The sequence below is a fragment of the Macaca nemestrina genome, chromosome 8 (genome assembly GCF_043159975.1).
Source record: "Macaca nemestrina isolate mMacNem1 chromosome 8, mMacNem.hap1, whole genome shotgun sequence".
In the NCBI taxonomy this organism is placed as follows: Eukaryota; Metazoa; Chordata; class Mammalia; order Primates; family Cercopithecidae; genus Macaca; species Macaca nemestrina.
In genome coordinates this window covers 9957617-10101795 of record NC_092132.1, presented here as the reverse complement: position 1 = coordinate 10101795, position 144179 = coordinate 9957617, and the positions used below count along the sequence as shown (strand labels likewise).

Genomic DNA, 144179 nt, shown 5'->3' with positions numbered 1-144179 from the left:
TATTAGCAATTGTTAATTCTGGCTGGTGGACTTTTGACTGATTTTTATTTTTTTATTCAAACCTTTCTTCTTTTTTCCAATGAATATTTATCACTTTTTAATCCAGGGAAAGACATAATTTTGAAAACCTTTTTAGGTGCCTGTTCTAGGATGGATCCTAGGCTTTGTCCCATGGGGTGGCCCCCGGATGTCTAGACCCTCTGTGTAACCTCCTTCATGGGTCAATTGGAACCTCAACCCACCTGCTGCTCAGGCCTCATGGTACATCAATTTGATGACTCGCTTTGTGCACAGATACCTTTTGTATCAGGCGCTAAGGTTTATTATTACTATGGTTTAACAAAGAGACGAAACAGAGCCATACTTCATAGTCTGAGCCTTATGGGCTATAAGCAAATTCAAGTTAAATTTAAGAAAAGCATTGATTAGAAGCTGTTCCCTCGAGGTCTGGTGGACAAGTTCACTGCTTAACTGGGTAACTGATTGCCTGACTGTCAGAGTGACTGAAAGACCAATGAATAAATGAATAAAAACATGAATAAAAAAATGAGTTAGCGACTAGCCTTAAATGTTTGAATATATGTGCAAATGAATGGGTAAAATGACTAATTATGTAATCACCGATTGACTGACAGAAGCAAGGACTAGCTTGATAAATGAATGAGTCAAAGAGTCAAACGACTGCCTGGGGCTAAATGCGTGTGAATAATTAATTGGCTGAATAACAATCACAATTGAATGGATGAAAGATTACATGATGGACAATGTATGAGTGGCTGAGCTGTTGACCGATAGACTGAGTAAATGAATAGGTGAATGAAAGAGTGAGTGACGGAGTGAGTGAACTAAAGGATTGTCCAACTTCCTAACTGTGTGTATGTGGATTAGTTGACTGACTGAATAATGGTGCTTCAAAACAACAAAACAATGAAGAACTACAGTAAATGAGAACCTGACTGAAGGAAGGAAGGGCATTTGAAGGAGAGAGGCTCTCACTAGAACTGTTTACCTTGAGGTTGTCATACCTTCATCTCAGCACTGCAGCTTCAGCCCAGTCCTGTGCAGCCCCCTCCCTCAGCATTCCCGTGTACCTGAGTCCCACTGGGCAATGACCAAGGGCCCTCCATGTTGCCTGGCCCAGGTCCCCTTTTTTCATTTCATTTTGTGGTTGGAAACTGACCCAGATTAGGGCATATTCTTGCCCTTAGGATTTTTCAACCAGTCTTGACTTCTTGGGATTGTCCCATGATATCTAAGAACACTGAGTCAAACTTGAATCTCAGATCATTCCACTCCTGGGCACATTAGAAAGGATCTGGAATTCAAATCTTTGCTGGGGTCCTTCCCAGCCTCTGGTGGAAGACATTGAGACTTTAGATTCTAAGGACATTCTCTGTTGTGTGAGAGGTTCTACGGCACCAGGAGCTCTGTCTGGAGGCCCAGACCTCATCCATCTCAGTACATGGGGGGCTGATAATCTGTGCATGTTTATTCTCAGGCGTCTGGGTGGTGGGATGATGAGGACTGGCATGCACTTGTATGACTTCCTGGCACACATCCACTGAGGAATGCCAATGTTTGCCCGTTAGTTTTTTTACTGTCAACTCACTTGGCTTTGCTCTTATTCCTCTAGCTTACCTGAAGCAGATTAATCCTTAAAAGAGTTTCTGTTTAAATAAACTCTTCCCTAGTGATCCATTCAGACTCAGCATCTGGGGACACAGCCTCCCACCCCTTCTCTCCTGCCGGCTTGAAGCTGCCTCCACAAAGAGAAAGATTTTGCTAAAGGAGGCTCTGTGTATTATCAAAAGATTATTTAATTGGGAGCTCATTGGATGCCTCTTGTTTATCAGTTTCAAATCACACCGTGGATCTGTTTTCTATTTATATTTGTTAAAGGAGCATTTCAGTAGGATTTTTATTCTTGAAGGAAAGCTTGGAGGTAAGTTACCCCCAAATCTCAGAGTGAAGACCTGCCAAAATCTATGGCAAAGAGGCTGAAAATAGACATAATGTTTATTCATCAGAAGCCTCTCTGGGCCAGTGTTATCAGTTGTTGGCATGGAATTGGAACATCACCTGTGAATGCCAGGCTGGAGTGAAGGTGAGGCTGACATGACCATGGAGACAGGGCTTGACGACTGTGTGAAAAATCATCCTACTTGATTTAAACCTATTAAACAAGAAATCCTAATTAGATGTCGACATCCCCCTCAGGATTTGTAGAATGGGCTTAACTTCTCCCAGGATCCTTGCAAGTGTGAATAGTCACTCTAAACCTGGGAATAGGACAGATAATTAAACCAAGTTTATCCCTCTCTCTGTCCAGGGTACCCTTCTGCTTCTCATTCTTGCAGTTCCCACAAACTGCTGGATTGCAGCTTCACATCCACTTTACTTCCCCTGTGCAGTGTCTGGCACATGCCTAGTGTTTGATAAATGCTTGTTGATGATGTCTATAAATTGATAAATGCTTGTTGATGATGTCTATAAATAAAAAGAAAGTCAAACCCAATTCACCCTGCAAAGCTTGGATCAAATTTCCATCATCATTTAATCTTTCCTGACCCTGCTTGCAACATGGCACAAAAGAAGCATCTAAGTTGGCCTTAGAGTCAGACCAACTTAGTTTCATACTCCAGTTCCTTCACTAATTAGTTGTGTGTTTAACTTCTCTCAGCCTATTTCTTCTTCCTCATTATCACTATAATCACCATCATCACAGTAATGACTCCTGTTGAGGGTTTACCATGTGCTAGTTTTGCACATGGCATGAGTCATCTTTTCATCTTCACAAAACTCTATTACATAAGTTCTAGTATCTTCAATGTACACATGAAGAAATTGAGGCACATGGAGAACCAGCAATGGTAGTAGCTACCTCTTTATAAAACTTACTGTTTGCCAGCCACTGCTCTTAGCATTTTTAAAGCCACTCAATCATAAAACGCCCAGTGTGGGCCAGTTTGTCTACAGATATCCTGAATTTAGCACTGAAATGTCTACATCCTGAGAAAACCCTCAGTCCTGGGCAAGTAGGACAGTTGGTTTGCTCTACTCAGTTCTCATAACCAAATGTGAGAAAGGTATTATTCTTCCAACTTACAGATGAAGAAACTGAGGCACAAGAGGGTAAGTAACTTTCCCAAGTCCATACATACAGGTAATAAATGGCACAACAAGGCTGTCAGTCCCAGAGTTTAACCACTACACTCTGCTTTCTCCCAGGAAGAAAAAGGGAAATAATTTCTCTTTCATTGGATTGTTAGAGGCAATACATACCCTCTAACATGTAGTAAGGGTATAGTATATAGCTTACTTTTCTACTCCTTCACTTCAAAACTCCTGCTTTATCTTCCTCTTTACTTTAAAGGGCCTCAAAGTATCACACTAGCTATTCTCCACCTTCTAACCTTCCATTTACTTCCAACCTGTCCCATTCTTACATCTGCTCCCATCACTTGTCTGAGAAAGAACTCCACATGAAGGTAATCAAATGGCCCATAGATTGTTCTATACATTGGTCTCTCCAAAGCCCCCTTTCTACTTCCCTGAACTATAAGAGATGGTCTGTGTGTTTGTTAAATTAAAGCAAATAGAAATAAATTGAATTGGAATAAATCCCAAGGCATTTTGCAACTCTGACCTCTCCTTATTTTTTCAAAAAAATTTTTTGCCTTGGTTCCCATGACTGAGTTCTTTCACATGTCTGAATGCTCTCTGTCAGACTTCATTGATCCCCTGTACCTTTCGTCTTAAACGTTGCTGTTCAGGGTCTTCCTCTGGCCTCCTTTGTTCTCGCTATGTAGTCTCTCACTAAGTTACCTCATTCATTTCCTGGACTTAACTGCCATATTTATACTGGTAAAGTTCCCATTCCTTCCTCCTGAATTTCAGACACATATGCAAATGCATTAGTAAGAATAGCATAGGTTATGCTGCAGTAATAAACCCCCAAATCTCAACAATGTTATGTATCAAATCCATATTTCTTGCTCATGATGCATGTCCAACACAAGTCAGTCAGAGACCCAGGCTGGTGGATGCTCTGCCACCTCCAAACATATGTCCTCCTTAGTCCCTGTGGCAGCAAAATTGTGAGCTGGAGGGTTGTGTGATAGCCCTCAAATGCTTTGGCCTGGAAGGGACACAGATCACTTCTGCCCCCCAGTCCATTAGCAAAAACTAGTCATGCGACCCTGCTTAATTGCAAGGATGCTGGGAAATGTAAGAAAGCTCACGGACATAGAGTGGGCAGTAAATGCCTCTGCCAGCTCAGCTGGCTTCTGGACATTCCCACATAGCCTTTACCAAGGTAGTTCAGATTTAGCAATTTTCCCACAGAAGTCAATACCTTCTACCAAACTGTTCCATCTTCTGTATTTCTAATCTTTTAAAAGAAAAGGGCCAATCTCAGCACTGTATCTGGCTGTAACTTGCCTCTGCTCCCCTACTGAAGGCCGTCAGTGAAACCTGACAGATTTTATCTCCTTGACTTTCCTTGTCCTGGACTTATTTGAATCTAAGCCTACTTGCCTGTTCTCAACCCATTAGTCTAAATTTGCTTCTCAGCAGCTCTTTTGTGGATTTCTGAAGTGTCTCCTATTACTCCTGCTATTCACACTCCTTCTCTAATTCATCCTTCCTAAGGCTGCCAAGGTGGGCTTTGTTTTTCCTAGAGTGCTAATCCAAGCACACAATGTCCCTGCTTAAATACCTTTAATGTCTGTAACCTTTTGAAACTCAGCTGGTTCAAAACCTAATTTCTTATCTTCTCCCTCAAATCTGCTCCGCTAGAAAGTTCCCCCATCTCAGGTAAAGGGCTCCATTCTTTTAGTTGCTCAGCCAAAATCCTTGAAGTTATCTTTGGTTTTTATCTTTTTCTCACATTGCACATCCTATCAATTAGAAAATCCTATTTGCTTTACTTTTATAAGATATCCAGAATCCAATCAATTTTCACTAACTCTCTCACTCTGGTCCAAGCCACCAATATATTTCACTTGGATCAATGCAAGAGACTTAGTCCGTTGCTTCTATTTTTGTCCCTTTCCATCTATCTCACACAGATCAGCAAGAGAGACTCTTTCATAAATAAGTCAAGCAATCACTTCAGTGCTCAGAACCCTCCCATGGCTCCAGATCTCGTTCAGGGCAAAAGCCAAAGACCTCAGGATCTCACAGTTTGGATACCAGATGATCCCCTCTTGGACAGACCTTCTCTTCCAGGACTCTCCCTGTGGATCACTCCATGTGGTCACACTGATCTCCTTTTTCTTCCTTGAATTCACCAAAGTCCTCAGCTTCCAGGCCTTTCCTATTCTCTAGGCCTGGAGAATAACCCCAGATCCTCAGGACTGGATCCCACCCTTTGGGTCTTTGGTCACATGCCATCTTCTCTATAAAAGACTTCCTTCAAGGCTGACGTAAAATTCATCCTCTCCCATTGGCCACTCCCTGCCTTACTTTTTATCTGTGCACTTAACACCATCTAACATACCACATTGTTGTTGTTCTTTATATTGCTTATCATCTGTGTCTCTCAGGAGAAGGTAAACTACATAGAGACAGGACTTTGCTGTCTACCCCATCACTGATAGATCTTTAGTGCCTTGAAGACTGCGTGGGACATAATAGGTGTTCAATATATATATTTTAAATTGTCCTGAAGGTAATGGCTAATCTTCTTAGTACAGCCTTCACCTATTTGTGCAATTTCTTTGCTGGCCATCCTACCTTCTTCTTCCTGCTTTTAACCCAACATCTCCAAATTACAATCTGGACAATGCCCATCCTGCCAGCATAGATAATTTTTTAAAATGTTTGAGAAATACTTCATATTCTTCACCCTCCCACCACCCCACCAAATTGGCTAAGATTCATAATACATAATGGCATAATGGAAAATTCAAGAAGTACTGCAAAATGTTTACTTTTGTTTCTAAGCTTACCTGTTAAAGAAATCCTTTTAGATGATTTATAGTAGTATCCTGTGCAATTATAGTTCCAGTCTGTGGCTTTTTTGCTGTATTGGATCTTTTAGTTGTCAGAATGTATTGTATTATTTATTTTGTCTCATTGTGTTTTCTCATTCTTGAATTTTCAAATGCCTCTATGCTATACGTGTATGCACACACACACGCACACACATGCATGCACATATACAAGCACACACACTCACTGTCCAGAGCAAACAACTACTTCTTTCTTCTTTTATCCAAGCAGTCACTTCCTCTGTGAAGCCCACTTTGACTCCCTCCTCCTCTAAACTACTTTTTTTCTCTCATACCCGCATTGTGGCCTGGACAGTTGCTGATCAAAGCATCCCACTTAGTTAATTCCAGGTATGTAATCACTTGTCTGCCTTCCTGATTAGCTGTAGCTTCCCAAAGGCATGTGCGGTATCATTTCATCCTTATATGCATGGTATGCAACCTGCTACCTCACACATAGAAGGCTGGCCTTCATCAATAGAAACAACAACTTTATGGGTCTTCTGGAGTGAGGCTGTAAGAATCCTTGAAAGCTTCTGCCTGGTTCTCTTGCATCTCTTGCTCTCAATACTTGCCCTTTCCAAATCCATCCACATCCACCATCTGCGAGAAGCCCAAGGCATGTAAGAAAGCCTTTTGTAGGTATTCTGATAAAGAATCCCAGCTGAACTCCCAGTTGACAGTAAGCAGTACCTGGCAGCCAGGGAATGAGCCTCGTTGGGCATCCAGATGTGTTGGGCCTTCAAATGGCTACGGCCCCAGCCACTCTCTGCCTGTCACACATGGAGCCCCCAAGTGAGAACCATTCAGCTGAGTCCAGTCAACCCACAAAATCAAGAAAGATAAAATAAAATTGTTATATTAACCCATTGATTTTGGTAGTAATTTATTAGACAGCAGTAGATAAATGGAACAGTTGTCCCATCCCACCTTGCCATGCAACATGTAAACAAGCTTGGTTTAAACTTCCCCTTTGTGGGCAACCCTGCTTTTTCTAATGAAGTAACTTTGGAATGTGAAGCACATCCTTTCCTATTCAAAAAGTCTTGTAAGCTCTTAGATCTGCTAATTAGGAGTAATCCCCTTTAGTCCAATTACAATGTGGTCATGGTGTACCTCCTGCTAGAGTCTGCACTAAATTACCAGATCCCTCCTTTTTTTTTTCTTTTTTCTTTTTCTTGAGACACAGTCTCATTCTGTTACCCAGTCTATAGTGCAGTGGTATGATCGCAACTCACTGCAACCTCCACCTCTGGGGCTCAAGTGATTCTCCTGCCTCTGCCTCCCCAGTAGCTGGGATTACAGGCATGGGCCACCATGCCTGGCTAATTTTTGTATTTTTGGTAGAGACGGGGTTTCGCCATGTTGGCCAGGCTAGTCTCGGATTCCTGACCTCAGGTGATCTGCCCGCCTCAGCCTCCCAAAGTGCTGGGATTACAGGTCTGAGCCACCAAACCTGGCCAATCCCTCCTTTTTCTGTCTGTGCAAATTTCATCCTACTGTAAGAGCAGGATGTCTTTTTAGAAACCTTATTCTGTAAATACCATCTACTTCTGTTTGATATTGAGAAGTGCTCTATGAGCCAGTGCCTTAGTGTGCATAAGTTGATGCGACATATTATCCTTTGGTTATCACCCACAAAATGCAGTAATTGACTTTCAACATCTCGTTTTAAGACTTCTATATGGCACATTCTCACTTAGGTATCTCCCCAAATTCTCCCACATTGTGCTCTCCTATTTGCAGAGCGTTTTCATCCCATGATGGCATTTCGTTTTCATGGTGGCTTGGTTTGCAATGGTTTCACAGTTCAATCCCCAGAGGTCAGCCTTATTTCCTTAAATTAAAATGTATCGGTGTGTTACTTACAGCCCTTCACTCAGGACCACCTACAGCAAAGCTGAGATTTGGGGTAGGAAGAGAATTTAGGACCTGGAGACCAGCTCTGGGGCTTCTTTGATGGATGACTCTGTTCAGCTGATAAGACCCCACAGAACATTAATGCCCTCATCTGAAAATAGACATCCTGCCTCCTTATATCCTCAGGATCATCAAACGAGATAAGATGAATTAAGCTTCGGCAAGCTCACTAGATGACCTCTAAGTTACTGTTCGCTGAGGTTCTAGCACAGGGGTTCCTTCTTAATGAAAATTAGGAAGTAGAATTAGAAGTTAAAGATCCTCAAATTCAACCTTGTGCTCTTTTGCCTGTAGATTAAATTCTGCTTCACTAAATTTGCAGCCCCTGGAGGGCAGGGACCTCTGATAGATGTCAAGCCTCCTCTCCTCCACAGTGCCCCAGGCCATGCTAAGCATTTAGAAAACCTGAGAGGGATAGAAGCTTTTCAGGGAAATAGAGTAAGACACAGGGCAACTGGTTACATTGAAAAGGAAATATTAGAAATAAAAGAGTAACCCTAATATAATTGGGTACTTTGGATTCACCACGTTCCCTGATTTGTCCCCTGTGTCCACCAGAGACAACCACCACTGGCTTGGGAACTCCATCATTAGGTTTAAAACACATTCTGAAAATGATGAATCATTAAAGAATGATTATTAATATGGCCATTAAAAGTGTGTGACTCATGTATAATAGCAAAACAAACTCTGTTGCTTTTGCCCACCGGTCCTGTTGCTGCCCACTGGAGACATTCAGTTAAGCTCTCACCTTCCCAGATACCACGCCTCTGGGGTTTTGAAGTCAGTGACCGTGTCTCCTCGTCATTTCTCTCCAGTCCAAACACCCCCATTCCTTCATTTGATCCTCGGGTAGTTTTTTTCTAGTCCTGGCACTATCCTGGACTCCCTTCCAGGGCGCAGTCATGTTTCTCTCTGTCTATCTAAGCACATCTTCTCTAACAGCTTGTATCTAAGGAAAAAAAATTCTGTTGCATAAATACATTCAGGGATTCTTGGTAGCCATGGCTTGCTCAGAACAATGGGACAGCCGTATCTGAGCCGTGGTGAGATTTTCTTAGTGTTCCTAAACCCCAAGACAGACACGGTGTTTCACCTCTGATCTGACCCAAAGGTCCCTGTGAGACAGTCTACTTACAACTAGAATGACCCCTGGCTTATACAGGGCTTGCACGAGCTCTGCAGAGACAAAGACCCAGAGGTCTTGCTTACGTTGCAGCACTGAATGCAAAATCAGAGGGACGGAGGGCATGATTGGAGGGAAAAGAAAAGAAGGAAGGAAGGAAGGACGGAAGGAAGGAAGGAAGGAAGGAAGGAAGGAAGGAAGGAAGCAAGGAAGCAAGGAAGCAAGGAAGGAAGGAAGGAAGGAACAAAGAAGGGAGGGAAGGAAAGATGGAGAAAGGGAGGAAAGAAATCCTATTTTTTCTCGAGAGTCTTCCACATTTTAAAGGCTCACAGGATGATTCTGAAGATGAAAAACCATAAGTCATTACAATATTCATTGTAGAGGATTTTACTGAGGGCCTACACTGTGCCAAGCACTGTGCTAGTCATCATGCACATCAACATTTCAGTCATCTATAGACGTAAAAAAATGAAGTCCCCACCCTAGGATCCAATGTAGTACAGAAAATAGACAGGAAATAAAATTATGATAAAGGAAACAGTAACACACACTAGCAGCAATGAAGCAATTATATGATACCAAACTGTGCTGCTGTTGCTTTACAGAGGACTTAATGGTCTTACCAGGAAATGAGTTTCCTCCATTCTCCCCACCCTCAGTCAGCCATGGTCTCCCAGGTATTGACAGTGAAGCCAAGGACCAGTCTGGTTTGTAGTTATTAGGAAATGTCTCAAAGCTCGTGGTACTTTCAGCCATATCAGGCATAGGTGATGGATACAAGATGACCATACATTCTGGTTTACCCAGGACAGACATGGTTTACACCTGCTTTCCCAGTGTAATTCTTAATAGTACACTCTGTCACTCTCGAATGAGTCCCAACATGGACGGTAAATTTTATTGTCACCCCAGTGATAAAACATAATCTCCATCCCAGCTTCCCTTCAAGGAGAAAACTTTCCCAAATTTTATACAGCCTAAATCACAATTTATATCCAACACTTTTCCTAATTTCCTACTTGCTCTGACCCTTTCTATCATTATTGCAAATGGCATCTTATCATCAACAACGGGGGTAGTTGCTGATAGTGATTAGAAGGCAGGAGTGTTTAATTTTATTTTTTCATAGATTGTCTGCGTAATTTCCCTTCTGTGGACACTTACCACCCTGCAATTCGGAGCCCCCAACAATCAGTGTCAGGTGTGTGTGCACCGTATTTTGAAGCACCAAGGTCCTGCTTAGATTTATCCTTGTCTTCTAGGGTGAGTTCTCGCCCAGATTAAAAAAAAAAAAAATGCCAGTATTAAATAATGCCCAGTGAGAAAATATGAGGAAACTCAGACTCTCTCAAGGGCCATAATCACAAAGGGAGTCAGCAAAACATCCTAAGACAAAGAAACATTCCAAATTAATAAGACACAAAATCCTCAGACTATGTCAGAAAATGTCACCACAATAAAAAGGTGACAAAGGGAAATGCAATGTAAATTGGTGAAGTGGGTTTGAGACAACCAATTTCCTAAAGAAGAGCAGGATGGTATAGAGGTTTTAATCATTATAAAGGTATTATCCAAAGGGATGAAAAAGAAAAGGAATTGCAGCAGCAAAGCCAACTATTTCTTCCCCATGTGTCCCCATCTTGGATCATCTACTTCCCACAGTTCTGGGTCCCCTGTTTGTGGAGGCACTGGAAGCCACTCCTAACTGGTCATACCTGGTTGGACGAAAGGTGGACAAATGACCCCAGACAAAGCAAGCCACCGACCACTGACTGGGTTGAGCATTCTCTTTTGTACATGCATTCTCTCTCTCTCTCTCTCTCTCTCGCACCGTAATTTGAGCTATGCGATACATCCACAAAGTTAGGCAGTATTAGATGCTTGCATTGTGAGATCATGAGGAATCAGGGTGACAATTTCAACCTTCTGCTTCCTCAACCAAGAAAGTTAGAGACAAGACACTATAATGACCCCCAGTAATAGAAAGTTGCTCCTAGTTCCTTATGAAGCTTTCAGCCTGAGTATGTGAGCTGAACATTTTTTAATTTGGGAGGGGGGGTTGTTATTTATAAGTTTCTGTTGCTTACAACCAAGAAATCTCTAACAAAAAGAGGTAAGGCAGATCAAAGTAGGTTTGAAATGTCAAAAAAACTACAGTAAAGCTGCCCCATGCATTACTTTACTGCAATTCCAAGGCGTTTTTCCTTTTTAAACTTCCCCAACAGACTCCAGAAAAGTACTGACTTCTCCTGCTAGGGAGAAGATAGGACATTAACCAGTGAAAGGGAACCTATCTTGGCAAAATGGTCCTTCTTGCCAGTTCTTGAATCCAGGTCAGCTTTTGAGGGCTGATCTCACTCAAGAAAGCATTCTGCTCCGTGCTGTAGTGATGAAGGGGAGCAGGCATGTGAAGATTTTAATTTTGGCCAGTGTGGGAGCAAACACAAAGACTGGGAACCTAGTATCACCAGACTTAAGTTCCTGCATGCCAGAAGCAGAAGACTTGTATGAAGCACACAGAAATGAGGAGCTAGATTCAAGCATTGTTTTGAAGACTTTTATGTTTGCTGGCCGATAATCATTATCAGTTACTTTTTGAGGAAGGTAGAGAGCAGAACTCGTTATCTGTCCCATATATGAAGAAAATAAACTGTGTATAGTTCTATTCCACAATGCAGGTTCAGTCTGTCTCCATACATTATTTATTTTCCCAAATTCCTGAGTTAAGAAGTCCTCCAAGCTGTGACTAAGTGCAGGTATTGCTCTGTCTAGGTAACTGGGTACAACCACTGCAGTCGTTATTGTGGGACCCACAGGGAGAAGGCTGAGCTCCTTACCGTGCACAGCCTTGGTTGAGCAATTTATGTGGTTGACCACCCAGAAGGGAGGTAGAAACCAAACACGGAGTTCCTTTCCTTTTACGAAACCACAATGGCAAACGTGTAGATGGAAATTCATAACTCAATCTGCTCTCCATTTTTCCACAGAATACATCAGATATACATGGCTATCTTGTTTTTTGTTGTCCTTTAAGCAAAATTACATTGAATGACTGATCGGGTTTCTGGTTGGTTGTCTTGGTGTTGGCCTGCAAATCCCTTGTGGCAGGTGGCATACCACACGCATGAGAACATGGGCTCTGGAGCCAGAACATCTGGGTTAAATCTAAGCTCTAGTGCTTACTAACCACCTTTCCTGGAGTCACTTGAGTTCTCTGGGCCTGTCCCCACATCTGTGAAATGGGACGTTATAACTACCTCATGTAGCTTGTCATGAGGGTTCAATGAGTTAAATATGCAAAGCTTTTAGAACAAATCATAGCGAATCTGTCCGGATGTGGAATGCTGACCTCCTTGATTTCCATAGAATGCAGAAGACCTCATATGCCCAAAGCATTTATGTGTCTGTGAGTTTTACCAAAGATCTAGGGACTTAGAGCAAATACAGGTGCAGTGTTACTTCAGAGCCCAGTGATCCTAGGAGTCCTTTGTGCTGTTCACTGGTTTCCTGAGGGCCCCAGCTTTATTTCACCTCAGTACTCTTTCTCTTCTCACCTTTTTATGTGTAAGACTGACACCAAGGCTAAAGGGACATGCCCCTGGCCAGGGGACATCTTTCTGTTTTCAGAGGAAGCCATGCATATTTCTGTGATCCTGGGGAGACACAGGATGGACTGTCCTCTGTCCTTCCTCAGGATGATTGCCAGAAAAAAATACAGGATTCCCAGTGTATTAGTCTGTTCTCACACTGCTAATAAAGACATACCCAAGACTGGGTAACTTATAAAGGAAAGAGATTTAATGGACTCACAGTTCCACATGGTGGGGGAGGCCTCACAATCATGGTGGAAGGCAAATGAGGAGCAAAGTCACGTCTTACATGGCAGCAGGCAAGAGAGTGTGTGCAGGGGAATTGCCCTTTTATAAAACCATCAGATCTTGTGAGACTTATTCACTATTACTAGAACAGCACAGGAAAGACCCACCCCCATGATTCGATTACATCCCACCGGGTCTCTCCCACAATATGTGGGCATTATGGGAGCTACAATTCAAGATGAGATTTAGGTGAGGACCCAGCCAAGCCATATCACCCAGTTAATTTGAATTTCTTTTTATTTTAGTATAAGCATGTCCCAAATATTACATGGGGCATACTTACACTAACATTTTTTTTTTACTTCATTAAAATTAAAATTTAATGAAAGCTCCTGTCTTTTTATTTGACAAATCTGGCAACCTTATCTCCCAGGTCCTTCTATTTTGCTCTTATCATGTCATTTGTTTATTGCCTCTTTATGTCTCTGTCTTCCCAGACTCAGGAGGGGGGTGATGGCATCTTATTCATTTTCACATTCTCAGCATCTATACAGTCTTCATCACTTAGTAGGTTCTGAGTATGTGTTTGCTGGAGAAATGATACAAGAAGCATCATTTATTGTTCTCTGCTTCCCACTCCACCTCAGTTTCCCACATTCACAGACACATCAACAGCTTTCCAAGCTCATGCGTTTTATTTCATTTGTTGAGGAACTGCACAGTGTTTCAATGCGAAGAACTCTCTGTACCTCCCCTCCATGGTCTCATGTCATCTCAACATTTCAGCAAGGTCTTGAAATCGTGAAAGGTCAGAGCTCTCCAATCTGTAGTGATTTGGGTCACCATTTCCTTGAGACTTCCTTTGCCTCTTCTTTGATTAAAGCTGTGTTTGCCTCGCCTCCTGCTTTTTTAGCAATTACACTAATTAAGCTAATTTTTCTTTGTTCTCTCTTGCAATTTGCATAAATGGCAAATTTATATATAGTGCCCCTAACTCTTCTATAACTGCTCTGTAATTAACAGGATGCTCAGGCTAAATATAAATAAGTGCAGAAGGAAAAACAGCCTTCTGCTAAAATACCGATAAAGGCTGGGAGAAAAGAAAGGCAGAAGAAAGAAAACAATTTTAAGTCCTATTCCAAACCCGTTATGCCTGATTGGGTCACAGTTGGAGGACGCTAGCTAAAGGTCAGCCACTGCATAAGTATCTCCAAGTGCCCTGTCTCTGGAGCAATTTCAGGACAGAATTTGGTCCATTTGCTTGCAATTATAATAACATGCAATTTCTCATGGGGGTGGAGCAGTGTGGTATGGCAGTCAGTGGGGTTGGGTGTAATGCCTAGTTCTACTTCTTACCAGCTGGGTCACCTTGAGCTGAGGAATCACAAAGCCAAACACCTGAAATCCAGGTGCTTTCCTGTCACCACATAGTACAACACTCAGTAGCCCTATCATCCCATTATTTCTCAGAGGTGAAAATAGACAGTGATGGATATGTGCTTCAAAGACAGTACTAAATCAAGGCATTCTTCTACAAATGTGAATTAAAGTAATGACATATAGCTATACATTAGTCCTTCATGAATTCGTTTAGAGTAGTGATTACAAAAGTGGCCTTTGCCCCAAACTATAAGAATCCTGGAAGAGAACTTAGGAAATGCCACTCTGGACATGGGCTTTGGGAAAAAACTTATGGCTAAATTCTCAAAACGAATTGCAACAAAAACAAAAATTTGACAAGTGGGACCTCATTAAACTAATTAAACAAGAGTTTAATATTCTAATATTCAGAATCTATAAGGGACTTAAACAATTGAACAAGCAAAAACCAAATAATTCCATTTAAAAAATGGGCAAAAGACATGAACAGACACTTCTCAAAAGAAGACATACAAGCAGCCAACGAACATGAAAAAATGCTCATCACTAATCATCAGAGAAATGCAAATCAAAACCACAATGATGTCGTCAAGGCTGAGGAGAAAAAGGAATGCTTATACAGTGTTGGTGGGAATGTAAATTAGTTCAGCCACTGTGGAAAGCAGTTTGGAGATTTTTCAAAGCATTTAAAATAGAACTGCCATTTGACCCAGAAATCCCATTACTGGATATATATCCAAAAGAAAACAAATAATTCTACCAAAAAGACTTGCATATTCATTGCAGTACTATTCACAATAGCAAAGTCATGGAATCAGCCTAAGTGCTCATTAATGATGAATTGGATAAAGAAAATGTGGTACATATATGCCGCAGAATACATACTATGCAACCATAACAAAGAATGAAATCCTATCCTTTGCAGCAACATGATGCAGCTGGAGGTCATTATCCTAAATGAACTAATGCAGGAACAGAAAACCAAATACCACCTGTTCTTACTTACAAGTGGAAGCTAAACATCAGGTACTCATGGACATAAAAATGGCAACAATAGACACTGGGGACTACTGGAGTGGGGAGGGCAGGAGAGGGGCAAGAATGGAAAGACTAACTGTTGGGTATAATAGGGTTTGGTTTTGAGTTATTACTCAAATCTCATGTCAAATTGTAGGAGGGGCCTGGCAGGAGGTAATTGGATCATGGGGATGGATTTCCCCTTTGTCATTCTCATGGTAGTGAGTGAGTTCTCATGCCATGTGATGGTATAAAAGTGTGTGGAACTTCCTCCTTTGCTCTCTCTCTCTCTTCTGCCACCATGTGAAAAAGGTCCTTGCTTCCTCTTTACCTTCCACCATGATTGTAAGTTTCCTGAGGCTTCCCAGTCATGTTTCCTGTTAAGTATGTGGAACTGTGAGTCAATTAAATCTCTTTTCCTCATAAATTACTCAGTATCAGGTAGTTTTTTTATAGCTGTGTGAAAATGGGCTAATACAGAAAATTGGTACTTCAAGTGGGGCACTGCTATAAAGACACCTGAAAATGTAGAAGTGAATTAGGAACTGGGTAGTGAGCAGAGGTTAGAACAGTTGGAAGGGCTCAGAAGAAGACAGGAAGATGAGGGGGAAATTTGGAACTCCCTAGAGACTTGTTGGGTGGTTTTGACCAAAATGCTGATAGTGACATGGACAATGAAGTTCAGGCTGAGGTGGTCTTAGATGGAGATGAGGAACTTATTGGGAACTGGAGCAAAGGTCACTCTTGCTATGCTTTCACAAAGAGTGTGGCTGCATTGTGTGCCCCTGGTCTAGGGATCTGTGGAACTATGACATTGAGAAAGATAATTTAAGGTATCTAGCAGAAAAAAATTTATAAGTAGTAAAGCATTCATAATGTGGCCTGCCTGCTCCCAACAGCATATAGTCATGTGTGTTCACAAAGAAAAGGTCTAAAATAGGAACCTATGTTTAAAAGGGAAGCAGAGCATAGAAGTTTGGAAAATTTGCAGCCTGACCACATGGAAGAAAAGAAAAATCCATTTTCAGGGAAGAAATTCCAACTGGCTGCAGAAGTTTACATCAGTAAAGAGTTGCTGAATGTTAATAGCCGAGACAATGGGGAAAATGTCTCCAGGGTATGTGAGAGACCTTTGTGACAGCCCCTCCTATCACAGGACTGGAGGTCTGGGAGGGAATAATGGTTTTATTGGCCAGGCCCAGAGCCCAGCTGCTCTGTGCAGCCTCAGTACATGGAGCTTCTCCACCTCCAGCTGTGGCTAAAGGGGGCCAAGGTACAGCTCAGGCCATTGCTTCAGAGGGTGCAAGCCCTAAGCCTTGCCAGTTTCCACATGGTGTTGGGCCTGAGGGTGCACAGAAGGTAAGAGATAAAGTTTGGGAGCCTCTGCCTAAATTTCAGAGGATGTATGAAAATGCCTGGATGTCCAGGCAGAAGTCTGCTGCAGAGGCAGAGTCCTTATGGAGAATCTCTACTAGGGCAGTGCAGAGGGGAAGTAGAGTTGGAGATCCCACAGAGTCCCCACTGGGACACTGCCTAGTGGAGCTTTAAAAAGAGGGCCACCGTCCTCCAGACCCAGAATGACAGATACCCTGATTGCTTGCACCTTGCACCATGCACCTGGAAAAGCTGCAGGCACTCAACGCCAGCCCATGAAAGCAGCCATAGGAGCTGTACCCTGCAGGAGGGCCACACGGGCTGAGCTGCCCAAGGTCTTGGGAGTCCATCTCTTCTATTAGCGTGCCTTGGATGTGAGACATGGAGTCAAAGGAGATTAGTTTGGAGCTTTAAGATTTAATGACTACCCTGCTGAGTTTCAGACTTGCATGGAGCCTGTAGCCCCTTTGTTTTGGCTAATTTTTCCCATTTGGATTGGGAGCATTTACCCAAAGCTTATACCCTCATGGTATCTTGGAACTAACCAACTTGTTTTTGATTTCACAAACTAATAGGTGGAAGGGACTTACTTTGTCTCATATGAAACTTTGGATTGTGGACTTTTGAGTTAATGCTGAAATGAGTTCAGATTGAGGAACTGTTGAGAAGGAATACTTGAATTTTGCAATGTGAGAAGGGCATGATATTTGGGAGTGGCTGGGGTGGAATGATTTAGTTTAGATTTGAGTGTCCCAAATCTCATGTCAAATTGTAGGAGGGGCCTGGCAGGAGGTGATTGGATATTAGGGGTGGATTTCCCCCTTGCTGTTCTCGTGCTAATAAGTTCTCATGAGATATGATGGTTTATAAGTGTGTGGCACTTCCCCCTTCACTCTCTCTTTTCTGCCACCATGTGAGGAATGTACTTGCTTCCCCTTTGCCTTTTGCCATGATTGTAAGTTTCCTGAGGCCTCCCAGCCATGCTTCCTGTTAAGCCTGTGGAACTGAGTCAATTAAACCTCTTTTCTTCAAAATTACACAGTCTTAGGTAGTTCTTTACAGTAATTTAAGTACTATGCTCAGTACCTGGGTGAAGGAATCATTTATACCCCAAACCTCAGCATCATGCAATATATTCAGGTAACAAACTTGCATATATACTCCCTTAGTCTGGAATAAAAGTTGAAAAAAATGGTCTTTAGATCTTGGTCTTCATTCTACCTCTGGCTCTGTGACCTTGGGAAAATTGCTTAATTTGTCAAAACTCAAGTTCCCTTTTCTGTAGAGTGGGACACAACAGCCTCATGAGGTTGTTTGTAAGATTAAAGAAATAGCATGAAAACACTTAGCATGGTGCCTGACAACTAGGAAGTTCTCAACACAATTTAACTTTCATGCTTGTGAAGTCACATAATTCAGTCCTCACTGATTTTAGGTGAACTGATTACATTAAGTTTCATATAAGTATATGGGATCCAGACCTAGAACCTTGGGTGGTTCAACCAACAAACTCCAGAAAGACGTGTCCAATGAGAGACTCATATTTCCCCCAATCTTGTAGTTGTGATCATAATCATTGTTAACAACATCTATGCTTCATTTGTCTTTATTCCCAGAAAAGTCTATGGAGAGTCAACTCTGTGCCAGGTACTGTCCCAAGCACTGGGCACACAGAGATGAATGAGACCCGTAATCCTAGTACTTAGGGAGACCGAGGCAGGTGGATCACTTGAGGCCAGGAGTTTGAAACCAGCTTGGCTAACATGGTGAAACCTTGTTTCTACTACGAATACAAAAGAATTAGCCAGGCATGGTGATGCATACCTGTAATCCCAGCTACTCAGGAGGCTGAGGCAGGAGAATCACTTGAACCTGGGAGGTGGAGCTTGCAGTGAGCCGAGATCATGCCAATGCACTCCAGCCTGGGTGAGAGAGCAAGACTCCATCTCAGAGAAGAAAAAAAATGAGACCCTGTTCTCCAGGTGGGGAGATGTACAGGTGAAGAGATAATTCCAAAGTGTGAGTCAGAGCAATGCTAGGCTCAGGTGCTCAGGAAAGGTGGGGCCTCTCCACATGGATCAGTGGCCTCCAAAGAAGATGGTATTTGTACCATGCACAGGTGGTTCATTTCAGTGTGGGAAGATCACTTACGGTTTCTGTTCTCCCATTTTTTTATATGTGCCATTTAAAACTTATATTTTGATGTATATTTTATATTACACATTATGTAATGCATATATACAGGAGTGCATGTTCACAAAATTTTTACTGAGAGTGGACTGGTATCAAAGGATACAAAGAAGGATTGGCAAAAGGAAGATCAAAGAAAGGGGAGTTAAATGAGGAAGGTTCCTCTGAAGAAAACTTGAAAGCCGTAAGCTCCATGAAGGCAGGGACTATTTCTCTTGTTCTTTCAAGTCCCCAGGGTGTAGAAGGATATCTGGTACGTAGGAAACACTCAGTATCTACTTAAAGAGTGACCGAGATGTGTTGAAAGTGCAGGAGGGGAGATGGGATGCCTCCTGAAATGTTCATGTGTTATGGGCTGAATTTGTCCACCCAAAATTCCTGAGTTAAAGCCCTAAACCCCTAGTGTGATAGTGTTTGCAGATGGGGCCTTTGGGTGCTAATTAGGTTTACATAGGGTCATGAAGGTGGGCCCCCATGATGTGATTAGTGTCTTTATAAGAAGAGGAAGGGACAGCTCTCTCTCTGCCCCAAGTCTTGAAACAAGGATAGGCCATGTGGGCATATTACAGTAAGACCACCATCTGCAAGCCAGGAAGAGAGGCCTCACTGGCGCCCGACCATGCTGCACCCTGATCTTATACTTCTTTCCTCCAAAACTGGGAGAACTAAATGCCTATTGTTTAAGTCACCCAGTCTATGGTATTCTGCTATGGCAGCATGGGCTAAGTAAAACACCACAGTTACATGACTTTGAAATGGCTGTGAACCGAGTGAATTCTTAAATCAGGGAAGGAGGAAGCATGTTTCAGAATCAGGGAAGGGCAGGGGTGAAAGCATGTAGGGTGGAGATAGCTATGTGCTCAGCGGACCACAGCAGCTTGCTGTTAAGTGGGAGGTGCCTGTGAGGCTGACAGACAGACAAGAAGACAGAGTCAGGTGACAGAGGACCCCCGGGCAGGTTGTGGAGCTTGGACTTCACACTGCAGGAAATGAAGTCAATGCAAGACACATACAGGGAGCAGCATGTATGCCTTTTTGGCTGACCACCGTCTAGCAGAAGTGGAGAATGGAGCACGTTCACACTAGCAAATGGCTTTTGGATCCAGAATCTCACTGAAACCAGTTTAATTTCCTCCAAATATATGATTGGTGGTTGACTGAGGCATCCAGTTGTCCAATATGCAGTAAGGTAACTGTTGGGGGTCCCCAAGACCACGCCCAGGTTTAATGATTCTCGAGGAGAACTCAATCACAGGACTTAGCATATAGTGCAACTCAGAGCTATGGTTTATTACAATGAAAGGATGTAGAGCAGAATCAGCAAAATGAGAAGGTGGAGGGGTGAAGTCCAGAGGAATCCAGAAGCAAGGTTCCAAGGCTCCTCTTCCAGTGGAGTCACACAGAACATGCACAATACTTCCAGCAATGAATGTGACAACATGTGCCAGATGTCTACTATAATATATTTATAACTATAGAATATAATGATATTATAATATCAGGGAAGCTTGTTAGAGGCTCAGTGTCCAAGGTCTTTAATGGGGGCTGATCATGTGAGATACCTATATGTGCCAAATTCCAGTCTCCCAGAAAGTAAGCAGATGTTCAGCGTAAACCACAATGCTTGGACAAATAGTTGAGGCACTGTGAGTCAACCTCATTGGTTAGGAAAGAGTGGGAACATTCCCAACTTCTAGCTTCCCAGACACCAGCCAAGGACCGCTTTGACAGCAGGACTTTCTACGGATGAGCAGTTTCAGGCCTGCTGTGTTAACTCTTCTCTGTAGAGTGGCCTTGAACATTATTATAAAGATGCACCCACACACATGAGAAGATACAAAACGGAATGTACAAACGGGGTGACTAGAGCCTCTCTGACTTGAATTAGAATCCCAAATCAGCTTCCATCAAGTAACTCAAACTCTCCAAAAGCCATATAATAAGGTTCAGCTCCTTAGTGAAATAAGGTAGCACTAATGTCACAGTGTATTTATGAGAGTTAAAAGGGATGATGTATTAAAGTGGCTGGCACCATGAGTGCTGGTTTGTTTTACCTTCCTACCCAGCATGGTGTTCGGCACAGGAAAGGCTTCCAATAAACTTTTATTGATTGACAAGATCTCTTTAAGTAGATGGTCAGCAGGGTGTCTTTTAAAAGACCAGAATCAAAGTTGGCATTGGTCAGCAAAAATTGGTCTCCATGAGTAGACGTTTTCAAGGATTGAGTGTCTCCGAGATACTTCCTTATTTTTCTTGTCTGATGGAATTCAAAGACCCATTCTTTCAACATTACATCACTGGGGAAGGACCCAATTTTTTTTTTTTTTTAATTTGAAAATAGTTTTAAAATTTTGGTTGGGAGAAATATTTTCAATGATTTTAGGTGTAGGCGAACTCTTTTTTACTAAATTATTTTGTGAGAAATATTTAACGGTGTCAGTGGAGATGTGCCTTTTGTACCAAATGTAGCTCATTGCTGTCCTCACAAAGACAATCTTTGTTAGCTTCTGCATTCTTGGGTGATTGCCACTTTAGCATGATGGAAGGGAAAGAATACAGATTTTGTCTGAATTCTAGAACTGCTTCAACTCCTTGTCATCCTTCATGTGATGTTAGACCAGCTGGTTAAACTCTGTCTGAGTCTGTTTCTTCTATAAATGAGAATTAAAATTATTCCAAAATGGTTTTGTTATGCAGGTAAGACAGAATGATGCAAAGCTTCTACATAGTAAGTGGTCACTCAATATTATTTCTCTCACTGCAGGTAAACGTTTGATTGTTTAGGATCTAAACTTAAGTAGCAGTTTTACCCCCAAACCAGCTACTTGGGAGGCTGAGGCAAGAGAATCACTTGAACCTGGGAGACAGAGGTTGTGGTGAGCCGAGATAGCACCATTGCACTCCAGCCTGAGAAACAAGAGTGAAACTCTGTCTCAAAAGAAAAAAAGCATTTTTACACATGGTTCAAAATAATAATCACTGTTTTTTCACTGGAGAAGATGAGGTACTCACACGGTGTTAGAAAGCTTTGCTGAGGTACAACTCCGGATCTCAGCTGCTTACAGCAAACATTGATTTCTGGATCACATCACATGCTAGAAGTTGTGGTTGGACCGTGGCTGCTGATGTTCTGATGGGCTCTGCTCCACAAGTCTTGTTCCTGGATCCAGGCTGAAGGAGAAGCCCCTATGTGGGACACACCTATCCCTGAGACTGGAACAGAAGAGCAAAACCAAGAAACTACGTGAAAAGCTCCTGCTCAGAAGTGGCAAAGTCCCTTCTGCATACATCCTGTTGATCAAAGCCCAATACTAGCAGAGCAGGAAGCACACCCACCCCATGTGAAAGGGGAAAGTGAGTATTTGTGAACATTAATATGACCTTCTACACATCCATGTTCTCCCATGCGTCTGCTCTCTATAAATGATGTTTGTACACTTTTAAATGAATGATGCTTGACCATTTTTCTTGTCTGAATTTGGAGTAGCATTTCTCAAAGTATTCAGTGGACGTCATCAGTGTTTCCCAGGCTTATTGGATCATAAGCTACCCTCTCTCTCTTTTTTCCTGTGCATGCGATCATTATTTCGAACATGCTTTAGGAAACACTAGTTTAGAGAACACACGTTAGGTTTTAAAAGAACTTGTGAGGTTCTGAGTCCTGCATTAAATAAGTACCAGAGACAAATGGCTGGGGTCAAGGGGAGATTCCCAATGCCAGAGATGAACATGAGAAATTCTTTCACAACCTGGTAGGATGGGCCCTGGAGTAACTGTAGAGAAGGGAGGTGGGAAAAGGTAAAACCTGAATAGAAGAGAGAGCAGGTCAGGTATCAACTCCATGCCTGGCTCAAAGTATGCAGTCAACACACCCTTGTTGAATGACTGAATAAATGAATAAAGCCCATGGGGGCTCAACTGAGTACGGTAGGCTTGGCAGTGACAAATGCCAGTTGGAAAATAGGATCGGGGGACTGAGTTAGTTACAAGGGTGCCGTGGACCCTTTATACATCTCCTCAGCCTCACCTCCTCCTCCAGCCGTGGCTTCAGCCAGCTTCACACAGGTGTGAGCTGGCAGTGCCTCACCAGGGAATCTGTCACGTGTCTCCTGTCTCTTCTCCTGGACTTCTCTAACCACCTGTTGGAACCTTGGGCACTTATGCGTATACAACCCAGAACTGAGAGAGAGTTAACACTCCATGGAGTAATTTTGACCAATGGGGAATGGGAGCTGATGAATAAATGTCTTACCCGTCGACCTCCCCTAGCTACTTCTAAGATACTTTCTATAGGTTTCTTGGATGCTCTACGATGGAGCAACCAGTTACTGTTTGTGCCTGTATTGCTAATGCATCTGATTTTGTCTTTACATAGTTTATTACATAATATAATGATATTATAATACCAGGGAAGCTTGTTAGAGGCTCAGTGTCCAAGGTCTTCAATGGGATCTGATCATGTGAGAAACCTACATGTGCCAAATTCCAGTCTCCCAGAAAGTAAGCAGATGTTCAGCGTAAACCACAATGCTTGGACAAATAGTTGAGGCACTGTGAGTCAACCTCATCAGTTAGGAAAGAGTGGGAACATTCCCAACTTCCAGCTTCCCAGACGCCAGCCAAGGACTGCTTTGACAGCAGGGCTTTCTACGGATGAGCAGTTTCAGGCCTGCTGTGTTAACTCTTCTCTGTAGAGTGGCCTTGAACATTGTTATAAAGATGTACCCACACACATGAGAAGATACAAAATGGAATGTACAAACGGGGTGACTAGAGCCACTCTGAGTTGAATTAGAATCCCAAATTTGCTTTCTTCAAACAACTCAAACTCTCCAAAAGCCATATAATAATGTTCAGCTCCTTCGTGAAATGGGGTAGCTCTATGCCACAGTGTATTTATGAGAGTTAAAAGGGATGATGTATTAAAGTGGCAGGTGGCTGGCTGAGACATTCATTTGTCTGAGATGAAGGAAGGTAACTTTCACACAGCACTGTGCGGACTCTCCCTCCTCCCTGTTCCCTCTGTCTTTAGCCCAGTGGGGCAAGAACGGTGTGGAAAGAAGCTTCAGGAATTATAGGGACACAGAAAAGCAGGCAGCCCAGTGTGGGTTGTGAGGGTGGCGTGAGGGAAGACTTCTTGCAGAATGTGATATCTAAGTCCAGCTTCTTTCGGAGAGAAGCTGTGTTTCTCAATACTGAAAATTTTGTGGAGTCTGAAGGTGAGAATCCCTTCCCCCATCTCCTCTCTGCGGGAGAGGAGCTGATTGGAAGCCCAGTTGCAATTCCTCACTTCTCCTGCTGTTTTGAAAGGTTCCGATAAGAGGGAAAATAGCCTCTCTGGGGAGCCCTTGCCCTTTCATGATTTGCCGAACACCTCCTCAGCAAGGTAGCCAAGAGCCTGCTGCAGCCAATTGAGATTCAAAGAGAAAGCTGATCTAAATGAAGGGTTGGAGTGAAAAGACTGTGTTTATTGTTGCTCCCTGGCATCCTAGGCGATCTTCACCAGAGGAATTTCAGCAACGTGCTCACTGCCTGCAGGTAGCCAGGGAAGGAAGGACTTCTCAGGAGCAGCAGATACATCTGTTTAAAAGGGAGAAAGGCCCCAGTGGTGAATTGGAAGCTGTTAGGTGCACTGCAGGGCTACTGCCCTGAGTATTTCTTTGGTGCTTATCTCTTATTAAATGTTAGTTATGACTAAGTATGATGCCTGTGATTTTAAAGATAAGCGAGCTTAGGAAATAAGGAAAGATTAAAGCTGTAGTCTAAACCCTTCATTTATAGTTGGAATCTGAGGTGAGAACAGGGAAATGACCAGCCCCAGGTCACAGAGTGCACAAGCAACACAACAGAGCCCAGTTACCCATTTCCAGCCTCGAAGGCAAAGGATGGTTGCTAAGCTTTAAAGCTCTGGCCTGATTTATTTCCTCCAGAGGTCTCCAGACATTCTCCCAGGCTCAAATATATGCCAGTGTAGAGATCCAAATGACCAGTGTTGGAAAAATTATTGCTGTGAATCAATTAAATTTCACATTCACTTACTACATGCCAGTCAGAAACTTGGGTTTGTGCTACATCCTGGATAATGAAAGGTGTGAAGACGAAAGCAGAACCGAAACAAAAACACACTCTACTCAAATTGGTCCTGCCCTGAAGATCTCACAACTTGGTAGCAGACATAGACTTGTAAATAATCAATTATCACACACTGTGAAAAAGCCAAAGGTTTAAGGAAAGGATCCAATTTCAGCTTTCTACTTATGGCTAGCCAATTTTCCCAGCACCATTTATTAAATAGGGAATCCTTTCCCCATTTCTTGTTTTTCTGAGGTTTGTCAAACATCAAATGGCTGTAGATGTGTGGTATTCTTTCTGATGACTCTCTTCTGTTCCATTGGTCTATATCTCTGTTTTGGTACCAGTACCATGCTGTTTTGGTTACTATAGCCTTGTAGTATAGTTTGAAGTCAGGTAGCGTGATGCCTCCAGCTTTGTTCTTTTGATTTAGGATTGTCTTGGCAATGCGGGCTCTTTTTTGGTTCCATATGAACTTTAAAGCAGTTTTTTCCAATTCTGTGAAGAAACTCATTGGTAGCTTGATGGGGATGGCATTGAATCTATAAATTACCTTGGGCAGTATGGCCATTTTCACGATATTGATTCTTCCTATCCATGAGCATGGTATGTTCTTCCATTTGTTTGTGTCCTCTTTTATTTCACTGAGCAGTGGCTTGTAGTTCTCCTTGAAGAGGTCCTTTACATCCCTAGTAAGTTGGATTCCTAGGTATTTGATTCTCTTTGAAGCAATTGTGAATGGAAGTTCATTCCTGATTTGGCTCTCTGTTTGTCTGTTACTGGTGTATAAGAATGCTTGTGATTTTTGCACATTAATTTTGTATCCTGAGACTTTGCTGAAGTTTCTTATCAGCTTAAGGAGATTTTGGGCTGAGACAATGGGGTTTTCTAAATATACAATCATGTCATCTGCAAACAGGGACGATTTGACTTTTTCTTTTCCTAACTGAATACCCTTGATTTCTTTCTCTTGCCTGAATGCCCTAGCCAGAACTTCCAACACTATGTTGAATAGGAGTGGTGAGAGAGGGCATCCCTGTCTTGTGCCAGTTTTCAAAGGGAATGTTTCCAGTTTTTGCCCATTCAGTATGATATTGGCTGTGGGTTTGTCATAAATAGCTCTTATTATTTTGAGATATGTTCCATCAATACCGAATTTATTGAGCGTTTTTAGCATGAAGGGCTGTTGAATTTTGTCAAAGGCCTTTTCTGCATCTATTGAGATAATCATGTGGTTTTTGACTTTGGTTCTGTTTATATGCTGGATTACGTTTATTGACTTGCGTATGTTGAACCAGTCTTGCATCCCAGGGATGAAGCGCACTTGATCATGGTGGATAAGCTTTTTGATGTGCTGCTGGATCCGGTTTGCCAGTATTTTATTGAGGATATTTGCATCGATGTTCATCAGGGATATTGGTCTAAAATTCTCTTTTTTTGTTGTGTCTCTGCCAGGCTTTGGTATCAGGATGATGTTGGCCTCATAAAATGAGTTAAGGAGGATTCCCTCTTTTTCTATTGATTGGAATAGTTTCAGAAGGAATGGTACCAGCTCCTCCTTGTACCTCTGGTAGAATTCAGCTGTGAATCCATCTGGTCCTGGACTTTTTTTCGTTGGTAGGCTATTAATTATTGCCTCAATTTCAGAGCCTATTATTGGTCTATTCAGGAATTCAGCTTCTTCCTGGTTTAGTCTTGGCAGAGTGTAAGTGTCCAGGAAATTATCCATTTCTTCTAGATTTTCTAGTTTATTTGCGTAGAGGTGTTTATAGTATTCTCTGATGGTAGTTTGTATTTCTGTGGGGTCGGTGGTGATAACCCCTTTATCATTTTTTATTGTGTCTATTTGATTCTTCTCTCTTTTCTTCTTTATTAGTCTTGCTAGTGGTCTATCAATTTTGTTGATCTTTTCAAAAAACCAACTCCTGGATTCATTGATTTTTTGGAGGGTTTTTTGTGTCTCTATCTCCTTCAGTTCTGCTCTGATCTTAGTTATATATACACCATGGAATACTATGCAGCCATAAAAAAGGATGAGTTTGTGTCCTTTGTAGGGACATGGATGCAGCTGGAAACCATCATTCTCAGCAAACTATCGCAAGAACAGAAAACCAAACACCACATGTTCTCACTCATAGGTGGGAACTGAACAATGAGATCACTTGGACTCGGGAAAGGGAACATCACACACTGGGGCCTATCACGGGGAGGGGGGAGGGGGGAGGGATTGCATTGGGAGTTATACCTGATGTAAATGATGAGTTGATGGGTGCTGATGAGTTGATGGGTGCAGCACGCCAACATGGCACAAGTATACATATGTAACAAACCTGCACGTTATCCACATGTACCCTAGAACTTAAAGTATAATAAAAAAAAAAGAAAAGAAAAAAGGAAAAGGCGGCAAACAGAAAAAAAAAAAACTTTAAAAGTGCATAAAACTCTTCCATATGAGTGTAATAACATCATAAATTAAAATTTCATCAAAAGATATATATATATACAAAAAAAAAAGAAAAGCCAAAGGTTAATATTTCAGTACAGATATATAGGAGAACAAAACACCACGAGGGTCTCCATGGTCATTCGTCATTGCGCCAGATTGAATAGTATTCCACAAAATTTCATGTGCACCCAGAACCTCAGGAGGTGGCCTTAGTTGGCAAATGGGTCTTGGCAGATGTAATCAGTTAAGATGAGGTGGTATTGGATTAGGACAGGCCCTAATGCAATGACTGGTGTCCTAATGAGAATAACCTGTGAAGACATGAACACAGAGGGACACCATGTGAAGACAGGCAACAATCAGAGGGATGCATCTCCCAGGAACACCAAGAACTGCCGACAGTCACCAGAAGTCAGGAGCGGGCCATGGACTGTATTTTCTCCCTGGGCCTTCAGAGGTGCATGACCCCACTAACACTTTGATTTTGGACTTCTGGCCTCCAGGACTGTAAGAAAACACATTTCTATTTTTTTAAGACACCCAGTTTGTGGTATTTTGTTGTGTCAACTCTAAGACACTCATCAAGTTAAGGGGCTTGGTTTTAATGCTGCAGGGGGTGGCAGGTGCTGTTTTAAATATAAGGCTGCCTCATATTTCTTTGCTTGTTTTTGCCCTTTTCTCCACCACTCAGGCTCTACGGCATCATGGTTACCCGCTCCCCAGCATACCTACCCCAAGAACTTTCTGGGCACAGCTCCCACCTATGCAGAGAATTGGCCAGGCCCCATCCACAATCTAGATGGGTGTGCTGCCTGGTCTCTCTTCCCAGCCCTCCCGACATCCATATCTCACTCAGCCATCCTCTGACAGGAGAACTCACATATTTGAACAACTGTATCTCACTGAACTCAGTCTATGAACAAGTCTGTGAAATATGGTCACTTTAATCATCCCTTCCTTTAGATGAGGATGTGTGCCAGTTTCCACATTCCCTCTACTACACCTCAGGAATTTCCTCTTAGTTTCTTTGGCTGATATCTGATAATCTCATCAATGAATTCATTCCAGATGTGAAAGGCTGGCTATGCCTTAATATTTACTTGTCCCAGATACTTACCTTTCAACAGGGAAACCTAGAAAAGCAATGTCTTATTCCAGTGGTTCCCAGGCCTGATTCTCATCCTTGGCTATGTATTAATTAGCATTGACTCTGTTATAAGATTAGAAAAAGAAAATAGGTTCTACTCCGGAGACTCTGGCTCGGTGGGTCTGTGTGGGCTCTATCAGTTGAACTGTTTAAAAGTGCCATAAGAATTCAAATGCATATTAAATGTTGTGAAGTGTCTCAGCTTCAAAGAATTCCAGTGCTGGCATAGACTAAGTTCGGGGTTGAAAATTTTTAAAGTAGATGGGACTCAGGTATGTGGAAACCACACCATGCTGTCAAACCAAACCATGGCAGTAGTAGTAATGATCTCAATATACCAGTTATTAAACTCTTACCAGGGCCAGGCAATGTATTTAGTTACTTAAACTAAATCACAAACCTCCCCAACAATGACATGAGACAGTTTATTTCCATTTCATGAAAAAGGAACTGAGATTTGGAGATAAAACTCTCTTGCTACATGCCAAACCTGTGCTCATTACGCTGTTACCTCTGTATCATCTCCTACATGTCTCATGCCGGCTTCGGCATGTGGCTTCCCACCACCTGTAGAATTCAGCATAGACTTCACAGCCACTCATTGGCTCCTGCCCTCTCTTGGGACAAAGCTGCTTAGAAATGTGCTCAGAACTGGAGAACAGACAATTAAATGTGTGTAAATTCCTTGGCTCCTACCAAGAAGACTTATATAAATGCCTCCTTTCTTGGTCTGTAAATCCTTCTGGGTTTTTTTTTTTTTTTTTTTTTTTCTCCCAGTATGACCATCTTTCTTTCTACAAAATTACTCAAAATCCACCTCTTTAATTGGTCCTCTGCAGACCCCTTGAATCCTTGTCATGAAGACTTCATCTCCATTCATCAGCCTATATTGAACATCGGCTAGGTGTAGTTTGATGATTTATAACACATTTACCAGGTGCAACAAGCTTGCACAGATTTTAGTTCCTAGAACCCTCATAATAACTCTCAAAGGTGGTATTACTACTCCCATCCTTGTGAGGTCCAAAAAAGCTCATTCTGAGTTGGCAAAACTCTTTGTATTAGTCTGTTTTTACACTGCTGTGAAAAACTGTCCAAGACTGGGTAATTCATAAAGAAAAGACGTTTAATTGACTCACAGTTCTGCATGGCTGGAGGGGCCTCAGGAAACTTACAATCATGGTGGAAGGGCAAGCAGGCATGTCTTACACAGCAGCAGGTGAGAGAGAGAGTGAAGAAAGTGAAGGGGGAAGAGCCCCTGAGAAACCATCAGATTTCATGGGAATCACTCCCTATCACAAGAACAGCATGGGGGAAACTGCCCCCATGATCCAGTGACCTCCCATCAGGTCCCTCCCTTGACATGTGGGAATTACAATTTGAGATGAGACTGGGGTAGGGACACAAAGCCAAACCATATTTCTCCTATAGTCAGTAATGGGGACAAGGCGGGTTGGAACCCAGTCTCTCCACGAATCCAATACTCTGTCCATGAACTGCAGGAAAGAATTGTCCAAATGCAAGTATAAAAGTAAGACCTCTGTCATGTACTTCAGGAAAAATGTATATCTTGGGGCATTTATGTACTGAGTAAACTTTTCCTGGCTGTCTACGTGTAGTAGGTCCACTCTTCAATCAAGGATACCTAATGGATGCCCATTGTATTCTGTTCTCACGCTGCTAATAAAGACATACCTGAGACTGGGTAATTTATAAAGGAAAGAGATTTAATCGACTCAGTTCCACATGGCTGGGGAGGCCTCACAATCGTGGCAGAAGGTGAATGAGGAACATCTTACAAGGTGGCAGGCAAGAGAGAGCATGTACAGGGGAACTCCCATTTATAAAAACCATTAAATCTTATGAAACGTATTCACTACCATGAGAACAATATGGGGGAAAGCACCCCCATGATTCAATTATCTCCAGCTGGCCCCACCCTTGACATGTGTGGATTTTTACAATTCAAGGTGAGATTTGGGTGGGGACACAGACGAATCATATCACTCATTAAGTGCCCAGCACTATTCCAGGTGCTGAAAACAATAAAAGTCAGATAAGACTCATCCACTACACTTAAGGGGTTAGCAGTCTACTGGGCGACAGAGACTGGCAACATAGTAGCAGGACAATGTCTCAGTGCAGCCATAGAGACAGGCACGCATTATTATGGGAGCAAAGAGGAACCTGCTCCAGGAGCCAAGAGAGGCTTCCAGGTACAGTGGCCACCGAGAGTGTTTGTAGAAGATGACTAGGAATTAACTGACAGATAGTGACAGAAGAATAATTTGTACAGAAGAAACAACATGGACAAAGTCTTGGAAGTCAAGAAGTAGGACTGCATGTTTGAGTGGATGTGTTTGTGTGTATATGTGTACATGCATAATGTGGGTATGAACATGTGTGTGTACATATGAGATAGCAATAAAGAGCTCCCTGTGGCCTGAGGATTAAGCGTGAGGCAAGGAGAAGGAGACAGGGTTCAGTAGGTAGAGTCTTCTTGCCTTTTTCCAACCTTTCATTATGATGTGTGGACTTCATCCAGGTTGTCATGGGGAGATATAGAAAATGAGAAATAAGCATTTTATTATATTATTTCTCTTTTAGGAAATTTCCGATATTCAGTACATTATAGAATGTATTTATTACTGAGCAATGGGCTCGCTGTCTGATGATATGCATAGAAGTGAATACTATGGCACCAGCTTTTGAGAAAAGAAAGGCTTGACTGCAAGCAGACTGGCCAAGAAACAGGAGGCAGCACTCAAATCTATCTCCTGGAGCTGGGGTCTGGGGGCAGATTTTATAGGCAGAGAGTAACAGTGAGTGATAGGAAAATGCAACGAGGTGTGCTCTGATTGGGTCATGCAGAGGTAGTGCTAGGTCCTTGGCTTTTAAGTTAGTACTACAACAAAGCAGAGTACCCCTCATTTCTTGACTTGGTCTCTGATCCTTGATCCAAGTACTTAGGCTCTGCACGTGGTTGACTTTGTCATTGTGGCTGGCTTGGTGGGGGTCAGGGAGTGCACTGGCTTCCTCTGGACATGCTCAGGTCACTGACTTGCAACCTGGGGATCCATTGCAACTGAAAAACAACTCACCATTTTGTTACTGACAAAATTGAACTGGTTCTGCAGTTACATATTGATGTGACAGTCATATACTCACCACTCAGAATTAACACAGGTTAATATTTTGTCCTCTTTGGCTTAGAACTTTTTAAAAATGTGAAACATCAAAGATAGGGTTGAAGTTCTCTTCTTAAGGCTTCTAATTCCATTCTTGCTCCTTGGGGACAGATACTACTATCAGTGTGCAATTAAGGATGAAGTTTCCTGGGCATACTTTGAACATTGCACTCCATGTGCACATTTCCACCTAGATTGCCTTATGAGTTTTTGAGATTTACTTAAATGATAATATTCTGTATGTTGCATTTTGTCACAAAGTATTTTTCAAATGACATCACGTTTTCCACATCTGTCAATACTGATACCTGTAACCCTAGTTTCCTCATTTTAACTAATAAGTAGTATTTCATGAGCATAAATAGAACACAGCTTAAATATTCTTTTATTGGTAAGAATTTTGGTTGTAATTTTTGTTACAAAGTTTACAATAAGTATTTGGACATGTGTCCCTGTGGTCATGTGTAAGAGTTTCTTTGTGGTATATTTCTAGGTATAGAGACTTGGCAACTAATTATGTGGATTTTCAACTTTACTACATATTGCAAAGTACTTATACCAGTTTACCACTTATTGCAAAGGATTGTACCAATACATACTCTCACCTACTGTAAAATGAAATGGTATCTCATTGTGGGATTTATTTGTATTTTCTATAGAACTGGTGACATTGAGCATCTTTTCAGGTTTTTCTTTTTAGTATTTATTGGCCATTGTACCTATTTTTCAAAGATTGGCCTATTCTTCCCTTTTTTGTACTTTTTTCTCTCAGTTATTTTTTTCTTTGTGATTTGTAAATTACTCATTTATTCTGGACATTAACCTTTTGCCCATTACATTGGTTAAATTTTCTCTTTTGGTATGTGCCTTAACAATTTTTTTTTTTCCTGAGACGGAGCCTTTCTCTGTCACCCAGGCTGGAATGCAGAGGCGTGAGCTCTGCTCACTGCAACCTCCGTCTCCTCAGTTCAAGCGAGTCTCCTTCCTCAGCCTCCCATGTAGCTGGGACTACAGGCACATGCCACCATGCCCGGGTAATTTTTGTATTTTTAGTATAGACAGGGTTTTGCCATGTTGGCCAGGCTGGTCTCGAACTCCTGACCTCAGGTGATCAGCCTGCCTTGGCCTCCCAAAGTGCTAGGATTACAGGCGTGAGCCACTGTGCTCGGCCTTAACTTTTGTTTATGGAGTTTTTGTTGAACAAAAATTTTTACCTGGGATACAAATATGTTCATTGGTATTTTCTATAAACTGGGCTTTTTTGGCTCCTTAAAGAAATCCTACCCAATCCAGATATCACAATATTTTTATATTATTTTTGCAAGTTATAAGCTTTGCTTTAAACTTGCTTGTGTGTAAGAAGGGATGTAATAATATGAGGTAGTGATCTAATTTTATTAATTTACACGTAGTTACTCGATTGCTGAACACCATTAATTGCATAATCCTTTCTTGCCCACCGATTAGTAATTTCACTTTATTTTTCAAGTTGATATATATGGGTGGATTTCTTTTTAGGATCTCCTTTCTCTTTCATTGATGTATATGGCAACTTGTTTGGAAAAATGGTCAGAACTTAGTGTGAAAAGAGTGGTAATGGTGGGTTAACAGCATTTGTCATATGATTTTACTCTTGAATCCATCAGTGTGGTAATTTAATTAATGGATTTCTCTAATCGAAGCATTCTTCTATTGTGTGTGTGTGTGTGTGTGTGTGTGTGTGTGTGTGTGTGCGCGCATGTGTGTTTAAATACCTTGCTGGAATGCATTGGTTAATATTAGGATATTTATGTCTTTGTTCAAATGATAGTGCCAATAATTTTTCCTACTATTAGTCTCATTTGTTTGATATTGTTTACACTAGCCTCATAACTTAGATCTTACAATACCCACAGCAACGGTCTTAGTTTCAACCAGACGTTTAGATTCTAGATCTGAGTAGGTCACACCTGGCACCAGGATAAACAGAAGGATGCAGGCATCCCTTTTTGGTGATAGTCCTTGTAACAGCTCACACAGCAGTCTATTGTCTAGTCTCAGATCACACAAATGACAGCTCAGGTGCAAGGGAAAAAGACCACACAAGTGGATTTCAGAGCCATCATGTCTTAAATCTCCCACCTAAAATAAGATCCAGTATAGCTGTAACCGCTCCATGAACATAGTCTCTAGATCCCCACGAGGGATGTACCAAATTACCACGTGGCTGCACACAGGAAGGTCAAAGCTCTAGCTTCCTGCCAGGTATGTGTGGTCTGTCCACAATCCTCCTGGGAATGATGCAACTTACCCACCATAGAGCTTTCTAGTTTTTTCCTAACCATACGTTATGTTGCCTGGAACAGGGCTGACATTCCACCTTTATCGGGTGCCCAGGATTAATACTCAGCCAAATTTGTCCATCTGGAAAGAGAGGATTTTTTGGCTTTTGACCCTTACCCACAGCTAGTGTACCTTTTTCTAGTTTCTAGAAAAGCTTGCATAAGACAGGAATTGTCTATTCCAAGAAGGTTTGGTAAAATCTGCCTGTGAAATTATCTTATGCTGTTGCTTTTCGGGAGTGAGCAGATTGTTGACTACCAACTTAATTTACTGAATGGTCAATTCAGCCTTTCTATTTTTGTTGATTTTAATTTTTCCAAAAATATGAATTCCCTTCAAGTTATCAAAATTATTGTCATAATACCGTTTGCAGCATTGTTTAATGATTGTTACAATTTTTCCTGAAGCTTCAGTTATATTTTCTTTGTTGGTCTTAGTATTGTTTGATTCGTCTCTTTTTTCTTGAGCCATGTTATCAGAGAGCTGTTTTATCAGTGAACTACTTTTTAAAAAATAAACATCTTTATGATGTCCTTGTTTTCTATTTAACTGCTTTTTGATTTTAACTTTAAGTTTCATTCAGTTAATTCTATTTTTTCCCCAGCTTTTGAGTTAAATATGTAACTTTTAATGGTTTAATTTTTTTTCCAATATATACATTTAAGATAACATATTTCCCTCTAAGTATCCTTTAAGTTGCATTACTCAAGTTTTAATGCATAACGCCTGCCTTTATCATTCACTTCTAAATTCCCATTATGCTTTCTACTTTAACTCATGAATTATTAATAGTGCTTTTTCAATTTCTAAACATATGTTTTGTTTCTTTGCATAACTCCACTCAAGTAAGGTGTTAGCAGCCTATTCTCTTTTACAGCAATAAAATAAAAGGTTTCCAGAAAACAAAATTATGGTGGAGGCCACAAATACATTGGGTTTATCTTACAGAACAAAAAGAAATAACTTTATTTCATAGATCAAGCATACAACTGCATAGAACAATGTTTGTTTACTAAGTTTATTCTACTTTTTTATGGATATGTTATCATTCAGCCAAGGTTTAGTTATTACACAAAATATGTAAGGAATACAGTTGGTTCTGAGGATGCACTTTATTGGAGAAACAAAACAAATATGTGAACAACTCTGTGATGGGTCCAACAGAGTCTATGGAATAGAAAAGGAATGCCCAGCCCAGAGATGAGTGGGAAATTAGGAGGGTCCACAGCGGCTTCTAGGAGAGGATGGCCGGGCTGCACCTTGAGGAGGAAGCAGGAGTCTACCCAGAGAGTGGAAAATGGTTATCCAGGCACGAGGATTAGCTGGGACAAATGTGTGGAGGAGGACAGAGTGGGTGGACTTGGCCATGATACAATAATGGCTTGAGTTCTGAGTCATTTCTTAGTGTCCAGGAATCATACCAGGAAAACAAGAGGATTAGAGGATTTGGATTAGGGTAGGCTCTTCCAGTGGTGGTTTGTATGTCGCATTTCACTTCTATCGGTAATCCTCCAGCCTGTCTAAGGAGGCACACTGCTCCCTTGCTGGTGGGCCCAGGTGGGTCTTCCTTACCGTCCTCGAAGGGATAACAAGAGCTGGTCAGTTGCAAAGCAGCTAAAATTGTTCAGCCGCCTCACATCTCCACAGGTGGAGAACAGAAACCATAGTGCACAGTGACCGGGCTCTCACAATGTACCAGGCCCCGTGCTTGGCGCCCTACATGTGTTATCTCATTCAATTTTGTAGCGAGCTGGGGGCAAGTCCTGCTACCATGCTTCACGTTACAGATGAGGAGATTGAGGGTTCAGGCTGTTAAATATTTGCCCAAGGCCACTGCCATGAGCTGAATCATCCATGGAAAATAATTTCCCAATTTGAGGTAAGAATTGTCCCCCTAGATTCTTGTGTTGAAGCCCTATCACTTCATATGTTGATGGTTTCTGGAGGTGAGTTCTTTGGGAGATTAATAGGCTTAGATGAAGTGGTAAGGGTGGGGCCCTCATGATTGGATTAGGGCCTTTATGAGAAGAGAAACTAGATGGCTTGCTTCCCCTCTTTCTACTTTGTGAGGACACAGTAAGAAGGCAGCCATCTGTCTGCATGCCAGAAAGAGAGCCCTCACTGGGGAAGTGAATTGGCTGGCAGCTTGATCTTAACCCTCAGGATTGTGAGAAATACATCTCTGTTGTTTCAGTCACACAGTCTAGGTGTTTTGTTGTGGCAGCCTGAGCTGACTAATACATTTTTACAGCTATTAGGTTGGGGCAAAAGTAGTTGCCATCTTTGCCATTGAAAGCAATGGCAAAACCCGTGATTAATTTTTTTTTTTTTTTTTTAATGGAGTCTCGCTCTGTCGCCCAGGCTGGAGTGCAGTGGCGCGATCTCGGCTCACTGCAAGCTCTGCCTCCCGGGTTCACGCCATTCTCCTGCCTCAGCCTCCCGAGTAGCTGGGACTACAGGCGCCCACAACCGCGCCTGGCTAATTTTTTGTAATTTTTAGTAGAGACGGGGTTTCACCGTGGTCTCGATCTCCTGACCTTGTGATCCGCCCGCCTCGGCCTCCCAAAGTGCTGGGATTACAGGCGTGAGCCACCGCGCCGGGCCAAAACCCGTGATTATTTTTTCACTAACCTAATAGAAAGTAGCCGAGATAGGATTCAGTCTCTTCAGGCCCAACACAAGGGCCCATGTCTCCCTCTTTGTCTCACTGGAAAAGAAGAGCATGGGCTTGATTTGTGGGCCTCGCACAGGTAATAATGCATGCTCATGAGCAATTCTGAACATTGCCCAAAGCTCTGCAGCAGGTGTGTGTATACAGCATGGTCTCACAGGTGAGCAAAAGCCACAGCCAGCTCACTATGCAATTTGTCAGGTAGGACGCTCTCAGTTAACAGTAACAGAAAAGCCAAAAAAACATGACTTAAACAATAGTGTTTTATTTGCTTTCTTTTTTTTTTTTTTTTTTTTTTTCAACAATAAGCTGCCCAGAAGCAGGTGGTCCCAGTACTGACTCAGCCAGTATTGACTGAGCAGCTTGACAATGTCATCAAGGACTCAAGTATTCTCCTGTCTCGGAGCCATCCTTCCTGGTGTATAAATCATATCACCATGCATGGTCCCAAGATAGCAGCGACAAAAGCAAAAGGGAGGCACAAGTGCTTTGGCTTTTTGTGTGTGTGTTTTTAAAATATATTTTTATCATGGAGTGAAGAGGAATATTTTCTAGAAGTCTCCTCTAAACACAGGAAACTTCTCTTTATGTCTCATTGGCTCAAACAGATTCACATAGGCAAGCTGTAGAGTAAGGGCCCAGTATTTTCATTTCCATCATTGGAAGAAGGGGGGTCTGCTAGGGACAAAGAAGAGGGAGGAGAATTGCTGTTGGCAACCAACTGCGTCTGCCACAGAAGCTCAATTTAATAGACTGTTTTATTGCTGTTTTCTGCTTTCCACTTATTGTCTGTTGATTTATACACATCTGTGATTAATTTAGGAAGCGAAAAAATTACTTATTACTCTTTAAGAAACAAAATTTGTTTGACAGAAACACTCTCAAAGCTGAGAGTCAATCATTTATTTGAAATGCAAAAAAACCATTTACTAAGAACCTACTTTATACCATGCTAGATACTGTAGACAGAGAGATGCAAATATTTTTTCATATAGATAATAATAATAATAATGGGTTCCTTTGTGGTAGAAGAATTACAACAACCTCTTACTTTATTAGTGCTCTTCACCTCTAGGGATGACAGGTCAGTACTTATTCTAAACCATTGCATTCTCCCCATTCTGCCTCAGACAAGACATGAGCTGGAAAGACTAAAATGTGGGGCAATGCATACATGCAGGATTTATCTCCAGGGAATTTATGAGCCAAAGCAGACAAACACCGTGAGGTTGTAATTCTAGGAAACATCACATTTGCTGGTTTATTTCACAGCAAGTCCCAAATTTCATAGGTCATAGCATCCTGGGTTTCCCATGGGAGGATCTACATAATTTTAAGACTTCTCCTTGTCTTCCCAGAGTTTACACTCCGTGCAGGAAGTGGAGTCCCACACCTGTGATCCCCTGACAACAGTCCAGGTCCTAGGTATCACGAGCGATTCAAGCAGAAGGAGTGGTTCCTAGAGGAGCAAGCTGGCCTTGCAAGGCCTGGGAAGGGTGTGGGCAGAGCAGGGGGTCAGGCCCTTTCACCTGAGAGCTGGCTGCAAACAAGGCTTAGAGGGGAGAATGAACAACAGCAACAACAGTAACAGTAAAAACTGCTCTGTAAGAGCACTCAGTATGAGTTCCACACTAAATTATTTAACCCTTACTTCAACCTTGTAAGGCAACTAAGGTACAGAAAGATTTAGAAGCTTACTAGAAAGCAAGAGAAATGGGTTTTAAGCCATCATTTACCTGCCTCCAGAACTTTAACCAACACATTGGGATAACATGAGTGCACCTGTTGGCCCAGAATGGACTGTTCACATACATGTGGTGGAAGTTATGCCAGGAAAAGAATTTGGGCCAGATTGTCATTTATTTGAGGGATGGTCATGAACTTCTTGAGAGCAGATATTGTGTTTCATTCAATGTTTATTTCTAATGCCTGGTATATAACAGGTGACTGATAGGTGTTTATGAATGAATGAATGGACGGAAAGATGTATACGATTCAGATCAATGGAAAGTCAAATTATGGAGTTTGGACTTCAACCTTTGGTTAATAGGGAGTCAGGAAAGTTTCTTGAGCAAGAGACAGGAGAATAGCACTGTTTCAGGATTGAGTTGGCAGTAATGTGTAAAATTTTCATTCCCATGTCCTATAAGGCACAGCTGATTTGATTGCATTCCACGTGGGGAGTCCTGGGTCATCCCAGCCAGCTCTGCCTAGGTTGATGATCTGGGCCTGCAGGTCCAAAGAGGTAAGAGGAATCTGGAATAGGCAATAGGGAAATTTGGGAGGCAAAGAGTGTAGCCAAACTCATCCTCCTCTGATATCTTTCCTGCCTGCCATACACGAGTCCACACAGACCCCCCTGATGGCATTTACTTGGAGATGCTTTCCTGGTCCCAACTCCCATTTACCACCTGAGTCTCCCATTTGCCACCGCTCTCATGCATTTCCTGCCTGCCACGCATGGGTCCATCCATACCCCTCTAATGGTATTGCCTTGGGGACTCTCTCTTGGTCCCAACTCCCATTTGCCATCTGGGTCTAGTGGCTTCACTGTAAATTCCCTTCAGATCTAGCTCTTGCACCCCTGCCTGTTCCCTGGGCTTAGCCCTTTAAACTCCTCCCTATTCCTCACACAATCTTAGCCTCTTCTTCTGAAAGGTTGTCTTTGTTTTGTTCGAAGCATTCCCACAGTTGTGAAATGTGTACCTTCTCCTTTGCCCTGGCCTGGTTGTCAGAAACAATGATAGGATTCTTAATGTCTTGGTGCTTTAAAATGGATATGGATATTTTATTTGCTTGCTTTTTTATATTACCTTTGAAGTCTTGAAAGACGGGTGCCCTCTTCTCACATTTTATTCAGATTGCCATTAGTAATAAAATACAACTTAATTTTATATCTTTGAATGTAATCTATTTTATTCTAATTTTTTGCTTTCTTAAGAGTTTATAGACATTTCTATCACTGGCTTCCATAATAAAGACCCAAATTAGGATGCACTCGTGGAATGGAAACACACACACACACAAACACACACACACACACACGCTTTAATTTATCATTTAGTCCTGATTCTGCAGTTGAGGGCAAAGGAGCATGACTTTTGAGAGTGCCAAGGTGTATGTAATTTTTGAAGGCAATGTACAAATTAAAAATAAGTTGCCAGCCTTCATGAGTTTTCACATGTTCAGACACTTTTGATTGTGGGCAGTCAGGTGTATTCGATGTTTCAGTGAGGCATGGAAGATGGATGGAAGAGAAAACATGGGGTTGTTAGCAAGGCCAGTGTTTTAGGAGCTAAGAAAATTCTCATTTTCTTAAATTGGTAAAGTTATTGGCAACATTTTGCTTCCAGAAAAGGAAGATGAGGAAGCTAACATTTCTTGAGCAGGTACTGTGACAAACTAATTTGCCTGCAAATTCAAAGTTCCAGGGAATCTGTCCTATTCATTCTTTTCCTCTCAGAGCCTCCACCCATGTGAAGGCCTCCTTCACAGGGAGCTGGAAGTTATCCTTCTGTAGTATCAGCCCCCTGGCCAGTACCAGAATAGGGTTGCAGGGGCAAAGACAAGCCAGTGTCCTAGAAAGAGGCAGACATCAAAAGCAACTAAGTCAGGTTGGTCCTCATGATCACCCCACCTTCCACCCCACCCACCATCCAGATGTACCTGGCCTTGCCTGAGAAATTTCAGTGCGCCAGGGTCCGAGCAGGGGCAGCTGCTCAGAATCTGATTAAAGACTGGGCTTTGTTCAGCTAATCGAGGTACAGGGTATGTAAATGGTTGAGATATGGAGTAGAGGTGAGGGTTTCAGACAATAGGGTAAGGAGAGAGAGAGAGAGGACAGCTGCTTTAGGAAAGGGAAATTTGAGGAAAAAAATGCTTAAGGAAGAAATTCAGACATTTGGGCATTGATGTATGTGATTTATTGCTATTCTTTGTAACATTAAATAGCCTTCAGGAAGAATATTTTTGAAGAAATCTACCTCTCTCTTCCAGGATTTAGGAGTTGATGTATGATGTGGCAGAAAGGGGGTAGTTTGGAGGATGTGTATGTGTGTGCTTGTGAGTGTGCTGGTTTGTGTTTTGATGCTTATGTATTGAGAACAGACTTAAGTATACACTGGGACAACCCAAGAGGTTTTAGCTAATCCAGGTTACAGCATTTTACAGAGCTCAGAGTCCTTTAAAACGGCACAGGATGAAGGTGGTCAATGGAAAGCCATAACTTCCTCATCCTACTGTACCCAATTCTGAGGACTCTGTTCCTAAACACCTTCTTGGATGGGAATCCCAGGGCAACAGTGACAGTTCCTGACAGGAGGGTATGAGGGTGCTGATAACAAGGTGACCGTAAAGATTCTGACAAATATCTGTCACATGCCTTTAAAAAATGGACACTCACTAAATAGAGAAAATGCAAGGGATGTTTCTCACATTCTAAGTGAATGATAAGGGATATTGTACAACTGATAACCATTTACCATTTCTTATTCCTAAGTAATTTTTGTTCCCTGGAGCTTGAAAGAGATGCTTGACAAGGTTTTATAAAATGCAGGTTGAAAAAGCACAGCTTGCAGAGTGATTAAAATGCATCTTTATTGTGTTCTCCTGCCATCTCTTTAATATGTATTCAACCTTCTCCTGCCCCTGGATGAAAATAAGGCAAGTCCATGACTTGTCTGGTGACTCAGGTAACTGGTGGTTCTACAGTCATTTTAAGTCTCCACCACTGCCTTGATTCAGTAATTGAGTGCTCAAAGATATTAGCCCAATATCTCAACCAGATTTGATAGTGAGTCTTCCTCCTTTCCCCACATCAGATGTCTTTAGGCTAAAAGCCTGTGGAGGGAATAGTGGAGATTTGGGGATTCACTTCTCTGTTTCTCAATTTTTGCTTCCATAGTCCCCTGAACCCAAGCTTTTCAGCACCTTCTGACTCCTTGAGGATTGGAGGGGAGGGAGAAGAAGTAAGAGAACAGGACAAGTCCCTTGCAGATACCACCATCATCAGTGATCCTAGCACCCGAGGACCTGGTGGAGGCCAGGGCATTCTCGAGCGCTTCATGAATCCTACCATGGGACTCCCCTGACTTTCCCCCAACCCAGATAGAAGCAGCTTGACTTGAGTGGATGCTTCACCTCCTTCTCAGATTCTAGGAATCCAGGTTTTTCATGATGGATCCTACCCCTACTTGGGGCAGCCCTATTAATTGGAATGTCCCCATCCTGGCTTTCTCTCAACCCGTCTCCGTCCCATACTGACTCATTGAAAACATTCCCATGTTCTTTGCTCCAAAAAACAGTGGATCCCCAAGCAGCAGGTGCCCTGGGTTTTACCCCCAAAATGGCACATCAGCCCTCCTCCACCCACTGCATTTCCTGGTTAGGAGTTAGATCTCAATTGCAGGGAACACATTCCAAAGCTATTGGGGTAACCCCACGGAAGACTCACCACACTTGAGGTGACACCCATAAATATAATTGCATCTCTGAGGAAATCTCCTCAGCAATTTTCCTTCTTTCATTCACTTAACAGTCTTTACAACCACAACAAGGCCCAGGTACGATGGCTCACAGCTGTAGTCCCGGCACTTTGGGAGGCCAAGGTGGGCAGATCACTTGAGGTCAGGAGTTTGAGACCAGCCTGGCCAACATGGTGAAATCCCGTCTCTACTAAAAATTCAAAAATTAGCTGGGTGTGGTGGTGCTTGCCTGTAATCCCAGCTACTTGGGATGCTGAGGCAGGAGAATTGCTTGAACCTGGGAGATGAAGGTTGCAGTGAGTCCAGGTCGCACCACTGCACTCCAGCCTGGGTGACAGAGCGAGACTGCCTAAAAAAAAAAAAAAAAAAAAAAAAGGAAAAGAAAAGAAAAAAAAAAAAAACCACAATGAGGAAGAGGAGCCTACTGCTTGGGCAGGTCCTGTGACATTTCCTTCGTAAATTCCACATGTGGAGACCTGGATTTGAACCTCTCATCTGTTACCTCCTGGTGCTTATCATGAGGCTTACCATGAGCCTTCAGTTTCAACATTCTGTTACAAATTTGATTCAAGATTATTTGTGTGCCAAGAGAAACTTTAATTTTTTCTCTCTTTGGTTTCCCATCCAAATGTTCTGTGCCTTTGTGATTTTATGACTCAGACTCTTAAGACACACTAAGTCACAAGATGGAATGACTCACACCTGGTCTGTACTCTCTCTAAAGCTCTAAAAACAGGATGGCTATATTGAACTAAGTCTGAGAATTCTAGAATTCTAGGTAAAAAAGATTTAGAATGGAGGTGGTTTTTTATACTAAGAATTAAAGGAAGAGACCTCTGCATTATTCTGGGAATATGGTAGCTATAACCAGGTAAAAGTACCTAAAAAGTGAAGGTGAGATAGGGTAACATCTATTTGGGCACCTACTATATCCTAAAGTGAATTGCTGTGTGCCTCATATACTTAATTATCATTTAATTATTAAGATTATCATTTAATCTTTAAAACAAACATGCTTGTCCCCTAGCTAGCCTTCATTAAACACCCCCATCCCCAACCTTATTGCTGAGGATATTTTAAAGAATTAAGGTTAAGTTGTAAATGTTTGCTTTACTTCCTGTGCTTCCTCTTCATCAACCCTCTCCTGATGACCCAGATTTGGGCACCAGAAGAATGGAAGAGCTGTTGGGGTAATGTGGATGTAAGCAATCTCGGAGGAGTCCCCTTTCAAATCACAGCATTTGCTCAGCCTGGATCATGGCAGAGACCATTAATTACGTCCCTCTTACCTTTTCCAAATAAAGCATATTTTAAGTTAGTCAAGTGGACAATCTGGAAATCAAGTTACTTTTAACATATTTAATTCTGGCAGCTCTATTGAGTGCCTGCAGTGCTGGCCAGGAGCTGAGTGTCAGGAGGGATTATGGATAGGAGTCTCTTATCTGTAGTCCTGCCCTCCAGGCATTCATCTGAAGGGGAGCAAACAATGTTCACATGGGTCCCTGAGATCCAGGTATGACAAAGGCCCTTGTGAGGGTAGGTGCCTAGAGCAACATGGGCCCAGAGGAGGAAGCTGCTGGGGAGAGGTTGGAAGAGAGATTCACCAAGGGGAGCTTGCAGTTGGAGAAGAGGTGGGGATTCAGAATCCAGGATTGTACATGAGGGTTTGTGTATGAGGGTTCTGTGCTCACTTTCCAATTATTCCTGAACTAGCCAAAGGCACAAAAGGGAAAGGCAGAGAGTTGCCACCAGGGAAACACATCCCCTTGTGTCTCAGGGACTTGGGCATTAATTATCATGGCACAATGGAGAGGGTATGGAGTGTTTAAACACCTTGATCTTAGCTTTTACTCTGATGCCAGTCTGTCTTGTGACCTCACACAAACACATTTTTTACTCTAAGCCTCCATTGTTCCCTGAGCTCTCAGCAACCTGCAAGGCAGCCAAGTCAGGATTTATCCTTCTCATCTTGTGCAGAAAACAAAACTCCGTGTCAGGGAATTGAGGAAGGAATGCTCTGATCTGAGCTTTGCAGTTGTCCTGCAAGGTGAGCTATCATCATCAGCCTCATTTCACAGGTAAAGCAACATACTAGAAAGACTAAGTTATTTTCCCCAAACTTGTGCAGCTGGCTTAGGTGAAAGCAGGTGTTTCCAGCCATGCTGGCCTGCCTCCAGACAGTGTGTTCTTCCACTTCTGCTCACACATTTGGAGCACAAAACCTGGGGTGTGATTTTCAGAAAACGTGAAACATCACCTGTTCTAGAACAAAGACTTGTCATGCTTTAAAAAAATCTGTAAGGCATTCTGCCTCCTGTAGCTAATCGCCAGCTCTGAGGCCATGTCAAGAGTGGAGTATCATGGAAAAGACCATTGAACTTTGTGTCCCCATGCCTTTAAGAAACCATTTTTTCCCTTTCTAAAGCAAATTAAATATGCCATCAGTGAAGCCTAATTTAATAACCCTTTGAAAATGAAGCTCTGGCCCTCATTAAAGTGAAAGCCACTCATTACCTTGTCTGTCATCATCTGGGGAAGTGTCCTGTGACCTACCATATCCTGATTCACCCCAAAGCCTACAATCAAAGCCATCTTGTGCTATTATTCTTCCAAACTCTTTCTTCTTCAAATACTATTGCATTTATAAAATCTTGAGTAAAATGACTTTGATCTAGTATCCCAATATAGAAAAACATCATTAATTTAGGTGTCATTAATTCATACAATGTGGAAATCTGAGCTTTAAAGTGAACTGCATTTGCTTTTCTACTTTGTAGTTTTCTAAAAGCCTAATGCTTGCAGTTACATGAACTCGTTTCTTTTCTATCAAGTTCTGCTGGCACTTATTCCCAACTTTCCTTCAGATTGGCCCCTCTTATCTCCCTCTTTATAGTTTCCTCAATAGTTCTGGCCACAATTGTGGTTCAGTTGCCCCAGGCTCTAATTTTTCCAGGCCTGAATCAAGTCTACATAGAACAGTTGGGTGATTTGCAGAAAGACCACATTTGCTCCTCACGCATCTCTGGGACCCTCCACTCTCTGGTATCTACAGGTTGAAGTCTAATCCATCCCCTTTTCCAGGTTTTCAAGACCCTTTATATTTCATACATGCTCCTCTTCTCTATACCCCTAACTCTTCACTATTATCCTTACTTGAACTCTACTCAAAACATATTCACCATCATACTTTCCCAAGATGACTTACTTTTTCTCATCCTGCATATCTGCTCATGTTGTTCCTTTTGACTAAAATGTTTCTTCTCTCCCACCTCTGGGAGACTGCTATTCGTGTTCTGGCTGGCCTCTGTTCATATTCAGGGCAAACTCAGAACTGAACCATAAAATCCTCTAGGAAGATTTGCCTGACCTCTTAGTCCTGAAGAGGAAAGGTTCCTTTGTGTTCTCATGGTGTCTCATACTTCCCTGTTGTTGACCAATCACTCTGAACTATTACTGCCTATTAATTTGTCTATATCCCTTATGAGACCATGAGCCTACGAGATTGGAATCACCCAGGTATCCTCAGAAAAATATCTGGTGCATGCAGGTTCTCAGTCAACATTATAAGAATAAACAAACAAACAATTGAAGATAAGCATGTTGATGATGAACACTGCATGCAAGGAAACCACAGCTCAGTTTTAGTGATTTTAGTGATTTAACCCAACCAATTTATATTTTCCCTTCACACCATACTTGATCCATCTCGGTGTCTCCAACTGCACCAGAATAGTGCCTTGGGCACACTAGGTGCTCAATGTGTTTGGATGAATAATAGTGTGGGCCATGCTGGCTCTGGCTATGACCAGGTGGTTTTCTAGGGAACGGAACCCAGTGTGGCCAGGAAGCCGGCAGAGGGAGAGCTCAGTAGTCCCAGTGATCTAAAAGTGAGTCCCACCACGTCCGTTTTTGTCCTCTCCTCTGTAGTCACCTCGAGAAGGATTGGGAGGAAGTAAAAACAGCTGGGTGATCCCATTAACAACCAATAACCTAGGAATGCTGCTGAATTCGTTTGAAACTGAACTAGCAGTAACTCCCTATGGGTCCATTAACCTGCAGCCGAAATTAGATTATGTAGAAATAACATTAAATAAAGAGCCACAGTGCTCAGTTAATTGAGGGGCAAACTTGTAAATTATAAGATCATTCTCTTTGAAAGGCAGACTATTCCATCACCTCAAGACCCTTGGGAGCACTCACAAGTGTCCAGTTTGGGGTTCATTTTAGAGAAAACACATTTTCTGTAGAGGCACTTTAGAAATCTATTTGTTGTAGAAACAGTTTGAAATGAACAAAAAACATTACAAGCTTTGGAGTGAAACCGAGGTGAGGTAGATTTAAATCTTAGCTCTATTACACATTAGCTCTGTGACCTTAGGGAAGAGACTTAATTTCCCTGAGCCCCAACAGCCTTGCCTCTTAACTGGGGGCGATGGTGGTAATAATACGTATCTCCCAGTCTTGTGACGGAGGCAGGCACATCTAAATATCATTGCAATACAAGGAGAGAACACATTGAGGGATGGTGTTATGGAAGCAACAAGGAGAACCTCACCTGACCGAGAGAGCGAAGAATGGTGCCTCAAAGAGATGCCAGCTGAGCTGAATCCTAGAGCATGAGCAGGTGCAACTGGATTAAGGGTGGGCCACTAGTACTTGCCTTGGAGACCGTCTAGGTTTTGATCACTAAGAATACAAAGAGATGGAGGTCAATTTACGAATCAGAACTCCTTGAGGGTGGGGAGTTTATCCTGTGTGACTGAAGAAAGAGCGTTAATAATGTGCTCACACTGAGGGACAAGTGTGAATAACTATGGCTGGTTTTCAGACTGCCTTGACTTAGTTTTGCACACATTTGAGTCCAGAAGAGACTCACTAGGTCTCGGCATAGTGGAACCAGGGTCTCCTGGTTATTGAATGCCCCTCAGAGATCTGTCTCTCTAAACAAACACTGTACAAATTTGTAAAGAATAACACTGAAAAAGTGCAGTAGCAGTCCTGTGGCCAGGTGCGGTGGCTCACTCCTGTAATCCCAGTACTTTGGGAGGCCGAGGCGGGCGGATCACCTGAGGTCAGGAGTTCGAGATCAGCCTGGCCAACATGGTGAAACACTGTCTCTAATAAAAAAACAAAACTTAGCCAGGTGTGGTGACAGGTGCCTGTAATTCCAGCTACTTGGGAGGCTGAGGCTCGATAGTTGCTTGAACCCAGGAGGCGGAGGCTGCAGTGAGCCAAGATCATGCCATTGTACTCCAGCCTGGGTGACAAGATCAAAACTCTATCTCCAAAAAAAAAAAAAAAAAAAAAAAAGGAAATGAGCCAAACTATTGGTCTGGAGGAAGGTTGCCCAGCTACATGAGAAACAAAAGTTGCAGCTCTCTGGGCTCCGGCCTCTGGAACTGCGATCATGTCCATCGCCACTTCAGGACAGCAACTGGCTCAAGACAGCTGCCTGTCCTTACTGGTGGTCACTTCTACAGCCAAGTGCTCCCAGTCTCTTCAATCATAGGACTTGATTTGGAAACCCGTCACCTCCCTGCCTGCCCTGCTCTGGCTGTCAGGTTATCAGGGCTCCTCTCTCCTCTCTGGCATAGCCCAGAACTGAGTACAGCGGACCAACAGGTGAGACTGGCCCAGAAGAGCATGGGGTATCCCGTGTTTCCAATGGGATGCCGTGCCCCTCTTCATGGTGTCTAACTTTGTAGTTCCCCCAGGACTTCACTCACACTCTGAGTACATAGAGGACCAGAAGGGGAAGTGGCATGTTTTAGTGGAAAAGACAGCTGTGGCTCAGAAAATCCATTTAACCTTGGGTAAGGCACTTGACCGTTCTCAGCCTCAGCCTCCTAACTTTTACTTACCTGTGAAATAAGAGTTGTTGTGGGAATTAAATGACAGAGAGCATGAAAAAACTTGACCTTACCTAATGCACTGGATCAGCTCAAGAAATGGCAGGCTTCTTTCCCTCTTCTCCTTCCTTTCCTGCCTCCCTTCCTCCCACTCCTTCCTTCCTTCCTGTCTTCCTCCAGCCATGTCTCCCTCCCTCCCTCCCTTCCTTCTCTCCCCCAAGCCTCCATATTTATTTCCTTCCTACTAAAATTTTCTTCCACCTTCCCTCTCATCCAGGCCTCAATGAGGCCTGAGGACAGCTCTCAGTGGTCACTCTCTTGGGCTTGAAATGGAACAGATCTTGTTGCATCTCTTTTGGATAGCGCCAGTTCCTGCTGGGTACAGAACATTGTCTTCTTTTCTCCCTGCCTCAGGCAGATGGCAGGGAGTGTTGTGTGTTCCCACAAAGGAGCATGCTGTCCCCGCTCCCGAGTTTCTCAGCGAGCCCTGTCATGGAAGGCGTCCAGGAGAAAGAATGTGGAACTCCGCACCTGCTTTCTCAGGAGCATCCATGACCCTCCGAATCACACCGTTGAGAGATGCCACAGGAAGGGCCCCATGTTTGAATGGTCTGTGCACTGGGGACCAAAACCCTGACCCTGAGGACAAGCCCGTGGTGGGTGAGAAGTCCTGGATGTTGCACTCTGTGTTTCAGCTGACAGGGGTGGCGGGACTGATTGTCATTATCCCTACTTTACAGGCAAAAGCTGAAGCTCACACGGGCTTAGCAATTTTCCCCAAATTACACAGTAGTTAGGAGATAGACACAGGTTGCATGCCTGGTCTTGGGAATCCAAGTTCAATGCTCTTTCATTATGATGTTTTGCCTCTGTATATTAAAAAAAATACATGAATTTTCAACTGAATGTAGGTAAATAACCCAAGAATTTAATTATATTTTTCCTTCTGGTTCTGGCTTTGACTTAACTTCTACCTGAGAATCAACCTCTACCTACAACAACTGTTTCTTCTTTTCTGACATTCTATATTCTTTTTTTTTTTTTTTTGAGACTGGGTCTCACCGTGTCACCCAGGCTGGAGTGCAATGGCTCACTGCAACCTCTGCCTGCTGGGCTCAAGTGATCCTCCCACCTCAGTGTCCCAAGTAACTGGGACTACAGGCATGCACCACCATGTCTGGTTAATTTTTTTCTTTTTGGGTAGAGATGGGGTTTCACTATGTTTCCCAGGCTGGTCTTAAACTCCTAGGATGAAGCAGTCCTCCTGCCTCAGCCTCCCAAAATGCTGAGATTATAGGCACAAGCCATCATACCCAGTCATATTCTACATCTTTGCTGGGGCTGCACTATGGACCCATTATTTATGCAAAATCTGGCAGTCATCCTGAACTCTTGCTACTCCTAACCCGCACCCCACTACCCAACCAACGCTCTCCTTGCCACATACAATCAATGCCAGGACCCGTACCTTTGACTTAACAAATACCTCTTGCATCTGCCCCTCCTCCCTGTACCAACTGCGCCCCCATCCACTGCTCTGCCCCAGGCTCTTCCTCAGCCAGTAAAGTGCAATGACCTCGAACTGTTTGCCTTTTTGAGGTGTTTCCGTAAATCTATGCTCCATGCATTGGTGGGAAGACCTTTCAACACCACAATGGATATGTTCAATGGCCACTCAGTTCCTCAAGGAAGCAACTGTTTATGAGAAAAATGTTTCTGAGCCAGGCATGGTGCCACAATCTTTGCACACAATAACTCTAAGTCACAAAGTAACTCTACAAAGGAAGCTTTGTTATCCCATTTTCACAGCTGGAAAGTAGCAGAGCTAGACCTCCAACACAGATCTGTCTGACTGCACAACAGTGCTCTCTTCATACCCCACACAGCCTCCCAGATAAAATCTTGTCTCCTTAGTATCAGTTGCAGCCCCAGCCTCCTGCCTCCAGACACCCCTCATGCCCTGCTCTCCAGACACATTCCCCCTTCCTGAAGTTCACTCATCTCCCCACAGGGTTTTGTGTTCCATGGCTCCATTTGTGTTCTTCCCTCTGCCTGGGATGCCTTCCTCTGTCCAACTGTCCCTCCAAGCACCACTCAGCCGCAAGGCTAAGGTTAGAACCCAAGATTATGTCACTCCAATCTCTTCTCCTTTCCACTGTGGAGCCCTGCGTCCCACATGGACAATTTTCACTTCATTCTAGGTTACGATGCTGTAATTGGCATGGACCAGGATGGAGAAATGCCGCCGGGGAATGCTTCAGTTGGTAGTTAATATAAAGGGATAGGTCTCTGTTGGCTTCTTGTGGAAAATTATTTCAAGAGTTGATTTTTAAATGTAAAGGAAACAGGACTTTATTCCCTGGTCAGACTAATTACTGCACTCCTGAGTCATACTGATGAGATGGCTTCAGAAAACCAACAGTTCTCTCACTGAGCCACAGGTCAAGGGGTTCTGGGTGTTTTCACAGAAGGTTATTGCTTTCAAGGGGGTTATTGATGGGCTAGAGTGTGCGGTTTCTTGAGGAATAAAACTATCACAATTAATCTGTTGAGAACTTCTATGTGGGGAGGGGTGTTATTTCTCAGCGGTGAATGACTCAAAGTAAAACAGAGTATTTGTGGTACATGTGCTCTGTGCTGTCAGGCTCATCAATACCAAGTTTGAAGACAAAAAATAAAAGAAAATAAACAGGAGAAAAGAAGGATTTTTTAAAAAGTTATTAAGGATGAAAGTGCTGGCTGCTGACCTAGGCCTCTGTGAATTTAGAACCCAAGATGATCCCAGCTGTGTGATGGGGCAGGACCCTGAGTGTGGGAGCTGGGCTCTGTCCCTCACTCGTGGGTAGATTATGAGATCTATATGGAGTCAGGGGACTTGAAGCTGGGTAGGGTCTGCAGCTGAGCTACTGGGAACTTTCTGGTGTCTGTTAGCCTCCCTGGGACCCACATTCATTTTCTGTAAAATGAGGGAATTGAGCCAATTCACTGTCTTCCTAACAATCACTGTTTTCTTGTAATCACACACCACAGTTCTCTTAAAGCTTTTCTTTCCAGTTTATTTAAATCAACCCTGTTTTAAGACTTTGTCATTTATGAAAGAATAATATCCATAAAATCATGGCTTTGATTTGCTAATTACATATTTCCTAACTCACACTGTGTCAGTCAGAGGGTCCTTGGTTGAAAACAATTGAAAATCTTCCAGCCATCTTAAGCAGAGGGAGATCTTACTGGAGAGATTCTCAGGGCTCAGGTAACTTTAGGAGGCTAGAAGATCAGGCTTGAAGACAGTAGGGATTGAAGTTGTCCTGGTTGACCAGACAGCAAAATCACTGCAGTGGTCCCGTAGCATGAGCACTCTGGTCTTTGCAAAGCACCACTGCCACACCACTGTCACCGCAATGAATGTGGCTGTCAGACACCCATGTCACCATGTCATCTATCTGCTCAGAATTCAAAATCATGGGGACAGTGTCTGGTTGGCCAACCTCAAGTCACTCTTGCACCCTGCCTATCTTGTGACAGGTGTGAGGAGGATGAAAATCTGGTCCATTTGACTTCCATAGATGGCCAACAATCCTCAGGAGGACACAAAATGGGAGATTCTCCAATAGGGAGAACAAGGTGATAATGGGAGACAGATTGAATGGTGGCTAGTAAAAAAGTGAAAATAAAGAAAAAACTCCCCAAAACAAAAAATAGGTATTTATTGCACTCATTAAAATAAACACACAATTATGAAAATAAAAAGTTTATCTGTGTACCATAACATCATAAACTTATGTATCAACCCCATATACCACTGTGTAGGAAGCACTGACCCATTGATCTCAAAGGATCCTACAGCTTTGACCTTTATTGTACACTAGTGAATACTTCCATTTTGGAAAGTATAGACTCATTTGTATCTTTCTGTAAAACACTGACTTTGGCTCTTTTTGTTTGATTTGCTTGGTAGCTATTCTTTACCTGATGCTTCAGAACCTGTATAGAGTCATTCTTTTACTGTTTTAGGTTGACCATCCACTTCCACTTTATTTTTGATGTGTTCAGAATATCATGCACCCACACATCTTTGCATTTTACTAGGATAAGTAGCAAGCAGTTGAAAAAAAGAAGAACCTGAACCTTTCAAATGACCTTGATATCCTGCCATCTTTGGATCACAGTGTAGCTTTCTAGAATTCTCCAGGCCAAGTGAGGGAGTGTAAGTTCCCAATGTTCAAGATATAATCTTACACAAGAGTTCTAGAGACAACATGTTCTGCATAGGGCATCAGAAACATCCAACTAAGTCAAAGTTCATTCCACTCTTCCTAAATATGTATTTGGCACTTCCTATTAAACTACCCTAAACCTCATCAAATAAATGTTAGTTTTGGAAGAAATATTAGCAATAATCCTGTTCATTTGTATTGATAATGCAAGTGAGACTTCCAAGAGAAGGGTACACTGGACCTAGAATATTTTGGAATCCCTTCTGAAACCCATTATGGAAGTTCTAGTTCAAATAACAAATTACCTTCTTCTCTAACAGATCCCATTTCTCCTGCCAGGGAAAACCATTCCACAGTTACCTGATACTTTATACAGAAACATGAAATAAGATTCTTTCTGTAGATGGAATTCTGGCTCCACAGAAATTAAAGGCATCTAAATGCATAGTTCCTTATCCATAAATGATAAGTAATCCCCATGCTTGTGTATAAGCATAGCATAAACACATACACATGGTGAAGGGAGAAAATAAATGGCTCCAAATATTTGGATGTTTTGTTACAGAAGTTCATATTAAAGGTGAAAATCCAAAGTATGGTTGGGAAGAGAAAGATTAGCAGCTGATCTGTTAACTATCCTTTTTAAGCTGGATAATTTCAAGGAGAGATGATGAAGAAGAATGAGAAGGAGAGTAGGAAGAAGGAGGAGGAAGAAGAAAAAGAAGAAGAAAAAAGGAAAGAAAGAAAGAAGAAAGAAAAAGAGAGACAGAAAGAAAGAAGAAAGAAAAAGAGACACAGAAAGAAAGAAGAAAGAAAAAGAGAGAAAGAAAGAAGAAAGAAAAAGAGAGACAGAAAGAAGAAAGAAAAAGAGAGAAAGAAAGAAGAAAGAAAAAGAGAGACAGAAAGAAAGAAAAAAAGAGAGAAAGAAGACAGAAAAAGAGAGGAAGAGAAAGAAGAAAGAAAGAAAAAGAAGAAAGAAGGAAAGAAAGAAAAAGAAAGAAGAAAGAAAGAAAGACAGAGGAAGAGGAAGCAAAAGAGGAGGAGGAATAAGAAGAGAAAGAAGAGAAGCAGGAGGAAGAGGAGAAGGAGAAATTAGGGGAAAAAAAGGAGTTATCCTGGTCAAATATGGAAATATTCTATTCAAATTTCTGATGGTTTTTACTGATAGAATGATAATAAGAGAGTCCTTATTAATAGAATTCTTTCAGCAGGATATACTTAATCAATTGGTGTGGTAAACAAACCTGAAATTTATAGATTTCTGGGGCATGGCCTGCTAGAAAGTGTCAGTTTGGGGTATTTAATTATCAGAGTATAAAATGGATTTATTTCAGGCTTAAAAGTTCCCCTTGGGTCAGTGATGAACAATATGCATCACTTGGAAGCCCCATGTGTTGTACATCAGGGCACATTCTGATGTGATGCAAAAGGGCCCAAGATGCAGCACTGGTGGTCCAAGACTTCTCGTGCTTGATCTGCATGTTGCATAAAAGCAGAATAGCTTTTTTGTACTATTAGTAAAGTTTGATACTGAATAAGATTTCTAATTCTTATGAGTCTGATTTGATAATTCAACACTTTGTGCAATCCTTTTTTTTTTTTTTTTTTTTTTGAGACAGAATTTCACTCTTGTTGCCCAGGCTGGAGTGCAATGGTGTGATCTCGGCTCACTGCGACTTCTGCCTCCCAGGTTCAAGCGATTCTCCTACCTCAGCCTCCTGAGTAGCTGGGATTACAGGTGCTCGCTACCACGCCCAGTTAATTTTGTATTTTTAGTACAGCTGGGGTTTCACGATGTTGGTCAGGCTGGTCTCGAACTCCTGACCTCAGGTGATCCGCCTGCCTCGGCCTCCTAAAGTGCTGGGATTACAGGTGTTAGCCACCGCGCCCAACCTCTTTGTGCAATCTTAATAGCAAATGTGGTAGAAGGCAAACATGGTCACAAACTCTTGCCCTTCCTTGATTTCTTTGTCCCTTTTCCCCCACCATATCTTCTCTTCTACCTCTGGGCTCAGCCACATGGCTTGCCTGGGATGTTAGCCATTGTGACACAAGAGAGAACTGAAAAGCACTGTGCAATAGCGATTATTTTCTCTTGCTGCTGTTGGAACCCTGTAACATGTTAACGAAGCTTGACTAACTGGTTGGAGGATGAGAGACCATATGGACAAGAGACAAGTACCTTAACTGAGGCCCCTCTAGACCACCAGCCCTGACAGCTGGTGGAGTCCCAAGAAAAAGGGACTTACTGGTCAATGTGCTAGAAGCCAATACTATGACACCAGATTCTGAGAAAAGAAAAGCTTTTTATTGCAAGTTGACTAACAAGGAGATAGGAATCCAGTTCTAATTGGTCTTCTTGTGCTGGCTTAAAGTCTGTAATTTGATGAGGAAAGGTTTAGGAGGTGGATTCTGAGATTAGTAGGTGATTGGTGGAAGGAAAGAGGAGGTATGGAAAGTCCTTGGGCATGAGCAGATTCTCATGGGTTATGTGCAGATTCGGGGGGAGTTAGTATGAAACATGTGGTGGAATTTCAGGTTGGGATGTCAGCAAGCTTGTTCTGTGCAGACTTCAGCTGGCTACATTGGTTCTAACTGATTTCAGCTAATTTTGTTATCTTACAGGAGGAGGGAGTTTCAGCATTTCGGCAAGTTGTTTCTTTTTCTTTATTTCTTTCTTTTCTTTTTTTTTTTTTGTTTAATCTGCCATCCTCTAAACTCAAGAATTTTTGTTACTTACTGGTTTCTTTAACTCTTTGGGGCATGGTTTAAATGGGACATGACAGATGTATGAGTGAGTCAGCCCAGCCCAACTGCTGCCCTACAGAATCATGAGCTAAATAAATGGTTGCTTTAAGCTATTACATTTTGGGAGTGTTTTGTTACAAAGAAAAAGCCAACTGATATAGTATATTTAAAATCCACTGTGGCCAGATTCTATCCTTCTCACAACCCTCCCACTCCTCCTGCTTGTTCCTCCTCTTTCTATTTGGGGTCAGGGCTCACAAACTGGTGTCTAAGTGTCGGCCACTGTGTCCCATCAAAAAATAATGTTTGAGCCAAGATTCACTGCAAAGACCATACTTGTTGATTATGCTCAGTGTATATCTGATTTTTCAGAGCTCCTGCCATACTAACTGCTGAATATTTTCAGCATCAGCTCTGGTCCTGTGAACAAGTTTTGTTTTATTCACAAAGTATAAATCAGAAGATTTTCCATGGAAATCTGGATTTATGGCTTCTCTAAAAAAGGGAATAGGGAAGGTCTGGGAATGTTGGACTAGGATTGGGCAGGAATGACCTGGAGCTGAGAATAGACTACTCATCATCCAGACAGCACTCGCGCTGCCAGTTCATCACTGTCCCATCATCCCTGGGTGTAGTATGCTTGTCTTGTTTCACCTATGCACGTTACCTGCCTGACCTTAGAGGAAGTTGGTTGTGTGCATGACACATTGGCTAGCATTGCTTTGAGGGTGTAACCATGTACTGTCATGTTTTTACACATTTTGGTCTCATTGTGTGGAATGTGCATCTCCTTCTTGGACACTTTACTGAACCTCTGCAAATTCTTCAAAATTTAACTTAAATGCCTCCTGTTTTATGACATCTGCTATATTTCTCTCAATAAGGCTGGTTCACCTTCCTCTGTGTTCCATATGACTTTGCACATAATCTCTCCTAGAGCATTAACATTTTATCCATCAGCATTGTTTAAAAACTGCTTGAACAACTATCATGTGATCTCCTTGAACACAGGACTACCCTCTTGCCCTACTTACCCCTTGGGTAGGGCATATGGCAGGGCCCCTAATACCTGTGACGGATTAAGGAATCAATAAACTAGACATTCTGGCTGAACTTCAGAGAGTAAATTTAATGCCATTTGCATTTTGTGTAAAACCAAATTTATGATTCTCTATGATACATTCTCTGACGACTTCTTTATAATCAACAATGTTCTGCTTTGATTTTAAAGAGCTTCTTTTTGGCTCTAGGACAAGCAATGTATAAAGGAAATAAAAATTGTTTAAAGTATAAGAAATTCTGAGTCAAGTTTTAAAGAGGTGTGTTTAAAGGAACCAAGAGGCTGTTGGCACCAGAATGATCCTTAATGCTCCTCAGCTTCCTAATAAAAGAGAATCCACATTGACCAATTGGATTACCCAGTTTCTGTCGGGACAGGCTAAACTACACTTTGGTAGCAATCCCCAAGTGGCTTGACAGCAAACACACTGCTTTGCTTATGCTATAGGAACACCATGGTGGGCAGAGTGATCTATTCATCCTGGTCACTCAGGGAACTGTGCCAATTGAGGCTCCATCTCAACTTGTGCTTCCATGATCACTTGGGCAGAGCAAAGAGAAACTGTGGCCCATACACTGGCCTTTAAAAGTGTCACATGGAAGGGACACATACCATTTTTGCTCCTATTTAGTTGGTTAAAGCAGAGCATATTGCCAGGTCTAACTTCAACAGGGCAAGGAACAGCAATTCTTCCACAGGCCAGGAAAGAGAAAGTTGGAATATTTGTGAACAAAAAAGTATGTACCAAAATTCGTGATTTTACAAAGGACCTTCAGTTTTCAAAATGTATCATCATTATCTACCTGCCAATGACTCCCACAGATGGATTTAAAGTAGAATTTGACCTCCATCAGCTGGGCTCAGCTGCTTCTCCACAGTTGTTTCAGAATGCAAGACTCCTTTGTTTGAAACTGCTACAAGTAAACAGAAGATGAGAAGAGACCAGACCCCACCTCCAGATTATACCCACTCTTGCAGACGCATCAGCAGGCCATGGCAGTATGGGGTGGAAAAGGTGGTGGTTGGGTGGATGTTGGGTCTGTGGAGGCACAGAAGAGGGACACCAAACTGGACTGGGGGCAGATGTGCTGCATGAGTGGAATCAAGGAGGAAGCGGGGCTTGGGCAAGGTCTTGAAGGGCACATTGCTGTTTGCACATTGGACAGGGGTAGAGAAGATACGAGGTCCCAGAGGAGAGGGATATAGATGAGGTCCTTAGGGTCATGACTGGTCAACAGGATGCCTGCCCTAGAAGGAAATTATTTACACACATGACCTTGAGCAAGCGCCTTCCTCTTTCTGATCTGTCTCCTGCTCTACAAAACAGAGGTTATAATCAAAATCCCATTTTTAAAAATAGAACTTGACAACCTGATTCTAAAATTTGCCAAGAGTATAAATTAGTAGAAATAGCTAAGAGTATTTCAAATAAGAAATACAATAAGATCAACTTGTCTTATCACCAGTAAAATCATTATATTCTAGAGATACAGGAATTAATTTTGCTCAAAACCTGGCATTATCTAAAGACTGGCCAAATCAATTAAAAGAACAAAAAAGAGAGTCCAGAATTCAATCTGTGGTTTTGAGAATTTGTGATAAGAGTTTCACTTCAAATCAATTAGAAAAGAAGTAACAGTTTAAGAAATAGTTTTGACAATTTAATAACCATTGAAAAAGTTATCTTTTAAATTCACATTATATATAAGAATAATACACAGATTTATTAAATGTTTTAAAAACAAAATTTAGAAAGCATTATAATAAGTATAAAAAATAGTTTTCTTACCTTAAGTTGGAAACATTGTCCTATAGAAGGTTTAAAATTCTTGATACCATAAACAAAAGACTTGCATATTTGATTATAAAATTTTTAATATCCTTTTTGTGGAAGAAAACATAACAAATTAAAAGAAAAGTGACAGAGTAATAAAAATATAGAAATATATATAATAAATGATCAACAATCAGAATATACAAAAACTACTTGTGATCAATTATTAAAAACATTCATGGAAAAATAGGCATAGAATATAAGAGGACAATTAATATGACTTATGTAAAAGGCTAATAAACATGAAAAAATTCTCAATCCCAATCGAGGGCAAATACGTGGAAATAAAAAGATACAAGTTGTATTAAATTGGCAAAAAATAAATAAAATTCTAGCTATTTAAATCCAGTGGTGCCTACATTGCTTGAAAATGGATATTCTCATTAAGTGACAAGAAATTCAAACTGGTAGAAACATGGACTATGAAGCCACACCACCTGGGATTGCATCCTGTACTGTGTGACTTTAGGCAAGTTACTAAACCTCTCTTTGCTCTATTTTTTCTCATCAATAACAGTGCCTATATTATAGAGCTATTGTGAAATTAAATATGATAATCCATGGGAAATGCTGAGAATAGCACCTGGACCATCGTGAGTGCTCAGTGATAATTAGCTTTTATTTTCCTACTGTCAGTGAGAGTATCAAAATTAGAAATGCATATGCAACTTTATAGGAATCTGTCCTATAGAAATAAGCAGGCATAAGCATAAATTTAGATCTATAATAGTAACCATTTCAATATTTGTAATGGTAAAATGTTGAAAACAACATAGATATGAATTAAAAGGAAAGGAGTCACATAAATTTTGCCTACCTCCTTTTTATAGTAAGTTGCATTTATTTTATGTAACAGTTTACAAAGAATGAGACAGACTCCTTTTTATTAAGATAGAAGAACCACTAAACATATATTCTTACATAAAAAACAAAATAGACCGGGCATGGTGGCTCATACTTATAATTACAGCACTTTGGGAGGCCAAGGTCTGAGGATTGCTCAAGTCCAGGAGTTCGAGACCAACCTGGGCAACATAGTGAGACTCTCTCTGTACAAAATAAGTAAATAAATAAGTAAATAATTACTTGGGAATGGTAGCAAATGCCTGTTGTCCCACCTACTTGGGAGGCTAAGATGAGAGGACCACTTGATTCCAGGAGGATGAGGCTGCAGTGAGCCCTGATTGAATCACTGCACTACAGCCTGGGCAACAGAGCAAGATCCTGCCTCAAACAGTAAAATAAAATAAATACATAAATCAGAGATAAATTTGAATAATACAATCTTTGGAAATCATTTCAAATATATTTGTGAATACATTGAATTTTTTAAAGAAAGAGTCACATCAGACTTAATACTAGCTACTTTTGGGGAAGAGGATGTATTGGATGACGGTGAAGGCAGATTTGAATTTTACCTTCACTAGTATGTGTTTTTAAAATTTTTTTTTTTAATTTCAATAGGTTTTGGGGAAAAGGTGGTGTTTGGTTACATGAATAAGTTCTTTAGTGGTGATTTCTGAGATTTTGGTGCACCCATCACCTGAGCAGTGTACATTGTACCCAATGTGTTGTCTTTTATCCTTCGCCACTCCCCACCCTTTCCCCTGAGTCCCCGAAGTCCAATGTATCATTCTTATGCCTTGGTGTCTCATAGCTTAACTCCCACATATGAGTGAGAACATTTGATGTTTGATTTTCCATTCCTGACTTATTTAGAATAAGAGTCCCCAATTCCATCCAGGTTGCTGTGAATGCTATTGTTTTGTTCCTTTTTATGGCTGAGTAGTATTTCATAGTAGCTATATACACACACACACACACAATGTGATGCATATACATCACTCATTGATTAATGGGCATTTGGGCTGGTTCCATATTTTTGCAATTGCAAATTGTGCTGTTATAAACTTATGTGTGCCAGTATCTTTTTTGTATAATGACTTCTTTTCCTTTGGGTAGGTGATACCTAGTAGTGGTATTGCTGGCTCAAATGGTAGATCTACTTTCAGTTCTTTAAGGAATCTCCACACTGTTTTCCATAGCGGTTGTATTAGTTTTCATTCCCATCAGCAGTGTAAAAGTGTTCTCTTTTCACCACATCCATGCCAACATCTATTATTTTTTGATTTTTTTGATGACGGCCATTCTTGCAGGAGTGAGGTGGTATTGCATTGTGGATTTGATTTCCATTTCCCTGATAATTAGTGATGTTGAGCATTTTTCCATATGCTGTTGGCCTTTTGATTATCTTCTTTTGAGAATTGTCTGTTTATGTTCTTCACCACTTTTTGATTTTTTTTCTTGATGATTTGTTTGAGTTCTTTATAGATTCTGAATATTAGTCCTTTGTTGGATGTATAGATTGTGAAGATTTTCTCTCACTGTGTGGATTGTCTGCTAACTCTGCTGATTATTTCTTTTACTGTGCAGAAGCTTTTCAGTTTAATTAAATGGTTTACATTTGTTTTTGTTGCATTTGCTTTTGGGTTCTTGGTCATGAAGTCTTTACCTAAGCCAAAGTCTAGAAGGGTTTTTCAGATGATATCTTCTATAATCTTTATGTTTTCAGGTCTTAGATCTAAGTCTTTGATCCATCTTGAGTTGATTTTTGTACAAGGTGAGAGATGAGGATGAGGATTCAATTTCATTCTTCTACATGTGGCTTGCCAATTATGGGTATCCTTTCCCCACTTTATGTTTTGTTTTCTTTGTTGAAAATCAATTGGCTGTAAGTATTTGGCTTTTTTCCTGGGTTCTCTGTTCTGTTTCATTGATCTATGTACCTATTTTATACTAGTACCATGCTGTTTCAGTGACTATGGCCTTATGGTATGGTTTGAAGTCGGGTAATGTGATGCCTCCAGATTTATTCTTTTTGCTTAGTCTTGCTTTGGCTATGTGGGATCTTTTGTCATTCCATATGAATTTTAGGATTGTTTTTTGTAGTTCCATGAAGAATGATGGTGGTATTTTGATGGGAATTGCATTGGATATGTAGATTGCTTTTGGCAGTATGGTCATTTTCACAATATTGATTCTACCTATCCATGAGCCTGGGATGTGTTTCCATTTGTTTGTGTCGTCTATGATTTCTTTCAGCAGTGTTTTGTAGTTTTCCTTATAGAGGTCTATTAGGTTAGGTTTGGTTAGGTTTATTCTCAAGTATTTTCTTTCTTTTTTTGTTGTTGTTGAAGCTATTGTGAAAGGGGTTGAGTTCTTGATTTGATTCTTAGCTTGGTTGCTGCTGGTGTATAACAGAACTACTGATTTGTGTATATTAATTTTGTATCCTGAAACGTTGCTGAATTTATTTACCGGTTCTTGGAGCCTTTTGGATGAGTCTTTAGGGGTTTCTAGGTACATGATCATATCATTAGCAAACAGTGACAGTTTCACTTCCTCTTTACTTATTTGGTTGCCCTTTATTTCTCTCTTTTGTCTGATTGCTTTGACTAGGACTTCCCATACTTTGTTGAATAGAAGTGTTGAAAGTGGGTATCCTTGTTTTGTTTCAGTTTTCACAGGGAATTTTTTCAACTTTTCCCCATTCGGTATAATGTTGGCTGTGTGTTTGTCATAGATGGCTTTCATTACCTTAAGGTATGTCCCTTCAGTGCTGATTTTGCTGAGAGTTTTAATCATAAAGGGACGCTAGATTTTGTCAAACACTGTTTCATCATCTATTGAGATGATCATGGGATTTCTGTTTTTAATTCTGTTTATGTGGTTTATCGTATGTTTTATTGACTTACGTATGTTAAACTGTCCCTTCATTCCTGGTATTAAACCCACTTGATCATGGTGGATTATCTTTTTGATATGCTGTTGGATTCAATTCACTAGTAATTTTGTCTCTATTTTCATCAGGGATATTGGTCTATAGTTTTCTATTTTTGTTGTGTCCTTCCCTGGTTTTGGTGTTAGGGTGATACTGGCTTCATAGAGTGATTTAGGGAGGATTTCCTCTTTATCTTTTGGAATAGTGTCAATAGGATTGGTACCAGTTCTTCTTTTACTGTCGGATAGAATTCAACTGTGAATCCATCTGGTCCTGGACTTTTTTTGTTGGCAATTTTTATATTACTATTTCAATCCTGCTGCTTGTTATTGGTCTGTTCAGAGATTCTATATCCTCCTGGTTTAATCTAGGGAGGTTGTGTATTTCCAGGAATTTATCCATCTCCCCTAGGTTTTCTAGTTTATGCACGCAATGGTGTTTATAGTAGCCTTGAATACTCTTTTGTATTTCTTTGGTATCAGTTTCATATCTCCTTTTTCATTTCTGATTGAGCTTATTTGTATCTCCTCTCTTCTTTTCTTGGTTAATCTTACTAATGATCTATCAATTTTATTAATCTTTTTCAAGAACCATTTTTTGGTTTATCTTTTGTATTGTTTTTATTGTTTCAATTTCATTTAGTTCTGCTCTGACCTTTGTTATTTCTTTTCTTCTGCTGGGTTTGGGTTTGGATTGTTCTTGTTTTTCCAGTTTCATGAGGTGTGACCTTACATTGTCTATTTGTGCTCTTTCAGACTTTTTGATGTAGGCATTTAATGCTATGAACTTTCCTCTTAGCACCACTTTTGCTGTATCCCAGAAGTTTTGATAGGTTGTGTCACTATTATCTTTCAGTTCAAATAATTTTTTAATTTCCATCTTGATTTCATTGTTGACCCAATGATTATTCAGGAGCAGGTTATTTAATTTCTAAATATGCATGGTTTTGAGGGTTCTTTTTGGAGTTGATTTCCAATTTGATTCTGCTATGGTCTGAGAGAGTACTTGATATAATTTCAGTTTTCTTAAGTTTACTGAGACTTGTTTGGGGCCTATCATATGGTCCATCTTGGAGAATGTTCCATGTGCTGATGAGTATGTACATTCTGCAGTTGTTGGGTAGAATGTTCTGTAAGTATCTGTTAAGTCCATTTGTTGTAGGGTATGATTTAAGTCCTTTTTTTGTTGTTGACTTTCTATCTGGATGACCTGTCTAGTGCTGTCAGTGAAGTATTGAAGTCCCCTGCTGTTATTGTGTTGCCATCTACCGAATTTTTTAGGTCTAGTAGCAATTGCTTTATAAATTTGGGAGCTCAGTGTTAGTTGCATATATATTTAGAATTGTGATATTTTCCTGTTGGATTAGTCTTTTTATCATTATATAATGTCTCTCTTTTTCTTTTATAACTGCTGTTGCTTTAAAGTTTGTTTTGCCTTATATAAGAATAGCTACTCCTGCTCACTTTTAGTGTCCATTTGCATTAAATATCTTTTTTTACCCCCTTACCTCAAATTTATGTGAATCCTTTTGTGTTAGGTAAGTCTCCTGAAGACAGCAGAAACTTGGTTGGTGAATTCTTATCCATTCTGCCATATCCATTTAAGTGGAGCATTTAGGCCATATACATTCAATGTTAATTTTGAAATGTGGGGTACTATTCTATTCATCTTGTATTTCTTGTATATCTGAATACCTTGTTAATTGTCCATTGGGTTATTGTTATATAGAGATTTATGCTTTAAGGAGGTTCTAGGATTTAAAGGATTTGTTTCAAGATTTAGAACTCCTTTTAGCAGTTCTCGTAGTGCTGACTTGGTAGTGGCAAATTCTCTCAGCATTTGTTTGTCTGGAAAAGACTATCTCTTCTTCATTTATGAAGCTTAGTTTTGCTGGATACAGAATTCTTGACTGATCATTGTTTTGCTTAAGGAGGTTAAAAATAGCACTCCAATCCCTTCTAGCTTGTAGGGTTTTTTCTGAGAAATTGGCTTTAATCTGATAGGTTTTCCTTTAGAGGTTACCTGATGCTTTTGCTTCATACCTCTTAAGATTCTTTCCTTTCTCTTGACTTTAGATAACCTGATGACTGTGTGCCTCAGTGATTATCTTTTTGTGGTGAATTTCACAGGTGTTCTTTGAGCTTCTTGTATTTGTATGTCTAGATCTCTAGCATGGCCAGGGAAGTTTTCCTTGATTATTCCCTCAAGTATGTTTTCCAAACTTTTAGATTTCTCTTCTTCCTCAGGAACACATTTAATATAGTCCCAGACTTCTTGGAGGTATTGTTTATTTTTTAAATTTATTCATTTGTCTTTGATGGATTGGGCTAATTAGAAAGCCTTGTCTTCGAGCTCTGTGTTTTTATTTTTTTCTACTTGTTTGATTTTATTGCTGAGACTTTCCAGTGCATTTTGCATTTCTCTAAGTGTGTCCTTGATTTCCAGAAGTTGTGATTTATGCTATCTATTTCACTGAAGAATTTTCCTTTTATATCCTGTGTTATGTTTTTGATTTCTTTAAACTGAACTTCACCTTTCTCTGGTCTTTGATTAGCTTAATAACTGATCTTCTACATGGATGAAGCTGGAAGCCATTATCCTCAGCAAACTAACACAGGAACAGAAAACCAAACACTGTATGTTCTCATTTATAAGTGGAAGCTGAACAATGAGAACACATGGACACAGAGAGGGAAACAACACACATTGGGGCTTGTCCGGGGGGTAGGGGGTGGGAGAGCATCAGGATAAATAGCTAATGCATGAAGGGCTTAATACCTAGGTGAAGGGTTGATAGGTACAGCGAACCACCATGGCACACATTTACCTATGTAACAAACCTGCATGTCCTGCACATGTATCCTGGAACTTAAAATAAAATAAAAATTTTTAAAAATCGACCTTCTGAATTATCTTTCTGGCAATTCAGAGAATTCATCTTGACTTGGATCCATTGCTGATGAGCTGGTGTGAGCTTTTTAGGGTGTTAAAGAATCTTGTTTTGTCATATTACCAGATTTTTTTTTTAGTTCCTTCTCATTTAGGTAGACTATGTCAGAGGTAAGACCTAGAATTCAAAGGTTGCTATTCAGATTCTGTGGAGTGCTCCCTTGATGTGGTGTTCTCCCTCCTACCCTAGGAATGAGGCTTCCTGAGAACCAAACTGTAGTGATTGTTTTTGCTCTACTGGGTCTAGCCACTCAGTGGAGCTACTGGGCTCCAGGCTGGTATTGGGAAGTGTCTGCAAAGAGTCCCGTGATGTGATCCATCTTCAGGTCTTGCAGCCGTGGTCCAGTGGAGGTAGGAGGGGAGTAAAGTGGACTCTGTGAGGGTCCTTGGTTATATTTTTGTTGAGTGTGCTGCTTTTGTGTTGGTAGGCCTCCAGCCAGGAGGTGGCGCTTTCAAAGACACATCAGTTGCAGTCCTATAGGGAGGATGCAAACTTGCCTCCATCGCCTGGTTAAGTATTCAGGTTTCTCAGTCAGTGGGCAGGGCCATAGAGCTCCCAGGAGATTATGACCTTTGTCTTTGGCTACCAGGGCAGGTAGAGATGCAGAGAAGCATGTCTGAGCTCAGCCTCTCCTTGGACAGGGTTTGCTGCAGCTGCTTTGGGGGATGGGGATGTGGTTCCAAGTCCAGTGGACTTATATTCCCAGGGGAATTATGGCTGTGTCTGCTGACTTATACGAGTTGCCAGGAGATGAGGGGAAAGCTGGCAGTCACAGGTCTCACCCCTCTCCCATGCAGCCTGCAGTCCCAGAGACTGGTCTCACTCCCACTGTGCCCCCCTAACAGCACCGAGCCTATTTCCAGACAGCCGGTGACCATGAGTTTCTCCACTGAGAAAGCAAGCAGACTCACTGTTTTTTTGCATCGTAGGGAGACTGCAGCAGTGATCCAGTTCCTTCAAAGTTTCTGTGGATTCTCTCAGCTTTCCTGGTTTGTCCCTGTGGTAGTTCTTGAAGCAAAAGTTCATGATGTGAGTTTCCACATGCTGCTCTGTGCATCTGAGCGGGAACTGCAAGCTAGTCCTACCTCCTATTCACCATCTTAATCCTAGTATTTATATTTTTGTACAATACGTAGTTCTTTGGGCACTCAAAAAAATATTTTTGGCTGGGCATGGTGGCTCACACCTGTAATCTCAGCTCTTTGGGAGGCCACGGCAGGCGAATCACCTGAGGTCGGGAGTTCGAGACCGGACTGGGTGAAACCCAGTCTCTAACATGGTGAAAACCCTGTCTCTACTAAAAATATAAAATTAGCTGGGCATGGTGGTATGCACCTGTAATCCCAGCTACTCTGGAGGCTGAAGTAGGAGAATCACTTGAACCCAGGAGGCAGAGGTTGCAATGAGCTGAGATCGCACCATTGCACTCCAGCCTAGGCAATAGAGTGAGACTCTGTCTCCCTGCCCCCACCAAAAATAAATTTTAAAAACCCTATATTTTAAAATTAAACAATGTGGATTGAGTCATATATGCACCAGCTAGACATGCTCCTAACTCAAAGATTCCAAGTCTCTGCTTCTGTCCTCCAGCCAGTGGGGAGCTATGGATGGTTTTTGAGGGCATGATTGACCTGGTCACAGTCACAGGAATTCTTAAATAAATAGCTCTTTATTTTGTTGTTTCATTTTCCTCACCTACTCTTTCCAGTGTTTACATGCTTTCTTCATTTTTGTTGCCGGCAATTGGCAGTTTTTCTTTATTTTTTTTTTCTTCACCAAGCCTCCAAGTTTATTTCTCTCTTAAGGTCTTTATTATTTTCCTCTTTTCAGACAAAAATTAGTTGCTGAAGCCATTTCTTCTCTGGTGCTTGATGAGTCTCCAGAGACGTTGCATACAGCCAAAGAGCTTTGTATATGACTCCCCTAAGACAGTAAGAGGTGGTGGGAAACAAGCCACAGGGATCAGGAGACAAGGCTTCTGGCCCTATCTCAGCACTGGCCTGGGGGCTCTCCCTCCCCATGCCTCGGATTCCATGCTAACAACAGGGAGAGGTCAGTGCAGAGATCCCTGGAGACCCCATCCTGTCATGACCATCTACAATCCCAAGGCAATGAGTGAACACTGAAGTTCAAAAACATTGGCCATCAAGAAAGCAGAGAGCCCTGCAGAACAGCTTGAGTCTCTCATATCAAGAGCTCAAAACTTCCAGCCCCCTGCTGCCCACACAGAGAGCTTCTCAGTCACTGGGCAATGACTGGGCAGTGGTTTGTTCTATGGCAGAGACCACGAGGGAACTAACACTGCTGCACTCACCCCAGCATGCAGCCACATCAGCATCACAGAGATCAAATGCCTCCTTTCCTTGATGGGAAAAAGGTTCTTACAGAGATGAAGGTCATGTGCCTTGCCCAATGTCATGTGGCTGGGTTGGGGGTGGGATGACAGTGATACAAACAGGAGACAGGGAAATACTGTATAGAAGAGGGCATTTCCCCAACAAAGGCCCTGCTCTCAAGCCTGAAGACCTGCTGCCCTAAATGAGGACAGGCATTTTCTGTTTTTGTGCCCAGAAAGTTGCTTTTGGCCTGCCATTCTCCCCATGTTGCCCCCATATGAACCTGAGACCTTAGTGAGCACACACACAAATGACTGAACATTGAGACCAGCAAATCAGCAGACGAGCAGACCAGCAGACCAGCAATGGTGGAAAGATGCAGCAGGGAAAGAAAGAAGAGGAGGGATGACTGGACACCAAGGGGAGTTTGGCTGGGGGCAGTCAGAGAACAGTCTGGCTGCTGGGTGACCCGACTCCAGGAGAAGACCAACTTCCCACTCCATCCCCACTTCCAGCTCCCCATCCATCTCGCTGAGAGCCACCTCCACCACTCAATAAAACTTTGCACTCATCCCTCAAGCTCATGTGTGATCCAATTCTTTTAGGACACTGGGCAAGAGTTTGGGATATGGAAGGTTGTCACACTGGCTCTCTGCCCTTGGGATAAGGCAGAGGGTTCATTGAGCTGATTAACACACAAGCTGTCTGCAGATGGCAAATCTGAAAGAGCTTGTAGCACACACCCACTTGGACTTCAGGAGTCGCAGGCACCGACCTCTTGACGTTGCGGTGGGGCAGGAGCCCAAAAGTGCTCACCTCAGCCTCTGCACCTGCCTGTCAGCATGCTTCTCCTAGGAGTTTGAGCTGCAGGGCAAACAAGCAGGCAAGCCACACCCCTGTTGCACATCCTGCGAGGGAAATCAGGGAACTCTCCCTTTTCATCAGTTTATTCAATAACAAACTCTAAGAAATACCACTCCAGTTCTCACCATCTCCCTACTTCTACCTCTCCAGGGAGAGTGGTCTCCACTGAATTGGCATTGGGGTTAAACAGATCTGAGTTTGTCACTGACTAGCTTTGTGATCTGATTTTTAAAAGGCTCATATCTTCACATGGGTTGTTCTCAATTTCAGATGTTCTACTCCTTCTTTTTTGCCTACATCCATTTTATTCTTGTTCTTTAAAATCTCTATCAGGGGACTTCTCCCTGAAGCCCTCCTGCCTCCTCCAGTCAGGTTCACTCACCCCTCCTACCCTCTTGGTATGCCCTGGATTTAATTTGTCTCTCCCACTGGATGATGATGCTTTTTCCTTCAGTCTCTCCCATGCGAGATTGTGAGCTCCAGGTAGAAGAGGGCCACACCTATGTATCTCCCAGAAATGGGCACAGAGGACTGTAAAATGTGAGACTTTCACAGCTCAATGCAAAGGGCTGTGAGAGAATAGGGACTAGAATGTAACCATCTCAGGCTCCCTGTAGCTATAAATTCCTTGTGGATGGCAGGTGCTCAGCACAGTGCTCTGTACAGGTTGTTGCTCTCAAAATATAAAACAAAAAGCTTCAGAGATAAGTTGTTTCTATTAGTCACTTACACCATAGAATGAAGTTGACGGTGCATTGCCTGCCTCTTAGGGATGCTGACTTTTAAGTTTCTCTCCTTGAATAATTAAAAACTCAGGATCATACATCAAGAAGCAGCAGAGAAGAGAATGGAGGGGAAAAGAGAGGAGAGAATAAAGCTAAAGGGATGTCAGCTTCTCTGAAAAGACAATTAGCCCTCGTGCCCATGCCTCAGGCTGGCTTCTCTTAGTAACTCAGAAATTTTATTTCCATGAATTCTACCCCTCTGGTGACCCTCCAGGAGAATAAGATCTCAGCAAGTCCCTCTTCTGAGCTGATATCTCCATCCTGGACCTGCCAGAGGCAGTTTGTTTCCTTGTTTACGTGCTGAGAGACACAGCCTCTATTTGGCAGGAAGTGTGAACAAACAGACCTGAGGCGATTTCTTTTCATCACCACCTACCTCCTAGAACAACTGTCACTTCCTCCTTCCTTCCTTCCTTCTCTCTCAGAGAACTTTAATGCCGAGAATACCAAATGGAGATCACAGTTCTGGGTGTGAGTCATGATTTCACTACCGGCTAGCACTGTGACATTCTGCCTTGGTTTCTTCATCTGTGAAATGGGACAAAGTCCTTGTCATCTCTTCCACTATGCAGTCAGTTCAGGTAAATGCATCAATGTCATGAATTCAGCAAAATGCATCACGTCTTTTTTGATGGTAGGTGCAGCAGCTGCAGAAATGCCTAAGACAAAGTTTGTGGGAAGGATTAAATGGGGCAGTGTGGAATAACAACCAAGGTGTCAAATTATTTTCCAGAGGATGCTTTGTCCATGTTCATGACCTATGCTTTCCTGATCCGTGGGGTCAGGTTCACTTCCTGGAGAGCACTGTGGTGCAGGGACGGTTGTGGCATGCGTGCCTCTTTGTCCACCAACCCATGGCAGAAATCACTGATCAACCCGATATCATCTCAGGATTCTCCTCAACACAGGTATCTGGGAGTCACTGACCATCAGCCAGTAGCCAAAACCTACATGCTATTACAGGAAAAAGCAGCACGGCTTTGGAGTAAAACTAATGTGATTTGAATCTGGTTCCTCTGAAGCATTGAGCAAGTTTGACAATCTCCTTAAATGAAAGTACTCATCCATATCTGTATAAAGAATATATTTCTGCCTAACTCCCAGGTTTCCTGTGATAATTAAACAAGACTAAATATCATGGAAGTACATATACATAGTAGTACTCCCTTCCTTCCTTCCTTCCTTCCTTCCTTCCTTCCTTCCTTCCTTCCTTCCTTCCTTCCTTCCTTCCTTCCTTTCTTTCTTTCTTTCTTTCTTTCTTTCTTTCTTTCTTTCTTTCCCTCCCTCCCCCCTCCCTCCCTCCCTCCCTCCCTCCTCCTCCTCCTCCTCCTCCTCCTCCTCCTCCTCCTCCTCCTCCTTCTTCTTTCTTTCTTTCTTTCTTTCTTTCTTTCTTTCTTTCTTTCTTTCTTTCTTTCTTTCTTCCTTTCTTTGCACTATGGAGTCTTGCTCTGTTGCCCAGGCTGGAGTGCAATGGCATGACCTTGGCTCACTGCAACCTCTGCCTCACAGTTTCAAGCAATTCTCCTGCCTCAGTCTCCCGAGTAGCTGGGATTACAGGCATGCACCACCACCCCTGGCTAATTTTTGTGTTTTTAGTAGGGACGGGGTTTCACCATGTGGCCAGGCTGGTCTCAAACTCCTGACCTCATGATCTGCCCGCCTTGGCCTCCCAAAGTGCTGGGTTACAGGCGTGAGCCACCGCACCTGGCTGGTAGTACTCTTTTTCTACCCTGACCTTCCAATTCTAAACAGGTCTTTCCTCTGATTCTCAGTTTTTACCATCTGTAAAATATTATTAATAGAGCTGTTCTCGCAAGGTTGTTTTGGAGTTTCAAAGTGCTGCCCCTTGCTTTTGACAACTCTCGGTCATATTGAGGTAAGAAGTTAAAAGTCTTGGCTCGGTGTCGTGGCTCACATCTATAATCCCAGCATTTTGGGAGGTGGGCAGATCACTTGACGTCGGGAGTTTGAGGTATTTTGTACTCAAAATACAAAAATTAGCTGGGCATGGTGGCGTTCACCTGCAATTCCTGGTACTTGGGAGGCTGAGGCAGGAGATTTGCTTGAACCTGGGAGGCAGAGGTTACAGAGAGCTGAGATCACACCATTGCACTCCAACCTGGGTGACAGAGTGAGACTGTGTATCAAAAAATGAATAAACGAATACAAGTCCTGACTCTCACCCTCATCACTGTCTTCTGTGCACAACTAAACCAATGTGTCCCTAGCCGAAGTTCTATCTTGCCTCAGTTTCCCTTCTATCCTCTCCCTAGTTTTGAGAATCAGTCAGCATAAGTTGGGGAAGGGCCATTATTTCCAAGCAAATAAAAGAGTTAGATCTTGGTCCAGCATATGTGTGTGTGTGTGTGTGTGTGTGTGTGTGTGTGTGTTGCGGTAGGGGAGGATGGAGAGAGGAAAGGTGAGTTAATTCATTCAGTAGCAGCCCTGACTACCTCCTCCTCCCAGTTTGCTTCATCCTGGGGGGTTGGGAAGTGGAGGCCAAAACCTGGATGTTCCTTAGAACTCTTAGGGGTTTGATTTTCCCTCAGCCCCTTCAGGACCTTTAGTACCCCACTATGCACGCTCTTCAGAAGAAAGACAGCTGGTGTGTCTCAAAGATTTCCCCAGCTATTTCCTCTTGCCCAGTGGATTCCACCAGGGCCTGATCAGGGCTCCTAGGACACAAAATTTAAGGGGGACCTCACTTCCAGCATCCTGCAAGTGCCCATCCTGCAACTGAGAGTGAAGGCCTCCTTAAATGTGGTACTCAGTTCCTTGCCTGCCTCATCCAGCCGGGTCCTGAAAGTATAGAAACAATTGAATAAAAGCCTGAAATGTTAGATGGGAATGTTTGAAGGACTGGACTTTAGAGTCGGGCCCTCCAGGTTCAAATTCCAACACTACTACCACTTGAGTTGTGGCACTTCCTGTAATTTAACTATATATATTTTTTCATCTGTAAATTGGAGATAATAATAGTACTTACCTTCGTACTCATGCTGTGAGGATTCCATTAGGGACTGCATTAGCGTAACCAAGGAAGCATTAGTAAGAATAAAAGAACAATTTTTATTAGACTGTATAATACTGAAAATAATAGGGATCCTGGGGAAGTTAAAGAGAACATATACCTACCAGGTGGCTGGTCCTATGCTAGATGCCTTATATATGTTTTTTCATATTAAGCCTCAAAAATCTTCTCTATATCATGATGTTAAGAAATTAAGGCCACAAAGGATAAGGAACTTGGCCCAAGATGTTCAATTGACATGAAGAGGTTGGAGTCGTTGAGCTCACGTCCCTGAAATTCCAAATTCTCTGCTGTTTCCTTTTGCCCTAAAGCCATCTTAGCGTGGAAATCCATGCACTGGGTACATGGTTCCTCAGCTGGCTCTTCATTAGGATCTTCTGTGTGGCTTTATAAACACACACTTGCCAGAGTTCCAGGCTTGGCTTAGAATCAACTACAAATCTGTGTTTTGAACAGGAAGCCCTGGGATGGGCATGAACTGTCAGGCTCGGCACCATTGCAGGCTGGGTGACCTCTAAACTCTCTCTCCCTCCAATTTTCTATGTTCAGCCTCTTGAGAAAATGAGAGTGAAAGTGATGATTAAACTGTAAGAATAAAGCGTCTTCCTAAGGAAAGGCTGGCACCTTCTAAGGACATATAATTAAAGCCCAATAGATTAAAATTCCTTTAAGAAATGAGTAATACAAAGATTAAGGCACATCTGATATAGCTTCTTGAATGGCTGCTCAAAGATTTACAGGCAAAGGATAAATCAGCTCTTCTGAGCGAGAAGATACATCTTATTGCTCACATCTGGCAGTGGAAGGTAAAGTGTGCAGAAAAGGAGACGTGCCTGGCAATCTTCAAGCAAGGCGCCAGAAGTGCTTTTGCAAATATATTCTGGATGAAGAAAAAGAAAATCCCCTTCAAGTGAATGGTTTGGTTGTCAGTCATGAGTCAAGTGACTTGGCATGTCAAATTTCTTTCTTGGGCAGGTTTTTTATCACACACAGAAGATGAGCAAAGGAACTTAGAGTAATTAGGAGGTAATGAAGTTGTCAGAATAAGCTATTGACCAAAGAGCAGACAAGGGAATAGATGAAAAATTTAAACGTTTCTAATTTAGCTGATCTGGAAGCTGCACATCTTTTGGCCGTAGGGGAATTATCCTCGGTGCCTAATGAATGAGTTTTTCTGGGCAAAGCAGGGAGCATCCCAGAAGACAAAGGAAGAAGGAATTGGAATCAAAGTCCAAAATGGTAATGGTGATTGTAATATAAATTATAATTAGCCCCTTACGTTTTTATCTGTCTTTGCAAAGCACTTGAACATCTATTACCTCATTCAATTTGCACAGAAACCTAAGAGGGAAGAGACATCCAAGGATGTAAGTATGGAAACTTGAGGTCAGAAAGTGTAATCACTTGCTTAAGGGCCGCACATTACCCTTACTAGTGCAGGATTGAGACTTGAATTCTGGTCCTTCCAGCCCACAGCAAAGCCCTCTTCATTATACATTGACATGGGGGAGCGTTGAGGGTAATTAAAGAAATTGACAGACTGGTTAAATTAGATCCATGCAATGAAAATTGCCAGACCCTGTGTCCTTTCTTCTTGCATCCTTTCCTTCCTGCTTCCCTGGTCCCTTCTGCCCTGTCTTCATTATTCATTATTCATTATTTTAATCTGATGAGGTGGGTTCCCTGAAAAGAATCTGGGCTTCCTCTGTTTATTCTGGCTGGTGCTGCTAGTGGGGAAAAAGACCAAAGGATAATTATTTACTTAGCACAGTTTCTGTGTTTTTCCCCATGATATGGTTAGGCTTTGTGTTCCCAGTCAAATCTCATCTTGAATTGTAATCCCCATAGTCCCCATGTGTCAAGACCAGGTAGAGATAATTGAATCATGGGGGCAGTTTCCCCCATGCTGTTCCCTGTGATAGTGAGTTCTCACAAGATCTGGTGGTTTTATAAGGGGCTCTTCCCCCTTCACTTGGCACTTTTCCTTCCTGCCACCTTGTGAAGAAGGTGCCTTACTTCCCCTTCACCTTCTGCCATAATTGCAAGCTTCCTGAGGCCTCCCCAGACGTGCTGAACTGTAAGTCAATTAAACCTCTTTCCTTTATAAATTACCTAATCTTGGGCAGTTCTTTCTAGCACTATGAAAATGGAGTAATGCAACCCACAAGGTCTGTCTTATTCAGTGCTCGAAATCACTCTGCAAGGTAGGTGTAATTACCCGCTCTGTGGCGCATGCAAAAACTAGGACCCAGAAAGACTAGACAACTCACCCTAAAACTCTACTAAATAAGTTGTGCAGCTCCACCCAGTGTCTCCGTCATCAGTATTTATATTCTTGTTACTATTATTTCCACCTGCCAGGTCATGTTAGCTGGAGAATAACAGGCCACAGAGATGACAATTTAGCCATGAAGCTAAAGGCTGAGAGTGAATATGGCTCAACCTGCAAGTCTGCAAAGATCCTTCCAGTCATTGGTACATTGTCTGCCCAGGCTCAGCCTGCCCCATAAATGTGCCTCTCCAGAAATCTATGCCCAACTCTGATCTGCTTGACCCACAGGCCTCCCCATTGATCTCTTCCATGTCGTGGCTACAACTGCCCCCTTCTTATCGATAACTTCTCAACATGTGTCTTTCACCAGACTTCTTTCCTGACCTAGAAATTTCCATATGCAACTGTCTGAGCAGCCCACCTGTCTGCTTCACATCCATGTCCTACTCAGCATATGTGAGGCAACAAGATTACACCCCTCTTTAGAGCTAAGTCAAGTCCTAAGTCTTGAAATCCTCCCTCTCCTTTGCACTCCACACTGAATTACTCATCAAGGTTGGGGTAATTCTATTTCCCAAAGTTCTCTTGAATCCATGCTTCTCCTTCTGGTCCTAATGCCAGCCTCATGCCAGCCCCCCATCCTCTCCCACCTATACAGTTACAATAGATTGATAGGTGGTCTTTTAACATCTACTCTTTCTCATCTCCAACCAACATTCCACTGTAATGCTGGAATGACCTTTCTAAGAGGAATGAATATCTGGCTGTACCACGCCCCTTCCTGTGGTTCTCTTCAACTTCACATTAAAGTCCAAGCGATGCAGCATGTGATTAAAGGATGTTTGTCACTTGTTTCTGATTTCCTTCCCTTTCTCACCTTCTACGTTTGCTATCTTCGAACTTCAGGCTCCAGAAAGCCTGAACTGTCTGAACCACCCAAGAATTCTAGCCTCTCTCATCTCCTGATGCCTGTGTGTGCTATTTCTTCTGCCTATAGCACCCATCTATTTCTTGTCCTTCAGAAAAATTTCTGTTTATTCATCAAGTCTCGTCTCAAGTTCTAGCTCTTCTGTGAAACATTTTCTTACTCATCCGGGAAAACTTAAGAACCTTGTTACACACCTGTGTCCTGGCTGTTGACATGCCGGGTAGCAACATTTGTAGGAATGACTGCCTTCTCCATTTCACTGGGAACTCTTCAGGGAAAACACCAAATATCTACTTATTTTGGTATCTCCATAAGGGTCAGGAAAAAAAGTTTCTTAAATAGATTTAAGTAATCATCCAATCTGTAAACCTCTGTCTGACCCAAGCATACTACAAAATATATAGGCATAATAAGTCTTTATTAGGCAATTACTAAAGTGTTTTTCCATTTGTTCAGAGGGAAAAAGCTTTATTTCTGATTTTCCTCTAAATTATTGCCAAATGAAATTCTACTTTTTCCTTCTTTTCTCTGTTCTTAAAATTGCTGCCCTTATAAATAAACTTTGCACAGATATTTTGTGTATGGAAATGAAATTGATAGTATACACACCTATTGGAATGGCTCAAAATGATAATATCAAGGACTAGCAAGGATACAAAGCAACTGAAAATTGTATGCCTTGCTTGTGGGATGCAAAATAATAAGCATTTTGGAAAACAGTGGCAATTTTTTATAAATTAAACTTCACTTACAATATGACCCAGCAATCCTACTCCTATTTACCCAAGAAAAAGAAAGACGTGTGTTTACAGAAAAGCTGTACACAAATATTTATGGCAGTTTTATCCATAATTACCAAAAACTAAAAATAAGTCAAATGTACTTCAACTAGTGAATGAGTAAACAAACTATGGTGCATAGTTTCTGCACCATATGCATAAGTTCATAAGCAATGCAGTCATTCTCAGCAATAAAGAGAAATAAACTGCCTAACACATTGTATACACATGCAGCTCAGGGTAGACCATACATGTGGACATACTTCATGAGCGGTGAAGCACGTGAAGGTGATGTCATTATCATTTTCAGTCTGATGAATATTCTAACCTAGACAAATAACTAAAACAGACTTATTTTTCTCCAGTCACTGCCTAGACTTGTGCTTTGCTTAATTTCCCCATCTTGTCCCTTGGTGGCATCCTAGGAAGATTCCATCACTCTCCTGCCACATCAGGAGTGAAGTCCAGGCTGGCTAGTCCAATTGAAGCTGACAGTCTCCTTCCAAATGCTACCCTTGCTTCTTCCCTGACCTGCAGCTCCAAGCTTATGTGTACCTTGAGGCCTTGATGTGGGGAGGCTGGAAGGTGTACGCTTTTATTCCTCTTCTCTTTTCTCTTCTTTGTCCCCTCATAGAAAAGGGATGGAGGAGAGGAAAACACCTGTGTAATGGGCCAATTTTTGGTGTACTCCTTGAAGCCCTAACCCCCACGGAGATGGTTTGTGGGGGTGGAGTCTTCAGAGGATGATAGGATTAGCGTTCTTATAAAAAAGGAAGAGAGACCAAAGTGCTCTCTCTGTCTCTATCTCTGTCTGGTCTCTCTCTCCCCCCACACACATACACATGCTAAGAAAAAGCTATGTGAGGACACAATAAGAAAACAGCCATCTACAATCCAGGAAGAGAGCCTGCACTTGGAACTGAATGCCGCTGAACTCTGGTCTTGGGCATTCCAGCCTTCAGAGCTGTGAGAAAAGAAGTGTCTGCTGTTGAAACCACCTAGTCTGTGGTATTTTGTTACGGCAGCCTGAGCTGACTAAGACAGCCTCTAACCAGTGCTGCCAAGCCCCTTGCTTGGCTTCCACTGGCCTCTGTTCTTCCAAAAAGGAGCTTCAGAGATGTATTTTCAACAACTCTCTCTGCTTCCCTCTCATGAGGAATTGCATGTAAGGAGTGGGGAGCTGCATCTGCAAGCTTCTGGTAGGAGGAGCCATGTGAAGTAGAGCTACTGTTGATGTGCATTAGATCAAAGCCACTGCCAACCAGCAGCCAACTGTAGTGCAAGCTAGAAATTATCTATTGTTGGGAGCTGCTGAGATGTAGGAGTCATTTGGTACCTCAGCAAACTAATCCCCTACTTGCCTAAGCAAATCAGCAGGTCCCTACAAAAGCTGAGATCCATCCTTGGAATGTGATGCCTAGCCTAGCATGCACTATTTTGATTGGCCAGGACTGGGTCACCCCTCTTACAGTCACCTGTAACTCCTATGAGAGATTCTCATGGAGTTGCTTTCTTCTGGCTTTGGGACTCAGAGACTCACCTCTTGCTATGTACACTGAATTCCAACCATGTTTCCCTGGGAAAATTCTCCTGATGTGCTAGTCTTCTACTTCTATCGGCTGGAGAGGGGATGGGAGGACAGGGGATGCAGCACAGCCAGCTCAGCTGTGTCTCAATAATTGTTGGAGGCATTGTCTCCTCATTGACCTTGCCATTATTTTTGGTTTTCTATAGATAGACTGTTCTCTCTCTCTCTCTCTCTCTCTCTCTCTCTCTCTCTCTCTCTCTCTCTCTGTCTGTCTGTCTGTCTCCCCACTCCCTGCCTCAGCATTGAGTTCTAGTGCCCAGTTCCAGGATAACAGAAAACTTCCACTCAATAGTGAGATATTACTTCTATTAACACACACCCTGAGTGATAGTTGGGCAAGACAATCAAGCCATCTCTCCTGAGGTAGAGGGCTGCTAAGGCAGTCCTACATTCTGAAAATATCACTCACTCACAAGATCATTTGCTCGTGCATTCATAACTTTAACCAATCCATATAATATGCCTACTGAACTTACATAGGTGATGCTTGAGAGGCACCTGAGAATAAGCTCTGTAAGGCTTTATTTGTGCAGGAAATGGGCATGACAAAGGCATGGATGAGCACAAAGCCCACAGGGGGTTGCCAGAACTCAGTAGCACTGAAGCATAAGAAGAGAGTTATGACTCATTCTGGTGCCAGTGAGAGAAACCCAGCTCCAACGGCACTGAGAGCAAAGGGAAGTAATGTTTTGGCCCATGTAGTTGACAAGCATGGGGATAAGTTGGGTCCAGGTTCACAAGCAAAGCTGCAAGAATCTGCCTCTCTCAGTCTGTGGCTCTCCTTTCTTTCCTGCTGGCCTCACTCTCAAGCACTGTCTCTCCATGTTGTGGCCTCCAGCTGTACTCATTTCCTATTTTCTCAAGTTCAAGACAAGACTCAATTTCACTGGCAGAGTTTGTAGAATTATATCTAATTGGCTCTTGTTTGTGCACTTTGACATTTCTGAACCAATCTCTGCAGCCAGAGGGATGCACTATTTCAATTGGCCAGGACTGGGTCATGTGACTGCTCTGAAGGCACAGATGGAGTTGGTATCACCTAAATCACAGTGACTGAGAGTGGAGGAGAGTGGTCCTCTGAAAAGAATTTGGATATTTTTCAGAAGAAGGGAGAAAGACAACTAGACAAACAGACCACAATATCTACTTTAGAGAGCACCAGAACTGGGAAAAGAGAAGGTTGGAGGGGTGGACAGGGGCCCATCATGACAGAGGGTAAACTCTATCTTGAGGGTAGGCAGGAGCCAAGAGCAGCCAATTTATGTTTTTGAAAAATCCCTTTGATGGCAATAAAAGGATAACTTAGTTGGGTGATGGTGAGGGGTAAGGAGAAATTAGGAAATCAGGGGCTCTTGGGATGCTCCTCTTTAGTTATGAGGCAAAGTCCTGGAGCTGGGAGGGACAGAAGGGATGTAAAATCCTTTTACGTGTAGAATATAATTGATGTGGAGTCCAGTCGGTTGTAGTGGATGAGGGCATGGGTTCATGTTTGCAGGCTCGGGGTCCCTGGGCTCTGTAGGCTGAGGGGACTCTGTGAGATCCCAGGGAAGCACTGATTTCTCCGGTGCTGGGCCTGCTGAGCTGCTAACAAACAACACTGAAGTAACACACAATCTACCTGCTCAGAGTCATGGTCATGTCAAATTCTGGGCAGTACATTCTGGGTGGAAGTCCCAGGGGAGCTTGTCAGCTTGTCATTTCAAAGCTCTAGAGAGGTTTGGTCACCCAGCCCCAGGAAAATGCAAGCAATTTTGATGTAAGCAAAGATCTGCTAAACAGAGGCCAGTTTTCAGAGCAAGAAAAGGCAAAGCAAACCAAAGGCAATTAGTTTCACGTATTGCAAATGTTACCCTGCTTCTTGGAATTGCAAATCTCCTTCAAATTCTGTCCAAATTATGAAGTTTGACTTAGAAAATTGGAGGAAACGGCAAACACGTAATCCATTTATATTTTTTATTATTGAAAAAACGAAATGTCAGAATTAATAAACATGTACTATCATCACACACTAGTGATACCAAGGTTAGGATTCAGAGAATACTTCAATTTTAAGAGTTTTTTGAGTCAACAAATATTTGTTTTGTTCCTTCTGTATACCAGATACTATACAGATAATTTTGCAACTGGGCTATAATTTTCAAATTACAGTTGATGGAATGGAAGCCCAGAGAACACCCATGACTTATTCAAGGTCAAAGAGGAATAAAATGCATGTTCACCCCACTCAGAGGGATCACATAAAGGTCAGGTGCAGGAATTAATGATAAAATATTTTGTGAACTGCACAGGTTTGTAAAAATAGAGTTGGAGATTTTTATTATTTTTATGGAAGTACTTGCCAACAGACCACTTTACCATGCACATCCCCTGTGCAGGGAAATGCAGTGGAATGCTGGTTTGTCCCCACAGCCCCCTGAGCCCTGAGCTCACCTCTTGGAGATTCAAAACTCAAAGTGCAGTAATTAATTGGTGGAGAAGCTGATTCATTCTCTGGTGTTACTTAGCAAGACGGAAAGTAACGAAATGAGACTCAGAATCTGGAAGACCCAAGGAAATGAGCCTGAGTACCCTCATGCCTCTTCCTGCACCCCTGGTTAGCCCTAAACTCTGCTGCTGACCAAATGAAGCATAAACCCTCACTTTGTCTGACAAGGTCTTGCATGGCCTGGCCAACTTCCTCCAGAGCTCAACTCATCACTTGCTCACTCCGCAACAGTCACTTGCCTGGCTTTCTCTTCCTGGGACGTGCCATGTTTATTGCCTTCTGGGGGTTTTTGACTTTGTTGCTCCTTTTGCCTGCAATGCAGTTCCCCTCAGTCTTCACCTGGCTTTTTCTTCTCTTTAGGTCTCAGATGGGGTGTTTAGAGAGGCTTTCTCAGCCTGGGTGGTAACACCAGGCCCAGACTTAGCCGTCTCTAATCTATTGCTGTCTAATTGTATTCATAGCACTTACTAAACTTTTCTTGTATATTTATTTGCATACTTGTTTATTGTATTTCATTCTCATCCCCTCCTACCCACATCTGAGTTTAAAAGTCCTGAGAGCAGGGCAGAAGTTGGCCTCATTCAGGGTCACAGTGTACAGAACAGTACCTGCTATGCGGAAGACACCTGATTTTTGTTTTTTACAAAACTGCTCCTTTATCACCAGAAAAAGATCCTGTAAAGTATTGCTGACTTTAAAAGCAAGGTGAGAGGAGACACTAGATGTGCTTGCATTGCAATAGAAACCCAATATCCAATAACTACAGAATTCAAGAACCATGTCTTTGTGGAAACCTAAGGTCTAGAAATTTTCATGTTACCTTTTTCTTTCCTATTCCTTGACATCCATCAAGGAAAGCCCAGGTCTTGTTGATATCACAGGCACCATCCAGCCTCAGCAGGGCCCCTTCAAGATGTGTACCCTCCCTTCACCATGCACAGGGCCAGAAGCTGCCTGTGGTCCCACCTGTGGACCTGCCTGTGGATGGCTACTTGCTCCCAGGAGAAGCTCCAATGGGGTGCTGCCTTCCTAGAGGATGGGGGTGCAGGAGGGCACCTTGTGAGAAGTGCTGAGTGCCTCGAAGGACCTGAGCAGGACTCAGCTTGAACATGAAAGGCCCTGAGGAAGCGGAGGGTTCAGAGAGGCTGGGGGAAAGCCAGGCATGCAACGTGGCCCAAATCTTCTGTTGCCTGAGTCTAGCATCAGCTCCACCCGAGCCCTGTGCCCTGAGAGCACAGTTAGGCTCATTCCAACAAGCAAAACCCAGGGTGTAGTGACTGAAATGGGGGACAGAAACAAAAGACATCTAACAGAGGTGGTTTTGGAAACTGCCTTTGAGCCCCAAAGCCTCTCCTCCCAATGCTGTTCCTCTGATCTTGTCCTATACCTGACCTCAGCCTCTCGCACCCCCGGTCATACCATAGAATTTCGCTCCCCCATGTTCTTAATGTTGTGTCTTCCGGCCTCTGACCACCGTCCAGCTCATTCTCACCTGTGCCCCAGCTGCAGCGGTGCTTTGGCAGTAGGAACTCTTGTGCTTAAAGCCATTCCCTACCCCATTAATGTCCTCTCCTCCCTCCTTTCCCCAGGGAAATTCCACAATCACTGTATTGTCTTTTGCATGATTTTAGGTCTCTTTTCTCTCTCTCTCCCTCCCTCCCTCCCTCTCTCTCTCTCCATTGTATTCATTTGGAAAAACTCTAACTCTAGTAAAATTCAGCTGCCCTTCTATTCATCCCCAGCACCCGGTAGGGTCTGGTAGGAGACAAACCCACAGCCACACTGACTGGTCTCATTTAAATCTATGACCTTAAGCCTTGCACCTCAGATGGCTTTTCACTGCTGCTAGGTAACTGCCCTAAACTTCTGGCCTTTTCATTTCCCCTCTCCTAGACAACTAGCCTCGCCTTTTTACCCCACAAGCCCCAGCACTTTCACCCCACTCTTAGTTCCCAGTGGACAGCATTGCTCCCTGCTTCACTCAGAACAGTGAGGTTAGCGGAAAAAAGAAAAAAAAAAAAAGCTTCCATGGATCTCCTACCCTGCATCCTAGCTGCCTCAACTGTCACTGCAACCATACCCACCCACACATGAGCACCTGCACCCACCAGTCTGCCTTCCCATCTGAGCTGCTCCTGGACCCGTCAGTTCTCACATTCTTTTTTTTTTTTTTTTTTTTTTTTTTTTGCCATTCTGCTGTGATGTTCTCTACACAGAGGGGGCCATCCCTGGAGACTGCTTTTCAGGGTCCCACCATGGCTGGTTTCCTGGTACATCTAGCCAAAGAGAAGGACAACAAGAGGTGGAAGGACAGGGTAAGCGAGAAGCCAGGTGGATTCAGCTTTTTCCTGAACTTCCTGTGCTCCAGCCCACACTGCTGTGTCTCCCAGTGGCTCTAATGGCTGCTGAGTGACCCTAGCCTAGGGCATCCAGCATTTCTGCCCTCAGTCCGCAAGCCTGGGGGTAGCAATGGCTTCTTCTTGATCACTTGCTTATCTTCTCATCTCACCCATCACCTATGTAAATAGTTCTCTGCATCAGCCATGCTAGATACATAAGTTCTAGAGATCTACTGCACAATATAGATCATATGATTGACAGCACTGTATTGTACAGTTAGAAATTTGCTGAGAGGGTAGATCTTATATTGTGTTCTTACCACAAAAGGGAAGAACAAACAAAACAAAGAGGTGTGGAGGAAACGTCTGAAGGTGATGGATAAGTTTATGGTGTTGTGGTGGTGATGGCTTCATGGTTTCATACAGCACATCAAGTTGCATACATTAAATATCTATAGTTTTGTGTGTCAACCATACCTTCCAAAAGTGGTTTAAACATTCCTACTGTTGCAAATATATAAACTCACCTCCTTTCTTGCCTAATCCCTGAATAATTCAATTCTTGGAAATAGAAGTGCGGTTTATCCTCTGAAGGTCTCACAAAAGTGTCTTACTAAGGCATATGATTAAGTTTATGATAACCTGAAGTTATTCTTGAGGAAGATCCTGCTTCTTAAATCAGGTAAGCATATGAGGAATGTGATATAAATTACCCCTTCCTCCCCATTTTTTCAAGTCATCATCGATGGCATTAATCTTTCTCGCAGAGATGAGGTATTTGCTTCCATCCAGTGACCAATAATTGATCCTATTTTGACTATACAGAAAACATCAGTCTAAGAATCATGGGATGGAGGTGGGAATGGGCCCTCTCACTAGTAATTATATGACCTACTTACAGGGTCTTTTTGTCATGTCCCCTCAACCTTGGTCTCTGCTGGTCTAAAAGTCTTTATTCCCAGGAGAGGACACTTCTCCCAGGGGACACAACACTGGTTAGTTTAACCTGGAAGCTGACAGTACTCCAGGTTAGTTGGGTCTCCTCTTTCCACTAAGCCAACAGGCCAAGAAGGGGCTCACTATACTGGATGGATATCGTGAGGCCCTTGTTGATCCTGATTACCAAGGGGACATTGGGTGTTTGGTACAAAATTGGAGAGGGGAGGGTTATGTCTTTTACCAGGGTATTCACTGGGGCATCTCTTAGAACTTTCATGTCTAACAGTAAACATCAATGCAAAACTATAGCAACCCAATAAAGGAAGGCTTGCTGAAGACTCTGACATCATCCCCTACTCCCAGAAAACGAAAGACCAGAACAAATAAAACCAAAATGCTGACTGAGGGCAAGAATGGTTGAGCTGAAAGAAGAAATTACAAGTATCAACCATAACCTCATGACTAGTTATAGAAACGGAGACCTGAGTAGCTGTGCATATCTTTGTTAGGTGTATAACAAGCAATGGGTATGCTTTTCTTTTTAATTCGCCTACTATTTTGTTGAAGACAATGGTTGTTGCCTAACTTTACAACTTAGTTCCTAGGTCCCAGACCAGAAAGAGTCTGATCTAGACCTGGGGGAGATCCTGGTCTTGAGAAGGATGTGGTGACAATGGAAATTTGTGTCTCCCCTTGCTAGGGAGAAGGGGAGAATATTCTCTTTTTAATAACAGATCATGCTTCCGCCTAACATGAGAGAACAAAGTTATCATCTCATGGCTGCAAGCAGATAGAAATGAATGTAAAGGAGTGAAATGAATAGATTGTCCCGGCCCTAAAACTGTTTGACATGAAATTCCTTCCTTGCCCCTCCCTTGTGTGGTAAATGTTACTTTGGTGGCTTCCTAGTGAATCATACTCTCCCTCTGAATCTGGGCTGGCTCTTGACTCGCTTTAGCCAGTAGACCACAGTGGATGATATACCATGCAAATTATAGAAATGAGCCTTAAGAAGACCTGGCATTTCTGTCTTCACAATGCTGGAATCCAACTGCCCTGTGAGAAGTCTATCTACCCTGAGACCTCCATGCTGTGAGAAAATCCAAGCTAGCCACTGGGAGGGGCCTCATGGAGGAAAGTCCAGGAACCCAGTGAGGAGGAGAACCAAGGGCCCCAGGCCAACAGTGTTAGCTGAGCTCCCAGCCAACATTCAGCAGCAATCCACCAACCACAGGAGTGAGCTGCCTCAGAGGTGGCTCCTCCAGGGGGCCCTGTGAGCCATCCTAGCTGAGGCCTGCTGGGGCACCAACAAGCAGTGGCAATTAAGCCCTACCCTTGTAGTAGAATAATGAGCAGATACAGCAGGTTTTTTGTTTGTTTGTTTGTTTTTGTTTTTAAAGTTTTTTCTTTAACGTTTAGTTTCAGGGGTACATGGGCAGGTTGGTTCTATAGATAAACCGCACATCATGGGGATTTGTGGTACATATTATTTCATCACCCAAGTAATAAGGATAATACCCGGTAGGTAGTTTTTTGATCCTCACCTTCATCCTCCCCTTTTTGATCCTCACCTTCATCCTCCCCTTTTTGATCCTCACCTTCATCCTCCCCTTTACCTTCAAATAGGCCCTGGTGTTTATTGTTTCCTTTTGTGTGTCCATCTGTACTTAATGTTTAGCTCCCACTTTAAGTGAAAACATACAGTGTTTGCTTTTCTGTTCTTGCATTAGTTCACTTAGAATAATGGCTTCCAGCTCCAACTACATTGCTCCAAAGACCATGATCTCATCTTTTTAATGGCTGTATAGTATCCTACAGTGTATGTGGACCACATTTTCTTTATTCAGTCCACCACTGATGGGCATCTATGTTGATTCCATGTCTTTGCTATTGTGAACAGTGCTGAGATGAACACATGTGTGCATATATCTTTATATTAGAATGATTTTTATTTTGGTAGTATATCCCCAACAATGGGATTGCTGTGTCAAATGGCAGTTCTGTTTTAAGTTCTTTGAGATATCACAGGCTACTTTCCACAGTGGCTGAACTAATTTGCATTCCACCAGCAGTGTGTGAGCATTCCCTTTTATCCACAGCCTCACTGGCAACAGGTTTTAAGCCACAGGATTGTGGGGTAGTTTGTTACACAGCCAGAGATAACTGGAATAACCATTATGCACCATAGGAGAAGGGCTTACCCCTGCAGGTATTGTATCACCAGGCAGAGTTTGGCCAGTGGGAGCCACTGGAAGGAGACTGAAAGGCTAGAGGGAGAGAGGAGCCTCAAGGTGGGGGTCTCTGGCAGAAGCTGCTGCTCTTCTGGTTCAAGCTGTTTCCAGAAAGACCCTCTGTGAGTCTGATTTTGCAAGGCAATCCCAGCCCATGCCCCATTGCACTGCCTGTCCCCTTCATCCCTCCAGCCTGGGGTTGGGAGTGGCTTCTGCTGTTGTTCATCGCAGTCCCGTTTTCCTCAATTCTTCCATCAGCTGTGTAATTAAATGCCCACATTAAATTCCCTCTATGAAAAATAAATAATTTCTGTTTTGCTGGTTAGATTCTGACAGACACATCTCCTGTTGCAATAAATAATCCATCCCTGTTATCTTCTACATCCTCATTCTTTTTCGATGCTCTCGATCTCCCATCAAAATATAAACATGCTCTTACCCTGAAAGCTGGCTCCTTTGGCCTCTCTGATACATCTCTCCTCAGTACTCTGCCTTGCCTTATGGCCTTTGCACTGGCTGCTCTGTCCGCCAAGGAAGCTCTTCTCTCAGATGTGAGTAGGGCTAATTCTCTCACCTCCTCCAATCCTCTGTGCAGGCATCACCTTCTAATAAGATTTCCTCAATCCCTACTTACATGGCAGCCTCTCTGCACCTCCCCTGACCCTCCTAGTCCCCCTTATTATGTTTCTTTTTCTCTCCTTTTTTGCAGCACTTGTCATCTGTGAACATACAATGCAATTTTCTTATTTATCCTGTTTATTTTCTATTGCTTCTCTTCCCCCATCTACATAAAGCTGATTTATCCTACGTGCCTTGAACAGGGCTGGCACATGGCGGACGTTTAGTAAACATTTGCTGAAGACATAGATGAATGTCCGAAGCAGAGAAAAGCTGCACCTTTGTGGATGACGCAGATGAAAGGGCTAACAGCCCAGGCTGCTCACTCTTCCCCTCTCCCTCAGTGATGTTCTTTTTAGGACCTCAACAACGTAGTTTTAAACCCACAGCTATGGAGTCCCTGAAAGCCCTGGATTATTTTGGCATGTATATTTAGTATGGGCTCACAACTTGTTGTCTATTATTTATTACAAAGTTTGTTTTACAAACACATTCACTGAATTTTGACAAGTGATACACCCCAAGATGGTTTGGGAGGGGATTATCTATATAAAAATATAGAAAAGATAGGTTGTTTGCTGCAGAATTTCTCACAGCCTTTAATAAGTTCATGACTGTTGTGAATTCCCAAGGGGGACTTAGACTATTTCCCAAATGTATTTGACCACAGAATCCCTTTACTGTGAAAGGTCTGATGGGACACTTCAGGGAATGCAGTTCTGTCTGCTGATATCAATCATCCACTCATTACTATAATCATTTTTCATCACCATAAATATTTAACTCATACTCTTAATCACTAATACAGTTATTAATTCTACATTAACATCAACCCTTCTGTTGTATGATCTTAATGATTAATTATTCATTTTAAATGATCAACTGTGGTTCACTTCTCAGTGCACAGTAATGAAATTCCAGTCCTAAGAAGGGGTCAAGATGGTGGACGGGTAGAATGAGCTCTCTAGCAGAGAGTCAGACAAACTGGATCTGGTCCTGGGTTTATCACATGTGTGTGATGTGGGGCAGGTAACAGAACACCTGTGCCTCAGTTTCTTGTTAACAGAGCTGTCTTGAGTCAATCTAGATGTTGATGCTAAGATTCCTCCCATATGTAGCAACGAGGAAAGTAAGCATATGTTTCTCTGTCCCTACCCAGAGGAACTTTGCTGGCTTTACTTGGTGTAGACCTGCTGCTGTGTATTATTCACTCTCTGTAGCAGGCACTGTCTTAAGAGTCTCTGTCACAATGCCTACAAAAAACAGTGCTACAAATGCTTCAAATAAGAGTAATGAAGGAGAGAATGACTGAGGATACTTTACTCCATGAAGTTTATAGCTCCAATGCTCTGTATAGAGCTACACCCCTACACACTCTTCTCTCTTTATCTATCTATCTATCTATCTATCTATCTATCTATCTATCTATCCATCTATCTATCTCTAATGTGTGCATTAGAACTGAAAAACATTATGTTGCAAGAGTTTAAATGAGTCTGAGACCAGGCAAGCTGGAGGAGTTTAGAGAAAGGAGAGATTATCTTTTCCCAAGGAAGGTTGTGGGGTCAGAGCTTGAGGGTGTTCTCTACTCAGAAAGAGTATTTCCATCTGTAATGAGAAGCAGGTCCCCAAAGGTTGAGTGTGAGTCAACAGCCCAGAGGTAGAATGTCAATTGGATCTGCTTGGTTGTTTAGAGGTTAGACTAGGAAAACGGTAAGAACATTTCCTTCTCCAAACACTGCCTGGAGTCCCTGAGAAATCAGATACTAACAAATCAGACACTTACTTTTTCAGTCTGATCCCTCCATGTGGGACAATCAGTAGTTGAGCCCATCTTTCGAAGGAAAAGAAACAGAGCACTTGAAATAAAGCAGTTCTACCTGCAATATTTCTAAGTCTTTGAGCCTGTTTGAATCCTATAGGTGACATATTAAATTCATGTACAGATGAATCTGACCATAGGCACGTATGCACTTGTACTCATCTGGAAATTATAAAGATTGGCTCCAAAATTAATTAAGTCTGAAGGTGAAGGAAAAAAGTCTCAGATAGAGAATTCGCTTTTCAAAAACCTGAGAGAAGTTCTGACAAAGAAAGATGTTACCCAAGATTGGAGACAGAATAGGCTGTCTTCTCTGAGTTCCAGGACTTGAGCAATCTGAACCCAGGTCCTTAAAACATGCTGCAAATCAAAGCCAAGGAAATCAATCTCAGAGTAATGGGCATCTGCAAGGTCCCAAATCTGAACCCCATGCCAAACATGAATGGGAAAAATAGTGCAAAACAAATCAAGGAGGATTCTTTAGGCAAGACCTGGCCCTCCCACTAATTCTCCAAGTGACATTCGGCAAGTCTTTCCCACACACTAGGCTTCAGTTTCCCCACTTGTAAAATTAAAGGATTGGTACAAGATCGAATATGGTAGATGCATAGAATAGATTCCAACATTTGTGCTCTTGTAGTGAAGATGGTCATTGTCATTGGGTCAAAGCATTCTCATCCACTAAGCACAGACACTGCCTCAGAACCCTTCTCAACATTGTGTTTGAAAACCTACCAGAGATCGCCTGGGCATTTTTGAATCAATAATGTCAAAAATTCTTTCTGCAGTAAACATGCTTTTTAATTCTATGAAAAGCAGGTTTTTTTACGTCAAAGAATTTTGGCCAGTCTAACTTCTTCTCACTACATTAGTACCACCTCTACAGGTTGCCTTCAAATGTGTAAATAGTTTAAATAATGATTTAAAATTTCTACCCAGAATGTGCATGAGCCATCATTTCAAAGTATTTGCACCTGAAAGCCATTCATAACCTGAAGTCCTTGATGCTGTGGGCAATCTTCCTGATAAAAAATCCATTAGAAAGACAAAGTCATAGGTGCTGGCAGGCATCTTAATGACTAAATCCTGACTGCTTTTACAACCAAACATGTTTTTCATTGGGCTTCCTTGGAGACCACCTCCTCTGTGGTGTCTTGAGGAATGTTCTTGCATGGTAACCTTGTGTGAAGGACACTTCACAAGTTTGAGAGCTAATTATCCTCTGGAGGAAAGAGAAGAGGGACCCTAACCAGAAGCTGATTCCATAATCTAGGTCAACTCTCTGGAGCTGGTCTTTTGTTATTTCAATTTCCTCAAGCTCATTATTAGGAGGAACCTATGAACTCTTGATTAACTGCGCCCCAGTTGAACAGAATGCTCAATTTTCAGTAAGCTTTTCAGAGCTCTCCTATCAAAGAGCAAGAGGCAAATGATGGCACAACAAGTTCATGTGAAGGAACTCAGAACAGCAAAAGATGCTTAGGGAAAAAAGCATGCATGGCCTTACAATATTTGTTGTATTATTATGTAATTTTGTTTGTTTGTTTTAGTTGCTTAAAACAGCAACTTGTTTTTGCTCATGCTTCTTCCATGGGTCAGGAGTTCAGGCTGGGCTCAGCAGGGATGGTTCTTTTGTGTTTCACATGGTATCAGCTCAGTCAGCTCTACTGGGTTACAGGATCTAAGGTGGCCTCACTCACATGCAGTTGAAAGCCTTGCTTCATCTCTACCAAATATCTTTCTCTCCAGATGTTCTTTCATCGGCCAGGAATCTAGACTAAGCCTTTTACATGGCAACTGGATTCTAAGAATACATATTATTTTCAAAGCTTAATTTTTTACTTTCCCTGAAATATTAGTATTTTGGGGAATATCAAGAAGTTGTGGGCACCCATAACTGTGGTAAGGAAAAGGAGTTCTTGGTTCTTACTCCTGCCTTTGGGATCTGCTTACTGTCACATCCTAGGCTACTTCTGATTTGGAGATACAAAGCAATTAAGATGCTTAGACTGGGGAAACATTAGGAAACCTTCAAAACTTGGCTTTCTTTGGTATAAGTTAGAGTAGAAGTCTCTGTGTCTCAGTGTGAGATTTCTCCAAACTTCTCCCTAGTACATAGCATTATGGAGTATAAGCCATTTGTCATCCTTCAAATCCACTGCCCACATGTGCTGTCTCTGAGTTTATCTCATTACCCACCTGGCTGCAGACTTCAACAGCTGTTCCATTGCCCCTAAAGAATCCACTTGTACCAAAGCATTAGTGAGCAATGTGGATTAATTGACAATTACAAAATGGAAAAAAATTTACATAGCACAACCCTCAGCAAAATTAAGAAGAAATATATATCCCCTGTTAGACATTTCTCTTTTCTAATTCCCATCTCCTTCACAGAATCTCTGGGATTTTTTTCCCTCTCCAATTTCCTCCAGTGACACCCAGTCTCCCTGGATCCTTTCTCACCCCTAACAGATGTTACTAGGTCCTTCAAATTCATCTTGCCTCTATCATCCAGAGTGATTCAGCTTCTTCCTCTTAAATCCTTGACCTTTATATTAAAACTTTTTTCTGTTTTAACAGCTGAGCCTACAAAACCTCCAAAGTAGAACAGAGAGGAGCATTCTGAGCCAATTCTACCCAACTGTTCCATCATCAGTATCACCTCCATCCTCACAATCAAGACAAGAGCAATAAGACATGACTCTAGAGGCTTGTTCAGTGGCCTGGGTCTACTCATTTATTCATTTACTCAATGAACATTTACTGAGAAACCTAATCTATGTCAGATGCTGTGCTATTCAGTAGCACAAGGCTGAACAACACATGTCTACATGAATCTCATCATTCTATTTATGGCACACATAAATAGAATGATGTATAGATGGACTTCAGTGTAGGAGAGAAATATTGTTTTGATAGGAAATAGGAGACACTTTTTTAGACAGGGTGGTTAAGAAAGACCTCCATGAGGATGGGGCAGTTAGGCTGAAATCTGAAGGATGAAGTGAAGCATTAAACCCTTTTATTCATCCTGCCATTTTTTTGCTCTCCAGGAACAATCCCAAAGAATGTTCAGAAAAAGAGAACATCAGCATGAATGACTAAATTGGCAAAGAACTTGGCATGTTCCGGGGAGTGTGGAATATTGTAAGCAAGGGGAAAATGGCTCAGAGTGAGGCTGGAGAGGCAGGTTGAGTCCTGCTTGTGTGGGACTTAGAGGGCCAGGTATTCCTCCCAGGGTTTGGTTGGGAAGTAGAGCCACTGCAAGTATTAGGAAATAAGGGATTTAGTATAGGTGTTGTTCCTCACACACATGTGGGAGGCACTAGGAAGTGGATGTATGGAAGCAGGGAGTTGAAGAATGAGAGCAACAGTCACTAAAACTCCAGCAAGGTGGACAGGTTAGAGCTGGTAGGAACACCCAAATTCACAAGCATGTCAGATGCCTAAAGTAAAACCCTGAAGGGGTGCTCATGATGGGTCTCTGGGAGCTACTGTCTCTGGGTAGCAGTAGAATTTGTGTAAGTGCTACCTATGGAGTTGCAGCCAAGTGTCTGAGTTGTGGTCAGAAGGTAGGAAGTTGAGCTGGATGCAGTGGATTATGAACAAATGGTGCCTAATGGCCTTCTCTGTGCCCGTTCATGACCTTCTATAACCACAGCTACCTTCTGAGAGTTGGAACTCTGCTTTCCTTCCAACCAGCAAGTCCCCTTCTTAGTTAACTCTAAACCAGAACCACACAGGAAATGGGATTTTGGGAAACAGAGCATCCAACTCCCCAGGTGAGGGTTTAGCTTTTATACTCATAGAAAGGAAAGCTCACTCACCTTTACCACTCCAGAGCCTATAATAGAAAATATCAGTTCCTCACTATCTGCCTTAGCTTTCTTTTACTCCTCCAGCCACCATCATTTTCCTATATTTGATTATCACTAACAGAGTTATTAAGTACCAAATTCTTGAAGTCTCCCCTTTTCTGATAGACAACTGAGAGTATCACATATTCTTTTCTTGGACATTTAAGTTCCTCCCTGAGTTTACAGATTTCAGTGCATGCCCCACCCCTTCACAGGCTTAAAGGTCTTGGGGCTGGAGGGAGGACAGGTTTTATAGACTTGACTCAGGATGCCCACGTGGGTACTATCCACTAGATGGTAATCAGGGGCAAGTTACCTATATGTGCTCGTAACTCACCCACCTATAAAAGGGTATGGCAAACCCTACCTCATCGAATTGTTAAGGAAATTAAATTAAATAATGCATTATAAGTGGACAGCTTGTATGCAACATGTTTTATTCACAGAAAGTGCTCAGTTAAGGTTAATTCACTTTTCTTTTCCTCCGCTATGCTGCCTGGACTAACACACAACTTTGGGGTTAGTCGTTGCCCCTTGACATTATTGATTTCTATTTCTCTTCATTGCACACCACCAACGTTGCAGACATTATTAAGCTACAAAGGCTAAACCAATTCTTTCATTTATCACCATTTCTAATACTTCAACACTATATTTAGCTTTCTTAACTGTAAACAGGCATGGTAATAATGGTCCCTAACTCAGATTCCTTATGAGGAGTGAACGAGATAACATGTGGAAAGGGGTTAGAACACAGCTTGACACATAGGAAAGACTGAATGAATGTGAGCTATTCTTGTTACCCCAATCATCATTACTACGTACATTCCTTTTCCAAAGAAGCTGGTCAAGTCCTCTGTGGTGTGGGTGGGAGGAGCCAACAGGGCACTGGACCCTAAAGTTTCCATATCCTCATAAAATGAGTGAGATCCTGGCCAGGGATGGTGGCTCACACCTGTAATCCCAGCACTTTGGGAGGTTGAGGTGGGCAGATCACCTGAGGTCAGGAGTTCGAGAGCAGCCTGGCCAACATGGTGAAACCCCATCTCTACTAAAAATACAAAATTAGCCGGGTGTGGTGGCGTGTGCCTGTAATTCCAGTTACTTGGGAAGCTGAGGCAGGAGAATCACTTGAACCCAGAAGGTGGAGGTTGCAGTGAGTCAAGATCATGCCATTGTACTCCAGCCTGGGCAAAAAGAGCGAAACTCCATTTCAAAGAAGAAAAAAAAAAAAAGTGAGATCCTGAGACACAGGTCAAGGAAAGGCCTTGGTTGTCTGCCTTAGGAGAGCTCTAAGCCCATGGGCCTCACAAGAGGTCATGAAGTGAACTTTGTTCTACTTCCCTCTGATGTGAAACTCTGGAGCCTTGTTGCCCAGGACAAATGGGCATGTTAAGCTCCTTGAATGACTTTTTCCAGGAGGTCACTGTCCTTATGTAAAAAGTCCAGAATTGTTATCTGAAGGGAAAGACCCATTTTGTCCCTTTCTAGGATCTTCAACATATTTATAATTACTGTTCTAAATGCTTATATATATTATTTCAATAAAAACAATGTCCAACATTTATTGACCACTTAATATATACTTGCCCTTATGTTGAATGCATAAGATCCATTATCTCCACATTGACCACTGAAGTAGAAGCTATTATATCAATTTTATAGAGGATAAGACAGATATACATATATACATACATATATATACATATATATGCACAAACACATACATATAAACACATATATAATATATACTTGTATATACACACACATATATAGAGATATACATATATATAAACATATATTGTGTACAAACATTGTTCTAGTGGTGGTTACTTGGCAGTCTGAAATAACCCAGAACTCTTCCTGCAAACTACATACAACATACAAATAGAAATGGTGGATAAAATGTCATAATTTAAAAGACAAAAAATGCATACATATAGCTTTGTTTTCAAGTAAAGAAAATCAGCAAATACCAGAAACAAAGAAGGAATCAAAAGCTCAAGTGTTAAATATAAAATCTTACAGTGGGGCCACTGAAGGGTAGGGAATAGTATTGGACTCAGAAAAATGCCCAAATGTTTATGGGCCTAGATTTCAATCTCATGTAGACATAGGAGATATTGTCTGAAGTCTGTGATAGGAGGAAAGTTGGAACGTAGGCTGCAGAAAGCTGGAACTGTAAAAAACAAAACAAACATAAAACAACAACAAAAAAACCAAGCCTGAATTCTTGGTGAACATAGAATTAGAAGCTCGGTGTGGTGGCTCATGCCTATAATCCCAGCACTTTGGGAGGCTGAGGTGGAAGGATCACTTGAGCTCAGGAGTTCGAGACCAGCTTAAGCAACATAGTGAGACCCCTTTTCTACAAAAAATTTAAAAAATTAACCAGGCATGGTGGTACACACCTGTAGTCTCAGCTACTCGGACAGCGGAGTCAGGGGGATCACTTGAGCCTGGGAGTTTGAGACTGCAGTGAGCTATGATTGAGCCACTGCACTCCAGCCTGGGGAACAGGGTGTGACTTTGTCTTAATAATAATAATAATAATAATAAAACCAGTTTTAGAAAAGAAAAATAAACAATTTTAAAGAAAGTAGACTTAGAAAAACTCTAACTGCCAACCTTGGAAATTTACAAAAACAAAAACAAAAACAAAAAAGCCTCTCTCCGTCCAGGATTCTGTGGGAAATAAAAACTCTAACCCTTCATTGCAATTGGGTTTGGAAACTGAACTACACAGTGTGAATAGTTCAGTAATCTCAACCTAACAAATTAATATAAAAAACAATTTGTGCTTTATGGTACCTTTGGAGCCAAAACAAAGTGCTCAAAAACACAAATTTACTCCCCAAAATGCATGAATGTCCCACAAGGCAGAAAAATTAGCTCCTACTAAATATGTATTAACAATAAAAATGTACAAAACATATGAGGAAGTGACTCACCACAGGGAGCGTTAAAGATCACAATCATTAGGTGAACCAATGCTCCCAAGAAGTTGGGACAATAGAACACTCCAAAAGGGATGATAAAATAATAACTTTTAAAAATTATTAAACAAGTAAACTGTAGAGGACAATTAGATATTTTTAAAAGGCCAGATTACTTTGAAAGATTGGGAAGTTAAATGACTAGATATTAAAAATTGTTCCTGAAATTCCATATCCAATGGATCAATTGGCTGTCAGACTAGACACAGCTGAAGAGGTAATACATGAATTTGAAGGTCAGTTTGAAGAATGTCACACAGAGAATCAGACATGAAACATACAAAGGAACCATAAGGAAATCTAGTGGGTAGGATAAGAAAATCCATTGTTTCACTAGTAGGATTTGTAGAAGTAGAAAATAAAGAGATCAAGTAAACGTGATATTTACTGATAGGACTATAAACTTACCAGAGTGAATAAGATGAAAGTTCTTAGAATATAAGCCCTGAGCAAGAAGGGTTAGATGAATTTTCTCAAGGCAAAATAACCAATAAGCAGTGGAGTCTGATTCAGATAGAATCAATCTGAATGTAAAGTTTTGCATTTTAACCAGCATTCCTATACTGCAAGCAAATCTTTGGTATCTTCCTTGAGAGCTCAAATTGTGACTAACTCATGGAACCCTTAGTTTTGTAACAAGAGTCAATTTCTATCTGGCTCAAATCCAATTACAATCATGAAGCTGTTGAGCCAACATTTTCTAAATGTGTGGTTTTGTAGTTGCTGTTGTTAAATTTGTCCCATCAGAAGACGTTCTTTTGAGGGTGGTGAAAAGTAGCAGTGGGGAGAACTCTCTGATCAAATAAATTTGGAAAACAACTACATATGGCATATCTTTTTGTAGAGGCATAGGAAATATTAGTATATTAAACTTTCTGATATGTCGGGAACAAAGACATCTGTTTGACTCCAGAACCCATTTCTCCCCAAATACCAACAACTATTGACTTTTGGAAGACTGTGTGTCACAGCCCTGAACAATATCACAACAATTTTTCAACTTTGTTTGAATATTTTAATTTTTAGGTAATTCACTACTGGCCAAGGTAGACCTCTCTGTTTTTAGATGACTTTTATTGAAAGTATTTTTTTTTTTAATATTGAAGGAAAGTGTTTCATCTTCTACCCATTGGTATTAATCATACCTTGTAAGGTTACAAAGAAAATGTCTTAACCTGGTTAATTTATGTGCAGAGACAAATGACCACTAAATTTCAGTGATTTACAACAAACTTTTTTTTTTTTTTTTTTTTTTTTTTTGCTCAGGTATGTATCAACTCCAGGTGGGTAGAAGCTCTGCTCTTTGATCTTCTTTATTTCAGGACACACACTGAAGAACTAGCTTCTATCTTGGTTTTGTGGCCAAGGAAAAAATGAATAGAGGAACCACACATGGTTATTAAAGCTTAATTGTGGCAATCACTATGTTCTCTCACATTTCCTTGGTCAAAGCAAGTCATAGGGCCCAGGTGATTATCACAGGATGGGAAGGCATGGTCCTTCCGAGGACAGGACAGCTGATATTTAAGAACTACCGTACAGTCAATCACATAGTCAAATCTCTGTGTCAGAAATATTAGAAGACAGCTGCCATGTGCTCCACAGCCTTGTTTTCCCCAGCTTCTCCCATTTTCAATTCTTCTTCTATTCTTTTATGACGTGATATTGAGCCTCTTGGGATCTTTCTTCCTTGGATATGCTCCTGTTAATATGAATGTTACTAACCATAATGACTTCTGGTGAATATGCCTGTGGCTATGCTTTGTCCTTTTCTGGCATCATCTCTTATAACCCTCACAACAGTCCTGGGGATAGGTGTTACTATTCCCATTGTACAAATGTTCAGATGGGTACACAGAGGCTCAGTGAACTATATTAATTTAACCAAAGTCACACAGCTGGTACATAGCAGAGGCTTTCTGAAAGTTCAGATTTATAGGCTGTCTATAGAGCTTAGCTCCTAACCTCCAAAGCAGGCACCATCTCCTTGTGTAGCTCTGTTCCCCAGATATGTAGGAGAAGCCTGAGATGAGTTGCCGCCCTTCTTCTTCTAAGAGCATATGCTGTGGGACATAAATGTCCAAAAGTGAGATAGAAATTCTGTGATACAACAATTGAATCAAGAATAAGAATATGTTGACACATCTTTCAGAAATGCAGTGTCCTCCAAGCACGTGGAGGCCCTCTATCCATTTAGTGTACACTAAAACTGTCTGTACAGTCATCTGTCAACTGTCTGTACAGTTGATGACTGAGTGCAGTCATCAACAGAACAATTTATGGACATGATCTGGATCACAGATGTAAAAAACATTTTGTTTTATATATAAACTGATATTTTGTAAGTGACCAACTTGAGCCCTGTGTTAAGGAGGATCTGGAGGGATAATCCAGCGGCATAACCCAGAAGCAATGTCTGATAAAAAGAAGGAAGAAGGAAGGTATGCTTTTATATACCAAGCATTTGTCATCCCTGTCCTAGGGAAAGCCACCCCTATGATTTAGAGAATAGATCTTCTTGGAGAAACACTGGACTGATATTTAATTTTATAAAAGGAAGGAGAAAACCAACATTATTTTAGCACCTACCACTGAGCATACACTTCATTTCACTTACTCCTCACAACACAGTGCAAATGGGTACAGTGTTCCCATTTCCCAGTCAAGAAGACCAAGGCTCAGAGCTGCCAGCTAACTCTTTCTGAGACCCACAGTGAGTAAATGGCAGACACAGGACTCAGTCTTAGGTCTGATGGACTCTTGATGCTACACTACGGCACGCCACCTTCTAAAATCCTCAGAGCCCAATAAAAAGTCCCACTGTTCTATGAATTTGCTTTGCCATGATACAGCCCAATTTCAAGATATTTAACACTGCTCTGTTCTTGCTTTTCCTCCTTCTCGCTAGCTGAAGTCTCACTCTTCTCAAAACACAAATGGCTATGAGGCAAGGCACTTTGTTGGACCAGATCGTGCCTCTTAAAGGTGGCAAGTTTGCATCACGACTTTACATAAATGCTCTTGGCACTGACAGCGGGAGGCAGGCAGGAGTGCGGCTCTGCCATGTGACAAATATAGAGCTGCTGTCCTTAAAGCTCTAACAAGAGACTAACCCTCAAGGGAGACGCCATGCAATAAATAATTTTTGCCATAACACATTTCTTCCCTTTGCATAAATTTAACACCCTGCTCTCTGTACAATATGTGATCTTCCTGCTAACTCCCCATAGACAGAAATAGCTCTGGTTAGATGTGATAAAAGACAAGTGGCAGAAAGGAAGGGAGACACGACACATTGGAGAACTTGACTTTAGTGTCGGCTTCTCTACAATGAATATTATCTTTTGCATTCTTCATGATTAACAATATACAAAGAAGGACAGCAGTGGGGCAGGTCATTAGTCCGATGGGTTCCCCAGTGCATCAGATGAACTGTTTTTGGACTGTAAGATGCTGATTCCCTGTTTGCTCTGCCAGGTGTTACCTGGCTTCCAGCCTGTCTTCCTTCTCTTCCCCATAGCAGCGGTCACCAGACCACTTCCCTCACCCTAAACATGAAGGTAGCCCAGGTGCCAGCCTCCAGAGTCAATCCTGCCTCCGATCAAAGGGTTCTGAGAAGGTCTAGCAAAACTCAGATATTTATCTAGCAGATCTCTGGTTTTGTGGCTCAGCTCAGGTTGTTGTGGAACTTTGAATGGGGATATGCAAATATACTTGGGGTCCTTCTTTCCGGAAATCAGAGCACTAACACAAAAGTCTGCCTTAGATGTTTCCAACCTACCTACATAATTTGTCTCATATTTTACATCCCCCAAACAGGGCCTTTTGGCACCTGGAAAATCTTTAATTTGGGAGTAGTATCCTGTGTTCCCTTTGATCTAGAAAGCCTGCAGAATCATGGTGCTCCAATCTCAAGGGAGGAAGCACACTGTTTAGGAAGTCCTCATTCCTGCAGATAGAGGATACCCTGATTAGGTAAGGGTGCCTGGTCAATACTCCTTTATTGCCAGAATTCTGAGAGCAGCACCTTTTCTCTCACGTTGTCTTTCTCCTATCTCATGTCATTCTGCTGGGAATGCCAATCATAGTCACACATCCTCTGCACCTCCAGGCGTCAGTGTGACCATGTGCTCACAACCCCACCTCTGGAATCAGACAAGCATTTCACAGAACTAAAGTGAGGATAATCAAATCACATGTTCAGAACTGGCCAGAGTTTTTCAGTTTCAAGTGACAAAATCTCCAGCCCCCAAAATAGAACACATGGGCCTATATAAACTGAAAATCGAGAGTAGATTTACTTCCGAAAGAGTCAAATCAAGGACTTTGAGGATGTGGTCAGGTATGCGTCTCTCTCCATGGACTCCTTGTCCTTTCCTTCACCCCCATATCCAGGTCTCTGCATTTGTCCGCATTCTTCACTGTCATGTGGCTTCTCCCGATGTGATAGCAAAGGTGCCCGTGGACAGCACCAGGTTGGGTCCATCATGTTGGCAATCTGAAGGAAGCCAAGCACTTTTTTCCAACTGATTCAGTCCCAGGACTGACTCTTACTTGCCAAGCTTGTGCAGGTGAGCCTATGACTAATCCCAAATGTGATGGGTAACATTAGGTGTCAGCTTCACAGGAGCGAGGGATGCCTCAGTGGCTGGTGGAGCGTTGTTCTGGGTATGTCTGTGAGGGTGGTTCCAAAGGAGATTGACGTGTGAGTCAGTGGACTGAAAGAGGAAATCCTGCCCTTAGTGTGGGTGGGCACCATCTAATCAGCTGCCTGCATGGAGCATGGCTAGAACAAAGCAGCCAGCAAAAAGGGAACATTCAGCTTGCAGAGTCTCCTCTCTGTCCCCAGTGGGAGGCTTTTTCTCCTCCTGCCTGTGGACATCAGACTCCAGATTGTTTGGCCTTTGGATTAAGGGACTTGCTCCAGAAGCCTTTTGGGAGCTCTCTTGTCTTCACCCTCAGATTGGCGGCTGCACTATTGGCCTCCCTTGTTTTGAGGCATTCGGACTGGGACTAAGCCACGTTACTGGATTTTTTCGTTTCCCAGCTTGCAGATGGCCTGTTGTGGGGCTTCACCTGTGTAATAATGTGAGCCAGTTCTCCCCAATAAACTCCATTTTATATGTACATATATCCTATTGGTTCTGTCTCTCTGGAGAATCCTCACACACCAACAAATAGCTTAAGCCACCTTTAGATAGAATTCTGTCGTATGCAACTGTGAGAGATGGACTAATATGTTCCTTTCTGAGGGGTCTTTGACTTAGACCCTGGCATATCAAGAACCCATAGGAAGGAGATTAAGGCTAACGGAAGACATACCAGGGCATAAACACATGTGAATTTGGGGAGATGTTAAAAAGACAGAACTCAACCCCAGTTCACCTCTCTCATCTTTTCAGAAACAGTCACTAGCTGCCTAATATTGCATTAGTGGGAAGTTCTGTCAACTGCTGCACTGGCCTGGTATGGTGCATTCCTCCTTGTGTTGGTCAAATGGGCTTGGGGTTTAAACATTCTGTAGAAGTTTACACATGAGCACTGAGATTGATACTACATTGCTTTCTACCACAATTCTAGTTGGCATCAAAAGTCAAAAGAGCCTCCTGATGGCTGGGCATGGTGGCTCACACCTGTAATCCTAGAACTTTGGGAGGTCAAGGCAGGGTGATCACTTGAGTCCAGGAGTTTGAGACAAGCCTGGGCAAGATAGCAAGACCCAGTCTCTACAAAAAGGTAAAAAATAACAATTAGTTGGGCGTGATGACACATGCCTGGAGTGCCTGGGCAGTAAGGCCCCATCTCTAAAAAAAAGTCTCCTGGTTACTCTCAATGATTCAAGAAACATCAAAGATATGGCATGAGAACAGTAAAAACTAGGCTTCTGCTGCATTCCTATGACCCAGGCTTCCATTCTTATCACTCAGTCCCACTCTAGGTCATTTGGCCCAGTGTTTTCAGTTACAGTTTCGGTTCCTGGCCTGACACATAAGTCAGGACTTTGTTCCCCTAGAAATTGAAGCTGTATCCTTGAACCCCCAGCCAGTGCTGGAGAGCTACTGTGTGCTGCCATTCTTGCAGGATGACCATAGTCTGCTGTATCAGTGAAAGTCATCGAGTCCCAAGCTCAGTTACTAAACATATCCATCGATACCACCCCTGGATCAACATGCCCAGAATTAATTGCATGCACCAAATCTTCTTCCCAATCTGCTCTTTCTCCAGTGCTCTCAGTTTTAGTAGATAGCATCAAGATGTCTCCATTTTCCCAATCCAGAAATTCAGAGGCCATGCCTGTCTGTTTTTCCTTACCCCCACCCCTATATCTAATCACCCAGTCCTATTGATTCTACTTCTGATAATTGTTTGTGATCTGATTCTCTCCATCTCCACTGCTAGCTCCTTGGCCCAAGCCACCAGCATCTTTTATCCCAACTGCAGAGTTACCAGTTTCCATTCTTGCCTTGCTCTTGCCAATTTTTCTGATAGCAGGCAAAGTGATCTTTTCAAAATACAAGGTGAATTGTGTCAATCTGACACACGCTGTCCTCCAATCGCTCCTCTTTGTCTCAGTCCCTATTCATCCTGTAGATCTTAGATTAAATACAACTGCAACAGGTCAATTTTCCATGACAACTTTTATAGCATCCTACATCTAGTCTTCATAATGTTTATCACAACTTGAATGTACCAATTATTTGTGTTACCATTTTATGTTTCTTCTCCTAGGTAGATTAAATTCTATAAAAGGTAAACACTGTGTTTAGTTTTCTCCCCATTTCTCCAGAACCAAGTTCCCCATATAGTTAATGCTCAGTGAATATTTAATGAATAAGTTTATAAATGAATGTCACAGCACATTCAAGCAGTGTCTAAGCAGAGCCCGAATAGTCATCATTCTGAAATGTTGCAAAGAGAAACCTCTGCTGTGAAGTTTGGACTAGATAATTCTTAAAGCTCTAAGTATTACTTTGATTCCATTTTAGAATCTCATTGTCCCAATGTTAAATACATGTCATCAGTGCTCAGTGTTACAGCTTCAAACGTAGAAGATACAAGAAGTAAATGCTGAGATTTCGCTATTTGTTAACCTATAATGGGAGGTACCGTTTGTTGTTACAGTGTGTTCATTGTCTCATCTCATTTCCATTTTTAAGCCCTTTCTCCCAAATATGGGAGAGAGGGACAAAATTCTATTGACCTGATTTATCATCATCATAAAGATTTAAGCCAACCAATCCAATAAATTAGGGGGTGGTTTTAGACCTTACGAAGGGATTCACCAAAGGGGTTCCTTGAAACAGTAAGCTCTCTGATGGCACTTAAAATGGATTTGATTTACAAAAATTTGATTTGCGCATAACTATTCAGGAACATATTGATTGCTTTAAGTGAGGTACACTGGGACATAACTACCTTTAATCTTTTACAACAAAGGCAGCAATTGAAATTGCTTTTGCTAAGCAATTTTTGAAATTGAGGGTTCGATCTCTCTGCCGGCTTTTCCTCACTCAGAAGATTCCCTGTCTCCCCACACACTTTCCTTCTCCTAATTAAATGAGGTAACCATTTTGTATTATTTGTAGACTGCAGTAGCTGACAGAATCGTACTCTCGTCTTAGGGCTACTGAAAAAGCGGCGCTAGGGGCTTAATTTCATTTGCCTCCTCCTTTGTTAATACAGACAGTTCTTATTGTCATTTCTTGGAAGCATTTTAGAGAGCAATCGATTTGTTGGTTATTAAAAAAATGGTCAATTACCACGGCATTAGATGGACCCATATTCCCCAACCACAATGTCATTTTCAGTCCATGAAAAAGTTTGCCCTTTGTGTGTGTGTCTGTTTGTTTGCTTTATTTAGCTTGTGGTGTGGAGTGCCTAATAAGGAATCCTGACACTAGTTTGCACCATCTCCAGATTGAATTTCTTTATAGATCACCCTCAGTAATTCATTTCCCAACTGGTTCTGATCAATACAGCTTGACTTGACTTAAGGTTAGAGAAACCAGCACAACTGTGGTGCTCATAGGGTGTCTAAAAGCACCTCCTTCATAAAGGGTCTCTTTGATGGTGACCTGTCAAACTGATCCACGGCCTCTTAGTGGAGTCAGGACCTGAGCTCTACTCAAACCCCAAAGTGTCATTGTCTTGTTCTCTTTGATTCTGTGAATCCAGAGGCCAGAGAGGCTTCTACGAAAACAGCATGGTGTGAGGGCAAAATCAGTAATGGCACATCAGGGTATGTGAGCCCCTGGACCAGTTGTACTAAGAACTGACTGATGAGCTTCAGTGAGTGGCTCACATCCTGACATTCTGTTTCAGCATCCACAGACTAAGGCAGCCAGACCTGTTGATATCTAAGGCTCCACTGAGCTCTGAAGTACTAAGATTCTGTGTAGAGGCAGAAAGTCCTGCTGTATTTTTAAGTATTTTCCTCAATTTTCAACAGTGTACTCTGAAATGACCACCTTTTGGGTAAAGGGAGGGAAAATCATTGTTTCTAGATCATGGAAAACTGCTTTCCCTCTGCCACAAGGATCCCAAACCAGGCTTTCGTTCTTCCCAGCTGTGTGGCCTTGGCCAAGTCAAGTGATCTCCTCTGGGTTCTGTTTCTTATTTGTAAAATGGTGACACATAGTTCTTCCTTTTACCCATTGAGGGGTGAGGATCAAATGAGGTCACAGATGATGTGAGAAGCACTTTGGAAGCAAAGCAGAATGCATAAAACAGACTGTTTAATCAGGTGGCCATTGCATTTCCAGAGAACAGAGGCATGAATACCCCCCTGGAGCTTCATAAATCTGGCTTCCTCCTGCTCCATGCCCTCCCACCCTCCCCATTGTGGCTGTAGTTCTTCCTGGGCCAGAAATCATGGCTTGTTTACAAGCTATTTGAATGCAGAGACTCATTAATGCAGGCAATGACACCCATCCTTGGGGACTACTGCAGAGATTCAGCCAAATAAACTCAGCCATCCTGTTCACCCCACCTGGACAAAAGCCCTAATACCCACTTGGTCAACCAACCAGCCAGCCAGTCAATGCTCTGTCTAACACACTGCAAGCACAGGACTCACAAATGCTCCAGGGCAGGATCAACCTTGAGGATGAGCTGACCTCATATCCTTTTAAGTCAAGAGTGACATTCATAGACTATTCAGTGATGTTCTAACAGGAGGCATGTCTATATATTTTTTTCCTAAAATATTACTGATTTTTTTCTTAAATGGCACATCTGTAGACCCTAGGATCTGGAAATACAACTATATTCAGCAAAAATATCTATAATGTCCCACATCCTTACTACTAGTTTCATATTAGACATGTTACACAAACGTTCTCACTTAATATGTTCTTTGCAACATCTCTGTAAAATAGATATTCACTTAGCAACATTACTTGAGTGAATGAACAAATTAAAAAATTAATATAGTTAAATAATGAACACTTGTTGAATGCTTTCTACATGCTAGGCATTTTGTTAAGCAGTGGAAACACAGAAATGAGCAACATAGGCAAGGCAGCCATTATCACAGAGCTTATGGTCTAAGTATTATAATCTCCATTTGTATACAAACAAGTTGAGAACACAGACGATGAATTAACTTGCCCAAGGTACACAGTAAGACAATGTTAGGTCAAGGGATCAAAAGTTAGCCCGGCTCTGGTCACCATGAAATGAGTGATACAAATTTCCCTTCCTGACCCAAACAGTGATGAACCTATACAAATTGTGTGAAGCAAATGTTTTCAGGCATTGGACGTCAAGCAGCTCAGGACTATCATCCTGAAGGAGGGAATCACACAAGATGAGCCTCATATTTATCCTGGTTTTCTGCTTCAGAGCACTCTCTCAACTTCAACACAGAGAAGTGGGGCCCAAGTGAAAGAGTATTGCTAATCCAAGGAAGCAGAGATCATGTTTGCTCAAAAGAGTACCCAAGAGGTAGGAGCTGTAAGAGGCACACAGGTGAGACATATGTTTGGGGGTTCCCACTGCATGGGCACCAGGGCAAGACTACACAAAGCCTAACAGAGAGCAGCTGCTGAGAGCAGAAAACCCAAGGGAAGTTGCTGAGGTCATGGGGAGTTGAGATACATTGGAGTTTCAGCCCAGCCAGAGTAGAGACCTCATTGAGCACCTCGAGTATCCAGTTGAGACCTCAAGGACCAACTTCAGAAGGGCCAAACTATAGGAGTAAGGACCCAGCTCTCGATTCAGGATCAGTCCTTAGGATAAGGGCAAAATGAAGACAAACCAGGCTTCAACAAAGTAGAAAACCAATTTTACAAAGGAAGGATTTGAAAAATTCTAAAACTGCAAATTCTAATAATTAAATATGTATAATGACTTAACAGCATATTAGAGATGACAGAAGAAACGATCAATAAACTTGAGATAAAATCAATGGAAATCATCTAAATTGAAGAATAGATGGGAGGAAAGCTTGAAAACAGGAAAAGCACTTCATTGGCACATGGGATAATATCAAGTGCCTAGCTGATGCATAGCTGAAGCCTCCAAAGGAGAGAATATGCAGGAAAAATATTTCAAGACAATTTCCAGACTGTCCCAAATTTTATAAAAACATCAGCTTATAGATCTAAGAATTTCAGCAAACATAAAGCAAGGTAAATAAAAAGAAACCCTGTAGTAGAAGATGGTATGACAGTACTGATCTTAAAGACACCAAAGAGCGGACAAAAAATATTATAATCATAGTTTTACTAATAAACTCAACAACTTAGATAAAATTGAGATACGGACCAATTCTTTGAAAAGCATAATGTAACAAAAGTCACACAAGCCCTTTAAAAATTGAAAATTTATTCTAAAATGTATATGGAAAAGCAAAGGACCTGAAAAACAAAATGGTCTTGGAAAAGGAAAATTTGGAAAACTCATACTGTCTGATTTCTAGATTTACTGTAAAGCTACAACAACAAATACAGCGTAGTATTGGCATAAGGATAGACAATTAAATTAATAGAACAGACTGAGGGAATCTACAAATAAATCTAGACATTTGGATCAATTGATTTTTTAAAAAATCATGCTAGCAATTTAACAGGGTAAGAAAGTTCCTTTCAAGAAATAGAAGGAAAATAGAAATTCTAACACTTTCCTAATCAAACATGAAAATTAATTTAAGATGGATCATGGACGTACATGGAAAAACCAGACTTATTAATCTTCTTTAAGATAAGAAAGAATATTTTCAAGCTCTAGATAGAAAGATTTCTTAGAAACTCTAAAAAAAAACCCAAAAGAAAAAAACTGATAAACTGTACTTTATCGAAATTGAAGACTCTTAGACACACACACACACACACACACACACACACTCACACTCCTGTTAATAAGATGAAAGGGCAAATCATAGACTTGGAGAAATTATTCACAGGACCTATATCTTACAAAAGACTCATATTAATAATAATAAAATAATCTCTGCAAATTAATGATTTAAAAAATGATGTCAGCTGGGCATGGTGGCTCATGCCTGTAATCCTAGCACTTTGGGAGGCCAAGGTGGACAGATTACCTGAGGTCAGGAGTTTGAGACCAGGCTTACCAACATGGAGAAACCCCATCTTTACTAAAAATACAAAATTAGCCAGGCATGGTGATTCATGCTTGTAATCCCAGCTACTCAGGAGGCTGAGGCAGGAGAATCACTTGAACCCAGGAGGCAGAGGTTGCAGTGAGCCGAGATCGCACCATTGCACTCCAGCTTGGGCGATAAGGGTGAGATTCTGTCTCAAAAAAAAAAAAAAAAAAAAAAAAAAAAGATGTCATAAAAATAGGCCAATGACTTCAGTAGACACTTCATAAAAGATACATGAATGGTCAATGAGGTTGTAGAAAAAGCTCACTATTTTTAGTCATTAGGAAAATGCAAATTAAAATCACAATAAAATACCACTACATACCTACTAGAATGGCTAAAATTAAAAAAAAAAAAGAAAGAAAATGCGGGTTAGAATGAGAAACAACGGAAACCTTCATACATGCCGTGGAAATGTAATGACAGACTTTGGAAAACTCTTTGGAATTTCTCACAAAGTTAAATGTACATCAGTCCTAGACATTTCTACAAAAAGACTTGTCTAAGAATGGTTATAAAGCTAAATTTAATATCCCTAATCTAGAAACAGCCCAAATGTCTACCAATAGGAGAATGTATAAGCATGTAATATATTAATTCAATGAAATGCTAATTAGCAATAAATGCTATGAAGTACTGATATCCACAGCAACATGAATGAATCTTAAGAACATTGTACTGAATGAAGTAGCTAGACAGAGCACAAACTCCATGATTCATTTATATGAAGTTCCAGGACAGGCAAAACTAATCTACAGTGATTGAAATCAGAACACTGATTGCCTTTAGGGCAGCGAGGATTACATGAGAAGAACCATGAGATAACTTTCTAGGATGATTAAAACATCCTTTATTTTTATTGGTATTTTTTAAAGGGGGGTATGTATTTGACACAACTCATTAAACAATACCTTTTAAAATCTGTTTCCCTATGTATAAATTTATCTCAGTTAAGATAATCCAGTCTATTTGACTCCAAGGGCCACATTTGTTCTACCATGCTATGCTGAATATCAGGCAAAAGTTAACACGTGGAAATTTTGCTATCCTGAAATGAGGCAGTGCATCGTGGAGAAAAAAAGAATGGACTCTTCTATTAAATGAACATAAGTGAGCAAGCTGTTTATAAACTATAAAAGTGACAAATATGTATAATTATATTTAAATGCTATTATTACAAATTGTTAAGGCAGTATTGCACCCTACGGGCTTTGGAAACCATGACCATTTGTATTCATTATCGATTTCTGCATAAAAGTAATCACAAAACCAAGTGCCTTGAAACACCAAATTTTATTCTTTCATTTTCTGTGATCAGGAGTTTGGGAGTGTAAACAGTCGGGCTGTCTGCCAGGGTTGCAGTCATCTGAAGGCAGGAGGGTCTTCTTCCAAGTTTGCCCCATGGTTGTTGACCTGTCTCAGTCCTTCACTGGATGTCTACAGGAGGCTTTAGCCCTCTCCACAGACTGCCACGAGTCCTTGCGACATGGCAGCTGGCTTTCCCCAGAGCAAGTAGCCCAAGAGAAAACACGAAACCACAATGGAAGCTGCAGTGTCTTTTACATACTAATCTTGGCAGTGACATGCCATTACTTCTGCAGTATTGTGCTGGCCACACAGCCCTCCCCTGGTGCAAGTGGCAGGAGAGTGTTCCAGCATCACTATTTCAAGAGAAGCAGGGACCAGCACCATCTTGGGAGACTGGCTGCCACAATAATTTTTTAACCTTGAACCACAGCTCATTAGATGTGTGATCTGGGACAAGTTACTTATTCTCTTGAAGCCTCAATTTCTTAATCTATTAAATGAAATGTAACTATATTTACCCTGAAGGGACTAAGCTGCTAATGTTAGAAAGTTCTTAGAAGAGGATCTAGAATAGTTTTCGTTTTCATTAATGTTATACTGAACCACATATAAATTAGTATAGTTCTAGAGAATGTCTAGTATGACTCTCCTGGCCAGGTAGTCTGCCTAAACACTCTTACAGTCTGCCTGTAAATCTGGCTTTTGAAAATGGCGCCTTCTAATTTAGGCACCTGAATCTAGTAAGTTCAATAATCAACCTACATTTCGTAGCTTTTCCCATCACTGCTATATGTACCTCGTGTGTTTATTATCTTTTTCCTTTTCTTTTCCCATTAGACTGTGAGCTCTGTTAAAGAAACTCTGTGCTTTAATCTTCTTTGAAATTTTCATGGGCACTGTTTGAAGTTCACATTGATTTTCACGTAGGCAGGCCTCAAGCAGTGCTCGCTGGTTACAAACATTTTACAAAGCAGAACACCCAGAAAGTAAAAGTAACTGTCATAAGGTATATCAATCAGTTATTGACCCAAGATTAGTGTATAAGAAACCACCTCCAAACTTAAGTCCATGTAGCAACCACTTATTCTCTTGCTCATGGGTCTGTAGGTCAATTGAGAATGGGTTGATCTTGGCTGGACAGCTCCACTTCAGGGTCAGGGTCAGCTGGGCTGGGTTTCTTGCTGCAAGTTAGACTCAGGTCTATGCCACCTGGGCTTATTCTGGAACCCAGGCTGAGGGGCAGTGTCCGCTCTGAGGAAGCTCCTCTCAGGTAATAGCAAAAATGCAAGAGGGGCAATATAACCACGCAGTGCATGTCAAGTCTTCTTGCTTTGTGAAGGCTACCACCCCATTGGCCAAAGCAGATAACATAGGTGAGCCTAAAGTCAGGAGTAGGGAAATGCACACTGTTTGCAGCAGAGGGATCTTTAAAGTTACGTAAGAAAGGGCATGAGCAAAGGATTAAAAATTGCGGCCAACAAATCTACTATGTACTGGCACAAAGTTATTAGAGCTATCTAAGAACTAAGTGTTGCTGAGAATATTTGACTTTCTGGAAATAGTTGAGTATTCTTTTCCTTTTAGGACTGAGAAACACTTGAGAAGTGAGTTAAACCTGAAAATCAACATGAGAGTGCTATGATACAAAGCATAGATTTTAGCAATCCTACTTTCCCCTACATACTGGTTGGGGACCCTGTCACAGGTCTTTTAACTTCTGAGTGTTTTTTTGTCCGAAGTAAAGGCAAGATAAAATCTATGCAGGTTGTGAAAATTAACATAAATTAACATATTACATATTTGTACTAGATGTTCTCAATGTCTGTTTCCCCATCTATCTTGCTGGAGAGGCAGGGAGGGTGGAGGGAGCTTTAATTTTCCAGCAAACTTGGGAGCCCTGGACTCAGTCAGGAAAGGACTCAGCTTTCCTGAAATGAAAAGGAGGTAATGACAGAGACTCTATACCACATTCACCCTCGTGTTGCTTAAAGACAAATGCATAATCAACTGTTATTTATCTCAGGTACTGAAACACTAAGTTATTGCCATAGAGACATAATTATGAGTAATTAAATGGAAGTGTTTTCTAAAATCTTTTTGAATTAAAGTCTAAATATCTACCTTTCCACTCAATTCATATAAGCATAAGTTAAACACTGCAGCACATATCTTGTTTTCCTCCAAATCAAATCAGTGAGCTATTTGTGGCAATCTTATCAGACGCAAGTGAATGAAATCCTCTCTGGCCTTATTCTGAAGGTATAGCTTCCATTCTTCCTTAGGAGTAGAATCTGGCTTACCAAAGCAATCTGCAGTATAACGTTTTGTTTCTACATCTCTATAAGGGTCTGCAAGCAGGTCTGTAGCTTTCAAAAAAGCTCTTCCAACAACATTGGAATAAATCGGGGCTCTCTTTGATAGAGAATCCCAGAGAGGAATCCTTCAAGATTTGAAAGAGACCTGTGAGTTCTCATCACCTCTGTCTCTCTTCCTCACATGCTAGAATCAGTCCCCACCAAACCAAAGTACATTCTGCACCCAAATCACATTTCAAATCCATCCACACAACCCCATCAGCAGCAACCTGGGTTACAACCATAGCCTCTTTTTTTTTGGAAGCCAGAGTCCTACTCTGTCACCAGACTGGAGTGCAGTGGCATGATCTTGGCTCACTGCAACCTCTGCCTCCCAGATTCACCAGGTTCACCAGGTTCAAGCAATTCTCATGGCTCAGCCTCTCAAGTAGCTGTGATTACAGACATGCACCACAATGCCCAGTTAACTTTTTTGTATTTTTAGTAGAGACAGGGTTTCACCGTGTTGCCCAGGATGGTCTTGAACTCCTGACCTCAAGTGATCTGCCTGCCTCAGCCTCCCAAGGTGCTGGGATTACAGGCATGAGCCACCATGCCCGGCCTATAGCCTCTTAAATGCTCTCCCTGTATCTACTCTCATCCACCAACCCAATTCATTTTCACATTGCAACTACAGTGGTGTTTTACAAACCCAGAACCATATCACATGTCTCTCTGAAAAGAAGGCTGAAAAGCTTCCAATGATTTCTCATTGTAGTTAAGACAAAAACTCAAAATTGTTAAGGGGTCATCAGGCGTTCACTTGGGCCTGCTTGCTCTCCTGCTGGTCTGTATATACCTCAACCTCATCTCTAGTTACTTAACCCCACTGTACTGAACTTTCTCCCAGCTCTTTAATATTCTAGTTCTTTTCTTCTAGGGATCTTTGCATAGTTGTTCCCTTATCCTGAAACACCCTTTCCCCTACTCTTTACGTGTCTGTTTCCCTCTTATCATGCATCTCGATTTAAATTTCACCTCCACAAAGTGGTCTTCCTTGATTCCAATAGATCTCATCATTCACTGCTACCACTCCATTCATTTCCTTTAGTATTTACCCTAATTTATTATTGTGAATAGATTTGTGATTTGACTTGTTTGGTGTCTGACTCATTCATTGGATGTGTGCTCTACAATGACAGGAGTAAAATCTGTTTGTTCACCATATCATAACAGTGCACAGTCCAGTGCTTGGCCCTGGAAGATGTCCAATAATTACTTCTTAAATACATGGATGGATGAATAAATAAATGCATGAGTAAATGAAGGAGGCTAAGTCATCAATATTTACATAGATATCCAAAATATCTTCAAAATCCCATCAGATGGCTCTTCCTGGGGCATTGCCTGTAGGACTAGGAATCTGCTCTGAAGTCAGGCAGTGTCTCCAGGAGGACAAAGCAAAGCTTGGAAGTAAGAGAGCCTGTGTTCTCCTGGACTTTGATCTGTTTCCAATTTCCCACATGACCCTCAGCAAATTTCAGAATCCTTCTGAACCTTAGCTTCCTTGTAGTTAAAATGAGGGTTTGCAACCAACTCAGGGATGCTTAACTACAAGGGCCATGACCCCTATGGATGTCCATCTTATCTTATTGTAGGATAGTTAGCTTTCAAATTTTAAAATTTTTTTTTTACTCCAAAAAAGGTTAAGAAGCATTGCATTAGGCTAACTTTAAAGTCTCATATGCCTCTGACAATCTGTGTTTCTATAAAAGGAAGGCCCATGTACTGGTCAAGGTTAGATATGGTTGCATGTAACAGAGACCCCAAACAACAATGTCTTAAACAAGATTGAGAACCATTTCTGTTTCTGTTCCCTATAGGTCTGGAGGTGAGCATTTCAAGGCTGGTAGGAATTCCAAGCTGCCAGAGACTCCAGCTGCTTCTGTCTCATTCCTCCACCGTCCCTTGGGCAGGGCTCTTATCTGAGTAGATATTTCACCACATGGATCAACGGATATTCCAGCCAACAGAACAGGGATGGGGAGGGTAAGTAAGGGGAATGGCCTCCATCTTTAAAGACAGAAGTGGAAATATCACATAGCACAGCTGCTAACTTCCTATTGACTACACCTGGGTGAAAGAGTGGAAAATGCAGACACTCTTTTGAGTGGCCATGAGCTCAGCTAAAAATCAGAGATTCTAACATTTTGGAAGACCAGGGTAACAAAGAGTCTTAGCCAAAATCAGGGATTCTATGCAAGTCTTGAGAGGTGTCAGAGCTGCCCACTGTCACAGGAGGTGTGCTAAGTAAAGGGGAGTTTGGCTTATAGGCTGCCTTCTGTAACTACAGAATTTACAGAGCTTGGAACATCTAATAGAATGTATGGTTGCAAGGAAACTTAAGAGTTGTATAATTGAGTCTTTTTGGTCTCCATCAATCTTTCTATAGTATCCATTGTGGGTTTCTTCCTGAATTTATTTATATATAGAATTAATTATTTATTGAGCACCTACATCTAGTATGTACACAGACAGTGTTTTAAACTCTATATAAAGTGTCAGGGGAACCAGCGCCCAATATTTCAACATAGGTTCTTTTCTATTTTCCCTAAGTGTCGGCTCGTCTGAGAAATAAAGAGAAAGAGTACAAAGAGAGAAATTTTACTTCTGCGTCTCTGGGAGTGACATCACATATTGGTAGGACCATGATGATGACCCTGAGACACAAAATCAGCAAGTTTTTATTAGGGATTTTAAAAGGGGAGGGGGTGTACGAACAGGGAGTAGGTCACAAGGATCACATGCTTCAAAGTGCGATAAGATTACAAGGCAAAGGCAAAATTAGAATTACTAATGAAGGTCTATGTCCCACTGTGCATGTATTGTCTTGATAAACATCTTAACAGGTAACAGGGTTCAAGAGCAGAGAACCAGTCTGACTAGAATCTACCAGGCTGGAATTTCCCAATCCTAGTAAGCCTGAGGGTACTGCAGGAGACCAGGGCGTATTTCAGTCCTTATCTCAACTGAGTAAGACAGACACTCCCAGAGTGGCCATCTATAGACCTCCCCACAGGAATGCATTCCTTCCCCAGAGTTATTCCTTGCTGGGAAAAGAATTCAGTGATATCTCTCCTACTTGCATATCCATTTATAGGCTTTCTGCAAGAAGAAAAATATGGCTCTATTCTGCCTGACCCCAAAGGCAGTGAGACCTTATGGTTTTCTTCCCTTGTTCCCTGAAAATCGCTGTTATTCTGTTCTTTTTTAAGGTGCACTGATTTCATATTGTTCAAACACACATGTTTTACAATCAATTTGTGCAATAGTGGTCCTGAGGTAATGTACATTCTCAGCTTATGAAGATAACATGATTAAGAGATTAAAGTAAAGACAGGCATAAAAAATTATAAGAGTGTTATTAGGGAAGTGATAAATGTCCATGAAATCTTCACAATTTATGTTTAGAGATTGCAGTGAGACCACTGTTGGAGGCCAGTGTGCATACTGGGGCAGAGGAAATGAAGGTGGCTGGTCATGAAGACCACCACTCAAATATACTTCCTCAAATGCCACAGTCCCTTCTCAGCCCCCCATTAGGTATAATGCTAATAGCTCATGCCTTTCTTATATGGTGCCTATTACCATTTCTAACCACACAATTGAGAAGTAGTGCGTGGAGATTAAGAGTGCAGGCCCACTTTCCGGGCACAGATTTGGCCCTGACACTTCTAGCTGTGTGACCTTGGGCAAGTCACTTAAACTCTCTATAAGGTAGTTTTCTCATGTGGAACATGAAAATAAAAGTGTCTATTTCATAGACTTGTTGGAAGGCCTAAATGAAAAATATCACTTAAAGTGATTAGAATAGTGTCTTGATCATTAGTGCTTAGTAAATGTTAGATATTATTAGGTAAATCAATAGATAATAGACAGATAGATTATATTTAGATATAAAGAGACAGATGATAGATGACTAATCTGTGAGATTCGTTGATTAAGGTATATCTACCATACTACAATGTAAGAAAGGGCAAGAACACATCTTACTATTATGGAGGCAGCCTAGCAAAGTGTCTGGAATGGAGAAGGTGCTTAATAAATGTAGACTGAAAGCTACATTTACTGAATGCAAAGATGTGGCTGCAGAGGTAGGAGGAGCCAGATGACATGGGATCTTGTAAGCTGTCCTAAGAAGCCTGAAGTTTTCCCTGAGAGTTGGTCCAGGTTCCTGAAGGAACATGAAATGATCTGATTTGCAGTAGCACAGATACTGGACTGGAGAGTCACAGGTGGGGAGGCCCAGAGACCAGCCACTCCAGTTGAGTGAATAATCCAGGCCCTAGCCAATGAGAGTCTGGATTGAGGAAGAGGCAGCACGGAAGGAAAGAAAAGAGTTTTATATTCTCTGACTTTATACAAGTTGTCTCACTCAATCTTAGTTTCCTTGTTGGGAGAGCAGAGCTGAGAACACTATACTTACAGGGTTTCTGTGGGGAATATATAAAATATAGGAAGAGGGATTCACATACACTTGGTGCAGTAGATAATCAGCATGTTACTCCACTTCCCTTACCATTCTCAATCAATAAACACATCCCTCCCCCCAAACACACAGGGTTAACTTTCTTTTCATTGGTCAATAATCAAGAAAATAGAACTTAATCTTCTAATCAGATACTCTTAAGAATGAAACAAACCTTTAAGGTCAATTAGTCCTACTTGGAGATGTTTAGAAATGGAAGAGATCCTAGATCATAATTTCTCCACATACAGATAGACACAAAGGATCAGAAAAGAAAGGTGACTTTCCCAACATTGCACTACTTATAGGCATTAGAACTGGTTGGATTTATACCCAACTGTTGATTCCACAACCACCATTTCTTCCAGCTTGTCTGAAAGGTTGACCAATGTGTGATGTGATGTGATTGTTAACATCCAGAAGTATTTATTAACTATGTTCACAAACACCAATGTCAGTTAGCTTAAGGTAAAAAAGAATCCCTGGAACAATAATATCTATGATTAATAACACAAAAAGTGTGTTCCAGGGATCCAGATACTTTCTTTGTTTACATCTTTCATTTCATCTTCATTACTATTCCTATTTTACAGATTTAAAAAAACAAGTCTCAGAGAAGTATATAATTGCTCCTAAGTGATATAATTAGGACTCAAACACGTTAATACATTAAACAAGCTGCATTAAGTAGCTTGTATGGGAGCATTTATTGTTTGCTAAATACTCTGCTAGATATTAGATCAGTCCAACTCCAAACCGAGCTCTGTCTTTATTCCAAATCAGTGCTCACTCAAGCAAAGGCCCAGTGGAAAACACCATGTATTACACTCCTGGGCTAATTTTTTCTCTAGGATTCTGATTTTTCTGTATTATTATTTTCAACTACATTTTCATTGTTTTCAACTATATTTTAAGTATGTTTATTTCCTTCCTCTAACATGTCAAATTAAGTCTGTTTAATCCAATGGATGTTTAATTGAGTCATAACTATGTAAACACAATATAATAGAATAGATTATATGTAAATGTCAAATAAAACAGAATCTTTGCCCAGAAGGAGCTGACAGTTTCACAGTTTTATACTAAGCAGTATAAGGATCCAAAAGAGGTACTAGATTGCAGGGTGGAGGGAGGAGAACAAGATATTTAATGAAGGCCTATCTTGTACCAGATACTGTTGATTGGTGCTTCCCATACATTTTCATGTAAACCCTCATAAGAGTTACTTCTGGTGGAAAACAGAAGAACATTGAGGACTCAGAGAGGCTGACTAACCTACCCAAGTTCACACTGCAAGTGCTAGCGAGTGGCAGAGGAGGGGTTCTGCCCCCAGCCTGACCCCCAAACCTATACCCTATTCATTAGGTCACACTATCCCCAGGAAGCAACCAAATAGTGGAAGAGGAGGAAACCATAATTCTGAGTGGGAAGCCGTATCTCCTTTAACTGGTTTTTTACTCCCATGTTTAAAATCTAGGCATAAAATGTTAAAATGGGAAGGGGATTTTGAGATTATTTGGTTCTAAGAAGGTAAGTAGGTATGTGTGCATGGCCAGTGGAGAAAGGTAATTCCAACCTAACAACTAACTAATCTTACCTTCCAATTTATGAGATGAGCAGTCCAGAGCTCAGAGAGGTAATGTTTTTGCATATGTTGAAGACCATGAATTAATCCCAGGCACATCGATTTCTGTCCCATCCCCACAGCTGTTGATGCAGTGTGACTTGCTGGCATAAGGATGACCCTGTTTAAGTTCAGGTGGCTAGAAACGAGGAAGGATAGGAATGGCTGAAGTATAAAAAAAGCCTTGGAGAAAATAGTTGAGATGGATCTGCACTTCCAGAACCAGATGAAATATTCAGAATGGAGACATATCCAGAGGTTAGAAGAGGATGGTCAAAAAAATAGACAGACAAGAAGACCCAGGTACTGGCAACAAAGAGGGCAGTCCTAAGACCTTGGAAACAGCCAAAAGTAGTGAGACAAAACCAGGAGAAGAAGTGGGGCTTGAAATCAATAATGAGGCCATCTCACAGGAGGCAGATCAGTCCCAGAGCTAAGAGGAAAACAAACATTAACTGGACACCATACTGGTTATTTTTGGATGCACTAATTTATTTAATTTTCACAAATGCATTGTGGGCTAGGTATTCTAACCACTGATACGTATATGGAGAAACTGAGGCTCAGAAATGTAAATAACTCATCACACAAGTGAAACAGAAACCCTGATCTTTTATTTCTAGCAAATTGATCTTTTCTCTAGCCTAAAAATTCTCAATTCTGGGTGATGTTTTCCCTCCCAGGTGTGTTTAGCAATCTTTGGAGATATTTTGCAACTGATGTTTCTACTGGTATATTGTAGGTAGAAGCCAGGGATGCTGCTAAACATCCTGCAAAGCACAGGGCATCCCCCACTAACAGAGAATCAGCCAGCCCCAAATGCCAACCATGTTGTGGTTGAGAAGCCTTGGTCTACACTGCTAGTGTCAAAAACAATATATTTTGAAGCAAGTGCTTTGCATTTGACAGTATGCTTTCACTCTCTAGTCACACGTGTATTGAGTGCTACTACTTCTAGGCACTGTTTTAGACTCTGGTAATACAGAATTGAACCATTCAAATTTTATCACCTTGGAATTGATATTCTAATGAATATACCATCAATAAATACATCAGCCAATAATAATGTCAGCAGGTAGGTAGGCAGTATACAAGCCATAGAACTGAGGGAGCTTATCTAAGGACAGTGGCAAGCACATCCTAATGGAGGAAGAGAAAGAACAGAGTTCTGAGCCCTTAACATTCAGAGATTAGAAAAAGGAATAGCATCCAGCTATGGGGCTGGAGAGGAGCAGCCACGGAATAAGAGGAGAACCAAGAGGCGAGTTTCCAAAAAACCCAGTGAAACGAGTGTTTCCAAATGAAGAGAGCAATCCTCTGAGTCAGGAGATGTGGATGCAAATTCTGGCCTCACCACTCCCCTCCAGGGAAATGGATCACTAGCTTCCAGGAACTCAGTTTATTTCCCAGTGGCTTAATTTGTTCTTGTAAAAATAGGACTCCTGAAGTTTGCTGTGAGAATAAAATCAGTGAATGGGTATGGAATATCTTTGTAAATTGTTTTATGAATAAAAGAGATCATCATTATACCCTTCAGAAAGCCTGTGTGTCCAGACTTTGGTTTCATGGTTTGTTTGTTTTACTGAAACCATAACGAAGTGAAGCTATTGATGGGAACAAAGGGGGACGTTTTCTGATATGGCATAGCTTACAATGTGCATCGGAAAAAACCTGATAAAGGAGTGCAGGGGCGAATTTTTTTCAAATTTGTTAAGAATGCGTTGGCTAAATATTTTTGTGTAATTTATTTTTAATAAGTTTGCTTCATAAGCCATTTGCTTGGCATTAGAGTAGAGCCAGTGCAATCTATAATCACACTCCATTGTTATACAGTGAGAGTATTCGAAGGTATTTCCCCAAAGAATATTTTGGGCTTTGGAAAAGGGAAAATAAAGAAATAAGTGCTGGGTGCGCAGCCAAAAATACTTGCTAAGGTGATAACTTGGCCTTTAAATCTGGAGCAACCTTAAATAGAGATCCTCAGTTTTTAAAAATGACAAATGTTTACATTGCATTACCATGCACCAGATGCTGTTGTAAGTACTTTACACAAAAAAATGCATTTAATCTTCACAACAGCTTTATGAGGTAGGTACCACTGTGATCATTTTACAGATCAGAAAACTGAAACTAACAGAGGTCACTTTGCTACTAAAGGGCAGAGCTGGGCATGCACCCAGAGCATCCAGAGTCTGTGCTTGTAACCACACTTCCACATCCCTTCTACTGTGGAGATGAGCTAACAAACACAGAGATGCATAGGGACTTAGCCAGGCTTTCTCACTAGTTAGTGATGGAGCAAGGGCAAGTTTGCAGTTTCTTTGTCTCATTAGTCAAGATGATCAAATAGTCACTTTCTTGGCAAATGAAGATTCTAGGATTTTTAAGGAGATGTATGAAGACAAGAGTGAATAGCGAGAAAGAGGAGGAGGGCAACTGAACAGCCACTACTCATAACTACTGGAAGTTGAAAAATACTGTCCCAACAAGGCCTGACTGATGCTCTTCTGCCTGCTTCATCCCAAGGCCACCAGCTCTGGTGGGCAAAACAGCCTGGATGGCCTATGCCTTGGGGATATCGTCAGTATGGTTTTGATGTTTTCAAAGTCTAAGCACCCACGAGAAGCAAAAGTCTCTGCCTGTGGCAATTCTGCAGCATTAGAATTCCTCAAGTACAGCTTCTCTGGCCATCCTGGGGACATCAGTGACCAAATCAAACAGCCAGATAAGTGTAACTCCCTCTGGAATCCATACAGGCTACAAAAGAATTAACAAGGCCGAATTAAGGGTTGTCAGAACTTGGGAAAGTCAAGCTATTTTCTACCCACGAGCAATCACTTAAGATCATAGAAATCTGGACAAATAACTAGAAAGCACATCTCAGGGAGCAATTTCAGACCAGGGAGAAATACAGAATGATTGTCCGGCTAAGCTGTGTCCATCCCGATTACCTCCAATCCTATTGTTGGCAGGTCTCTGTGGAACTGTCTACTCAATATCATCTCACCACAAGGCACTACCCTGGATCAGCCTGAGGAGTTAATCCTCTTTCCTTTCTCTGCTTCCTCACTCCTCCCATTCTGTCCAGAAATTCCAGACAAATTCTTCCAAGAGCCACATACTTCATTTCTGATCAATTCTGGTTTATTATAAACAAAGAGGGATATATATATATATATATATATATGTATTTATATTATGTATATTATTATATGTATTATATAATGTATTATATATTATAAACAAAGAGGAAGATATATGTATTATTCATGCACATATATATTTATTTATCCTTAGCATATATGTATGCTAAGGCTGACGGGAAAACACAGAAAAGGATAGAATTGTATCTGTATCTTTGACATTGAAAACCTGTTTTTCCTGATTGATCTTGGAGCTTACATTTTTCACTAATCAAGGAGAGAGGGCTTTTTAATACATGTCTCTTTGTGTTTAACAATAGAACAAAGAACATCAGCAGACTCATTTGCTTAATAAAACAAAACAATTTTTTTCCCTATCATTGAACATTTATCAAAATACACAGATGGATGGATGGTGAGTGTAGGGATATACGCAATGGAGCTTGAGGTCTACAGAGGCATTGAAGTCTGTTACTGAGTCAGAGAAAACAGTATTAGAATATCACTAAACTACAGTTATTTTTAGATATCTTGAGTGTCTGCTATGTGCCAGGGATGGTGTCTGAGGCTTTACAGGACTCTTAATAACCCCTAGAAGCTGGTACTATTATTGTACTCTCTTATCAATAAGAAAATATAAACTCAAAGATTGAGTAACACCAAAATTACAAAGCAAGTAAGTGGCAGAGCCAGAATTTAATCTTAGTTTATACCCACCCCACCTCTCCCAGCACAGGCTCTTATCCATAGTCCTACTGTCTTCTACTAAATGATAATAGGTATTTATTTTGCTGAAATACAATAGATCTCATCCATTATGTAATCAGAGCCCTTGGTTTAATGGGGAAAAAAACCATGAAACTCACACTCACGAAACCTTATATTCATATCCCAGCTGTGACACTGATAAGGTTCAGGACCATGGACAAGCCATACCTTTTTGAGATTTGATTCTTCATGAAGTGAAGAAATGGAACTGCAGGTGCTGGGAAAATTGACTAGCCATAAGTAGAAAGCAGAAACTGGATCCTTTCCTTACTCCTTACATGAAAATTAATTCAAGATGGATTAGAGACTTAAATGTTAGACCTAATACCATAAAAACCCTAGAAGAAAACCCAGGTAATACCATTCAGGACATAGGCATGGGCAAGGACTTCATGTCTAAAACGCTAAAAGCAACGGCAACAAAAGCCAAAATTGACAAATGGGATCTCATTAAACTAAAGAGCTTCTGCACAGCAAAAGAAACTACCATCAGAGTGAACAGGCAACCTACAGAATGGGAGAAAATTTTTGCAATCTGCTCATCTGACACAGGGCTAATATCCAGAACCTACAAAAACTTAAACAAATTTACAAGAAAAAAACAAACAACCCCATCAAAAAGTAGGCAAAGGATATGAACAGACATTTCTCAAAAGAAGACATGCATACAGCCAACAGATATATGAAAAAATGCTCGACATCACTGGCCATCAGAGAAATGCAAATCAAAACCACAATGAGATACCATCTCACACCAGTTAGAATGGCGATCATTAAAAAGTCAGGAAACAGCAGGTGCTGGAGAGGATGTGGAGAAATAGGAGCACTTTTACACTGTTGGTGGGATTGTAAACTAGTTCAACCATTATGGAAAACAGTATGGTGATTCCTCAAGGATCTAGAACTAGAAGTATCATATGACCCAGCCATCCCATTACTGGGTATATACCCAAAGGATTATAAATCATGCTGCTATAAAGACACATGCACACGTATGTTCATTGCGGCACTATTCACAATAGCAAAGACTTGGAATCGACCCAAATGTCCATCAATGACAGACTGGATTAAGAAAATGTGGCACATATCCACCATGGAATACTATGCAGCCATAAAAAGGATGAGTTTGTGTCCTTTGTAGGGACATGGATGCAGCTGGAAACCATCATTCTCAGCAAACTATCACAAGAACAGAAAACCAAACACTGCATATTCTCACTCATAGGTGGGAACTGAACAATGAGATCACTTGGACTCGGGAAGGGGAACATCACACACTGGGGCCTATTACGGGGAGGGGGGAGGGGAGAGGGATTGCATTAGGAGTTATACCTGATGTAAATGACGAGTTGATGGGTGCTGACGAGTTGATGGGTGCAGCACACCAACAAGGCACAAGTATACATATGTAACAAACCTGCACGTTATGCACATGTACCTTAGAACTTAAAGTATAATAATAAAAATAAAAATAATAATAAAAAAATGGAACTGCAATCTCTCTAAGATTTATAAACATCTGTACTGAATCAGATCTCATGCACCACTTCCACTGTCCTTGGCTACATGCCTTTTGGGCTATACTGTAGTTCCCAGGGTCAACTGGTTACTGAGAGCACAGACCCCTACCTCTGCTTTGGCCATTCCCACACAGCCAGTCGGATCAGTTGCACTCATGGGGTTCTGGTTCTGGTTCCTTCCATCATTTCTACACTGGATGAAATGACACCATCCCTTAGGATGAGGGATCTGTCATTTTGAACAGCCACTAAAGAAGTCAGGCCCTACAACTCAGAAGGGTGGGTTAGTTAGCTTCTAGGGCTTTCGTCCAGTAATGGGGTCGGGAGGCATATTTGTGAGTTATACAGTCATCCAGAGAATGAGAAATCTTCGCTTCTTTGCATCTAGGAGCTTTCAGTCTAGTAAGACATTATTAAAGTAGAACTTACCAAAAGCCATGATGAATATAGCCTTATATTAAACTTGAATAAGTTGTGCTAATATGTTTTATATTTTCTGGGACAGTTTTTTAAATTATCCATTCACTGGTACTGTGGGAATTCTAACCCAGTAGGAGGTTGTTGAATTGGACCCTATTAACTCCAATAGGGATGGCACCAGGTTCAGGAGGGTGAAGAAGAGACCTAGAGTTAGCATATAGACAGGGTTTTACTAGTAGGAAACAGACATGCAAAGAAGTCCAGCTGTGGTCAGCTGGGCAGGAGAACCACACCTGCCTACAAAAAACATGCAGTTTATATAGCATTTTCACTTAGCAACTTTCCCTAACGACCTCCACCTGGCAACCTTCATTTAACCCAAAACAAAGGGACTCAATCCCCTGTACTGCCCAGGTTCCATGGGAGGGGCCAGGGGTTCAGATGTTCCTCATAGATAAACATTGGGTATATGAGTTGGCCACTCCTGGATTGCCTAGCTCAGAACTCCAAACACACATTCAGTTGCATCTGCCATACAGGGTCGTTCTCATGGTTTGTTTGTTTGTTTGCTCAAGTAAAGTTATTGCTGTCAAGTCCATCTACCATACAGAGGTAAAAGACAGGGGAAGTATAGCTAATAAACTATCCGTGTATCCTCCTTGCAATAAGCTGCTCCACAGTGGGACTTCTACAAAGCCCATTGTATTAGTTCACTTTACACTGCTATAAAGAAATACTTGAGACTGGATATTTTATAAGAGAAAGAGGCTTAATTGACTCACAGTTATGCATGGCTGAGGAGGCCTCATGAAACTTACAATCATGGCAGAAAGCAAAGGAGAAGCAAGCATGTCTTATATGGTGGCAGGCAAGAGAGAAGAACGAAGGAGGAACTTCCAGACTCTTATAAAACCATCAGTCTCATGAGAACTCACTGACTACCATGAGAACAGCCTGAGGGAAACCACCCCCATGATCCAATTACCTCCCTCCCTCGACACATGGGAATTACAGTACAAGATGAGATTTGGGTGGAAAAACAGAGCCAAACCATATCATTTCAAAACTAATCATGCATTCTCAACAGTCCCACAAAGTCTCAACTCATTTGAGCATTAACTCAAAAGTCCACAGTCCAAAGTCTCATCTGAGACGAGGCAAGTCCCTTCCACCTAGGAGCCTGTAAAATTAAAAGCAAGTTGGTTACTTCCAAGATACAATGGGGGTACAGGCATTGGATAAATGCTCCTATTCAAAACAGGATAAATTAGTTCAAAACAAAGGGTCCCATGCAAGCCCAAAATCCAGCAGGGCCGTCATTAAATATTAAAGCTCTGAAATGATCTTCTTTGACTCCATGTCTCACATCCAGGGCATGCTGATGCAAGCGGTGGGCTCCCACAACCCTGGGCAGCTCTTTCTCAGGCTGACATTGAGTGCCTGTGACTTTTCCAGGCACACAGTGTAAACCGTCAGTGGATCTACCATTCTGGGTTCTGCAAGACAGTGACCCTCTTCTCACAGCTCCACTAGGCAGTGTCCAAGTGGGGACTCTATGTGGGGGTTACAACCCCACATTTCCTGTCGGCATTGCCCTAGTAGAGATTCACCATGTGAGCTCTGCCCCTGCAGCAGACTTCTGCCTGGACAACTAGGCATTTCCATACATGTTCTGAAATCTAGGCAGAGGCTCCCAAAGCTCAGCTCTTGTCTCCTGTGCATCCACAGGCCCAACATCACTTGCAGGCTGCTAAGACTTGGAGCTTACACCCTCTGAAGCAATGGCCTGTGCTGTACCGTGGCCCCTTTAAGCCATGGCTGGAGGTGGAGCATATGGGATGCAGGGCAACAAGTTCTGAGACTGCACAGAGCAGAGGGGCCCTGGGCCTGGCCCACAAAATCATTTGTCTCTCCTAGGCCTCCAGACCTGTGATGAGAGGGGCTGCTGTGAAGATCTCTGATGTGCCCTGGGGATATTTTCCCCATTTTCCCCACTGTCTTGGTGGCTACCATTAGGCTCCTCATTACTTATGCAAATTTCTGCAGTCAGCCTGAATTTCTTTTTGGAAAACGGTTTTTTCTTTTGTACCACATGGTCAGGCTGTAATTTTTCCAAACTTTTATGCTCTGCTTCAACTTTAAAAAAAAGTTCTGATTTCAGATAATCTCTATCATGCTCAAAGTTCCACAGATCTCCAGGGCAGGGGCAAAATGCCACTAGTCTCTTTACTAAATCATAGCAAAAGTTACCTTTAATCTAGTTCCCAAAAGGTTCTTTGTCTCCATCTGAGGCCACCTCAGCCTGGACTTCATTGTCCTTGTCCCCATCAGCATTTCGGTCAAAACCATTGAACAAGTCTCTAGGAAGTTCCAAACTTTCCCACATTTTCCTTTATTCTTCTGAGCCCTCCAAATGGTTCCAACCTCTGCCATTACCCAGTTCTAAACTCACTTCCACATTTTTATATTTTTTATAGCAACATCCCACTCTCAATACCAATTTAATGTATTAGTTTGTTTTCACGTTGCAGTAAAGAAATACATGAGACTGAGTAATTTATAAAGAAAAAAGGTTTAATTGACTCACAGTTCTGCATGGCTGAGGAGGCCTCAGGAAACTTAACAATTATGGTGGAAGGTTTATGGTGGAAGGTGAAGGAGAAGCAAGCACATCTTACGTGGCGGCAGGTGAGAGAGAAGAATGAAGGAGGAACTTCCAAACACTTATAAAACCATCAGATTTCACAAGAACTCACTCACCATCATGAGAACAGCATGGGGAAAAATATGCCCATGATCCAATCACCCCCCTCCTTCAATAAGTGGGGATTCCAATTCAAGTTGAGATTTGTGTGGGGGCACAGAGGTAAACCATATCACCCATCATCCCAAGATAACCAACAGGTGGAGCAGATACCCTGCTAAGCAACCTGCTGCACCTCCATACAGATCATTAAATGCAATGGTCCTTATGCTACTGCATGTTTTGCATTGCTTCTATTCTTCCTTCTACCTTTCTGTCCTTGTCCTCAGTGTTACTGCCCTGAATTTACAACTTCCGAATAAAGCATTAATACTTAATCCTCGTCTGTGGCTCTTTTTTCTAGGGAACTCAAGAGTAGATAACAGTCATTGATACTATGTTTATATTTGAATACAGTGTCCATCTGGTTATAACAACCCTACTTCACACTCCCAGTCTGACAGAAATCTTCGGTAAACTCATCCTTCCTTCCACAGTGTGGCTCCATGGGAAGAATAAAGCTCAGTAGTTGGAACATTTTGGTGATACCCCTCATAACTATCAGGGCTTCTTTGAAATATCCTAGTACCAGTGAATTGGAAAATGGCCCTAGAATACACAAAACAGGTCAGTGCAAATTATATAAGTTTAATATAAGGCTATAAAAATGTTTTGTTTTGTTTTGCTTTATTTGAGACAGGGTATCTCTCTGTTGTTCAGGCTGGAGTACAGTGGTACAATTATGGCTCACTGCAGCCTCGACCTCCTGGGCTCAAATGATCCTCCCACCTCAGCCTCCTGAGTAGCTGGGACCTCAGGTATGTACCACCATGCCCAGCTAATTTTTGTATTTTTTGTAGAGATGGGGTTTCTTCATGTTGCTCAGGCTGGCACATCATGGTTTATTGTAAGTTCTACTTTATTAATTTCCCACCAGGCTCAAAGCTCCTTGAGAGAATGGACTGAGAATTTCCCATGCTGTGATTGACTATGTATCTCACAAATATTCTCCTCCACTACTGCATACTAGATGGAAGCCCAGTGGCCATGTCTATATCATATAACCTTAAGTCCCAGCCACAGCTTGTTGATCCCAGAGAGATCTAACCCTCTCTCCTGTGAATTTTGAGATTGGAATAGAAAGAATGAAACTAAAGGGACATTCAAAAATTCTCTCTTTATGAATAACTAAGGCAAAGTGTGATTATATAAAACCACTACAACAGCCATGTGGCAAGACAAGGCCAACGATGTAGAACAGTCAGGTGTTCTCCTAGCAGCTGAATGTCTGCAGGCAAGACACAGTCTTGTTCAGTGAGATCAACAAATATTAATGGAAAGGATAAAGAAGTGAATGAATGAACTAGTGATGGCTTCTATGACATTGTGTTAGAGGCAACTTGCCACTTCCCCTCTGCTTCACACTCAAAGTCTTTACTTGAGGAATCTGAACTGTTCCTCAGACCCTGAGGATGAAGGTCTCCCTCTAGCCAGTCCTTGACCTGGGTGTTAGACCCTAACTGGCCCTAAAACATGTGAACAGCTCTCAAAATGCACAAGTGAGCTTAGACTTCTTAATGTTGCCTGGCAGCTTCCTATAGATTTGTCTCCCCTCTCTCTTGCACCTGCCTCCCACCTAATTTTCCACTCCCATTACACTTGCCATCTTCGCCAGCCCAATAAACGACAAGTGCCTGATCATCTGTGGTTAGATATTACATTAAATTGGATTCAGTGCCTGTCTAATGCTCATTCATTCATTCAATAAATATTTATTGAACATCTACTATGTTCCAGGCCACTGCAGATAGAACAGGGAACAAAAAAATAAAAATTATTTTCCTTTTGGGACTTGCATTCTAGTGTGGGAAGACAGGCAATAAACAAATAACCATAACAGTTATGAAGAGAAATGAGGCTGGGTAGGTAGAGCAGGTGAGTCATACCCATTCATTCGATAGAGTTGTGAGCATTGACTGCAAAGGGACTCAGAAGGAATCTGGAACACATCTGAACTTCAAGAGGCTCAGAGTCTGGGAGGAGCAGAGACTAAGGGCTGCAGGAGATATTTGTGCCAGTTCAAGCAAAGGCAAATGAAGGGAGTGGTCACTTCTACTGAGGGGAAGGGGATGGCAAAAGAAGCTAAGGAGGTCTTTGAGAAGCAAAGGGTACTTAAGCTGAGCCTTGAATTCATTCTCTGAGCAAACAAGGAGGAGGCCTATATTCCAGTTTGAAGGATATTCTACTTAATGGCCTTGCCAAACAAAGTGTGGTCTGCGGACCAACTATATCAGCATCACCTGGGAGCTTATTAGAAATTAAGACTCTCAGGCTGACCCCAGGCCCACTGAGTCAGAATCTTTATTTAAATCAGACGCCCAGGTGACGCTGATGCAAACTAAAGTTTGAGAAGCCCTTTCTCAATGAGTGGCTTTCTAATTTTCTGGTACATTAGAATTGCCTGAGTTGGGGAAGGGGCAGAATTTTAAAAATCCTGATGCCTAGGCCACAGCCCCTAGCAATTACACCAGAATATCTGAGAGTGGAACCAGACACAATTAAATTTAAAACTCCTCCTGGTTTTTAAAAAAACTCCTACCTGATAAAATTTCTTTCTCACCTCAACCTATGTGCATTGTCCTCAGTAAATACTCAAGGGTCACACAAAGGGACTACTTTGTGAAACATGAGATCTTAACTCTCACTTGAAAAATAGGGCTGCATTGGTCATAAACCCCCAGAACGCTAAATCAGAGAAAGAACTTCCAACTGGTAAGTGGGGGAGGATGCAAAAATTTTCACCAAGTGTGAAATGGATTTCCCTGCCTGGTGACAAGCTGGCAGATCCGGCCTCCTGCAGATGGCTGGGCTGCTGCAGACACAGTGCCGCATATCTGACACATACGTGTTGGGCTTAGTGTTCCTTCCTGTGCCAGAGCAGACGGATTTGGGAAGACAGGACAGCGGTCTTTGGCGGGAAGGAGAGCACGCTGTCCCAAGTCCTCATCAACAACAGGCTTTGTTCTTGAGGAGCAGCCAAAACACGCATTTCTCACCAAAATTGAGTCATACTGAAAAAGCAAGAAGTGGAGCCAAGATGTAAACTTTTCTCAGAAACTTTCTTCCCAGACCTGCATTGGGTACTACTTGCCTATGTGTATCTTTTGAGCCATTCCTCCTCAAACTCTTCTCTCCCAACCCTAAATCTCTAGGAAGTGACCAGAGCTAAAAACATATGGGAGTGGAGTGCTCTGGACTGGAGCATCTGAGACTTTGATGTGAACCTTGGATCTGGCAGTACTTGCCATTACACCTTTAAAAAGTGATGCAAATCTCAAATCTCTTTCCTTGGAAAGCTGTAAAATATAATTTTCCTCACCATTTATACCCCCTGTTCTTTCTCCTGTCCCTTTTACCTCACTGTTTTCAAGGTTGGGGGCCAGAGATCTACTGGCTCTTTCAAGAATACAACGATTTAAAGGCAAAATCAGAGGCCAGGAATTCCAGAATGCTGGATGGGTTCAGCCCTGAGTCAGTCCATCTCCAACTCTCTAGTTGCTGGTTTCTGCATTCTTACTCTATGCTAGTTGGCTTCATCCACTCTCACGGGTCCATCTATGTCATTATCCCAGTGGCTCACAAATCTGTGTCTCTTGTCCCAGGCTTAAGCTCCTGATTCAGGCTATCCAATTGCCTCATTCAAATGTGCCAAACTAAACACTGTGGTGTCTCTGTTATATATATATATATACACACACACACACAAGCATATTCACACTCAGCAGAACCTGGGCTTCCTCCAGCATGCCCTTTCAGAGAAAGTCACCACTATTCATCCAGTGACTTGTCAAAACTTGGCTCTCACCCTTGATTCCCTTCCCTTTCTCCCTATAACAAATGGATTACTAGCCCCTATGGATGCCACAGCAGAAATGTCCCTCCATTCCTGTGCATTCTGTTGTCATGATCCTAACCCAGATCAGTGTCCTCTGCCACCTGGAGCACTACCCCAGTCTCCCAGGGATGTCCCAGGCTTGAGTCCCTTCCATCCACTGTTCTCACGGGAGTAGAGTGGTAGCTCTGGAATGCAAATCTGATTACTACCTTCCTTTCCTAGAGACATTCCTATGGCTTCCCACTGTTCCTAGGATCAAGCCCAAGCTTCTCAGCCTGCCTTCAAAGAAGACCCTTCAGGAACAACCACAGGTGCCTCTGAAAGGCTCAGCTCTCACTAGCCCCTCCTCACACCGGCTGCTCTCAGCATAGTAAACGTCTTTCTGTTTCTCAAATGCTCTGCATACCCTTTCTCATCTCTAAATGTGGGTACATTTTCCTTTCTCTTAATGCTTTTTCTCCCGGCTAATTTTTCCTATCTTTCAGGCCTCGCGTTTAGTTCTGCTTTGTATAGGAAGTCTATCCACACAGAAACTGGACTGGGTGCCCTGCTAATTGTTCTCATATGTTTCTGTGTCTTCCATGTCACAGAGCTTAACGGACTACTACCATTTACTGACCAGAGCCTGGATGAGATAGTAATCTCCATGAGAAGAGGAGCCTTGTCTGTAGGGTGATAGCTCTGTTCTCAGCACCAGAACAGACACTTATCAAATATTTACTAAATGACTGAAAGTCCCCTCCTGATCTCTCAATACCACATGAGGACAAAGTCTCGTCAATCCTTAACAGTCCGCAAATCCCACTGCAGCTCAGCTAAGACTCTCGTCTTTTAATCAAGCTCCTATCACAAGACCCTCTCCAAATATTTTTTCTGTCTTGCGTTTGGCCTGTTTTCTACCCAAGAAACATCTTTCTGCTTCCATATCTCTTTGATCATTTCTCTTTCTTGGTTAAAATCTCTCTGTAGATAACCATTGTCTTCAGGATAAAATAGAACCACTTTAACATAGCAAACAGACCCCTCTGAGACCAGACCCACAGAGTCATCACCTCAGCTTCATTGTTCATCAGTTTCTACCTTCTTCACATCTCATTTTTAGGTTTCCAAATACTTCAGGGCTGCAGGGCTTTCTTATGATTTAAAAGTATGGTTCTTTCTGCCTGCAGTGGCCTCTGCCTTTCCTTGTTTTCTCTGTCCTGGCTTGTAAACATCACATCGTCTTCAAAGATTTATCTCACCTATTTATTAATCAAGTATTTACTGGCCATCTACTAAATGCCACGGCCTGTACCCAGCACCAGGAGCACATTGTTGAACAAGACTAACATGGGCATTACCCCCGATTATTTGGAATCTCCTGGGGAAAAACCAGAGGCTTGTGGTTGCCTTCCTAAATATCACCTTTTCTGCTATCTCTTCCCTTACTTTATGCCCTGCTGTGCTTGTTCACACTTCTATTCTTGTCTCTATTTACTTGGCTTATGTAAACAAAACCACACAGATCATGCAGGAAAGGGACCATGCCTGATTCATCTTATAGCCCCCACACTGAGCTCAACATGGTTGATATTGAATAAATGTTTGTGAGACGAATAAATAAGAAGTTAATAATTTCTTAGTTTTTACCAGTAATTGAGGCTCTGATGAGACACAAAACTGGTTAATGTGATGAATGAGATGGCATAAAAATGTCGTTCCTCAGAAGAGGGATGGTTCAAGTTGGGCATTCCAGTGGCAATAGCTCTATAGCCAAGGGATAGCAGAAAGGCATTACACAGTGAAAATGAAGGTTGTGACTATGGCAGAATGGAGGCCCCTCCATCGAAATCTGTATTTTCCTACTGGACTGTCAATCCAAATTCCATCCCCATCTCTTGCATATATTAAGATGGGCTTGGATGTTGCGAGTTCAGAGCAACACTTTCAGTTGTCATGACCTAATAATGACTTAGCAACCTTGAAATATTAAGATTTGACATGCATTTGTCACATGACCTATCAATATTTTGGCAGTGTTGTGCTAATGGGAAGCTGAATCTAACTTAAGTGTGTATTACTAAGGACATGGACTAATATAGTGGATACATCCTTCAAAATTATAATCAGTAGTAAGCATGAACTTGATGGGCTTACAATAACATGGATGGTCTTAAGAACACAGTAGAGAAGTAGTCAGTTTAATAAAAGGAAAAACAAGATTTATAACACAATACAATTTATACACTTAAAATATGTACACTCAAAATGCTATACATTTTTCACAAGGATAGAAGCGTAATTAAGGAATAAGTATCACACATTAAGGTGGGTAACTATAACTGTTCAAGAGGAATGAGGAGATTGAGGAACAAGAGGAAAAATAAACTGGAATGGAATCTTAAACTGAATGATGATGTCAATGTAATATGAACTAATATGTTACCTGTCTCTAAGGCTTAATTTAAAACATTATTGCAAATGTAAGGGATTTTGACCTACTATCAATGTGATATAAAGTAGCCTCACACTCTAGGTGTTTGTTGAGCTGATCCCTCTGCCCTTCCCTCTATGCCAGCCACAGTCCCAGATTGTTGAAGGGGACAATTATTCTTGGCTTAGACACAACCTGGCAAAGAAGGTGAATTAAATGTAAAATCTTGCAAGACTCTATCAGAAGATATAGCATAGATTCTAAAAAGAATAAAATCCCCCAGTCGTACAGGACCAAAGCTTTTAAGCCTGAAATGAGTTACTGTCTCCTCAGGAGCATCTAACCAGATCCTCACAATAAAACCTTCTGAGGCACCATGGAGCTCTCCTCGGTGTTGGAAAAAAAAAAAAAAAAAAAAAAGCCCCTCTGGTGTCTTTCCTGCCATAGATCCTGATTTTGCGGGCAGAGACCCTCCTGTCTGACCCTACTCTGTGATGGCTCTTAACCACAAGGGTTTATTAAAGGCAGAGGTTGTATCTTAGAAAGAAATAGGTGGTCAATCTAGTTTTTATGTATGACTAAAATTGAAAAAAATATGCTAATGATTCTCTGTCTCAGCCTACTGCCTATCTCTGTTGTCTAAGTCTTTGTCTCTGAGTCAAGTCATGTGTAACTTGGGTATGTAACAATGTAATGATATCTTGTACATACGTGTTTCCCATGTTAGACTACCTGTGTCTCTTGGGAAAACAGAAGTGAGAAAATTACAAAAATTGGGCTGAATGAAAAAGGTTTAGGGAGTACATAATTTACCTCATTTCAGCTTTACCTAATCAATGTCCTGAATGAGTTTCTAAATAAATAAATTATTAATCTTCTATCTAGACTATCTGTCTCTTTCCTACCCTAAAGGAAATTCACCTAAATGCTCCTACTATACTCTATCTTGGAACTTTGTTCCAAACAATAAAAACAAGTATAGGCAGGCACTCTTAAAAACAGAATTCTGGGTCAATAAAATGCGGTCTAATTTAAACCAAGGGCACCCTAGAAAAGCAAAGGGTTCTGGTCTGAGAGCAGATTTCACATAGGATAGCACAGAACCTGAATTCTCATTAGAATAACACAGAAAGGCAGATAATAAATATATACTGAATATGTACCACAGTTTATCCTTAGAAGAACTACAAAAAAATAGGTATTTTACTCACATTTTCTAGGTTACAAAACCAAAGTTCAAGAGATCCAGTAGGTTGCACACACTGAAACAAAACTAATTAACAGAATAAGGATTTGAACCCAAGCCTAGTTGATTCTAAAGGTCCTTTAATTTCCTTTATAACAATAAAATGTTTCCTAGTTATTAAGCACTGGCAAGGTTGGCCATGACACTAAACGTTTATATGTACGACTTCATTTGTTTCTGCCAAAAGCACTAGAAGGTAGACACTGTCATTATTTACATGACACTAAAAACTTTAAGGAAGAGGCCAATCAAGCTCTTGTCTAAGGTTACACAGTTGATGAGTGGTAGAGATTGGATTCAAATAAGTTCTAGTTTTATCCAAAACCTCTGCTCTCACCATTCCTCAATAGTTCTTTAACCAACCTCAAAACAGATAACTCTAAAGTTCTCTCTTTTATCGTGAAATTGTCTTGATTTTTTTTTTCACTGTCAGCATGATCCTAGGACTGAATGCATGTCTTTATAGACTCTGCTCCAGGAATTCATTGGTGTTTTATCATTAGTGGATCAATGCCTTCTTTAATAACATATATCTAGGTGTCATGGAATTGAATCAGAGGACACTATTGGAGTTTTTCATCTTAAACTCCTTTCCCATAAGTAGGCCTGCAGGTGAGCACAGAAGAGAGCAGGAGGAAAAAGTGGAAGCTGTGGTTTGCACTGGTATTGGTGGGGGTTGGAGAGACAGTGACAGGTACGTCATTTGATTGATGCAAACTGTAAGCTGCAAATAATAATATCTGGCAAACGACTGGCTTTTAAAGTAATTTCCATACTGTGGAAAATTGAGGAATAAATATTAAAGATGATGTCTCTGAGCATCTTTCCCCCTGGAGGTCACCGACCACAGAAATGATATGGTTGGCTGAATGTTTAGATGAGACGGGGTACCCTACTCAGGTGGCTGAGGCTTGATCCAAGACTCCGTTTATTCCCACATGCCTTTCCTCGTCCTAACTTCCTTCAGGGACACAAGGAGAGTTTAGAGAATGATCTCACCCAGAGGTAAAGAAAGTGATTTCCTGACCGATGTGATTTACTACCTAACTTTCCCCACAGTTGCTCCATGAAGTCTAAAATATTGCCATTAGAGGCACAACTTTAGTTGGAAAGATAGCATTGTAAAGTGAAAAGATCATGTTATGTCATTAAATGTTCTTTGTAAATATGACATTTAATAAATGCACAATATTCCATTGAATATTTGTATTAGTGAAAATTAAAGTTATTTCCATTTTCTACTACTTCAATGCTGCATTAATTTAATACTTTTATATATACATCTCTAAAAAAACCTATGATTTACTTAGAAGTGTATTCTAAGAGTAGATTGCTAAGTCAGAAGTTCTGAAGCTGGTGGAGATGTACATTGGTAAAAATTTTTGAATAACTTTTTTCCAAACTCTACAATTTTGAAACTTTTCAAATACTTTGCATACGGATTGCTGTTAAACCAAGTTCTCCCTACCCCCTACTTGCGTCATTGGTTTTTTGTGCCTGTGTTCATTAGCACATTGGGTTACCCTTATTACCCTTGTTAAATGCACTCTTACCAGTGTGAGCCAATCACCATAGTTCCCTTTAGAGTTTTGCTACAGTCTCAAACATACCATTGCCCCCTCCCAACTTTGGGTCAAAACTAAATACGTCTTCTAAGCCTCTAGCTGGATCACAGTTGGGGCACACCACACGAAGCCTCTTTCTAGGTGGAAATGAATCCATTAATAGTCAGAGCACAAACGTTCATCCAGCTCCATATCTATGTCGGTACATTGTGAGTAACAGACTGTTCATAAGGGTGCCCTTGAAAATCATTTCTGACAGCCCCTTGCACACCATTTCAGTGACGGCGTCAGTAATGGAAAATTACCTGACACAGAGGGTTGCACTGGCTCCTGGGAATTACTATTTCTTTTGTGTACATTACCACCACCCCCTCCCCCATGTACACACACAAATCTGCAGAATACTATGACATAGCATGTTTCTGGGCAGGAAGTGATGTCCACTCCGAGGGTATGCTAGTTAAACTTAAGACATGAATAATTAGCAGGGTCAGTCACAGGAACATCATGGGGAGAGCAACGTCGAGGTTGAAAACTCGCAGTCTCCCAGGACCAGGGCAGAGGACACTGCAGGACACTAAGTGGTGGGTTTGACAGAGAATGGAAAACAAGGCCTGAAAGCTGTGGCAAGAGGAGCCGAGAGAGATACCATCTGGCCAGAGCTGACAAGGAGGGAGAGTGGAAGCAGCAAGCTGTGGGTGGATGCTGTTTTTGTGACATTTTCTTCAAGAGGTTTTGAGTTCTGTTCTAAGATTTTGTTCTCCTTCAATCCAGAAACAAATCAGAATTTGTTTTTCTATTACTGATGATGTTACACGTCATATATTTGTTTATTCCTTTTTAGTTTATGCCAGAAGGGTTCTTTCCAACTCCAAACATGGGGGAGTATTTGTGTGCACATGCATGTGTTCTTTAAGAACATGTGTATGCCACCCAAGGTCTGGCGGAAGAAGATTTGTAAGTCAATGATGAAGCATTACAGGAGACCAGGGCTGTCCCTGGCACCTCTCTGTGCAAAGGAAGGGTCAAGTGGGGCTTTGCCAGATTTGGCCAAAAGTGCCTCCTACTACTAATGAACGAGAGTTTTGGAGTCAGGAGACAAGTGTTCAAATCCTAGCTCAGCCACTGTGACCTTGACCAGCTTACTCCACCTCTGCCTCATCTATCAAACAAACATTCTCTGGAAGAGTCTAATAAACCCATGCCTATGCCATCCTAGTCAATGAAAGTATATTCTCTGCTATAGCAGAAATTTGAGTCATTGTTCTAAAACTCTTCTCCCACTCATATCCCACCCCTATTTTCATCCTGATGAGACCCTACTTGAGTCCTTCCACCTATTTCTGAGCTCTGGATTTCTTACCCTGTACTGGATGATGCTTCACCATCTTCTTGGTTCTTCCAGGCAGATGCACCAATTTTTCGGAGCTAGGGTGTAGGCACCCCTCTGGCAGAATGCAGCAGGATAAAGGAGCCCTGCCTGTGTGCTAGCTATCACTTGAGCAGAAGTCCAGACTGTGTATGCCAGAAAGTTTTTATATGTTTCCTGGACAGTTTCTGTGTCTTTATCTCTTGCTCAACTTACTATTTATTGGAGGTTTGGAAGATTCCACTGTGGCTCAGCTGTGCTCTGAGCACAGAAGTGGAGTTCTAGCCAGGCATAAACTAGAGCATTGAAGACAGGACAGCAGTGCCTTGGGACTGGTGGCGAAGGAACATTTACTCCCATTCTTTGAGTTCTACTTTAGGCATTTCTCTGACCCACCCTAAACCTCAACCTCCACCTCTACCTTGAGGAAACTCAGGAGAGAAAGTCAAGGATCCAATGAGTGAGATGGGTCAAGTCCACTGAGTTTCTTGGCAGCCTCAGGACACCCATATTTTCTGCAAATCTATGTGATTAATTAAGAAGAGTACCTGACTCTCTGACCCTGCAGTGGGAAGGCCTGAAGGCTGGGCTGGCCAAGTTAAATTTGGTGGGAGTGGAAAGAGAGGAAACTCAGTTTGTCCCAGCCACAGATTCCAAACCAACCTGTTCATTTACACACCCGATATTTTTATTTTCATTTCTCTGACTCTTGCATGTCATCTCCTGATCTACTCCAAATTTGAAGGATATACAGGTATTACCTGTCATCCTTCTTAGAGTTTCACATGTTAAAGATTTGTGTGGAAGCTTCAGAGATAGTCATTGGAATTATCATTTGAAACCCCAAAGAGTGCAGAGAGACACCATTTCTAGCACAGCCGAGGTGGAAGGCTTTGGTGCTTCAGAAAACCTTGATCTTACACAATTTTCACCTGTGGTTTGCAGCATTTTCTACTATGGTTTTGTGTGTGACTGTTAAATGACACCAGCCATAGACTATTGGTGAACCTTGATCCTGGAGTCTTGCCAGCTGATTCTGACTAGAGTGAGTACCACTGAGGCAAACATCAACTTACAGGAAGAAGAGTCTTTTAGGCTCAGGGAAGGTCTAGCTCAGTGCAGGCAGAGCTTCAGTTTATGGGCTTTTTAGTCAGCAGTGGGAGGAAATATATATATATATATATATATATGGTTCTTTTACCATGTTTCTCAGCAAGAACTCTAAGCCAGGACTTAAAATTGGAAAAGCTACAAAATTCCACGTGGACAACAGAGGCACTAATAGATGAGGATTAGACCTTAAAATGGAAATGCCGAGGCTAAGTGAATCAGCTGCCCCACGCGTGTTCTGCAAATCAGTTGCACCCTCACACGGATACATCAGCCCAGGCTGTGATTTGGATTTCAGAGTCCTGGATTGTTGCTCCACCCACTAACCAGTGTTGGATTTATCCTTGACGAAAGGAGGAGCAGAGCCCTGTAAGGCATAGGGTTAATGTTAATGTCTCAGGTTGAGTTAGAAGACAATGTAATAACAGTTTCACAAATCTGATAGACAATAAAGATACTAAAAAGTTCTGTGTAGGACCCTTTCCTTCTAAAATCATAGAATAATTCAACTGTTTGATAATAAACACCAGATTTATTGTCAAGCAGGAAAGAAAAATGAGAATGATTGTTTTTCTTTATTGTCAAGCAGGAAAGAAAAATGAGGGTGATGAAAACCCTGGGAAAATGCAGGGGATTTTTGTAGTGTTTGAGATCCGGGTCAAGTCTAGATAGCCAAGAAGGTTAAGTCCCAGAGGACAAGCTGGACAGGTGTGAAAGGAGGCAAAGATGTACCTGGGCCCAGCATTCTTAAAGATGGAGCCAGTGGGAAATAAATGGTTTTGTTGTTACTAGGTCATAGAAAGCAGTAAGGACCAAATAAATCTAATAAAAAGAGAAAGTGTCAAGAACTGAGAGAGAAAACCAGAGTGACTCTTAGGAAAGGACTCTAGGTTCAATAAAATGTTTAGAATATAATTCCCAAAGCTCCAGGTACAGATCACAATTGGGGAAATTTCTTGGACTCCAGGATAGCCATGCCAAGTGGTTACACAGGTCCGAGAGAGGTAAACTGAGGCAGCTGGCAGTATTAAGTAAGCTCAGGGGGAAATGGTGTTGATAAATGTGCCCTGAGGGTGAAAATCAAAATAATTTATGGAATTGGGGTGTAGGGAAGAGGTGATCATTATAGGAATACTGGAAAGTGATCAAAAATTACATCAAGACTTGGGCCACCTGTTGGCCTGATGGAGGAACCTTTTCTAAATTAAATATGTTAAAAGTTCAGCCAATCAATTTTGAAATGAGTTTAGAAACAAGGAGAAAGTGGACCATCAGAGGCACATGCCATAGCTGCAGGGAATGCATGAGAGAGGGCATATTTAGCTGCAACCCTGTCTGATCATCTTAATGGACCTGGAGGGCAAGGAGTCTTCAGTAACTGTTCGAGGGAAAAGCATTCCCCTTTTGGATCAAACATGCACTTCCAGCTGTTCTCCAAGTACTCAGTTTTCTGCCCAAGACAGAAGAGAGATTTATCTAATTGGGGAGACTGGGTGGAGGCAGTGGGCATCTTGTTCCTCTGTTGGGGAACCCTGCCAGGTCAAATGCTGCTCTTGCAACTTGGAATTTTCATGTTCAGTTCAAAGGGAGCTAGATTAAGAAGCCCAGGTATGTTCACACAGCTAATGCCCATTCTTCAATCCTGCTTTTCCATAATAAAACTTTATTTTTAAATCTCCCAATTTACCAGCTGTTGTGAACTGAAGTGATGTTATGGATTCTGCTGTCTCAGACCTCAACAGTAACTTAGTGAGTATCAGGGATAATATCAGAGATTGTGGAGGAACCTCGGGAAAAGTGGAACTCTGGGGATGAGCTAGTGCTGCTTGCCTCACGTGCTTCCACACCCCAAGACTACTTTCCTCCTTCCAGCACTCCAGACGTTCTGTGATCTGATATGCTGAGAGGCATTCCCCTTACACAGAAAGATATCCCGTGATAATTTATCAATATGTCAGGTACAAGACTACATGTTTTGTTTGTGCCATGCTACATGAATCCTATGAGGAGGTTCTATTTTTATCCCCATTTTATAGACAAAGAAACTGGCTCAGAAGAGTCACGTGACCTGTCCATGGTTACAATAATAGCAGGTAGCAGAGTTGAAGATTTAGCCCTGGCACTGTCTGACACAGGGCTTATGCTACTCCATTCCAGGGCCTTTCTTGATGCTTCATAGAGGCAAGGATGAGGTCTATACTCTAACCTCCAAAGTAACTTCCACAGGACTTTCAACCAATATTGAAAAGATGGTAGTGAAATTAAAAACAATGAAGAAACTCCCATGTTGTACAGGGCGTGGGCAAACAGGAGCTCATATATCCTACTGTAGGCATTTAAGCACAATCTTTACAGAACTCAATTTATTGATGTGTAGGAATTTGTTCTAGGAAAATAATTATAGCAGTACACAAAGATATATGTGCAAAGCAGTTCTCTGAAACATTATTTGTAACAGTTAAAAAAATGCTTTAAACAACCTAGATATCCATCTCCAGGAGGACTGGTTAAATGCATTAGAGTAAAACCATCTGATGCACTGCACTGTGACCATTTACAACGATAATATAGATCTATATGTATTGACTCGGAAATATGTTAACTGAAAATGGCAAGTTACACGACAGTATGCATAATAGCATCCCGTTTCTCTGAAAAAATAAAAAAGTGTAAGTAGGCCCACATAAAAAAGACTAAGAGGACCCAGAAATCAAACCTCAGCAATGAGGCAGTCTGCTCAGTGGTAAGGAAGGAGGGCTGTAGCCAGGGGACCTAGATCCCACTCAGTTCTTGCTCATGACCATGGACAAGTTCCTGAACCCTCTCAGCCTCCGTCTCCTCATCTGAAAAGTGGAGATTGTTCTTGCTGTTCTCATCTTTTGCTGTTGACTTGAGGATTAGATGAGGTGGTACATGTCAAGTCTCAGCATAGACTATGGCATATGCTAGATACTTAGCACATGGCAGCTGTCTTGATATTTATGGGGTATCCATTCCAGTTATCTAGTGTGGTATAAGGAACTCCCCCAAAACTTAGTGGCTTCAAGCAATAACCACTTTGTTACGTCTCACAAAGTCAATGGGTCCCAAATTTGGGCCAGTACTTGGCTGATTCTTTGCTCTCTATAGCATTGCTGGGGTTACTCAGAAGTGCTTGGCTGATGGATGTGCTGGTTGGAGCATCCAATGTCATTTCACTACCGACTCAGACACCTTGGCATGGATGGCTGGAAGCCTGGGCTCAGCTGAGACTCTTGATTGGAGTACCATCTTTGGCCTCTCTAGTATGATGGCCTCAGGGCAAAAGGACGTTTTACATGGGGGCTGGCTTCTCTTAAAAATACTGTTGTTGTCATCTTTGGAAAATATAATCTGCCACAGAACCTATATCTTACATCTCAGTGTTTTGCAGATATAAAATATACACATCAATAACATAAAGCATATCTCTATAGACAGAGCTTTAGGAACACTTTATATAACTGAACACAAATAGAGACACGTATAAAGATAGGTATACATTCTGTAGCAGAATTGCCTTGGCTGAGGAGGCAGGCCTGTTGCATCTGAAGTCTGAAATGTTTGTGCAGAAAAGCGATGGAAAGAAGAAGGAGACGCTCGCTTGTATATATAGCGTAGGTTTTGCCCTTTACAATAAAATGATGTATTTCACTTTGCTTCCCCTGTTGCTATGGTATCTGTCACTTTATTTATAACTGTGTCTGTTCAGTTGCATCCATATACTTGAGAAGCTTTTCTGCTCTAAGAAAGAATCATAGCAAGTATGGGGGTGCACTGGGGTGGCGTGGGGGGTGTGGTCTGGGTGTTCTTGCCCATGCTGTTTCTCTGCTCTCCCTGAGTTGCCTCTCCAGTTCCCCACAACCCTTAGGCAGAGGGTCTTGCATGCATCTTGCATTCCCCACAACTGGTCATGCATGTCAGAATTGAGGTCTGCCCTGAGCTCTCTGTTACATCGCTAGCTGTGTGACATCGGGCAAGTTACTTGGTCTCTCTGAGCCTCCCTCTTCTCTTCTGTTTTCCCTTGGTAAAACAAGAAACCTTGAGCAAAACTTACTAAGGCCTCTTTCCAATCTACCACCCTCCATGGTTCTCTCAGTTTCTGGAGAAACCTGATCCCTTTCCACTTGATGGCCTTCACCTACCTGCCTTCCTCTGCCTGTTAGACTCTTCCTCTGCTCCTCATCATCCTTAATGTCACTTCTGAAGAGCCTTCCCTGATCTGCCCATCTGTTGCAGATGCACTCAGCATTCCACCCTTAGGCTCCCATTTCCTTAGATCAGATTCTTGGCAATCTTTGGCACACTGGCTTCCTGGGTGTATTCACTTTCATCAGCCGGCACCTGAACCTCTTCAGCCTGTCTGTTCTCTGGTTCCCAGAAGTCAACTTGTCTGAATGCAAGGATGCAAGGGCTTGGGGATGTATGTTCCCAGAGCTGAAGGGCGCTGAAGTGTACCTGCTTCAGCACCCTCATCCGATTGGAAAAACTCTGTCCTATGCTATGTCCAGAGCTCCCCTGTTGATTGACAAGGATTTGGCTCAAATTCACTCACTTGTTTGTTTCCTTCCCCTCTCCATTCTACCCACCATCCCACTTCCCCACTCACCGGGTTGTCCTGAGAAGACTTCATAACACATGGCTCTCACTCACAAGCTCTTCTCCGTGTCGACTTCTGGGAAACCCAGCGTGAATCACTCTCTGAACTAGCTGAACTAGGTCCCTCTGCAGTGCTGCCTAACTCTGCATCCTTTTTGTTTCCAGGACGTCAGGCACATAGACCAATCCATAAGTATTTTTTTAACTTTATAAATCTCTCTCAGCCCCTCTAGGCTGTGTGATTTGTGAAGACAGAGGCTATTTTTATCATGCGCACTATTTTGTGACATGATGTAGTTTTTGGAACAGGAAATATATGCAACAAAAGTGTTAAATGAAAAAAATTAAAGAATCATAGGACAATTATCTTTTTATGATATCCACCTGGGCACGTTCATCTTTGTTCTCGTTGCTGCCTAAGATATCCTCCCTACCATGCTTCCATCTAAATTCCTTTACTAATTACAACCAGTAAATAGATGCTTGGAAAATGTCCAATGTCACTATTAATTTACAGAAGCAAATTAACATTAAACCAAACATATAAAGAGCTCTTACAGCTCAATACGAAAAGGACAACCCAATTAAAAACGGGTAAAGGACATAAGTCGACATTTCTCCAAAGATATACAAATGGCCCATAAGTCTATGAGAAGATGCTCAGCATCACAGTCGTCAGGAACATGCAAACAATACCAGGCCTGTAAAGAAGAATGTTGGGATGTGGGCGCATAGGATGTTCTACTCTGTGCTTCCAAATTTTTTTTGTAATGTTGATATGTTCATTTTATACTTTTAAAAATATCCTGTAACTTCTCAAAGCTCAATGCCAGTCCCAACTTCCATTTGACACCCATCCAGAATAATCCCCCACGCTACATCGTTCTCTCACTTTTCCAAATTTTTAGGTGATTTATGGCTTATATGACATGATCTGGCTTGTGATTAAGAATAACGATATTGATAGCTATCATTTATTAAGTGCTTTCCAGAAGTCAGACACTTGATATAGAGTATCTTACTCAATCTTCTCAATACCCTAAGTATGTAGGTACTTTTATACTCCATTTCTGGATGAAGCAATTAAAGATGAGACAAGTAAAGTAACTCATCCAAGGTCACACATCTCTTAACAGTGGAACTCTGATACGACCCAGGGCTCCCTGGACCCTTCTTCTCTGCAGCCCACCATGGCAGCTCCAACATTTCTACAGAAGAGACAGTAATAGACACCTTTGGGGCCTGTCCACATACTATTAGCACTTGTCTTCCCCATTGGAAACTTTTTGTTCCAAGGGGGTGGGATTCTCTGCCTGAGGGATTCCTCTGGCCTCAGAGCATGGTCCACCTATGCAGAGGGCAGGCTAGAAGTATGGAGGGTGAAGAATTCCAGGAGAGGCCCTCGACCCGTGTGAATCGGTGTTGGTGGATAAGTACCCCAGCTTCCTCGCCCCTTGGGTAGTACACCTGAGACATGTTCTGCCCAGTCTCCCAGAAGTCCCCGTGGGATTGGGCTTCGGTTGCCCACAGCAGTGCCCTGCTCGCGGATGTACCATGACAGCTTTCTTTGGTCCCCTCCCCATGACCGCTTCCTTGGATTCACTTCCAAAAAGAAAAAAAACCTACTTGCATCATATCATTGTGTCAAGGTCTGTCTAGGGGAACTCAACTTAGACAAGGGCCATGAGGAGGGACTTACATCTGAAAGGAAAGTGGGTCTAAGAGCCTTGCCCTCATGCAATTTTTTTTTTTTTGAGATGGAGTCTCGCTCTGTTGCCCAGGCTGGAGTGCAGTGGCACGATCTCAGCTCACTGCAACCTCCGCCTCCCGGGTTCAAGCGATTCTCCTGCCTCAGCCTCCTGAGTTACAGGCGTGTGCCACCACAACCAACTAATTTTTGTATTTTTAGTAGAGACAGGGTTTCACCCTGTTGGCCAGGATGGTCTCGATCTCTTGACCCTGTGATCCACCTGTCTCAGCCTCCCAAAGTGTTGGGATTATAGGCATGAGCCACCACTCCCAGCCGCAACTTTTATTTAGTTTTAAATGTTATTATTGGTGGTGGCCCCAGGGGAAGGCTAGCAAAGATTGTGGGTGAGGGGCAAGGCAGCCATAAATCTCTCCTGATTATTTGCTGCAAACCAGCCTCAGATACTCACACCATGAGCACCTGGATAAGTCTCTGTTGTTGCCTGACCCTCAGCACCTGGCACAGTTCTGACCACCCAGGAGTTATTAAGCTCATGGTTTTGGGTTTCACATGCTGACCTTATTTCGCTGAACTGCTGGCTACTTTTAGGATAAGAAAGAAGACTGCAAGTTGAGAAATCATATCTCCAAGCCTCAAGGGATCCTGTCATGTGGAAATGCTGATCTGCTCTCCCACCAAGCCTGGGTGGGCATCCTCAATCTTCTGCTTCCAATCTGTGTGACCTGGGGTAAGTCACTTGGCATCTCTGAGCCTCAAGTCCCCAGTTGCATGCTGGGAACATATCAGTGCCTCACTGAGGGGGTGAGTCTGGGGCTGAAGGGGAGATTGACATGAAGGGCGTGCTCAGGATTGGTGTTCGCAGGTAAAGATTAAGTAAACTCTGCTGCTGTGGGTTTCTGGAGTATTCTGCGGCTCTGCCCGCTCTTCCCTGGAGCAGACTCTTGACCTTGAACCCCAGACTTGTGATGGGGGCCTGTACTTCAAGTAACTTCTCACATTGGCTTCTGCCCAGCTGAGCTCCCCTGGAGCCCACTGGTGTCCGATGCCTCCTCGGGGCCTCTTCCCCTAGGGATACACCTGTCTCCTCTCAGGAGCTGTCCTCCTACGGTGTGTGCTAGATCTCAGCTGATAATTGGGCCACTACAAGATGAAATAATAGTAATAATAATTACTATTATTATTTATAAGCAACTCTGTATTGGGTATTGTACATCTATTCTCTCTGATTCCCTAATTATTATCACTATTTTACAGATGCATACAAAGGCAACGAGTGAGCAAGGGGCTGACCGAGGTCTTCCCAGACCCAGAACTTCACTGCCTCATGGACTCATCAAGCACGTCATCAAGTAAGAAGTAGCTCCAAGAAGTCTTTTTGTCAGAAAATGTCAGTTCATCGCGGGTCCACCCCGCATGCTTTCTGTGTTGTGACCCCAGGTATGCACACAGGCTTAGGAGAGGTGAGTGAGGCCCTTTGTGCTTTGGAGAAGCCCAGGACCAGAGTGGGTGTGCAGCTCCACAAACATGGAAATGCTTCCCAGTACCAATTGCTCACATTGGACAAATGAGGTCTGAAAACAAATACAAAGCAGTCTACCCATGTCGTGAATTGCAGCCTTGTCTAGGCACTGCCTCCTGGCTAATTGCTTTTCTTAATAGTAGACAATAACTCTGTAAAATCCATTAACAGTTCAGGGTCCTGCTGGGCTCCCCATGCCCTGCAGCCTCTTAGCCAAGCCCCAGCACCTTGTGCAGATAGATAATAGAAGGTGTGGGATACTATGGACCAGTTTGGGGAAGGTGTCCCCAAATGCTACCCTTCAGAGGTGGGGGGTCCCCTC

At 41.9% G+C, this 144179-nt stretch overlaps 1 long non-coding RNA gene across 2 annotated transcripts; it reads right to left on the bottom strand.

The window, feature by feature from the left end:
• Nucleotides 1-32487: 32487 nt before the first annotated feature.
• Nucleotides 32488-140821, bottom strand: LOC105488245 (uncharacterized). Of its 2 annotated transcripts, none has more exons than XR_011606713.1 (5): nt 140638-140821; nt 71558-71591; nt 68948-69230; nt 46703-46833; nt 32488-42496 (listed from the first exon to the last, which is right to left on the bottom strand). It is a non-coding gene; the product is annotated as an uncharacterized lncRNA (long non-coding RNA). The 2 variants fall into 2 exon arrangements; XR_003019523.2 differs by having other exon boundaries at nt 32488-38920.
• Nucleotides 140822-144179: the final 3358 nt, after the last annotated feature.